Source organism: Pollachius pollachius (assembly GCF_949987615.1).
Source record: "Pollachius pollachius genome assembly, chromosome: 18".
In the NCBI taxonomy this organism is placed as follows: Eukaryota; Metazoa; Chordata; class Actinopteri; order Gadiformes; family Gadidae; genus Pollachius; species Pollachius pollachius.
Genome location: NC_136951.1, coordinates 16,048,984 through 16,191,430, shown reverse-complemented (window position 1 = coordinate 16,191,430; position 142,447 = coordinate 16,048,984). Strand labels below are relative to the sequence as shown.

General features: G+C 43.8%; 14 protein-coding genes and 1 pseudogene across 15 annotated transcripts in view; 5 read left to right on the top strand and 10 right to left on the bottom strand.

Annotated features, from left to right (window-relative positions):
- The window catches only part of asb15b (ankyrin repeat and SOCS box containing 15b), a gene marked incomplete at both ends in the record, with an annotated part of 9,730 nt that extends 4,907 nt beyond the window's left edge, over nt 1–4,823 (bottom strand). The window contains 6 exons of the mRNA XM_079756234.1: nt 185–323; nt 1,030–1,121; nt 2,302–2,466; nt 3,838–3,969; nt 4,278–4,330; nt 4,717–4,823. Of these exons, the coding sequence (XP_079612360.1) occupies nt 185–323; nt 1,030–1,121; nt 2,302–2,466; nt 3,838–3,969; nt 4,278–4,330; nt 4,717–4,823 (688 nt within the window). The remainder of the gene's footprint in view (nt 1–184; nt 324–1,029; nt 1,122–2,301; nt 2,467–3,837; nt 3,970–4,277; nt 4,331–4,716) is intronic.
- A 13,265-nt stretch (nt 4,824–18,088) lies between these two features.
- Nucleotides 18,089–26,578, top strand: LOC307089597 (uncharacterized protein; the record flags this gene model as incomplete). The annotated part of the gene is made up of 7 exons (XM_079755946.1): nt 18,089–18,207; nt 20,688–20,899; nt 21,267–21,350; nt 21,656–21,748; nt 22,107–22,217; nt 22,688–22,811; nt 24,795–26,578. The coding sequence occupies exons 1-7, from the start codon at nt 18,183–18,185 to the stop codon at nt 26,576–26,578; spliced, it is 2,433 nt and encodes an 810-aa protein (XP_079612072.1). The 5' UTR covers nt 18,089–18,182.
- Nucleotides 26,579–43,498: 16,920 nt separating this feature from the next.
- LOC307089596 (natural killer cells antigen CD94-like) lies at nt 43,499–44,296 on the bottom strand (the record flags this gene model as incomplete). The annotated part of the gene is made up of 1 exon (XM_079755945.1): nt 43,499–44,296. The coding sequence occupies one exon, from the start codon at nt 44,294–44,296 to the stop codon at nt 43,499–43,501; it is 798 nt and encodes a 265-aa protein (XP_079612071.1).
- Nucleotides 44,297–50,625: 6,329 nt separating this feature from the next.
- Nucleotides 50,626–55,005, bottom strand: LOC307089595 (hepatic lectin-like; the record flags this gene model as incomplete). The annotated part of the gene is made up of 2 exons (XM_079755944.1): nt 54,423–55,005; nt 50,626–50,848 (listed from the first exon to the last, which is right to left on the bottom strand). Exons 1-2 carry the CDS (start codon nt 54,956–54,958, stop codon nt 50,626–50,628), a joined length of 759 nt encoding a protein of 252 aa, XP_079612070.1. The 5' UTR covers nt 54,959–55,005.
- An 865-nt stretch (nt 55,006–55,870) lies between these two features.
- LOC307089594 (integrator complex subunit 13-like) lies at nt 55,871–58,079 on the bottom strand (the record flags this gene model as incomplete). Its single annotated transcript, XM_079755943.1, has 4 exons — nt 55,871–56,168; nt 56,651–56,786; nt 57,129–57,259; nt 58,048–58,079. The coding sequence occupies 4 exons, from the start codon at nt 58,077–58,079 to the stop codon at nt 56,132–56,134; spliced, it is 336 nt and encodes a 111-aa protein (XP_079612069.1). The 3' UTR covers nt 55,871–56,131.
- Nucleotides 58,080–59,007: 928 nt separating this feature from the next.
- LOC307089593 (natural killer cells antigen CD94-like) lies at nt 59,008–59,769 on the bottom strand (the record flags this gene model as incomplete). The annotated part of the gene is made up of 1 exon (XM_079755942.1): nt 59,008–59,769. The coding sequence occupies one exon, from the start codon at nt 59,767–59,769 to the stop codon at nt 59,008–59,010; it is 762 nt and encodes a 253-aa protein (XP_079612068.1).
- Nucleotides 59,770–62,202: 2,433 nt separating this feature from the next.
- Nucleotides 62,203–63,651, bottom strand: LOC307089592 (perlucin-like protein; the record flags this gene model as incomplete). The annotated part of the gene is given in 4 exon segments (XM_079755941.1): nt 62,203–62,499; nt 62,501–62,515; nt 62,519–62,765; nt 63,617–63,651. Coding segments are annotated over 4 exon segments (594 nt in total).
- Nucleotides 63,652–65,175: 1,524 nt separating this feature from the next.
- LOC307089723 (hepatic lectin-like) lies at nt 65,176–66,535 on the bottom strand (annotated as a pseudogene). Its single transcript has one exon. The product of its transcript is annotated as a hepatic lectin-like (transcript).
- A 914-nt stretch (nt 66,536–67,449) lies between these two features.
- On the bottom strand, nt 67,450–77,642 carry ints13 (integrator complex subunit 13). Its single transcript, XM_079756183.1, has 17 exons — nt 77,217–77,642; nt 76,616–76,872; nt 76,355–76,429; nt 75,938–76,140; nt 75,502–75,582; nt 75,268–75,358; nt 74,475–74,603; nt 72,651–72,735; nt 72,103–72,195; nt 71,697–71,786; nt 71,221–71,399; nt 70,667–70,831; nt 70,046–70,200; nt 69,302–69,532; nt 68,707–68,837; nt 68,229–68,364; nt 67,450–67,746 (listed from the first exon to the last, which is right to left on the bottom strand). The coding sequence occupies exons 2-17, from the start codon at nt 76,838–76,840 to the stop codon at nt 67,710–67,712; spliced, it is 2,106 nt and encodes a 701-aa protein (XP_079612309.1). The 5' UTR covers nt 76,841–76,872; nt 77,217–77,642; the 3' UTR covers nt 67,450–67,709.
- A 723-nt stretch (nt 77,643–78,365) lies between these two features.
- ano6 (anoctamin 6) lies at nt 78,366–97,797 on the top strand. The gene is made up of 20 exons (XM_079755578.1): nt 78,366–78,623; nt 81,526–81,596; nt 81,946–82,074; nt 84,986–85,051; nt 85,696–85,983; nt 86,935–87,048; nt 87,293–87,408; nt 87,976–88,110; nt 88,748–88,853; nt 88,964–89,024; nt 89,563–89,708; nt 90,012–90,089; nt 90,626–90,854; nt 91,550–91,719; nt 92,615–92,712; nt 93,316–93,446; nt 94,241–94,446; nt 95,007–95,212; nt 95,450–95,555; nt 95,976–97,797. Exons 1-20 carry the CDS (start codon nt 78,536–78,538, stop codon nt 96,198–96,200), a joined length of 2,769 nt encoding a protein of 922 aa, XP_079611704.1. The 5' UTR covers nt 78,366–78,535; the 3' UTR covers nt 96,201–97,797.
- A 266-nt stretch (nt 97,798–98,063) lies between these two features.
- Nucleotides 98,064–99,496, top strand: LOC307089778 (cytochrome c oxidase assembly factor 3 homolog, mitochondrial-like). The gene is made up of 2 exons (XM_079756201.1): nt 98,064–98,262; nt 98,996–99,496. Exons 1-2 carry the CDS (start codon nt 98,106–98,108, stop codon nt 99,100–99,102), a joined length of 264 nt encoding a protein of 87 aa, XP_079612327.1. The 5' UTR covers nt 98,064–98,105; the 3' UTR covers nt 99,103–99,496.
- Nucleotides 99,497–99,866: 370 nt separating this feature from the next.
- Nucleotides 99,867–106,497, top strand: pwp1 (PWP1 homolog, endonuclein). Its single transcript, XM_079755506.1, has 15 exons — nt 99,867–100,039; nt 100,358–100,416; nt 100,616–100,812; nt 101,081–101,166; nt 101,518–101,614; nt 101,944–102,048; nt 102,416–102,552; nt 102,952–103,019; nt 103,447–103,543; nt 103,648–103,709; nt 103,965–104,073; nt 104,410–104,500; nt 104,885–105,006; nt 105,532–105,637; nt 106,040–106,497. The coding sequence occupies exons 1-15, from the start codon at nt 99,974–99,976 to the stop codon at nt 106,135–106,137; spliced, it is 1,500 nt and encodes a 499-aa protein (XP_079611632.1). The 5' UTR covers nt 99,867–99,973; the 3' UTR covers nt 106,138–106,497.
- Nucleotides 106,498–106,913: 416 nt separating this feature from the next.
- Nucleotides 106,914–110,199, top strand: mrpl42 (mitochondrial ribosomal protein L42). The gene is made up of 5 exons (XM_079755498.1): nt 106,914–106,991; nt 107,383–107,446; nt 107,623–107,707; nt 109,550–109,713; nt 110,078–110,199. The coding sequence occupies exons 1-5, from the start codon at nt 106,916–106,918 to the stop codon at nt 110,121–110,123; spliced, it is 435 nt and encodes a 144-aa protein (XP_079611624.1). The 5' UTR covers nt 106,914–106,915; the 3' UTR covers nt 110,124–110,199.
- A 7,447-nt stretch (nt 110,200–117,646) lies between these two features.
- LOC307089421 (NADH-cytochrome b5 reductase 3-like) lies at nt 117,647–124,435 on the bottom strand. The gene is made up of 9 exons (XM_079755705.1): nt 124,295–124,435; nt 123,881–124,006; nt 123,014–123,086; nt 120,839–120,945; nt 120,499–120,628; nt 119,898–119,981; nt 119,474–119,559; nt 118,776–118,875; nt 117,647–118,449 (listed from the first exon to the last, which is right to left on the bottom strand). Exons 1-9 carry the CDS (start codon nt 124,313–124,315, stop codon nt 118,277–118,279), a joined length of 900 nt encoding a protein of 299 aa, XP_079611831.1. The 5' UTR covers nt 124,316–124,435; the 3' UTR covers nt 117,647–118,276.
- A 6,163-nt stretch (nt 124,436–130,598) lies between these two features.
- Nucleotides 130,599–142,447, bottom strand: part of syt1a (synaptotagmin Ia) — a gene marked incomplete at its 5' end in the record, with an annotated part of 45,227 nt that continues 33,378 nt past the window's right edge. The window contains 2 exons of the mRNA XM_079756178.1: nt 130,599–130,976; nt 135,004–135,137. Of these exons, the coding sequence (XP_079612304.1) occupies nt 130,770–130,976; nt 135,004–135,137 (341 nt within the window). The 3' untranslated portion in view covers nt 130,599–130,769. The remainder of the gene's footprint in view (nt 130,977–135,003; nt 135,138–142,447) is intronic.

The following is a 142,447-nucleotide window of genomic DNA, read 5'->3' as shown; positions in this document are numbered from 1 at the left end:
GAGACGTATTACTCTGCATTAATTATTATCTTATTACTCTGCATGCATCAGTCGCCACGACACGTGACTCATTCTATTAACAAGCTGAATTTGAACTGCACTGAACAAAATGGCGGCGGCCCCAAAATGGTGACATTAGACATGGAAGGAGACGGACGATGGCGCCTCAGTCCGCGGTGCTGACCGTGCTGGAGCAGTATGTCCAGGGCCTCGGTGTGGCCGTATTCGGCGGCGACGCCCATGGGCGTGACGCCGTGGCCGTCGGTGCCCGTTGTCTTGCCCCCGTGTCTCAGCAACAACATCAGCACGGCCGGGCAGCCCACCTAGAGAGGGCATGATGGGGAGGGGAGGGAGGGAGGGGGAGAAGGGGAAGGGAGGAAGAGAGGGAGGGAGGGAGGGAGGGAGGGAGGAAGGGAGAGAGGGAGGGAGAGAGGGAGGGAGGGAGAGAGGGAGGGTAGAAGGGAGAGAGGGTTTGAGTGAGGGAGGAAGGGAGGTTGGGAGGGAGGAAGGGATGGATGGATGGAGGGAGGAAAGAAGGAGGGAGGGAGGGAGAAAGGGGGAGGGAGGGAGGGTAGAAGGGAGAGAGGGATGGAAGGAAGGAGGGAGGGAGGGAGGGATGGATGGAGGGAGGGAGGATGGAGAACGGGAGGGAGGGAGGGAGGAAGGGAGAGAGGGATGGAAGGAAGGAGGGAGGGAGGAAGGGATGGAGGGAGGGAGGGAAGATGGAGAACGGGAGGGAAGGAGGAAGGGAGGGAGGGAATGATTGATGGAGGGTGGCATGGGAGAGGGAGGGGGGAGGGAGGGAAGGAAGGAGGGGGGAAAAAGGGATGGTGGGGTGAAGAGATTGATGGATGAAGGGAGGAAGGAAGGGTTGGCGAGAGGGGAGAACAGAGAGAGGAAGGAAGGGAGATGTACGGAATGATGGAGGGATGAAGGAAGGCGGGAAGGAGGAGGCCTAAGTGTCAGAGAGAAAGATGTCCCAGAGCTGAGCACAATGAGGTGGTGTTGTGGTGGGGGTGGTGTGCTCACCTTGGCAGCTTCATGCACGGCGGTGCAGGACTCCACCAGCGCCCCGCCCATGATGAGAGAGAGCACCGTGTCGTAGCATCCCTGTCTCACCGCTGCCAAACGCGAGAAGTAGGAATAAATAAAGAAGTAGGAAAAGTGGAGTGAAGCGTGAGGACGAAGGTTTAGCCGGTTCAATTCGTATAGATGTTGTTGATGTTGCTGTGTTGTGTTATTTGCGTTGTGATTGGTTGCGTTTCAATGTGTTAAAATGTCTTTGACTATGTTGTCTTGTGTTATGACGTCTTTGAGTTGTTATTGTCGTTCTGCTCCAGTGTATTGGTTGGAGTGTGTCATGTGGTACGTTTGTCTACCTATCATCAGCAGGGATTTTCTCATGCTGTTGTGTCATTGGTTGGAGTGTGTGATGCGGTGTGTGTATCCACCTATCATCAGCGGGGATTTGCTCATACTGTTGTGTCATTGGTTGGAGTGTGTCATGCGGTGTGTGTATCCACCTATCATCAGCGGGGATTTGCTCATGCTGTTGTGTCATTGGTTGGAGTCTGTCATGTGGTACGTTTATCTACCTATCATCAGCGGGGATTTTCTCATGCTGTTGTGTCATTGGTTGGAGTGTGTCATGCGGTGTGTGTATCCACCTATCATCAGCGGGGATTTGCTCATACTGTTGTGTCATTGGTTGGAGTGTGTCATGCGGTGTGTGTATCCACCTATCATCAGCGGGGATTTGCTCATGCTGTTGTGTCATTGGTTGGAGTGTGTCATGCGGTGTGGGCATCCACCTATCATCAGCGGGGATTTGCTCATGCTGTTGTGTCATTGGTTGGAGTGTGTCATGCGGTGTGTGTATCCACCTATCATCAGCGGGGATTTGCTCATGCTGTTGTGTCATTGGTTGGAGTCTGTCATGTGGTACGTTTATCTACCTATCATCAGCGGGGATTTTCTCATGCTGTTGTGTCATTGGTTGGAGTGTGTATCCACCTATCATCAGCGGGGATTTGCTCATACTGTTGTGTCATTGGTTGGAGTGTGTCATGCGGTGTGTGTATCCACCTATCATCAGCGGGGATTTGCTCATGCTGTTGTGTCATTGGTTGGAGTCTGTCATGTGGTACGTTTATCTACCTATCGTCAGCGGGGATTTTCTCATGCTGTTGTGTCATTGGTTGGAGTGTGTCATGCGGTGTGTGTATCCACCTATCATCAGCGGGGATTTGCTCATGCTGTTGTGTCATTGGTTGGAGTGTGTCATGCGGTGTGTGTATCCACCTATCATCAGCGGGGACTCCTTCCTGCTGTTGGTGCTGTGCGGAGAGGCTCCGTACTGCAGCAGCAGGGTAACGTTGAGCACCAGGCCGGCGTGTGCGGCCAGGGTCAGGGCTGTCCCCCCGCACCCAGCCTGCTCCTCCAGACTCTCCTCACTGGAGGCCATCCCTACACACACAAATGCATATGCACACACGCACACACAAGCGCGCAAACACACACGGATGCACACACACACGCTCACACACACACACACACACACACACACACACACAAGATAATGCATATTTACACCGGGTGCAGACACACATTGACATGGATAGCTGCACACACAGACAAAACCACGCACACACACTCACACACCCACACATAAAACACCAAAAAGTCATGCACACCTTCATTCAGCCACATTCACGTACGCACACGAGGATTTGTATGTTTACACACGTATGCAGACTCACAAATGTACGTAGCCTCTCACACACACACACATAATCACTCATGAAAAACCCCACAAACATATAACCCCACATGCACACACACTACACTGCACTTGTATCTCATCTGTTTCATGAGAGTTATTAGAGAGAGAGAGAGAGAGAGAGAGAGAGAGAGAGAGAGGAAGCCGAAGGGCATGCTAATGATGATCAGCCTCACCTGATCATCAGTATTCTTCTATCATTATATAAGAGATATTCTTCACAATCTGCCTCCCACCTCCTCTCCCTGCGCTACTGCCTTCGGCTTCTTTTCACAGCCTTGTTGTTGGTCGGTTAATGTTAAAATTGTTTTGTTTAATTAGTGAGGAAAAGGCTCGGTCCAATCGCCCGTAACGCGTTTTTGACCCTGATCTGGTCACAGCGTTGTTCCTCTGGTTCTGTCTGTGCTCTCTGGCTTTTTATATTGCATTCATGGGTCTTACAGTTGTCACCAGGTTACGGTTGTACTACAATCAACCGTTTTCTTTGTATATTTTGTTGTATTATATAGTCAAGATGCAACAACACAGTTCTATAGCCCTTTTAGAGACGGGAAACATCGGCATGTTGAATCCAGCGGGCGATGTTTTGGTTCTTTGAGAAGGTCTCAATGTGAAATTTGAGAAATGAGAACTGCCACACGTCTCCTCATCGTTTAGCCGGAAGCCCAGAGCCAAGACCTCCGTGGTCTTAGAAAGAATTTTTGATCCACACCGTTGGATCAGTGGAGAAATTACTCGATTTCATTGTTCTGAGCTGATCGTTCAGGCGGTCTTTGCTAGTAAAACAAACAGAAATCCAAACACACCATCTTAATCATCCTGGCAAAGAAACATTAAAACACATTTAACACACCAGCTGCCACAGAATCACCACCATCACTGACAGAATCTTCATCTTCATCATCATCCTCAACATCATGACCACCATCATCATCATCAGCATCATGAGCCCCCCCCCACCATCATCAACCCCCTCATCATCATCCCCATCCTCACCACCGTCACCACCACCAACATCGTCGCTATACTCATTAGCATTAGCCCCAGAGTCCTCTGACCTTGCAGGACGAGCTCCAGGACCCTGGGGCTCAGCTGGGAGGCTGCCCGGTGCAGGGCCATCCTCCCCTGGTCGTCCCTCTGCCTGAACCCCCAGACGCAGCCTGACAGCCTGGCCAGAGCCTCCTCGTCCCCTACGGGCAGCACAGAACAGAGGGCCGGCTTTACACACGGGTAAACACATGCATATGTACACGCAGACATGCATACATGTACATACACATGTATATGCACATGCACACACTCATATGGGCCCCCACGTTTAGACATCTAGGCGCTCAAATGCAAACAGGAGCATCTCACGCACATAGACACACACGTACACGCACACGCGTATACACGCGCACAAACACATTCTCAAAAACACACATAGAAACGTCCCTGGTACAGGTGTGTTTGATCAAACTAATTTAATAATAATTCCTGGATTCTTGGAACCCACCTTGATCAATGGCTGATATTATCTTTAGAAAGTCTTCATTTTGGGGCTTGTTTCTACCAACCAACCGACAAACAACAAATGTGTGTACAGAAGAAATTGTAAGCTATGCAATATTTATATACAATGTTATTCACTTCACATCTGTCATTCATTATGGCTTTTCTTGACAATAATCTAAATCCATTTCAAACCTTTAATTACAATCTTAGGGCATTGAGGTTTCCATCATTTACAATGACGACACTAATCTTAAAATTCAACATGAAATACTCATCTATTTAATAACAAAAACCTAAGAATATACATATATTTAAAAGCACATACACAAATGAAACGTCAGTTTACACTTGCAGCTCCTTTGAGTATTTTCACAGAGGGAAGTTGCGTTACCATCGGTCATTAAAGAGAGTCTATTAAAAACCTTCTCAGGAAGTGTTACCCCTTAGAGTGGGTATCGCCGTTCCGCCTACAGGTGTCCTGGAGGCTCTGCTGAACGGCGTACTGAAATAGCTCTTCATAGATACCATCGTGTTCAGCGTCAGCCATGTTTGGAGGAGGCCACCATGACCGTTTTATCTGCGACACAAAATGGAGGACACATTTTTGTACAATCCACTAAACAAAGTATTACAAAGTAAAAAAGGGCGAAAAGAAGGAAATATAAAGTATAAATATTTAAAGGGGACATATTACACCACCAGGTGTGAGTGGGATTAGCCTAACAAGCCGCTTTGAAAATCTGCCCCATATGACATCACTAGTGGGCGTGTCCACCTAGATCTGTGCTGGATGGATCAGTCTACCAGCCTACCCCGTGGACTGAAGTAAACGTTGCTCATCTATCCAGCACAGATCTAGGTGGACACGCCCACTAGTGATGTCATATGGAGCAGATTTTCGAAACGGCTTGTAAGGCTAATCCCACTCACACCTGGTGGTATAATATGTCCCCTTTAAATACTTATGTATACAATATTTGATTGTTTATGTAATGAAATGGTTTGAAAAGTATGATTTACTTTGAATTTATTTTATCTGCAGACTAAATTAAGACAACTCTAGAGATAATTTTTCTGTGTGTTTAGTTTCAGTGCACTACTGAGTCATATTATTGTAGTAACACAGATTTCCACTTCTCATGTGGTTGTCTTCCAAATGTCCCAGATATTGTTAGAAACAAAGTCGTAGAGTTATTATATTGCACTGTCTCTAAATCTATCCAAAGTGGGGGAATCACAATGCAACATTATTTTCTGCATTACACTCCCTTTCAGATACAGTCTTCACTCTCAACTTTCTTGGCTATCCTCTTTGGATTGAGATGAGAGTTTCAGTTTGTTTTCTTTTTGACCTGTCCTATCATGCCAGACTATTGCTTATAGTAATGAAACATTATTTTTTAATGTCGACCTTGGTGCCTATTACTAAAATTCAGCTGAAAAAGTGTTACAAAGTGCAATTGAAGCGCAGTAGTTAGTTCACCTCCCAATAAAAGGTGTTGTATGCTACTGCTAGGTCCAATGAACACCACATGTTAGGGTTAGAAACCCTAGTGTCAAGACCCTGAACTATGACCTTTGGTGAGCTATGGGCCTATGCAAGTACCATGCTCTTTCTCTCTCTAAAACTGCTTATACCACTACTACTACTGCTACTACTACCACCGCATACCTACCATTACTATTCTACTACTGAAGCAAATATCCTACTCCTTTCTCTGTAAAAAAAAAAAAAAGACTACAGTAATACTACTACCATTCAATTCTTTCTTTCTTTACGTTGGTCAAATTCCTCTGTCTGTCTGTCTGTCTGTCTGTCTGTCTGTCTGTCTGTCTGTCTGTCTGTCTGTCTGTGTCTCTGTCTCTCTCTCTCCCTAATACAACCTGCTTCAAACTGCTCTCACCCTCCCAGAGATCTCCATGTTATTCACATGCCCTCTACTACAAGTACTCCCAATCCACAGCATATGGGTTTTGCAGTTCTCCAGTGACCTGTAACCTTTGAAACAGGCTGGAACACATTTATTAGATCCAAATATAGTCCGGTAGTAACAACGTTGCCCCAAAAGCCCACTCACCAGGTGGTGTGTGTGTGTGCCCGGTGCCCGTTGAATCCTTGCAGCTTGCAGCTCCTGTGTTTGTGTTTTGCCCGGTCGCCTGCCGGGGTATTTTTAGAAGCAACCGGCTTCCAGCTCCGCTGACTCCAATGAGTCGTATGTGCACTACCGTGAAATGGAGGAAACGATTTGTTGACTTTTTATTGAATCAAGCCTTAATTCAATTAATTATCGTATGAAGTGATACTGAAAGGGGTATTTAATGACGGCAGGAGCATAAGTACATGCAAAAACCTATACATCAGGTTCCTAACACAGATATATATGAATCTTAGAAAGGCAACACGCTTTTGAAATACATGAGGAACACAAAAATTTTACATTATTACATTAATACATATTAATTAACCTAAATTTCACCCCGCAATTACTTTGACATCAATAACAGGGTGTGGGCGTGTGTGTGGATGATGACTGGTTGAAGCAGCCTCACCTGGCTCGAGTCAGACTGATAGGACTCTAGCGCTGGGTGAGCCTACACACCTGTTGATCATTGAGTAATCAGTGTGCACAGGTTCAACCAGCCATCGCCTCGTACACTCAGAGAGAGATCTCCTGCATGGCAACATGGAGAACCAAGGCCATGTATTATTATCGATCAACATTTACAATAAAGCAGATTTCCATCAGCACCCCCCTGCGTCCTTTTCTTGAGGAGCCCATGCCACCTAGGTGGTGTGTTATTGCAGTGCAAAGATATTGATGAAGTCTATTTACAACTTTTCCTTAATGTTTGCATGTGTATTTTACAAATTTACAACATGACATGTTACGAATAAGACCTTTACAACTCAGCAATATTTAACCTTCAAAGGTTACAAAGTTAAACTTTACTACTATGTTTTTCATGTATAAATCTTGACTATAGTTCTGTCTCTGTATGTATGTATGTATGTATGTATGTATGTATGTATGTATGTTTGTATCCGTGCATTTATCTGTCTCTACATGTCTCCCCTTCGATTTCCTCGACAACCGTACAGCCGACCTCACACTGGCAGGTGTATTGCTGAGGACCCCAGGAAGTGGTGTCAAGTTTGAAGTTGTTTGGGTGAGCAGTTCTGGAGAAAGCTGCAGTATACACAGTTAAAATGTTATCCCTTTACAACTTAATGTTACACAAAGGTAGACTTTTACTGTACAATTTTAGAAAGTTACACCTTTACAACTCAATGTTACACTAACACAACTCGACAAATGTTTACATGTACACTTTTACTGCACATTGTTACAAAGTTAAACCTTTGCAACTTTGCACTACACACTTACAGCACTACAAAGTCACAACCACTATGTTACGCTACAACTTCACTTCTATGTTACAAAGCACGTTTGTGTACGTCTAACATAATATTACCACACAACACTGTGACATTTTTTCAACATTACAAAACTAAAACGTTACATCCTTTACAAGTTACAGGAGGCGTCAGAACAGTGGCCGAGTTTCCCCCGTGCGTGCAAAGCGCCTTGCCCTTCTGAGAGGATGAGACGTGCGGCCGATTTCTCGGCATCACGTAGGAGTCTTCTGGAGAAGCGTGTATAGCCGCGGACGCCAGCGGTGACGGCGAACACAACGTGGTCGTGTCACACAGTGAGTCAGCCTGTAGGCGGCCTCTCGGCCCTCGTGAAAAGGCTTCAGTCAACTGTCGTCTGGACTGGAAACAGACCGGCCTCCCATCCTCTGATCACACTCTGCTCGCTCTCCCTTTCTAACTCTCTCTCACTCTCTCTCTATCTCTCACACGCACCATCTCTCTCTCACACACACTCTCCTCTCCTCTCTCTCCCACACACAGTCTGAGCTCTATCTGATATCTCTCTGATCTGAACACTGATCTGAATTTCATGCCTCGGATTGTGGAAACCTTCAATTTTCGTTCCATATGAGGGATAAAGTAAGTAGTGCGCTCGTTGTTTCTCTTTATTACCTTTTTGTTGGGCTGATGGAATGTAGATGTCGGCTTGTAGTTGAACTGTTATGTGTGTTGTTGTTTGTGAACAGAGGCCAGTAGTTTGTGGAAGTCTAATTAGGCTGTGGAAGAAAAACATGTATTTTGCAACGAGGTGAAGCATGATTTTTGTTTGAGAGGTAAAGTGGATTCAATCACATTCTATTCTGAACTTCTATTTCAATTAGCAGTTTAATTACACACATGAAATTCAGCTACATTGAAGGAATCACATTTAATTTATTGAAAGACACTTTAAATACTTTCATGATCCTTAGAACCAAATGTGATGGCTACAAAGAGGGGTCAAAAATGCATCACACCATACTTTGTACAAATGACTGTGGTGGGTTTATGGTTGTTGTTGTTGATGTTGTTAACCATTACCACCACCACAGCAGTTATGGTTTAAGAGTTGGGGCGTTAGTGAACTATATGTTTTGGTTAAGTATCACTCACATGTTGAGACAAATCTTTTTTTGGCATATTACAAGGGTGTCTAATTTTCCGTAACACATTTTCCACTCGGAAATCTGGTAAAACTCATATGTTGTTGTGGAGTTGTTTTATGTTTTCTGCCACTTGATATTAGATGAAAAAAGTAAATTTATAAACTGGATAAACTGTCATGGCAGCATTAGTCTGATATAGCATGGCCAATTATAGCCAAATTAAACTGGTCTTGCTTGACTTGCTTTTAAAATTAAAAAAGTGCTTACAATTCAAAAACGCACCACTAAAAGTAATGGATACTTTGAGGTAGAAAGGGTATTTTAGGTCATAACGATTCCTAGAATAGACATCTCTTGGTGTTATGAAACTCTGTAAAGGGTCATTGCTCATTGATTTCTTTTTTTTCTTTTTTTTTGCTGAAGCATCAAAAAATATGCTTTGCACATTTCTCAATTGGGTCTATAGTCATCAAGACAAGGTTATTTGCCAGCAACGACAGCAATATTGTTATTTCATTTTCTTGGTTCACGGTATAAAATGAGTCATGAGAAAAATGTCATGCTGTGAGTAAGAAGAAATATCTCGGTAAACTTCTAAATCCATATTCCATGTTATTGACACATCTGTCAGTGTGTGTCCATCTTCTTACAATCTGATAGAAAACAGGAACATCTTGCACCCCTTTGGGTCAGAAGTTATTCAAGATGTTAATTTCCTTCCAAGGTATTTTTTCTTACATTCATTTCAATATTCAGTTATTCCCCTCCAATAACACCAGACATGATGAAGACAAGATTGCCGTGAAGAAGCCTAAAGCTGGGGTCGGCAATTTTGGAGGAACAAGCCAGAGTAAACTAGATATTGAAGTATCCAACCGGAAAAATCCCAGCCCGCCCTTCAGGCCTCGCTCCAAAACCACGCCCCTAAAACACACAATTAGCTCGCTGGCTTTAGCAATAGCTCTGCCAAGCGTCAGTCATGCGCAATGAGTGCACAGGCAAATTGCAGACAGGTAGGCGGGTCAGAAGGTAGTCGGACAGGTGGGCCATCCAATCCTTTCATTCGGGGAGAATTAAATGATTTGACGGGCTTATAAAATGACTGCAAAAGAAACGGATACCCTTTTTTTTTTGTTTTGTTAATATATGTCGGGATGTAAAGAGAACAATTGTGAGAACCAATGTTTATAACATTATATATCGCCTACGCAAGCATTACTTGGAAACATTTTTCAAAACTGTGAAGCTGGAAATGCCCCTGATTTCAAAATACAGCAAAGATATTCTATCATGGATATTTATTGATGGTACTGATGTCGTTGGTATTTGTCGTTGGCTTCAGTATGATAAAGCGCTCAATGTTTACATTTTTTGTTAATGACGTGTATATGACGTGTTAATGACGGTATGCACAATCTTTGATGCCACAAAGTTCCTTGAACACTTCAATGAAAACCACATGGATCCCACCGCAGATCGGTCAAGAGATTCTATTATTTTTAGCAACACCGGAAAATCAATTAACTTGATGAATGGGACGGGAGTCACTTGTCTGAGAGGAAATCAGCATCCCTGAGCTGTCACATGTGGGACACCAAATGGTGTACACCTCAAGGGTAGAGAGACCTCACTGAGGAACGTTGTGGGGGATGGAGATAGAAGATGACAGACATGGTGAACAGAATGAAAGACTTTGGGGCTTAAAATCTCACCAACTAAAGCTTTATCCCTGGTAATATTTTACCTGTCTATTTTCCCGACAATCTAATCTAATTACCTGTGAAGATGGATGGTGTGAAGATAGATGGTGTAAGTCATTTTATCTAACCAGAAACTTTGCGGTGCAGGCCTTTTCAATGTCTTTGTAAATATCTGTACATTTTGGTCGCTTTTCTTCGAATGGTATAACAAATAAACAAAGAGCGTCATTCTCCTGTTTGGATAACATGATGACTTGACTCAACTTCCAGTTTGCTCCCCAAATAAGGAAGATGCCTTCGAGTGACTTAAGTCCTATTTCATTAATTGTTAAACTGCACATTGTTATGACCATGGTGTATCGATCATACCTTTTTACAACAAGCAGTTACAAAAAAGAGAGCTCCGTTGTATCTTAAACTTGTGATGTCCAAACTTGTGCTACAACCGTCACAACTAAGATTTTGAATAGAGATTCCATTTCGATCATCCAGTGATGCCAAAACAAGTTATACCAATTTAAACCATTCCTAAAGTAACATTCATGCATTACAGATCCTTTTTGCCAAATTAAAACGATCGTCCTGCCAAGAATCTTCAAACGGGTCCACTTTCAGCTGACGTTAACACTGGTCATGGTGTACGAGAGGAAATTGCTTGAAAATGCATAAAAATAAAATTCCACTCGGTTCACTGGTACATTAGAGAAGCAGACCCACTATTAGTTTTGGAAGTGTTTGCCTGTTTGTCTTACGGTGACACCTCTGTGAAAACGATCTATATATCTATCTCTTTATCTATCTCACGCCATAGTTTGTACAAATGTTTTGGTTTGGGAGTTGGGGCGTTAGTGAACTTTATGTTTGGTTGAGTATTACTCAACTGTTGTGACAGATCTGTTATGACATATTTTGTTGGGATATAATGCAGGGATATTTTTTCCAACTGGCCATAAATAACAGGATTTCTGTGTTTTTGTGCTCTAATATCTGGTTTAAGTAAATCTCATGTATATCTATAGATATCGATCGATCTAGATATCTATCAAGAAATCAATATATATCTATTGATATACATAGATATTTATAGATAGATAATATTGTTGGATTCCCTAAAATAACCTAAAATAGCGTCATTGTCTCCTATTTCTTCTCCCTAGCACATCTCCAAGGCTCCTTGTCTCCCCTGTCCCCTGTCCAATCTGTATTCCTAATTGTCTCCCATGTCCCCTCTCTTACCAGATCTGCAAGACTCCTTGTCTCCTCTTCTTTCTGCTCACAAGTCTTCACCACTGCTCGGGAAATTTTGGAACACCCATCACAGACGATGTGAACAAGCTGCTGCTATTGGTCAGTTTCACATCACACCTTCCTCTTGACTAAAATCTGAGATAAGCATGTCTCATCGCCGTCGGAGATCCTGCACATAAGCCGCATGACTTAAGTAAAACCCATCTCTCTCTCTCTTTATTATTCTTACCACAGCAACAGAACATTCCCGTTGACTATGAGATTCCCGTGCACTACATCCCAAAGGAAGTGGTAGGTAAACCCAGCAAAATCCAATAAATATGATTTGTAACGCAACTTTAACCCAATGAAACATGATGGTGTGTTGAGTAAAAGAGTAGCCTAACAAAAAGTATTTAAATTGGGCAACACCTTACAATCAGGGGTACATTAATGAACCATTGATTTATATCAGTTAATGCAGTTATAAGCATTCACTAATGGTTAATTACCCTTAACTAATAATGTCTATCATCATCATTTACTAATGTTGTTCATTACAAGCACTAATGGGGCTATTAATCTATACCTTATTAAATTGGGTTAACTCTAAACCTAAAATCTGTCCATAACCGTAACTCTTATGATAATGCCATACAATAATTGCCAATAATTTAAAGAAGGCGAAGTGAATAGGGGGAAATAGCTATTCCAAACTTTTCACAGAGCCTGAGGTGAATAATTGTTTTAGTATATTACACGTGAACACTCCAAAAATAAACAAGATAACACTTTTTGCCAGGATTCATTTGTTTTTATTAGCGTGATGTGACGACCGTCATGCAATATCCCAAGTTTGAGATCTCAATCAATTGATGTTGCCCAATATCCCGAGATAGCGAACCAATTCATTGCGGCATCTTAGGAGGTTCAAGTGTAGCATATACTAATGCTTATTACTGCATTAACTTGTGTTTATTAGTGTTTAATGACTGTAGCCTTACTGTGAGGCGTTCCTCTAAATGGCTGTGGTTCCTCAGAGCGGTATGTGCTGGGTGGTGCTGAACATCTACCCTCTGGAGCAGAGTCTCTGTAAACTGGCCACCATGTTCGGCGCCCTGTCCTCCAACAAGGAGAACATCATCGTCTTCATCGCCATGCTGAAGAGCCTGCGCTTCACGTTCGACCACGAGGAGCTGGTGAGACGGGCATGATGATGATTTTGGTTGCACTGTGTGCGCTCATTTTATACATCTGTGTGTCGTTCACCGTTTCAACAAATTAGACACAAAAATACGAAGCATATAATACAAAACTTGATTCGGCGGATTTGCATCCGTTGTAGCTGTGTGATCGCGTGTAATGTTTTTATAATAGCCTTCGATGTGTCATGTTTGTCTTTATAATATGCAGTGCTGATTCCCAATACATGTTAATGTACATTTCTTACATCAACCAACGCACACATTGTGCATATAGTTTAAATTTCCTTTTGTCGTATGTCCATACATGCTAAATTTTGGTGTGTTCTTGTCATATTACAACACATGCAGTCGAACTACACATGAACTACATACAGTGTTAAATGTATAACAAATATGGCCCAGTTATCCCAGTAAGATGGCAACCAACATCCATCCCATCCCGTTCAATCTGTCCTTGTGTTGGTGCGCTCAGGAATCAGCGATGCAGGTCTTCCAGTGTCACTACCGCGAGAGGAACCTGCTGTCGGGTCTCTACTTCGACTACATCAAGGAGATACTGCACGCTGCGGCCCAAGGGGTGGGGGGCTTTCCCTGTAAGCCCCCCCCCTGCGTGCCCCACCAGGAAACCCCAGGTAAGCACACGTACGGCGCATGTGATCGAGTACCGACTGAAAAGTTTTGGGTTCGATTTGGTCTACCATGCCCCAAATCTACCTTTAGGCATCATTTACATTTACATTGAGCAGACGGTTTTATCCAAAGCTTGTTATCCTTTCAACAAGCATATTTGTCAGAAGAAAGAGAAAAAATATATCGCTATCGGTACAGTAAGGATGTTCATAGAACCAAGTGCGTAACACTAACAATCGCTAGGTTAACCCATTCCTCCTTATGCAACAAAGATAATTAACAAGATGGCGCCCAACCCCTACCCTCACTGATGACCTGTATCTGAGTTCACTGTACGTTGCTTTGGATGAAGGCATCTGCAAGATTGACAAAGTATTATAGATAAGCCCAACAAACATTGAACACCTTGCTTTTAGTCAGCATCCTGAGATGCATTGATTTCATTTGGTTTGGTGAGATCATGTCGATCTCATGTTGTCTAGGAAACAACACACTTGATTTTTTAAGCATAATGATGTGCCTATTTCTATTGTAAAGTCAAGCACCACCACGACTATTTATATTATCATGACTCTGATGTTGATTTAATATTGAGACCGCTATATTGTCAAACACTACCTCAATCATTCGCCTAAGATGGTTTGAATAATATCATTTGGTTTAATAGACAAAATGTGTTCAGTATCAACTTTCCTCTCAGAAAAGAGACCGCACAATACCAATGTTGTTGTAATAGGCCTGGAGTCTTGCTTTATCAAAAGGGTCAGGAACACACAAACAGACACAACACACGAATTGAATCAAGGACTTGACCCTGAAAAAATCAAAAGGTACCCCCTGTTGATAAAGAGGGTCTTGTCCTATCCACACACACACACACACACACACACACACACACACACACACACACACACACACACAATTACACATACACCCACACGACGCACACCGCACATTTGGTCAAAGTGAGTCGGATTAGAGCGATTCGACTCCTAAAGCTCTGAAACACAAGCAGTGCACCTCCTGGCTTTAGGGGGATGTTTGCTCCACCTGAATCTAATCGTCATGTGCCTCTCTAGATGGGCGCGTACAAGCCTGGCTGAGCAGAAGTCCTGTGCTGCTCATCCTTGTTCCCCTCACAGCATGTCTGCTCCTGCTGCTGTGGCTAGTGAGTACATAAATAAACACCATGTCGTGTCATCTGTTCATCTTTCCTTTTAGGGGACATTCGCGTTGGATTTTTTCGTTATTTCTGTTTGTCGTATTTTTTACGACGGAAATAGACTCTCCTTCACATTTCTTGCTTACATTTTTTAGAGATTTTTAAGATCTCCAGTGGCCCTATTTGGCATTGAATTAGGACCAAAGTATGCCTTGCATTCAAAACATTCAATAGGCATGTTTTTTTTATATATCTTTCTATAAATATCTATCATTTTGAGTAGATGAGTGAAAATATGAGTGAAAATAATATGCATAGCACTGTACATACAAACACACGCCCCTGTTTATAAAATAATCAAAGGTGCGTTGATAGGACTCCAAAGATGCACAGAAAGCGTGCGTACATGACTCCTTCTGTTGTGGCTCAGGAGGTAGAGCGGGCTGCTGGTAACTGGAAGGTTTGTAGTTCAATCCCCAGAGTGTCGAGGTGTCCCTGAGCAAGGCACCTCCAACCTCTCCCGATGTGTCGCCTTGCTTGGTTGAAACCGCCGTTGGTGTGTGAATGTGTGCATGAATGGGTGAATGTTAGGCAATATTGTAAAAGCGCTTTGATTGGCCACTGGTTAGAAAAGTGCTACATGAATACAGGTCATTTACCATTCTATTTCGGTCCTTTATCTCCAGGCCCACTCCCGGAGGCGGCGGTTGCGCGAGTGCGACGTGGAGCGGCGAGACGATTCGCTGTCGTCGCCGGCCAACGCGGTTCCCAGCGTGTGCATCTCCGTCCCGCTGTACAGAACGGAGGATTCCACGCCCGCCACAGAACTGGTTCCCAGACCACAAGAACTGGGGTGAAGAGGACCCAACGACAATGGGGGGGGATGAAAGAAGAAAAGAAAAAACTCAATAAAATTAGACAGACGCGCCTGATTGGTCTGTTGTTCTGAACAGCACTGCTGGACAAAAAGCGCTCTGTGTTTCACTCCCTTCGGACCCGGGGTGCAGCAGGGAAAACACACGAATCACAACGGCTGAAGGAACTATTTTTTTGAAGGACTTTTCCTTATTTTCTAACTGGACACATGTGTTTTCATCCCCCCCTCCCCCAACCTGTATAGAGGGATTTTTTAGTAATTGAGTATGAGTAGTATTTAAACACCAGTTCTTCTGTCGTTCGGTCAGTGGTTGTGTACAGCACAGGGATTGAGCTGAATGTTGGCCCGGGGAGAACGGGTTGTCCTCAACAGCAGGATGAAAAACCATTGAATTGATAGCAGGGTTAATTTTGGTCCTATCACCTTGTAAACTATAGGTCCCCTCTCGTGAACGCTAATATAAAAGAAAACCTGGGGGCTTGACATATTAATCCAAATTGAAACAGCTTCACCCTCTTCTGTAGAAGAAGGTGTGGAGGCTCAGTTCATTGCACAGGGTATAAATCCCAATTACAACACTCTTTAAATCTCCATTACTATTTACTTTTTACTTTCACAATCATCAAAAACGGTTTTGGACAATTTTGGATTAATGACAGTGAATAACAGTGAATTACGATGCATGTCATTTAGGGGCTGGTAGGGGTTTGGGTCCTCTTACACCCGGCATTCATGCAGACATTGGGGACCAAAGCTAGTGACTGGGAGAGTTGAGCCGCACAGCCCGGACACTAATGCGATTCAAATAAAAAGCCAAAGGTACAGAAAACCACAACGTTGCGGAAGATTGTTTAAAAGAGTTCTCAGAGTCGTGGGCTTGTGTTTAACTCTGACATTATCATGATCTGTGAACCCGCTCCACTCAAACAACACACTGGGCAAATTCCAGAACTGGCCCACTTTTCCTCATCAAAAGACCAGACCAGATGGCAGATCGCCACTGGCTCAAGCCTCTCTCGCTCACTCTCTCTCTCTTTCTCTCAATTCTGTCATTGTATTCTCAAGTTGTTGCTGCAGAGAGAGTGAGGGAGAGACAGAGAAGGAGAGTGAGAGAGACAGAGAGAGATACAGAGAAGGAGAAGGAGAGGGAGAGAGACAGAGAGAAGGAGAGAGACAGAGAGAGAGTATGTATGATGTGCGGGTGTCTCTCTACCTTCGTTGAGCTGTTATTCCTCAGTCACAGACTCAATCACATTCAAGTCATGAGAGCATGAGTCTGCTGGCTGCTGCTGCTGCCACTCATCTATGTGTCACTGGCACAGAGAGAGAGAGAGAGAGTACATGTGTGCATGTGTGAGAGACAGCGAGAGAGTGTGCATGTGAGAAAGTCTGAGTGAGAGAGAAAGATAGTGCAAGTGAATGATAATGAGAGCAGAATGGAGAGTGATAGAGAGGTGTTAGGGAGAGATAGTGTGTGTGTGTGAGAGAGAGAGAGAGAGAGAGCGCGCGCGCAAGTGATGAAGACCGCAGAACAGAGAGAGAAAAGAAGAGAAGAGAAGAGAGATAAGATAGACAGAGTGTGCGAGTGCGAGATAACAACCTCAGAGCAGAACAGAGCGACGGATAGAGAGAGAGAAATGGATGGATGGATGACCTCAGTGGAGAGGGGCATAAGGGAGGCTTGTTCTCTTCCACAAAAGAAGAGGCCGTAGGCTGGAGGAAATGCCAATTGTCCACTGGACTGATGTCCACAAGACCCCGATGAATCAACAGCCCCAACAGGCTGCCAGACCGCATAGCGCTCAGAGAATCATCCACAAAGGAAGGGGAAATGGGATGATTATTTTTTTTAAAAAGCTTTTTTTTTTTTTTTTCAACAGTTGGAAATTCCGAAACAGTTGATTGAAGTTTTGGAGATTTAACCAAAAAAAGTGATGAATCATTAAAAAAAACATTTAATCCATTCATTAAAGATGTGATAATGTAACAACGTGTGTACCATACATGTAAATAACTGCTGTTTAGAGAGACATCTTTGTCATATTTTCGTTGTTACTTTGTGAGATTGTGCATCTGTACATGTTCATAGAAATGATATGCTGTTGTTTTTTTTCAAATCAATTAAAGTATAATATTTTCTGCTGAGCTCCTCGCGTAGTTTGTGCGTATACATATTCATGATTGGCATTAGTATACACACATCCTAAAAGAATTTCACTTTTTATTACAATTATTGAACAATATTTGATTTTATTTTAACTACGAAGCGTTTTCATTTATATATATATACATTTATTAAAATGCCATAATCTGCATTAACTGGGATGTTTATATTTTGCCCGAGTCGTGGATGTATATGGACGTGCATGGACGTACATGGATGTATTGAGGCTCTCTCCTATCGGAAGTAAACACGCTCTTATTTTGAAAATCCCCTACCCATAAGCCTTCGTAAACCTACCTGGCTTGACAGCAGTTGCGGAGTTATTATCGCGTTTTAACGTGTTTCAGCTAAAATGTAGTACTTTTTAGTAAGCTTACATCGTCCCATTCATCCCACTGCAACTATAAAGACGTGCAATAAATGGATAAACCAGTCAGGACTCGAGGTAGGCTTTGCAAAGCTAGCTGCTATGTTGCTATCTGCGTGAGACGCGTTGTGCTGGAAGAGCACGTCTCGATCAGTCCCGCACATCGTTCATTCACAACAGCCACTTCTGTAATCTCAAACACGTTTATTTGGATCTATGTTCGTAACATTTCATTTTGAACGGTTTGAGAATGATACACATTTCTAGTGCGGGGAGATAATCCGTGGACGTCTGTGTTTTTGAGGATGAGCGGAAGTGGAGACTGCGTACTTCCGCACTCCGTATTACGCTGCACTGTGTAAAGATGTCAAAGTGTTTTGTTTTATTTTAGTTGATTTATCGTTAGTTGGGATCCACGCCACGTTAAACTACGTGGTATTTGCAGCATGTTTCCAATTCATACAACCTGTTCATAACATGGTGGCTGCTGAGTTACAGGATGATGCAAACATGTGGAACATCTATTCACTTATATAAAACCCCACACTGTTATGAAATAATCTCCTCAGATCCGATAGACCTGCAGTCTTAAAGGTCCCATGCCATGCTATTTTATGGATGCTATAATATAGGTATTAGCGGGCCACTAACACAGTATTCAAAGACGTTCCCGAAATTCAGCCGTGGTGCAGAGTTACAGCCACTCCGAGCCAGTCGCACACAGAGCTTCCCCCAATTGCGCTTTTTTTTGGTGTCTGTAGCTTTAATGCAAATGAGGAGGGGCGGGTCAGGGAGGAGGGTGGGGGTGTGGCCCTGAGCAGCTTGCAGCCAGGGTACCATGCGCTCTGTTTACAGTGGGTGTGAATCTTTAGCCGTTTCTGTAAATATTCTAGAACACACGGGAGTCCTGGAGCTCTATATCTAAATAATATCATATTATACATGGATATTTATATCGTATAATATATATATTATCACAGCCAAAAGTTGTGTGAGCCTCCAGACGATATTATGAATCTCAAACGACCGTGTAGGGTTCTCCGACGTCTCTTGTTCTTCCACGTCCACATCAATCTGAAGTAGACTGAACCGCACGCTGCCTGCTGCCGGCTGCCGGGCGGTGCTGCTTCGCGGGGTGGTGCCTCGCGGCAACCGGCGGCAGGCAGCATGTCGCAGTTCATACTTCAGGGAGTCAAAGCCAAAGCTCCTATCCCCCAATTCCTTCTCAACCATGGCTGAGATAACCCCAACTACAGTCTCGTTGTGGAAATACATGCGCCATAACATCAACAGCAAACACTGTGTAATCACACACACACACACACACACACACACACACACACACACACACACACACACACGTGGCGCACGCACGGAAGTGTCTCATTGGCGGGCCAAATTCTCTGGGCGGGCCAGGGAGAGAAAGGGGAGGAGTTTAGATCCTTTATGACGACATATGGGACCACATTCCAAATCAGCGCGCTTGAGCCTCCGTTTTTTCAAAGGCGAGCAGAACACCTAGTGCTCGTTTTACACCGAGCGCAAGTTTTAGCCACTGGGGGACCATAGGCAGGCTAGGGGAACTCATATTTATGTTAGAAAACCTCATAAAGTGAGATTGTCATGCCATGGGACCTTTAAGGTAGCCATGCATGAACAGGCCTTTGGTGGTGAACCCCTTCTAAATGGGGTTTCCCTGGAATAACCACTTTGACCAGTGTCAAACAATTATGTACATCATATTCTGTCACCTATATTACATTTCTGGCGAGTTTGTACCTGTTGCTGTTCAATTCATTTTCCAAACTGCTCCTTTCCATCCTGCTCGTCCACTCACTGCTTCTCCCCTCTCTTCTTGAAGGTATAGCGAAAGAGCAATAGGAAAGTTGGCCTAACTACTAAATAGTGTTGGAACGCAACCTCATGGTAAATGCACTGTATTTATATAGCGCTTTTCTAGCCAGTGGCAAATCAAAGCGCTTTTACAATATTGCTAAACGTTCACCCGTTCATGCACACATTCACACACCGACAGCAGTGTCAACCATGCAAGGCGACAGCCAGCTCGTCGGGAGCAGTTCGGGTGAGGCGTCTCGCTCAGGTACACCTCGACACTCAGCTGGGAGGGGCCAGGGATCGAACTAGCAACCTTCCGGATACCAGCCGACCCGCTCTACCTCCTGATAGGGCTGAAAGATTTGGGGAAACAATCTAATTGTGATTATTTCAACCAATATTGCGATTACGATTTAGCACGTGATTTTTCTTTATAAAGTCCCTTACGTTGTAATATGACCAACACGACATTTGAAGCAGTCAACATATAAAATTAGCTTTCCTTTAGGCCAGACCTATGTGTTGAGATGAATTGATGCATGAATTGATATTATAACATCCTTATTTAACTATTGAATTGTAAAAGAAAAATAAATACGAATGTTACTGACCTCAAGTCAGTAACAGTAGCTTATCCCGCCCCCCCAAAAAAAACGGACAATTGTTTTGCATACCTCCTGAGCCACACGGCGCTGACGGTTCTGGTTAATGTCCGACCCCAGGTCCGGCCGCCGCCACCCTCCCCCTGGCGTCTCTGCGCCTGCTGGCCTCCCCGCTGCAGCTGGCCTACTCCTACATCTGGCAGGTCATCGAGAGGAGGAACTTCAGGCGCTACGACAAGGTGGAGGAGTTCGTCACCATGGTGACGCAGACGGTCCCGGAGCTCATGAGCGCCAAGCAGACGGCCCAGCTGATCCTGGGCCTGAGGGCGCGGGTACGCTGATGGGGGGGCCTACCTGTGTGGGAGGTCGATGGGTTTTATTTCAGCTCCTATTGTCTCCTGTCCAAACACAAAATTGGTTGATTGATCAAGCAAATTCATACATTTCTATTTGATTTTTATTACATTTATTTTGTACATATTATTTAATGTGTATATTGCTGGTATTCAACTTTCAAATAAAAAAAAGTTTAGCTCCTTTTGTTTGGTTTGGACTGTATCAATCTTATCTTCAGCACAAGGAATTAGGTACAATTACATGACCCTAACCAGGGGCCACATTTTGACTTCATGGGGTCTTCTCCTTTAACACCGGTGTTGTGAAAATATTCCCTGATGCATTTTTCTCTCTCTTCTGCAGATCATTTTGGAGTTGGTCAGAGAGGCGACGCCAGACTGCTTGGCCATTCAGACTCTCATCAACAAACTGAAGATCCCAGCTGGAGTAAGTTATCAGGATGATAATAGTGATACCTATTTTAGCCGCCTCACCTAATCCAATCTAATTTAAGAGGTCATATCCAAGAGACTATGTTCTTGAAGGAAAGGGGGCAAGATAGTATAGAGGCAGTTTGTCTCCCAGCCAAAAGGTTCAGAGTTCGAAACCCAATGTCAACAGGCTACCTGCAGGCATCCTGGGGCAAGACCCCCTCGGATGAATGCTAAATGACTCGATAGTAATCACAAAGAGGTACCTTACGTAGATGAGGATTTAGTGGTAAACTAACCCATGATGGTGCGTGTTTGCAGAAGGATGTCGACGTGGAGAAGTCTCAGACTAACTTCATGGTCCTGGTCCAGATTCTGCTCAAAAGCACCGCTGAGAGACATCGCTTCTTCCAGGTGTGGTTGTTGATCTCATTGTCTCATTACATCTTACTTACTGACAAACACACACTGCATGCACGTTTCTGTTGACGTATGTTTGAGTGATACATATTGAATATTCACAGCTGCTTCACCAAGAACGTTTAACCCTGTAGAATTTCAGGTTTTTATTATGCATGTAACTAATTATAACGTAACTAATTATAAAGTCATAGTCAGTCCTGTTTAATTTGCAACTTCTTATCCTTTAGAATTTCTGGGTGTATTATTATATTTTTTTATATACTAAATATGATCATTTTATGAATACATCTATGATCTTAGTCCCTTCCTCGATGAGTCATCATGGGTCATACCATTTGTCCGTCTGCAGGAGGTGTTTCCTGTCCAGTATGGGACCAAGTACGACACGGCGCTGCAGGCTCTTATCGCAGGACTGGTGTACAAACTGGAGCAGCTGCTGCCTGTGCCCAACCTCTCGAAGGTAGGGCTCCTGGCCACCTGTAGCTCAGGGTTCCAGCGATCATATGTCGGCCCAGGGACATTCAAATGTGGTTCAATGGCTCCCTAATGTTTTAGTTTGTTATCCTGTTTAGCCTAGGGGTTATTGTGTTCAATTCTCTGCCCAAAAGGAACTGGGTTCAAAGCCAAATGTTTGCAATCTTAGCTAGGAATCCATGAGCAACTTACCCCTTAAATGCTCCTTAATGACATGTATCCGAAAGCAAAAATATAATTAAAGTTACTTTGGATGAATGCGTCAGATGAATGAATTTTTTTAAATAAAAATACTATTTCATTTTCTTTCTATTCAGACAGTATTAATCAAATCATCAAACTGATCCTATTCTGGAAGAAGTAAAACATGTGTTTATGTTCTTCTACTGTATGGATGGCGTCCTTGTTCTGCTCCGTGTTTATGGATAATAATGAACCCTCTTTCCTCCAACTCAGCTGGGCACCATGATCCCGACCCAGCCCTCTGTCCTGGAGGAGTGCAGTCACTTCATCCCCGACCACGGAGACCTGAGGGTCCTGCTGCGACACCAGAAGCAGAAGGGCTTCCTAACCACCAGTGGTAAACTGCGCCTTTATTTTGAAAAGCACCCAAATTACCCCTAAATAAACACAAAGAGAAGAAAATGATATATAGCTTGTGGTTTTGTCTTTGATTTTAGGTGTGTGAGGTTCAGCAGGAAAGGATGATACATGGATCCCATTATTTATAAACTTAGCACAAAAAGTAAGGAAATTTGTGTTTTGTTGATTATTTCTCTGTGGTTACAATGTTTTTTGGCAATAAATCTTATGCCGTTGGAAAGCCTGTTTAGTTCCCTTTCAAATGGTGCCCCATTTATAAGGAACATGCACTTGTGGGATGAGCACCAGAGCTCAGTATGTGGGTTGCGCCCATGAAAAATTAGCCAAATCTTCTCTGCCAATGCCAAACAGCTTATTCTGCCATTGAGTCATTTGGTGTTTGGTGGATTGGACGATTGAAGTTTGAAGAAACAAGACATATTGGCAATTAAACAATTTATTCATTTCACAAACAGGAGCCTCAGTAGCGTGTGGAAGAACCATACACAGCCACAACAGCCTGGCACCTCCCCCTCATGCTGGTCACCAGCCTGGTCACACACTGCTGTGGGATGGCATCCCATTCTTCAACCAGCATTTGTCGCAAGTCAGCCAACGTGGTTGTGTTGGTCACTCTGGCACAAACAGCACGCCCAAGCTGACCCCACAAGTTTTCAATGGGGTTGAGGTCAGGACTGCTAGCAGGCCATTCCATCCTCTCCAGTCCCACATTCTGGAGGTAGTCTCTGATAAACCCCGCCCTGTGGGGGCGAGCGCTGTCATCTTGAAGGATAGAGTTCGGTCCCAGACTGTGGAGATATGGGATTGCCACTGGTTGCAGAATCTCATCTCTATATCTCTCTGCATTGAGATTGCCTCCAATGATGACAAGCCTCGTTTTTCCAGTGAGGAAGATGCCACCCCACACCATCACGATGCCTCCACCAAAAGATGTTATTCTATCGGTGCAGCATCAGCATAGCGTTCTCCGCGTCTTCTCCCCACTTTGACCCTATGATCCAACTGCCGTAGGCAGAATCTGGCCTCATCACTGAACATAACGTTCCTCCACATGTTCAGGTTCCAGTGCAGGCGTTGCCGACACCAGCGCAAACGGGCCTGACGGTGAAGGGCAGTCATGGCAGGACTCCTGGCAGCCCTATGAGACCGGAGTTTGGTTGCGTGTAGTCTGTTCCGGATTGTCTGGGCAGAGAGCCGTCGGCCATATCGTCCTGCAAACCTTGACTGCAAATCTGTAGAAGACAGCCTACGGCACCTAAGTGCTGACAGGGTGATGAAACGGTCTTCTTGGGGTGTCGTCTTCTTGGGGTGTCGTCTTCTTGGGACGCCCACTTCGTGGCCTGTCTTTGACATCCCCCGTTATATGGAACTTGGCCTTCAGTTTGGAGAGGGTACTAGGGCTCACTCCAAATAATGCCACAACTTGATTTGCGGAACACCAGCTTGAAGTTGCCCAATTAGGTGCCAATCAGGCACCTGATTGGCAGCACCTGGGGGTACCAGAAGCTCAAAACAAGTGTCAATAGCAACGGCAAAATAACCTGTTTTGCAATGGCAGAAAAGATTTGGCAAATTTTTCATGGGCGCAGCCCACATACTCAGCGCTGCTGCTCATCCCACAAATACATGTTTCTTACAAATGGGACACCATTTGAAAGGGAACTAAAGGGAGGGAGAAATAATCTACCAAACACAGATTTCCTTACTTTTTGTGCTAAGTTTATAACCATTGATAATAAGAATTCTAGAAAAAAAAATATATATATATAACTAAACTGCATTCAATAGATATTAATTGTCCAAAAAATGATATCAATATGAACACTGTTTGATCGTATTGTCTTAAACGCCTAACCTGATTGACATGGCAAATGGTGCATCATAGTCTTTGCTTATTTAAAATAATCCCTCCAAAGAACTGGGACATTGACTCCTTGTCAACACGCTCCGTCTCCCCCAGCCATCTCCTCCACGGTGGGCGACTGCGTGCTCTCCTCCCTGTCCTTCCTCCCGCGCCCCCTGGAGCCCGTACAGCCGGAGGGGCCCCCGGCCCCAGACGCCCCCGCCGGCACCGAGCCAGAGGTGGACGTAGAGGCGACCCCCGACCCGACGGACGGCGGGCCTGCGTCGGACGAGGACTCAAGCGGCGGTCCCCCCGTCTCTGAGAGTCCCATCGAAGCGGTCGTCGAATCCGCGGGCAGCGGGGGCGGTGCCCCGGAGAGCCTCTCTGCCGTGCACGTCCCTCTCCCTCCACAGGAAGCGTGTACGACTCAGGAGGAGGCGGGCGCAGAGACGTGCGGCGCCACGCCGTCCAGCTCTCCGCCCTCACACCACCACGACGGAGAAGACACGGAGGCCGCGGCGCCGCTTCAAGTCCCCGCCACTGCCGCCCACGAGACAGTCGCAGCTCAGCAGCCTTCGCCCCCGGAGGCGCCCGCCTCCCTCCGGGTGTCCCACACGCCCTCCAGAACCGCCCCCTCCGCCGCGGAGGGCGACGCCCAGCAGCGGCTGCAGATCCAGCGCGTCACGCTGCACCAGTGGGTCTCCCAGATGGCCTCCAACAGCCTCTCGCTGCCCCCCCTGCCGCCCCTAAGCCCCCCCAGGGCGGGCCCCGGCAGCGGCGGCGGGGGCGGGACTAGCGGCGGCGGCGGCGGCGACGGGCACTCGGGCGCCAGGAAAGACCGGCGCCGGCGCGCCAAGTCGCCCGCAGAGCGCTTCGCCTGCGACATGTGCGGCAAGCGCTTCGCCTACCAGTCGAAGCTGACAGAGCACCAGCGCATCCACACGGGCGAAAAGCCCTTCGCCTGCGTCACCTGCGGCAAGGGCTTCCGCACGCAGGCCTTCCTCAACACGCACCTGCCCATCCACAGCGCGGCGCGGCCCTACAGCTGCGGCCACTGCGGCCGCTGCTTCCACCGCGTTCCCAGCCTGAAGAAGCACATGCTGACGCACAGCGAGCGCAAGCCCTTCTACTGCGGCGTGTGCAACAAGGGCTTCACGCAGTCCACCTACTTCAAGCGCCACATGGAGTGCCACGCCAGCCGCAGCAGCTTCCCGTGCGGCGAGTGCGCCAAGGCCTTCCCCACCGAGTTCAAGCTGGCCAACCACCGGCGGTGGCACGCGCGCGACCGGCCGCACATGTGCGAGCGCTGCGGCAAGCGCTTCCTGGTGCCCAGCCTGCTGAAGCGCCACATGGGCTACCACGTGGGCGAGCGGCAGTACCTGTGCGCGCAGTGCGGCAAGACGTTCGTGTACCTGTCGGACCTGAAGCGCCACCAGAAGGACCACGGGCCCAAGACCAAGCTGCCGTGCCACGTGTGCCACAAGAAGTTCTCCAGCAAGTACTGCCTGCGCATCCACATGCGCATCCACACGCGGGAGAAGCCCTACACGTGCCCCGTGTGCGACAAGGCCTTCACGCAGATCGGCAACCTCAAGGTGCACGTGCGGCTGCACAACGACGAGAGGCCCTTCAGCTGCGAGCAGTGCGGCAAGAGCTACAAGCTGATGTCGCACCTCAAGGCGCACAAGCGCACGCACCTCTTCAAGAAGCCCTGGACGTGCGCCACCTGCGGGAAGGGGTTCTCTTTGCCGGGCCTGCTGAAGAAGCACGAGGAGCTGCACGTCCGGGACGCGGCGGGGATCCCCGGGACGCGGCCGCACCGCAGCAAGGCGCCGTCGCACAAGAAGCGGTACGAGGAGGAGGAGGAGGAGGACGGAGGCGGGGCCGGAGAGGGTTACTGATGGAGGCGGGAGGTTTTTTTTTTTACTGGTGATGAATCGTGTGCTTTTTTTTTTTTTTTTTTTTTGCTTTTGTTGTCGTGAAACCATAGCCTGGATCATGATGGGATGTTGTGTGATCTACTTGTAGGGCTGGTTCCTGGTCAGGGTGGGGACAGGCCGCAGATGGCTGCCGCAAGGCTGGCTTTACATGTCTGTGATGGTTGAATGGGATCTTTTCTGTTTCTATTCCTGTGCTGAATCCGGTTGCATTCGTATGCATTGTTTTGTTAATAAGAGGAAATGTAAGCTTGTATGACACGCATCTGATTGATCTGTTCATGATCATCGATTGTAGTTCAATGGAAGAATTCTCAAATCATGGTGGAAATGTAAGTAAGTCTGTATCACGTTTCAGACAAAGCTGTGGTATTTTAGACCACATTTAATCTAAGACATCTTGATAACTGTAAGCGTTCGTGCTTACGGCTACTACCAGAATGTTATAATTTTTTCATACATGTACATCCTTTTTTTATATACCAGTCCACCCAATTGCAATTCAAACGTAAGATGAGCCAGTGTTATAAATAACAAAATAACCTCATAATATCTGCTAATTTGTCTGCATTCATGAAATATGAACGTATGCATCTATAATGTATAATATATCCTGTTATACCCAATAATTTAGATTACCTGAAGCTTCAAATGTGGAATAGAATGCGGTGTGTCGAAATGATTTCAGTTCTGTTTCATAGTTGATATTAATGAGCACTGAGTCCATGGCCATAGAGGAAGCTAGCTGTATGTATCCTATACTATGTATTAGGGGTGTAACGGTACACAAAAGTCACGGTTCGGTACGTACCTCGGTTTTTAAGTCACGGTACGGTTCATAGTTAAGGGGAAAAATGTAAAAAAAAAAACTGCTTGTTTGTCAACAACGGAGAATGGCCGTAGATCAGCAGCAATGAAAACACCAATAATCTTGTTTATGGCATTTGCATTTCTGAATTCCCAGACAGGGGTTGTTGAAATAATGTCGTGAGCTGGGTTTGCACAGCTCGTTTTTTTCCCACAGCAACGGTGATAGTAACACCTGGATGGGGCCTTTTCAAATGCGTGTGCTAGGGATGTGCATTTCTGGCAAAAAATACTATTCGATATTCGCTGAGAAGTATTCGAATAATATTCGAAAATCGCTCAATCAATAACCCCCCACGCACGCACGCACCTCGGATACACGCACACACAATGACACAGGGAGAGGCTTTTATGATTTGTATGCAATCAATCTGTTTATTTCAACAACTGCGCCATCAACATTGAAATTATTTCAACGTGGGCTTAGGCATAGACCTACATGCGCCAAAACCGGACCGCTATTTATTTAATTATTTATGTATTTTACTGAACACAGCCTGCATGACGGTGAACTAGACACGTCAAAAATTTAACTTCACACGGTGTGTCTTTTTAAAATGTATTTGTTACCAGCATTCGTAGTGTTGATCAGCAGAGAAATAGTCCGCCAAAGACGTTGACGTCGCTTAGCAACCGAGGACGCTATTCACCACCGGAAGTTGTGAAGGCCCATGCAAGTCAACGGAGCGTTCAACAGCATTGAGAAGAGCCGTGTAATAAATAGCGATAGTCACATTCATTATTCCATATTCTACGTGACTCCAATCGTCGCCCGCTATGTACGCCACATTTACGTACCGCGGTACCCCTCTGTGACCGCTCCGAAGTGCCTGTACCGTGACGGTTCGGTCCGTTACACCCCTATAATGTATTAAAAATAGTGTGCATTTAAGCAATCATGTGAGCCGACTTGGACTAGAAAATATCTATTTGTACAGTTTTTTGTAGACATGCTTCTTACCTTGCAGGGAAAAATAAACCTTACAACCAAAATGAGTCGTGGCAATTTGTTTGTCCCATGACATGCCACCATCTGTCTGTCACACATCTAGTTGTACACGCCCACCTGTATTGTCATAAGGGGCAGATTTCCAAACGGCTTGTAACTGCTAATCACACCACACCTGGTGGCATGTCATGGGACTTTCTAACATTTCAACACAATGAGACACGTCTTGCATAAAAGTAAAACAGTTTTTGAAAACTCGTATGACATGCATTACAAATGACGATTTTTAAGAATACCAGCGACCCCAAAAAACATTTTATTTTGAAAAGACCATTCAGGAAGCGCTTTGTCAACGATCGTTTGATAATTGTGATTAACACCATAAGTCAGCTGCCTAATGACAGATATCTGCAATATTCACATGCCCGGCCTCAGCCACGACTGGTCACGCAAGGGTGTCCACGGTACAACGTGATCAGTGAAAGGGTTGGAAATGTTTGTTCACATGTGAGTAACACCCCCGACTGTTTGTTGAATCTCCCTGTTTTGTTGCACTTTTTGATCCACTCGGTACCTGTTTTGTTGCACTCCACCTGTTCTGTTGCACTTTGTTGCACTGGAACTCAAAACAGTATGGCCTAATAAGGGATACATTTCAGAAACAACTAGTCATCCACGACTAGAAAATACAACTGTTCGTTTACCTTCCGAGTAAGCCATATTATAATTAAATAAAGACGATTTCCCGCGGTGATGAAGAATTTGCTCCAGAAACGTCCAGAGTATAAACTTTAAATGCAGGTTTATAATTAATGCTTTAGTGGTCTGAGGCCGGTAACCACAAGGCCTTTATCCGATCTCATCTATTTTTTGTTGTTTTACATCATTCCAAATAATCAGCAGGAATAAATATGTCAGCATTGTGGTTATATTGCTGTGTGTGTGTGTGTGTCTGTGTGTGTGCGCGCGCGCGCCACCACTGCCTTTCTGTCATAAGTCTGAATATTTGCCTTTTCTTGATATGCAATTCACTACCTTGTGGATCAACTCAATAGCCACAACATCCTCACCCACTTTCTATAACATCAACGACTTTGGACCCAAGTGAAATAAGCATAGAAATAGAAAATAGATGCTTAGAAAATAGTGTATTAAACAACAAACTATATAAATAAGTAAGTAAGTTTTGTTGAATCCAATAGGATTCATCTCTGTGCTCCTGCTGGTTGTGGTGTCTGTATTCCCAGTGTCTGGACTCCCAGTGCAAGCTCCGCCAAACTGCTGACCCATCTGGAGATGATTCACCACCACTCACTCAAAGACCACAACATCTCCCCACATTTTCACAAACACACGGTCGTATTCATCGCCGACGGCCCCCATGCCGTGATCGTAAACTCGATGTTAGACAAAAGCTTCTATCATAGATAATCCCGCTGCAACCTTGACAATACAAAGTTTTTTTTTTTTTTTTGCCTTTGTTTAAACCAACACAATTTCTTATTCAGCACTTCAACCCCAAAGACATTTTGTGCACATCATTGCAATGGCCCCCGCAATTTTGAGAGCATGGCAGCATTGGAATGTTAGCCATTATATTGCTAGGGATTTGTTTGGTCATTGTTTAGTAAGTAATCGTGAAGTTATTTGTAATGGGAAAAAATGCCACAGCACTTCTCATATGAGACTTGGCAAAACCATTTATATTAGACTAGCTTATTGTAAGCCTCATATCTAACCTAACTCTACTCCCTTGACACTGCTGATTCACTGTGTCTCACTGGCTATATCGTAAGCCAATCAGAGTGCTGTTTACATTCCATAATCACTATCTGCCTAAGTCATCTATTTGACATAGGCATTTTTACACAAGACAAGATGAACCTAAACATATGTCTTAGGCAGTTATTCTCTGAGGCTAATTTTATGGTATATTTCATTTCATTTCGAACCTTTATTTATACTCATTGGGCATTGAGGTTTCCCTCATTTACAATGACGACGAGTTTACAGCAAGGGACATGCACATCATTTGATTCAGGATTTGAAAGCACCCCAACTCTCTTTAGACCTCTCAAAAAAAATCCCATAATGCATTCTGACGTACAAGCCCTGTTTGATTGGCAGTGTCCTTATAGCATTCGTGCTAATGGTGGGGCTGGATGTTTACATGCTGGCGAATTTGGTCAATTTTCCAAAGCCCTGGGGATTCTGAACCTTCAAAGCGGCTCCTTTCTGTTTGAATCCAGCTCAATCCTCTCTGAGTATAGAGAGGAGATTCACTTGGGGATCCTTATCTCCCCCCTGCCTCCTTTGATGGCATGTAACCCTATGACAGCTGCGGTAGGCCTTCTTGTTTACTCTGATTAGCTCCTTGTTAGTGTGAGTGCTCATTCTGTCCCTGTGGGATTTGAACCCACAGCCCTAGTGAAGGTATAGGATGGTTATGCTTCCCTTGATCCTTTCTGGATGTTGGCTCCCTTTTTTCTTTTCTTGGACTTTTCTCAAACCCAAGTCGGCGACACGGGAAGAAACAGTTTTCTGTCGCAGGAGTTTTTTAATTGTGCAATGCAGTTGCCACATGTTTTCAACTCGGCACTAGGGCTAGGGCCCTGGTGGCACGCATCAAGTGTCAGACCCTAAATATATGTCAGTGTCCCAAGATGTTTGGAACCCAATTTGTTTAATGAGGTGGGAGGAAGTTCTTCTTGATGCCCTAATCCTCTCTATAAAGGGATTCATTGATTTGCGCCTTGGCTTTGTAAAGAGCTTGCTTCCTGTCGCAGTCCAATGCTTGGGTGGTAGTGAGCGACGAGCCTCATCAAGTCTAAACCACTTCCATGCCCCTTTCTGTCCCTAATTTCATCTTTTTTTCTTAAGTGGTCAATGCATTAAGACTACTTGAGAAATGACTGATTTATCAAATAGTTTTAGTCCATGACATCACGTCACCCATTGATACAAGTAAAGTTGGTGTCTTTCACACACAGCAGACAGTTAGGTGAGTCAGTATTGTCTATATTTTCTCTTACAAAGAGTCTAATATGTTACACGTTAATAAAAACTTTTTACTTCAGTATATGGCTATGTATTTATTAAAATAATTCCACCAAACTCTAATAAGTTCACTTTATCATACGAAACGGATAAGTTATTTATTACAGTATATATAGTATTTAATTCATATTATGAATGTGCATACATCCACACATTTGCATTTCTTGCTTCATGATACTAGAACACGCGCGCACGCACACTACAGTGTAGTTATATGATGCTTAGTTGCCACTGTGTGGGTTGCGTCACCAGAGGTAATGGTTGGATCTCTGGTTACCAAGCCTGCTTGTGTAACCCCACACACAAACCACACTTCCAGCAGTATTATATTCTGGTTTGGTGTCACCATGCAGTACGCCTAGAGTTCTGTGTTTGTCAGGAGCAGCAGCTGCTTTCTGAGGAGATTGGTTTGAGTGGATTTCCGTTCATGATTTCCTTGGAATTTCTTTGTTTGTTAAGTTAACATGGCAACCAGGTAGATTTTCTTTGCCTTTTCTCAAAGATCAGTTTGTATGGGGTTGAATGTCGTCAAGGGTTCATGTTGTTGGAATGCTTGATTCTTCATTTTCTGCGAGGACGTTGAACTGCTTTCTAGCGAAAATACCATTTGATTGCCCAGACTGAAAGGTCAACATGAATGGCTTCCCTCTGCCTGTCACATATGGTTTCATTCTACTCACTTGGTTGATGGAAACATGCACCCACACATGCACCCATACATTAGCTACAGCAAGGCTGAGGAAGTCTGGGTGACAGAAGAGTGTGGTCACGGTTCAATATTAGTGTCTATAAATCTACATAATCTATTAATATTTTCCCCTTCTACCAGGGCTGGTTAAATAGCCTGCGTCCATTCATGGCCTTCAAGTCGCATACCTAACAAGATACACCACCTGGAACAACTCGGCTTAACACCTCAAATGTGTTCAAAGATAAATATAGGACATATAATATTAAGTATCAGACATATACCAACCTCAACCCAAGCATGATTCAGCAAAAAAAATGTGATGATAAAAAAAAAAACTGCAAGGGCACCGGAATTGAAGTTCAACTGACAAATTCCGTTCCACGTGCCGTCACATTGGAGGACATTGTAGTAATGGCCACAGGACACTGCCATCAAAGGCTGACCCCTGGCCCTGCCCTCGGGCTCCTGCTGCTGTGGGGGAATGCATTGCAGATGCATGGCGGGGTCCGGCCACCACTAATGTGTCCTCGGTTAACTCCCCTCGCCACATTCCCAAACCGCTCCTCCGCCCACGCCGGCGACGCTTTTATTTTGAAACTCCCTTCTGTTCTCCTGCTCCTTCCTCTTCCTGCTCCCCGGGGGAGCGTTTGGAGTTACCAGGTGAGTTGTGTGGTGTGTTGACGTTTGTTGCCACGGGAACAGAGGAAGAGTTGTTTAAGTTGGTGCAATGGCTGCCGAAGTAACAGGCGACACTTACAGTCGTCTTCCACATCAGCTGCCAAGGACTTAAATCCACAGAAACGTTTTATTAACTGTATTGATAAAAACAACTCAACAACGTAAACCAAAGTAGCATCCAATAAACTACAAACAATAAAATACATATATACCCACTGCCACCTGCCAACTCAATCAGCTGCACACCTGTCACAACAACCAATAGTCCAATTAACCCTGACACAAGACAAGCAACTAGAAACAAACGGGGCAGAGCTGGCTAAGAGCTCAACACATACAGAGGATCATAATGGTACTTAAAACTCTGAGAAATGCCTTTTTTAAATGTATGCGGGTTTGCTTAAACCTTTCATGGTCCGGCTTTTGTATTACTGTAACCTTGCTTGGTTGGTAATCGTTCAACTAAAATAACATATATACAAACACACAAGGCTACTAGTCTCAAAGATAGTACATCGCAGAAAAGTGACTTCTTAACGGACAGACATTTTAATTGATTCAAGTCGATCGATCTTCAAGATTGGGTTATCCTCCATACTGTTATTGGCAGTTATCCTTGGCTCCTGGAGGAGCTCCTTGGCCCCACTGGATCGAGTTCAGGCCGGGGGCTAGCAGCCTCGCGGGCCTGGCTCTGACAGAAGACTGTGGGGCATACCATGTCATTGTTTCTGTTACCCGGGGACCATGTCGAAGTCACCATTGGCAGTTTCATCTGCACATCCTAAACAACACGGGGAATGCAGGAGGGTAAGCGAATCTCACAAAGACTTTTATATTTATTCAGGGAGAACGACTGTTTCAACAGGATTATTTAACCGATTTCCTGCTTAAGAGTAATTCCATGTGCACGTGGGTCTTTGATCTTTAACGTTGTGCTAATGTGATTTAAGACACATGAATGGTGGTGATGGTTTAGCAACTAGGGTGTTCAACTAAGCCAAACATTACTGGGTTCAATCCCCAACATCAGCAGGCTAACCTGTAGGCCTCCTTGAGGCCTAAGCCTACATGCTCCCTAATGACATGTGTCTTAATCCACTCTCGGGTTCCTTTTGGATACAAACCCAGCTGGTCCACTCCTGTAGCGTTTTTTCATCCCATCCCAGGCAACATCGATCTGCAGAAGAGCCGTCCGTCTGGGGCGGTCTATCCTTCCAGTGTTCTCCTGCATCCCTGGGAGGCAGCCAGCGGTCGGCTCTGATCAGCACCGTGGCCCATTACCTCCACCTGTTCTCCGCAAAGATACCCCTGGATCTCCGACGGAGGAACCTCAAGGTCTGCCGGCGAGGCGGCCCCCCTTGGACCCGCTGCTCGTCCTTCGGCACTGAAGATGAACCGCAGGGGGTTGGTGGAACCGGCCCTCGGGGTTCTCTGGAGGGCGGGATCCGGATTTGGCCAGGGAGCTTGAACATGGAACGGAGACGGGGTTAGTAGGGGAGATGGTGGGCGACCTGTGGAGGCAGAGGAACACGTCGGGGGGAAAGTGAAGAGGGCGTTGGCGGGGCCTAGAGATACGCCTACACCGGTCTCTCCTCCACCCCCCCTGGCTGTCTCTCCTCCACCCCTCCTGGCTGTTTCTCCTCCACCTCCCCCCTGGCTGTCTCTCCTCCACCCCCCCCTGGCTGTCTCTCCTCCACCCCCCCCCCCCCCTGGCTGTCTCTCCTCCACCCCCCCCTGGCTGTCTCCTCCACCCCCCCCCTGGCTGTCTCTCCTCCACCTCCCCTGGCTGTCTCTCCTCCACCTCCCCCTGGCTGTCTCTCCTCCACCTCCCCTGGCTGTCTCTCCTCCACCCCTCCTGGCTGTCTCTCCTCCACCCCTCCTGGCTGTCTCTCCTCCACCTCCCCCTGGCTGTCTCTCCTCCACCTCCCCTGGCTGTCTCTCCTCCACCTCCCCCTGGCTGTCTCTCCTCCACCCCTCCTGGCTGTCTCTCCTCCACCCTTCCTGACTGTCTCTCCTCCACCTCCCCCTGGCTGTCTCTCCTCCACCCCTCCTGGCTGTCTCTCCTCCACCCCTCCTGGCTGTCTCTCCTCCACCTCCCCCTGGCTGTCTCTCCTCCACCCTTCCTGACTGCCTCTCCTCCATCTCCCCTGGCTGTCTCTCCTCCACCTCCCCTGGCTGTCTCTCCTCCACCCCTCCTGGCTGTCTCTCCTCCACCTCCCCCTGGCTGTCTCTCCTCCACCCCTCCTGGCTGTCTCTCCTCCACCCCTCCTGGCTGTCTCTCCTCCACCCTTCCTGACTGTCTCTCCTCCACCCCTCCTGGCTGTCTCTCCTCCACCCTTCCTGACTGTCTCTCCTCCACCTCCCCCTGGCTGTCTCTCCTCCACCCTTCCTGACTGTCTCTCCTCCACCTCCCCTGGCTGTCTCTCCTCCACCCCCTCGGCTGTCTCACCCCCAACGCACACCGTGGAGGATTCTGTGCATTCCTCTCCTCAGCGTGGGGTCAGGTGGGATTTGACCCCTCACGGTCCAGGGTTACCGCTGCATGGAGAAACGCCCTCGATGGATGAGAGTAGCGAAGGGTCCCGTTTGACGTTTCCCGAGCATTCGTTGAGTCCTCACCTCGACAGTCACCCCTTTATCCCTGACCCCCCCACTAACAAGATTTGTGGCGTTTTCTGCCATTGAATCAGAAAATGTAGTGAGCTCCAGTCCGTCCCTCGGAACCCAAACCTCAGTTTATCATTTCGCTACCAAACACACGATTCTTCACCCGTTGACGAAGCAATCAGATTCCTTCCTCAACCAGCAAATAGCAGTTACTTCAACCTTGCAGGCCCCTGTCTTCATGGAAATGTCATACAGTCCAACAAACCGCTCTTCAGAGCTTGACTTTTCAATGTCTGCTGTATCGTGTGAATCTGTGAGCGTATTAGCTGCATCTGCCGTGGCGGATCTACAACCAAGCCTCGGGAACATAAAGACGGCCTCAGAGAATACAAATACTGAACCCTCAAGCCTGGCATACAACACCGAGCTCCTCTCATCACCCCCCTTGATTAGTACGACCCCAATGCCTTCTCTCCACCTGGAACCCGCCAGGGTCAGCGACCGTAGCCCAGCGCCAGATTCTACAAACCCATCCTCATCAGCCTCCGAACCCTTCCCTACTTAACCGTCCAAAAGCACGTCCACGCCACGGACCACCTTCCACCCAGAGCTGTCCGAGAACTCTCGGACCAGCGGCGACTCTCTCTCCTCTCTTTCTCGGCTTTGTGTGCATCCAAGAAGTCATATGTCCGAGTGACTCGAGCGTGGCGGCGTCTGAATGGATGTTTTCCCCGCAGCTGGATGGTAAAGGATGAATAGAGGCGGGTGATAACGGGGGTTATGTAACGGTGGTTGGAAGTGATGGACGACTGACGGGAGAGCTGTTAAGGGTGTTTAGGAACGATGTATGTAATGTAATCCATTGGTGACATGTGTCAGATGAATGCATTATTGAGTTCACGTCATGTGAACTCGATCTATATGATAAGTTCTGTATGACTATCCTACCATGTGACTAGCATTCTCACTATGTAGTTGTCTTTCCCTTTATTTATATATGTTAAAATACAACTTATGACACGATACGAATACTCATACAGCAACAACATCGGTCATTTGCGATGTATGTGCGATGGCATAATTACAACGATTCTCTCGGTGTGTGTGTGACAGGGTTCTGTGTGACAAAGTGACCATGTGGCCATCAGTCATAGCATTAGCTGTCTGTCCCTTTACTCATCTATGTCAAAAAACAACTAATACTGCAGTAATAACACGATAATAGTACTTGTACAGCAACCACATCAGTCACGTGCGATGTATGTGCGATGGCATAATTAAGATTACTCTCGTGTGTGACAGGGTTGTGTATGACAAACTAACTAACTGTGTGGTCAACAGAGTCCTGTTTGGGGAAAACCCAGAGGTGATTCATAGTGTGTGGTGGTCTGTTGCGGTCCGTTTGTGGCGGGGTGATGTTGTTTGATGAATGGGAGTCAGAGTGGGAGGATGTGGACAATACCGTCCTTACATTGAACGCACGCTAGCTTTGGTGTGTTTCTGCTGATTTTATTCATGTATTTATGAAAATACGAAAGCCGATGTAATGATACGATAATACCAAGACTATAACAATAATACAGGGATACGAATATTTATGACGCAAGGAGGATAAAAAAAATATTATTAATAGTAGTTGATATAGAAGATAGTAGATATAATAATCATATTACTGTAATTATTTGATTCTAAAATTATAATTAATATAATAGCTTTCTCAATACTCCAGCTAGATCAGAAAGACATGGCTGCAAGAAAATGTAAATGAGTTTGAATTGCATTGCACTTCTGCATGAATGGGGAGTTCTCAAAGTCTTTAATCTTGTTGATGGGATGGATGTGGTGGGGTCAAGTGCCAAAAAGGGGGGGGGGGGGGGGGGGGGTATATTTTCTGAAGTTGGTCTGTTTGTTACCGGCATCATAATAGGGTTCAATTATTGAGGGGTTGTATTAACTCTAGTTTATATCTTTCAGGTCCCAGGAGCTTGGGGGATGCCACCTACGCTGCCAAGTTCACCCAGTCGACGACGAGTCGAGATTTCTCCCTGACTCAGACGCTCACAGGCCGACACTCGCAGGCGACACCCCGAGTTGGACTCACACAGGAAATTACATCTTCGGTGCCCTCTGGTGCGACATCCCACCGAGATATTGATCCGCGGCCTTCCTCGCCGTTTCAGACGTCGATGCCTATAAGCGCGTCCACGCGACCTTTGACCCTGAACAGGTATACTTCAGCAGAGAGCCAGACAGCCACAGCAGGAGGCTTTCGTCGTTGCCCGGAGAATCAACCCCAATCATGATGACGTCATCGTTGCCAAGGTCACGGTTTCAAACATGGACGATGGCGCCCCTGCTGACCGATGTCGGGGGATTAACAGAGTCTTTGTCGCAAATGGATTGGACACATTCCCTATCTGGCACAGATCTTCTATTCCAAGATACCGCCAGGTCAACGGCTCCACTGATTCACAGGTGGTGCCAGTCCTGTTAACAGATGTGGAAAACCTGATGGATGATCAGACTCCCGTGAAAACATCAGTCGTGTCCATTTCAAGCGATGACACCATTGGTGAAACTTCCAGATTCAGCCCACTTCTGCAACATTCAGCCCTTCCACAACAGTACTCCACCTCAACACCCCCATTCTATCCCCAGGAGTAGAGTACAGCTTGCATTCAACAATGGATTTCTTGAACACAGAGAAACCTGGTCCACATTCTGCCAGGGTGACTCAAACCTTTGCTCCTACCCTATCAGAGTCCAGTATGGCCCTGAGCTTTGAGGTTTCAACAGTAGTGAGTGGCGTATCTGATCCTATATCCCCCTCTGCTGTTCAAACACAAAACACCATTGCCTCCGCTTCCACACTATTGAGTCTCAAGCCCCTGCCTGCTCTGTGCAGAACCTCTCTGGGGAAGGAGAGCGTGAATGGAGGTGGATGTACACCCCCACTGAACTACACCCTACTTCTGCAGTCAACGAACGGCATCTTTAAATCCATTTTCTCGACACTGATGCTGGAAAACCAGCGGGAACCGTACTGGACATCTCTTCAGTCACAGTCGATCTTCTCAAAGCAGGCACAGACCCTGAGAGAGACAACCAGTGTGTATTTGACATTGTCTCCAAAGAGCCACAACACAGTAGAGGACATGAAGGATGAAGCCGACTCGCATAACTTTATCCCAAGTGTCACGTCAGTGAATACACTGACTGTCATAGCAGTACATACCAGCCACATGAAAACAACAACTCCAACGTTGTATGCCTATAATACGCTGTCTTTTCTTGCAGCTCACATTGAATTTCCAGATACCATACAAGTATCTTTAACGGTACCTACAGCTTACCTCAGTGGACACGGAGGAGTGAGGTCACCATCCGTCAGCCAATCACGTTCCACGGTGCTCTGCTTTCCAGGAAGCACCGCATACATAGCTGCCAGTGAACTCGGAGGACAATCTGAATCTTCTCAGATCACTTACTTCAGTCAGTACTCCCAGTATTCAACTTTGTCATCATCATCATCAAGCCAGCTTGGATCAAGCCACCTGGATCCATATTTCAAACCTACTACTTTAAATCCTACCTTAACCTGGACCAGTCCGTTTCTGCATAGATTTAAATCCTTGATTGATGATATCACCCAGCACATAAAGACTGTCGTTTTTGGTCATATAACTTTGTAATACCTTTACAATGTAGAAATAAATCTTCCATTCAACATTTCTGTAAAACTTCGATTTGGATTTTATTCATTTTTTAGTCATAAATAAGAGATATGAACATGGTGTAATGTTAAACTATATTCCCCTTCATTTGAAAGCCTAGCGATCTCCCACCCAGAGTACTGCATCGCATCCAAGCCCTGACCGCCACGCTGGGCTTCCCCTTCCACCTCTCCATCCCCCCGGACACCTTCCTGGAGCCTGAGGACGGGGAGGCCGACAGCCTCTCCCTGGACATGAGGCTCCTGGGCGGGCCGCCTCCTCACCTGGGCGGACTGCAGCTCCACGGCCTTCCCCTGGAGCCCGCCCTGCGCTACGCCCCGTAGCTGCTGGTCCTGGTGGCCCGCGACCGGCTGGTCGTCAGCGTGGACGCCGACCCCTGCCACCGCTTCACCGCCACGGTGCGGCGTAGCCTGGCCTGGGCGCTCCGCCGGCGCCCCCTGGTGGAGCTCCTGCTGAGCAAGCTCTCGGCGTTCTTCGACAGCCGGCAGCTCGCCGTGGTCGGCATGGTCCCCTGGTCGATCGTGGTGTCGTGGTACGACCGCGGCCTGTGCCGTCGCCGGCAACGGAGCGGCGCTGGGAGCGCGGCGGGGGGCGTTGCCGCGGAGACCGCATCCGGCAGATGTGGGCGGGGATGAGCGGCGCGGACGGCGGGGTGAGCCCGGCGTTTTACCGGGCGATGCTGCCGGAGTTCCCCTCACAGATTCCCCGGGGAGGGGCCGCTGGGTGCAGACCCCGACTGTTGGGCTGCGGACCCCCGTACCCGTAAAAGGGGCGCTATTTTACCACCAGCTGTGAGTGTATTCACCATTACAATCTGTTTCAAAAATCCCATAATTTGATAGGGCGGTCTATTCTGTGGATTTAACCAATAGTTCGTTTTATCTTTTTACACATCTAGGTGGACACTCCCACTTGTGATGTCACTGTATCACATAGTAGGGCCGATTTTGAAGCAGCTTAAAATGGCTGATTACACTCACACTTAGTGGTGAAATAGGGGTCCTATAAGAGATGGATTTATCAAAAGTCAAGCTGAAGGATACCTTCAGGTTAGGCTGCGGACATTGGGGATGGAACTCAGTTCCACTATTTAAATAGTTCCCACAAACATGACCCCCGCCCCTATGTATCCTGCTCAATAGTCTGAACCCTTGCATACTATTAATGCTGTGTGTTTGTTACAGCAGATCATTCGATATACAGTACATTGGTGATATTATTGATGCCTCCAGAAAAGTCTACCACAGGCAAAAACATATTAATCAAGAGCTGCTTTAATAAAAGTTCAAATTCAATACAGCAAACACAGCTGAAAGGACACTACATTTACCGATTAAATGTAATATACTCTGTTTGTGTGCGAATGTGTATATTAATATGTACCTTCAAAAGATTTCCTTCAGTAATGCAAAACTAAGCTTCTAGCATTTTGAATTGACAAGTTATTGTTTGACCACTAGGAGTCAGACTTATACAGCTTGTAAAATCAGTCTCTTGGAGCCGCTAAAACAGTTCAAGTGCTGCAGACCTGTAAGCCTATTCAGACAACAGGACACAAGTCTACTGTTCTCTCTGAAGACCGTAGAACTACTGGATAATTTATACCACCACATGGTGTCAGACTTGTACAGTCAACCGGTATCAAGCTTTTTTTTGTAACTCCCGGTATCATGAATTGATATAGTAACAATTCATCTATTGAATGTGCCCTCAAGAAAATACTCCCAGGAAGTTACAAAGCAGATCTGCACCCTTGCCTAACAGCCATTGAAAACGTTTATATTTCTTGATGATATACAGGTTAAACCTTACAAAACAAAGTAGACTATTAAACACGAATATTTGAGGGACCAAACAAAAAATGCCGGTTTGTCTTTGAATGCATCTTAGTGTTCAGTTGACAATTAATAAGACAAACAGTGGATTAATGGCCAAATTAAACGGTGCAAATTCTCAATGAAATGAAAACGGGCTGAAGATGCAATAATGACAGGACAGGTGGGCAGTGGGCACTGTGTGTGTGCGTCTGCTATTGTAATCCCGCAATAGCTGCGGGTTTGCAGAGATGTTTGTCGCGATTCTGTGCTTTTGATGGCATTTCGCCTGTCTCAGTGTAGGCTATTACGCGTCCATATAATTCATAACGATTAATCGCAATGCCTTTTAAGTGACTTCAAGAGGATGGTTAGTCTATGCCAGGGATCGGCAACCTGCGGCTCTTTAGCCGCTCTCCAGTGGCTGTCAAAAAAAAAATATATTTTTTTTTTTTTTTTGTTCAACTCTGAACAGTGTCACTACCCGATCCGTTCCGCCTGCCCAGTTTTTTTTTAAAGAGTATCATGTGTAATCATGCATTAACATGAACATAAACCAACCTTTACATACAGACGGATAGACGGGTAGATAATGATGGATGGATAAATAGATTCATTTCTTCAACCTACATAAAATAAAGTCCAGCAGCTTTGTTTCATTTGTTTTGTATTGTACTTATCCAACCACATCTACCACCTTTTGTAGTGTCTTGCAGCACTGGCATCTACTATCGAAATAGCAAACATGCCTGCTGTCAGCAAAATTAGCCTACCCACTGCATCTACAGCAGTGTTAATTTAGTTGACTAAGACTACGACGAAAACTAAATATAAAGTCAGCTATGATGACAAAGACTGTGACGAATATAACTGACTATAGCCAACGATAACTATATATTATACTTTATAAGCTTTGGTATCAAATATGTTTTGTGGCTCCAGACACATTTTATTTGGCGGAAGAGGAACAAAACTGGCTCTTTTGATAGAAAAGGTTGCAGACCCCTGGTCTATGCAGTAGGCAAGCACAGGCGAACATTTCATGTTAGGTGAATGGTTTAAAAAATATGGTAAAGAAAATTCTTGAGAAAAAGCGACAATCATGTTAGCCAAGTCATGTTGTTGCGATTGTTAACTTGTTAATCGCAACAACATGACTTGGCTAACATGATTGTTATTTATTTATTTGTCTGCGCATTCGATTCATGTATTGCTTTTGGGATGTTAAGAATACTGCCAAAATATTTCCGATGACAAACCGCATCATCTTGTGGCAACTTTATTGCTTTACACAACGTGTGATCGGCATATCTGCATAATAAAGAACTTTGAATAGAAAAACAAAAGTGTATATAAAAAAACGGAGAAGGTCCGACGTCTGAGCTCAAAGTCTGTTGTGTTTGTATCCAAGTGCCCGCGTGGGAAAACGACGTCCCCCGAGTCCCCCGCCTGCCTGGAGGGCGTGGTCAACGGTTACCACGGTAACCATGGTGGCGGCTGCTGCTGTGAGGGTGTGCTGTGATCACCTGGAGGCCTTGCCGTTTTCGTGGACGTCCATTCTGAAGGCCGAAAATTAAAAGGTAACGACTGAATAAGAAACTTACCCCATGCAAGGAGAAAGTTTGCTTTTTTTTGTGTGAACAACGATACGATACGTTAGTACTTTATTGTCAGAGCAAGCCTGAAATGATTCTATACTAGACTATACTAAAGGGTGTACTGCCTACTACATTGATGACCCTTGACCTGCCATAAGCAGCTGCAGAATGCCCATGTTTATACTGCACATTTTATAATGTTTCACTTTGACATTGAACAGAAAAACACGTGTCTTCACCAAAGTCCAACTCAGCCCTCTGCAAAAGTAATAAAGACTATATAGAGAGCAGATTGCACAAGTCACAGGAAATGATTTGTACGATCATTTGGCGGATGCTTTATCCAAAGCGTCTTAACAATAATGTAACTGCAATAATTACAGATACATGAGTGACTGAAACATTAGATTTGAGATGTAACCGTTCTAAGCAGGGGCAGTACCAGAAGGATTTGAAACCGGGCACTAGTTGAGCGACCCAGGATAGGATTAAAAGACTAAACCATTTTTTTGGGTCCTAAAAGTAAATTTAATATCAATATCATTATCCCATTGAACAATGTCTGTTCAAAGGGACCAAGACCAAACTAAATCCAATGAATAAAATATCAGCAAAACATATGAATCAAGAGATGCTTTAATAAAAGGTCAAATTCACTACAGCAAACACAGCTGAATGGACACTACATTTACAGATTCAATGCAATTTACAAATGACTGTATGTGTGCGAATGAATATATGCATATGTACCTTTTTAAAAGTGTTCATTCAGTAATGTTAAGGAGATAACACCTTGCAGCCAATCATAGCTCTTGGCAGAATGGCAGAACCCAACAAGTGCGAAACAAAACATCTTTTTTTTTTTCTTTTTTTATCATCCATCATTTTATTAGATATGTTCACAAAGTCCCCTTCTTCTGTCTTCACAGCTCACATCTGTCCATTTTAAGTTGGTCGCTTCCCCGAACCTCCTCAAGCAGTTCTTCTCCTTGCCACCAACAGGTTTCTCGCTAGACCAGGAGGGGTGATCCGCTGACAGGACGGTCCCATCAACCCATCTCCACATCCCTTCACTGGCCTCATCTGTCGCTCCGAGCCAGAAGTACCCACCATACCTGCTAATGAAGTCAGTCTCCTCTTTACTGTCCACAACCACAAGATCTGCACCTTGGGAAACACATAACTCCCTGCTCTTATTCCAGGATCCCAGCATATTGGAAAGCCGGTAACATTTATAACCAAAATTATCCCAGCCGTTTGGACAGCCCAGTTTACAAAGCAGTGATTCTCTCTGCTCTGTCACATTCTTCAGCCTTTGGAGAAGTTGCTCCATGTCTCTGTCCATGCTTAAAGTCTTCGTCTTGTGTTGCACTGCCAACCCAAGCAGTCCAGCCAGCAGGGCAACAGACAGCAGGCCCAGAAGCACCTCCACAGCCCTGATCGGCCACCGAGGAGGGCTCACAGGGTCCGGCTGCTGACTTCCTACTGTTCCCAGAGTATTGGAGGACTCCTCCGTCCCGACATAGTCCTGGTGTTGATCTCCAAGGCTCTCGATGCTATCGTAGATGACCTCTATACCCTCCTCTCCATTTCCTTGTTTATACCTGGCCTTGGTCATCATGTTGGGCCTGGCGTGAATCACCTCAGCCATATTCTGTTCCAAACTGTTTTCAGAGTTTCTTATCATTCTACCCCTGTGCGTGCTTGGTCGTTCTGTGCGTTTTTAATTCCCAGCATGTCAGACTTAACACCTACATGATCAAACAAGAAGTATTTTAACCGGATGCCACTTTCTTCATGGGCTTGCAGAGACACTGTGTATGATAAGACACATCCTGTTTTCTTAGTTGGTGGAAATGCAAATCACTTGTGGTCATAGCCATAAGGTTCATAGTTCGATCCACACTAAAAGGACCAAAAATACACATTAAGACATTCTTCTAATACACCTTAGGTCTTGGCTGAAATAAAGTTATAGTTCCCCAGTGGAACTGACTGCCCATTTGCAAGAGAGCGGTTATGAATGCAAGGTACATGTACACGTTTTTGTAAGTCGTTTTCTTCTGTCTTCTGGGAAAAGATGGCACACACCATTTTCTACAGACAGTATTATCTCTGCCTACACTTCTGACCACTTGGTGTAAGACTTGTACAGCAAACCTGGTATCATGAATTGATTGTAACAATTGATCTATTGAATGTCCCCTCAAGAAAAGACTCCCCCTAAATTACAAAGGTAGCTACCGACTATGTTGGGAGACGGGCAAGTAAGCCATCCAGTAACTTCATTTGGCCCAAATGAAATGATTGGACAAGGTTAGTATAGGCCTGCAACCAGGGCTCTAAATTAACACCCGCCAACCCGCCAAATGCGGGTGAAAATTCATTTTGGCGTGTATTAAAAAAAACTCACTAGCCGGCTTGGCCGGTGATAAATGAGTTACTTTACCATCTATTTCGCGGGACGCGTGAGCACGGTTTTTATGGGAACGCATCCGTCGAGGCTGCCGTACTAGGAGAGGGGGCGTAGGTCACTCTTGGGTTGGAAAAAACGATAGACGCCGGTACAAATACAAATACAGACACAAACACAAACAAGATGTGGCGATGGTTGGGACAGCCGGCCATCAAGAGAAAGGATATTCCTACCAAAGAGGTAAGGGAGGAGGAGGATATTGGACCTCGCAAAAAAAAAAGGAAATTTAACTGTAAATGGCTAACTGGTCGTGAGTGGCTCGTGTATGATCACGAAAACAGCGTAATGTTCTGTCAGGATTGCCGAATGTATGCTAAAGAAAAACACAAAACGAATAATTTCGTGGTAGGAACCAATAATTTCAAAGTAGAAGCAGTAAAGGATCATGAGAGTGCCCGAAGTCATCAGGAGAGCCTGAGGACGAAAACCGCCAAGACGTGTCGTATCGAAGAGAGTGAAGCTGGACGGAGCCTTGCCTTAATGAAGACGTCCGAGTTCGAGAAGATGGAGCTATTTTTTTCGCAATGCCCACGCCATCGGGAAAAAAGGCAGGCCTTTCACCGACTTCGCATGGATGTGTCAGTAAGTGGATTAACTTTATTATTTACATGTTTCATTTTATACGGTATATTGACAGTACTATTTTAGTAGCTATTTTAAAGTTCAGCCTCACACTTTATCAGTCACATAACATGCAAAGGTTTAACATGAATATATCATGTGGCCACCACGATTGCCCTAATACAAGCATTTTTATGTATGTGTTTTTGGTTATTATTTATTTCAGGGTTGATAGAAAGAAAGGCTTGAAGATAGGAGAGACATACACAAATGACTATCAGGCAAAAGAGTTCATTCACTACATAGCGGAGGATGTGAGGAGAAAGATGAGGGCAAGATTGTCAGATGTCAAGTTCATCTCTGTCATGTCAGACGGATCCCTGGACAGTGCAGTGATTGAAGAAGAGATGGTCTATGCCAGGAGTGCCAGTGAGGGGAAGATCAAAGTTGATTTTGTCGGGATAAAAGCTGTTTCAAAGCCAGATGCTACAAGCATAGCTGAAGCTGTGTGTAATGTAATGGAGAGCGAAGTCAGCACTGATTGGAAGAGCAAGCTGGTGGCCATCACCACAGATGGAGCAGCTGTAATGACAGGAGTCAACAATGGTGTAGTTACCAAGCTGCGTGCAGACCGATCGTATGTGCTGGGGATCCATTGCATGGCCCATAGACTTTTCAGATGCAGTGAGGAAAAATGTGATGGCCAAGAAGGTTGAGGACCTATTGAGTGGACTCTACACCTTGTATCACAAGAGTGGAGTAAACAGGGCCAGCCTAAAGCAACACTTCGGGGAGCTCCACATGAAGGCTTTGATGCCAACCAGAGTAGGTGGAACTAGGTGGCTGCCACATCTCCTCAAAGCACTAGACCATTTCCTCAGGGGCTTTGCTGCTGTTGTACGCCACTTACAGGAAAAGGTATGATAATTTATAGCCTACTAAAACCAACAGTGTAGGTGGATAATTTAATATTTGTGCCTTGCTTAATACATTTACATGTCAAACACATGTCTGTCAGTGATATAAACAGGTAGGAGACACAATACAAGCCAAGAATTGCATTGGAAAAACAAAATAAATATGAGACTAAAATCATATTTGCATAATAATTTGGAATTCAGTGTAAATGTTGTCTGTGATTTAATGCTGTTGTTTTGTTTGTAGGCCCAGGAGGAGACCACTGTCAGTGTTCAGAGGGCAAAGGCCAAGGGCTTCCTTAACATAGCAAAGGATGGCGGAGTCCTACGGTTTTGCTGTCTTCTCCATGACATCATCTTTCAATTGAGCAACCTTTCCAAGTCACTGCAGAAGTCAGCAGTAACCCTGGCTGAGGCTCATAGCTGCCTGTCCTCCACTCAGGCTGTCATAGAAAAGTACAAGTCAAGGTATAGAATAGAATACTTTTTTTCATTCTGCCCATGAGACATGAAAAGAACAAAATGCAGAACTCAGGTCTCGGTATAATGATAAATAAAAACAATAAATACTAATTAAAATCACCATCTAAAATGGTGAGTATGTATTATGTATATGTATGTATAAGATATGTATCATATGTCATACAATTCATTATTTGATTTTAGGTTGTGTTAGTGTGTTTTCACACTTTTTTCACAATATGTATGTAAAGATAGATAATTAATCAAATCCATCCATTCATCTCTGCACAACTGTAGACCCGGGCCTAAGCTGAGAGCAGCACTGGAGACGGACATCTATGAGGGAGTCCTTCTGAAACCGACAAAGCCTGACCAGCATGACAAGTCCAAGAATGATCTCATAGATGCCATGTGCCAGTGCATCACTTCTAGGTTTGCCGATGTAAACAGTGGTGTCCTGAAGGCAATGCGACTGATAAATTTCCAGTGCTGGCCAGAGACAGACACAAGTGCAGGTCAGTAATAATTAAAATGTAATGAACAAATATATTCCCATTTTATGTTTTAAGACAACTCCTTAAAGCTGCAGTCTGTAGTTTGGAGAAAAAAGTGGACTTAGCCAGAAAATTTGAATGAGTACAACCTCCAGGTCCCTCCTCCTTCCTCTCTGCTGTGCTGCAGCTCTGCTTTCTAAGAACCTCTCCACAGATAAAAATATAACAAATATAACACAAAAATAGTTATAGGCTGCAGCTTTAACTTTGTATCAATGTTTTTCCCCTTTGTTCTCAGATTCTGGTGATGATGATGTAGACCAGGTTATTAGTCACTTCCGACCTCTTCTACTGACAGCTGGAGTGGATATTGACTTGATTCCAGATCAATGGACCATTCTGAAAACACAACTTTACACTGCAGGTTTCAGCCAAGGTACTGTTGAATGAAGTTTAAGAAAATGAAGTCTGATGTGACTGTTTAAAAATAGTCTTGAGTAGGTCATTTGTTAAAGGTACAATCCAAATGAGATGCCATCTTTTACTAACTAAATTTGCATTTGTTTTCCATGTGCTTGAAAGTCACTGAAAGTGCATACCGTAACATCTCATTTTGTATTGTCTGTCTGACCCTGCAACAGGGACCATTGAGAAGACATGGCCTGCAGTAAACAGAATGCTGCGCCATGAGTGTCCTGATGTCCTACACCTGTTTGATGCCCTGCTCACCATTCCGACAAGTACAGCTGACTGTGAGAGGGGGTTTAGTGTCATGAAGCAGGTTAAGAGTGACTGGCGCTCAAGCCTGAAAGGGGAGACACTAGCTGACCTTTTGAAAACACAGTTGTGCTCACCGGACATCAAAGACTTCGACCCACGCAAAGCCATAGAAATCTGGCATGGTGACAGTGTGCGCACACGCCGGCCACACTTTGTGAGGAAGAAAAATGGAACTGATGTAGATGGGGGCTCTGAGTCAGAGTCCTCAGAGAGCTCTGCCTCTGATGATGTTTAACCTGTCTCTTTGTACATAATACATTTGTGTAATTTTGTACATTATCTGCACTAAAACATGTTTAGAGTTGTTTAAAGTTTTAAGTTTAAAAACGCTGGCCCCAGCCCCACCTTCTGGCGGTTAGGATTTAATTTTAATTGGATATACATTCCCAACTTCACTTTAAGATGAATTTAAAGCTTTAGTTAATAAAATGATCAAATGAATTCAGTGGCTCTCATAATCTGTCTGTTTTGCACGGGAAAAAATGTGGCTAGTGGAAATTCTGATTGGCTGGTAACTTCAGAAACTTACCAGCCACATTGGCTGGTGATCAAAAAAGTTAATTTAGAGCCCTGCCTGCAACATCCAAAGATGCCCCATTTTTATTTATTTATTTTGTCTGAGCATTTGATTTATGTATTGCTTTTGGGATGTTAAGAATATCGCCAAAAGATTATTGTAAAATGAGTTGCCTTCCTCAGCTTTAACACCGCATCGCTTCAATTAGTTCTCAACCGACGACCAAACACATCATCTTGTGACAACTTTATTGCTTCACACAACGTTTGATCGGCATATCTACAAAACGAAGAACTTTGAATAGAAAAACAAAAGTGTATATAAAAAAACGGAGAAGGGCCAACGTCGGAGCTCAAAGTCTGTTGTCTTCGTATCCAAGTGGGAAAAACGACGTCGGGAGGAAGAACGCTCCCAGCAACCCCCGAGTCCTCCGCCTCCGTGGAGAGCATGGTCCATGGTTACCACGGTAACCATGGCGGCTGCTGCTGCTGCTGTGAGGGTGTGCTGTGATCATCAGGAGGCCTTGCCGTTGTTGAGGATGTCCATTCTGAAGGCCGGAAGAGAAGAGGTGACAAATTAAAAATAAACTTAACCCATGCAAGGAGAAAGTTTGCTTTTTTTGCTTTTATTATCACTACTAACAGTGTTGGGAAGGGTACTTTTAAAATGTATCCAGTTACAGAATGCAGAATACATGCCTAAAAATGTAATATGTAACGAATTCAGTTACATCACTCAATCTGAGTAATTTATTCTGAATACTTGGATTACTTCCAGATTGAATTGCATTTTATAAGTGTAGGAATGCGTCATCAAATCCTGCTTACTAAACAGGCCTATTCTGGTGTGCTCTTCTATTCCAACTGGCTGAATGTGTTAGGCCCAAGTCTCATATCATTTGCTGTAGAGGAACAAAGACTATGAGGGCAGGGGTGTAGCCAGGACATTATTGCTGGGGGGGAGGGGGGAGGGGGGGGGGGGTGTCCATTCAACTGTGTTTGCTGTAGGGATTTTGACCTTTAGACCTTTTATTAAAGGGGGGGGGGGTCTCTTATTTGGGGTGGCACCTGATTGTCAAAAACTTCCATTTTGAAACTCACGCACCGCGTCACTCAGAGCGGCCGTTTTCCCGCAGCCTGTCAGGCCATAAACAATGGATTGAATAAACGTTCTTATGGACACTAATAATGTCTTATTGATAATCCCAAGTTATTTCAATGGGTGCTTAGATGTTGTGCGATGTGCCATGATTATCTGAGGGGTTCGGGAGATGAGGATGTTTTTAGTGCAAATTACAGAAAGACAAATTGTCATTTTAGGCAACAGTCTACTGCTACTCTGAACACAGTAGAACAAACAGATAATTTATACACAAGTGTTTTGTTGTGATGACACTACATTGTGGCAAAGTCAAGATACAGAATTGAATAATAATTGAATAATTAGCTGAGGGGACAAAGGCAAGGGCAGCAAATGCAGTCCTAGATAGAGAACTAGTGTGGTTTGCAGCAACTGGAAACCAGCCAATGACTGCCATGACTCTTTACCGCCTAACCTCAGCCTCCAACACCAAGAGCAACTGTTGAAAAAATAAAAGAATGTAACAAGAGCAGCATCTATGTACAGATCCTGCAGTAACCAGTTAAGTCTTCATGTCATCTCCTTTTAAGGAGATTACACCTCGCAGCCAATCACAGCTCTTATCGAATGGCTGAGCTCAACAAGTATGGAACAAAACAACCGTCTGTTGGCATTAAGATTTATAAAATGGTCACAAATAAATGTTTTCATCGATCATTTTGTTACACTTTATTCACAAAGCACCCAGTTTAAGTCTTCACAGAGCTCATCTGTCCATTTTAAGTTGGTCTGCTCCCTGAACCTTCTTAAGCAGTTCTTGTCCTTGCCACCATCAGGTTTCCCTTTTCTCCAGGAGGGGTTATCCACTGACAGGACGGTCCCATCAACCCATCTCCACAACCCTTCACTGGCCTCGTCTGTCGCTCCGAGCCAGATATTCCTGCCGTACGTTCTAATGAAGTCCATCTCCTCTTCACTGTCCACGACCACCAGATCTGCTCCGTGGATAACACAGAGCTTCCTGAACTAACTTCCAGGATCCCTACCCTCCGGAAAGACTGTAACATTTACAACCAAACTTATGCGAACCACCGGACAGTCCTGTGGGCAAAGCAGTGCGTCTCTCTGCTCTGCCACATTCTTCAGCCTTTGGAGAAGTTGCTCCTCGTCTCTGTTCATGCATACGGTCTTCTCCAACACGGTCTTGTGTTGCACTGTTAACCCAATGAGTCCAGCCAGTAGGACAATAGACAGCAGGCCCAGAAGCACCACCACAGCCCTGATCGGACACCTTAAACGGCTCACAGTTGACTTCTTACTAACCCGCCTTTATCTTGTCACGGTAGGGGTCTCTGGAATGACCTTGATGTGGAGTCTGACGTAGACTCCCGAGGGTAGGTCAACGTTGTAAGATCTTGGTGTTGGAGCTTATTGAACGAGGATGTTTGTTTCTCCTTCATGTCTTGATCCTTCCTTCTGAAAGCCTGGAGTTCAGGCCACTTAGGATGTAGTTTCTCCTGGCTAACGGGCAAAGGTGTTCTGATATGCCGACCCCATCAATAGCTGTGCTGGGGATGATCCATGCTACAACGGGCTAGCCCACTAAGCCATGAGTGCCTTGTCTGTATCCTCCCCCTTACCCAGGAGAGATTTCACCGTCCGCACGGCTCCTTCAGCTTCCCCGTTGCTCTGCGGATAACGGGGGCTGCTGGTCACATGGCTGGAGTCGTATTCTCTGGCGAAGTCCGCAAACTCAGTTGCACAGAATCGGGGGCCGTTGACGGTGACGACAGTCTCCGGGACTCCATGGCATGTGAATATGGACTTCAACTTCTCCTTTAAATGGGCTGTGGTAGTTGAGGTGAGGTTAGCTTCATCAATGTAGAGTGAGAAGGTACAAGGTACATTGCACTCTAACTGATCTGCTGCAAAGCGCTGCTATGGTCTAGCAGGTAATGGTGTCGTCAGCCGTGGTTCTGGTGCATTGTGCTTTGCACATATCACACAGTTTTCCACATTCTGTGATATGTGTTTGGTCTGACCCCGCCACCATACAGACTGCTATGCTCTGGCAATACATTTTGTCATGCCCTGGCCCAATATGATTTTTAATCTGCATCAAATTGATCCGGATTTGGAAACCCCATGTTTTGCTATCCAGGATCTCCTGATCCATCGTACTTTTATAGGAAAAAGGAACATTGGATTGGATCACTCTGATCCAAATACCAGATTTCAGGATTACCAAATCCTGTTTACCAGAGCCTTAACTGGAACCAACAGTGTAGCCTACTGGCTCAGCAAAGAACAACAGGTAGGCAAAAAATACTTCCCCCTCAATCACTGGAGTCAGCTCCAGGAAAAACATTTCCTTTGCAGGAGAATTTTGGTCACATTCTTCTGTAGTCATAGTCTCTTCAATTGTGGCCCCTCCATCAACTTCTATGCCTTCAATTCCATGCAGAGCTTCAGATTTTTCTCCTCCTATGATATCAAGGACCATATCAGTGAACTCAACCCTCTTATATGGCTTGTTACCTGTTTGCTTTTTTTTGGCTTCCGTAAGAACTTTCGTTGCCCTGGCCCTAAGGTTCTTCCATCGCAGCATAACTTATTTTATGGTCCTCTTCTGGCCAGACCCCATGGCATTGACATGATTGGTTATGTCCTCCCAAATGTTGTCTTTTCCTTTATTGGTCACTTCTCCACCCTTGCAGAACTGAAACCTCCTACTATTGAGGCAGAATTGCCCTGAAACACCCTCCAGAAGTGCACAGGTTTCTGCCACAGTGGAATTAGGCCCATTTGAGTCCATCGTTTCAACTCTTTGGTGTAGCCAATACTGAACTTATAAGCCTTGAGTGTGATTGCTTTGGCTTGTGCTCAATTAGGCTCAAACCAGTCAGCTCGTTGCTGGTTAATGGGTGAGACTATTTAAATACATCTTGTCTTTGCACCCACAGCTGATAGCTTTGAGATTTTTTTTTGTTTTTTTTACCATATCTCATTACATTTGACATGCTTCGTATATTTTCTTTATATCCATGGTCACTGTCTTGGTGAACGTTTTTTTAAAAATGCATATATCATCAGAAAACATTGGTTTTGTGATCATTCACTTAAAAAGAACCTGATTTTATTTGCTTCCAAAAGTCACAACTGATCCACCCTTCCGATGGGATCAGGATAATCCTGTTTTTTTAGTCAAATAATCAAAGTTTTGAAAAACCCAAAGGGCAGGTTTGATCCAGATCAAATGTAAGATCAGATACCATGATCTGATCTTAGTTCAGAATCCCTCTTTTGCCTTGAAAGACCCATTTCCAAGATTTGATCCGATCCGAAATCCCACTGGATGACTTTAGAAAAACTGGCCCTGGTGACCTTCATGAATCTTGTTGAGCATCCCCTCTTGCATAGTAACGGGGATGACGAGTTTTTTGCCCTTCATTAGTAGACCGTCTGCTACCAGCAGATCCTGACGGTACTGCCAGTCCTGTTGAAGTTGTGGTGGGAGAGCCTTTCTGTTAGGCCATCCGGTCTGCACCATGCTTTTGAGTCTTTTTTTTGTCCAAACTAAATCCAATGTATAAAATATCAGCAAAACATATTAATCAAGGGCTGCTTTAATAAAAGGTCAAATTAACTACAGCAAACACAGCTGAATAGATTCAACTTCATTTACAGAATCAATGCAATTTACAAATTACTGTATGTGTGCGAATGCAAAAGTGTTCATTCAGTAACGCAAAACTAAGTACAGACCTACAAGCCGAATCAGACATCAGGAAACAAGTGTACTGTTCTCTCTGAACACTGTAGAACCACTAGATAATTTATACACAAGTGTTTTATAGTGATCACACTACATGGTACCAAAGTCAAGATACATTTCAACAGAAAAATAATTAAATAATTAGCTGAGGGGACAAAGGCAAAGGCAGCAAATGCAGTCCTCGATAGAGAACCAGTGTGGTTTGCAGCAACTGAAATCCAGCCAATGACTGTCATGATTCTTTATCGCCTAACCTCATCCTCCAACACCGAGAGCAACTGTGGAAACATTTAAAAAAATAATGTCACAAGTTCAGCATCTATGTGCAGCTCCTGCAGTGATCAGTGAAGTCTTCATGTCATCTCCTTTTAAGGAGATAAAACCTTGCAGCAAATCAAAGCTCTTATCGAATGGCAGAACTTAACAAGTATGAAACAAAACATTGAGTGTCTGTTGGCATTAAGATTTAAAAAATAGTCAAAGAAACAAATCAGTCAGACAAAGAAATGTTTCCATCCACCAATTCATTGATTTTTCACAAAGCCCATAGTTACCAGCTTCACAGGTCTCATCTTTCCATTTAAAGTTGGTCTGCTCCCTGACCCTTCTTAAGCAGTTCTTGTCCTTGCCACCATCAGGTTTCCCCTTTCTCCAGGAGGGGTGATCCGCTGACAGGACGGTCCCATCAACCCATCTCCACAACCCTTCCCTGGCCTCATCTGTCGCTCCGAGCCAGATGTTCCTGTCGTACCTGCTAATGAAGTCCAGCTCCTCTTCACGGTCCACGACCACCAGATCTGCTCCGTGGGAAACACAGGACTCCCTGCTCTTATTCCAGGATTCTGACACATTGAAATGCCGGTAACATTTACAACCAAACTTATCCCAACCACCTGGACAGTCCTGTGGGCAAAGCAGTGCGTCTCTCTGCTCAGTCACATTCCTCAGCCTTTGGAGAAGTTGCTCCATGTCTCTGTCAATGCTTACAGTCTTCGTCTTGTGTTGCACTGCTAACCAAAGCAGTTCAGCCAGCAGGGCAACAGACAGCAGGACCAGAAGCACCACCGCAGCCCTGATCGGCCATCGAGGAGGGCTCACAGGGTCCGGCTGCTGACTTCTTACTGTTTGCAGAGACTTGGAGGACTCCTCTGTCCCCACATAGTCCTGGTGTTGATCTCTGAGGCTCTCAATGTTACTGTAGATCTCCGCTATCCTCCCCTCTCCATCTCCTTGTCTATACCTGGCCTTGGTCATCATGTTGGGCCTGGCGTAAATCACTTCAGCCATATTCTGGTCCAAACTGTTAGAGTTTACCTTATCGTCCTACTCCTATGTATGCCTGATCTTTCTGTGCGTTTTGAATGCCAGCATATCAAAGTCTTAACACCTCCTTTGATCGAACAGGAAGTATTTTAACCAGAATCTACATGGGCTTGCAGAGGCACTGTGTATGGTAAGACACATCCTGTTCTTTAAGGAAGTGCTACGTTTAGTGCATCACTTATGGTCATAAACGTAAGGTTGATTGTCCGAAAAAAGACCAAAATACAGATCAACATTCTTCAAATACACATTTGAGCCATATGCCTTGACTAAAATAAAGTTACAGTTCTCCAGCAGAGCTGACTGCCCATTTGCGAGAGAGGGGTTATGAATGCACGAGTGATAGGGTACATGTACAGTACATGTTTTTGTAAGTTGTTTTCTTCTGGGAAAGATGGCCCACACCATTTTTTACTGGCCCACCCCATGATCTCTGCCCATGCTACCGACCACTTTGGTGTCAGACCTGTAGCCAACCGGTATCACGCTTTTTATTTTGTTACTCCCGGTATCATGAATTTATACTAACAATTTATCTATTGAATGTCCTCTCAAGAGAAGAATCCCCGTGAGTTAAAGGTAGTTACCAGGCTACCTACCGGGTAGGTAGATGGACAGGGAAGACATCCAATCATTTCATTTGGAATGAAGTGAAACTGGAATGAACTGATTGGACGAGCTTAGTATAGGCCTGCAACATCAAAAGTTTCCCCATTTTTGTTTATTTTTATGAGCATTCGATTCATGTATTGCTGTTGGGGTGTAAAGGATATAGCCAAAAGACTATTCTAAAATAAATTGCCTACCCCAGCTTTAATCCACATCGCTTCAATTAGTTCTCAACCGACGACAAAACACATCATCTTGTGACAATTTTATTGCTTTACACAACATGTGATCGGCATATCTACAAAACAAAGAACTTTGAATAGAAAAACAAAAGAATATAGAAAAAAACTGAGAAGATGCGACGTCGCAGCTCAATGTCTGTGTTTGTATCCAAGTGCCCGCGTAGGAAAACCAAGTCTGGAGGAAAACGGTGCCGACATCCCCCCTGAGTACTCTGCCTCCTTGGAGGGCGTGGCCAATGGTTACCACGGTAACCATGGTGGCGGCTGCTGTGAGGGTGTGCTGAGATCATCTGGAGGCCTTTCCGTTTTCATGGACGTCCATTCTGAGGCCGGGAGACAAAAGGTAACAAATTAAAAATAAACTTGACCCATGCAAGGAGAAAGTTTGCTTTTTTTTAATGATTTATCACTACTAAAGGGTGTACGACATACTACATCGATGACCCTTGACCTGCCATAAGCAGCTGCAGAATGACCATGTCTGTTTGTTTGAACAGAAACACGTGTGTCTATACCAAAGTCAAACTCAACCCTCTGCAAAAGTAATAAAGAATTTATAGAGAACAGATGACACAAGTAACAAGAAATGATTTGTACGGTCACTTGGCGGATGCTTTAATGCAAAGAGTCAACAATAATGTAACTGCCTGTATAACTAAATATACATACAATCAATCAATAAATAATTTGATTTAAGATGCACCGGTTCTAAGCACGGGCAGCACCAGAGGGAATTGAACCCTGGCACTGGTTGAGCGACCCAGGATCGTACTGAAGGTAAACCTAACGTGTGACCTTTACCCACCCGTTGTCGTCTTTAAGGTGCTGGTAGAGTTCAGCCTTGTTATTCACGGAGCTCGTCCTGCCCGCAAACTCCTGGTGTTTCCTGGAATTGGCCACCGTGATCCGATTGGTCCACAGCGCCAGAAGAGAGACCGGGCCTGGAAGACGGACAGAGAGAGACAGGGGCCGAGTACTGCGTTTTCATTGGCTGATGCCGTTCTACGTTGATTATTCGTTATTGGCCTGGGCCCAAATTTTCAGATTATGGTACAGTCCAGAATGTGTAAAATTACATTTAATTATCCTGATAAAAAATAAGTACAAAATATACAAATTGCAATAATATTTTAGCTTTACCTTTTTTTATATTAAACTCAAACAAGTTCATTGGATAAAGACCTGCCAACTCCTAGGCAAAATGCTAGGCCTACAAACACACTGGCAAGTGCTTTCAACAGTTTTAAATCTCGAACAACATGTATCTTTCACATCAGGGTTACCTTTGGCCTTCTCCGAGGGCTGGACCTCCTCTGTGGCCAGGCGCGGCTTCTTGTTCTGTGGCTCTGGGGAGTCGGGCGAGTCCTTTATCACCTCTGACTCCTGCTCCTCTTTCTCCAGCGCCCCCTTCAGTCTGGGGGATGTAACAAGACAAAAATGAGTACATGTAGGAGGGAGGGACAAAACTCTCGAAACTTGAACTGATCAAAATTAACAAAACACAATGAGTGTCCCCTTAAGAGTTCTTAGCCCCTTAAGAATTCTTAAAACTTAAGGGGACATGCTATTGGTAGAAAAGTTACAAATCTTCAACCTTTTTGGGATAATATAGATTTGCAGCATTTAGGATACACTTTAATCAAAGACTGACTAACAAGTGAATTCAGATACACATGGAGCAGTTTGGGGGGGGGGGGGGGGGGGGGGGGGCTTAGGACGCCCTAAGGGTTAGGCTATGGTCAATGGAACCCAGTACCTTTCGGCTGGAAGTCCACCCCAGTTAGCCATGACACACTCTCGCCCACTAATAAATAAAAGACCTCTCTGAGCCCGGCCAGCTCACTACTGGGTCGGTCTGACTGTGTGTAAGAATACTGCCAAAATATTTCCGATGACAAAACGCATCATCTTGTGGCAACTTTATTGCTTTACACAACGTGTGATCGGCATATCTGCATAGCAAAGAACTTTGAATGGAAAAACTACGTGTATATAAAAAGTGTATATAAAAAAACGGAGAAGGTCCGACGTCTGAGCTCAAAGTCTGTTGTGTTTGTATCCAAGTGCCCGCGTGGGAAAACGACGTCGGGAGGAGAACGCTCCCGACGTCCCCCGAGTCCCCCGCCTCCCTGGAGGGCGTGGTCCACGGTTACCACGGTAACCATGGTGGCGGCTGCTGCTGTGAGGGTGTGCTGTGATCACCTGGAGGCCTTGCCGTTTTCGTGGACGTCCATTCTGAAGGCCGAAAATTAAAAGGTAACGACTGAATAAGAAACTTATCCCATGCAAGGAGAAAGTTTGCTTTTCTTGTGTGAACAACGATACGATACGTAAGTACTTTATTGTCAGAGCAAGCCTGAAATGATTCTATACTAGACTATACTAAAGGGTGTACTGCCTACTACATTGATGACCCTTGACCTGCCATAAGCAGCTGCAGAATGCCCATGTTTATACTGCACATTTTATAATGTTTCACTTTGACATTGAACAGAAAAACACGTGTCTTCACCAAAGTCCAACTCAGCCCTCTGCAAAAGTAATAAAGACTATATAGAGAGCAGATTGCACAAGTCACAGGAAATGATTTGTACGATCATTTGGCGGATGCTTTATCCAAAGCGTCTTAGCAATAATGTAACTGCAATAATTACAGATACATGAGTGACTGAAACATTAGATTTGAGATGTAACCGTTCTAAGCAGGGGCAGTACCAGAAGGATTTGAAACTGGGCACTAGTTGAGCGACCCAGGATAGGATTAAAAGACTAAACCATTTTTTTGGGTCCTAAAAGTAAATTAAATGTCAATATCATTATCCCATTGAACAATGTCTGTTCAAAGGGACCAAGACCAAACTAAATCCAATGAATAAAATATCAGCAAAACATATGAATCAAGAGATTCTTTAATAAAAGGTCAAATTCACTACAGCAAACACAGCTGAATGGACACTACATTTACAGATTCAATGCAATTTACAAATGACTGTATGTGTGCGAATGAATATATGCATATGTACCTTTTTAAAAGTGTTCATTCAGTAATGTTAAGGAGATAACACCTTGCAGCCAATCATAGCTCTTGGCAGAATGGCAGAACCCAACAAGTGCGAAACAAAACATCTTTTTTTTTTTCTTTTTTTATCATCCATCATTTTATTAGATATGTTCACAAAGTCCCCTTCTTCTGTCTTCACAGCTCACATCTGTCCATTTTAAGTTGGTCGCTTCCCCGAACCTCCTCAAGCAGTTCTTCTCCTTGCCACCATCAGGTTTCTCGCTAGACCAGGAGGGGTGATCCGCTGACAGGACGGTCCCATCAACCCATCTCCACATCCCTTCACTGGCCTCATCTGTCGCTCCGAGCCAGAAGTACCCACCATACCTGCTAATGAAGTCAGTCTCCTCTTTACTGTCCACAACCACAAGATCTGCACCTTGGGAAACACATAACTCCCTGCTCTTATTCCAGGATCCCAGCATATTGGAAAGCCGGTAACATTTATAACCAAAATTATCCCAGCCATTTGGACAGCCCAGTTTACAAAGCAGTGATTCTCTCTGCTCTGTCACATTCTTCAGCCTTTGGAGAAGTTGCTCCACGTCTCTGTCCATGCTTAAAGTCTTCGTCTTGTGTTGCACTGCCAACCCAAGCAGTCCAGCCAGCAGGGCAACAGACAGCAGGCCCAGAAGCACCACCACTGCACTGATCGGCCACCGAGGAGGGCTCACAGGGTCCGGCTGCTGACTTCTTACTGTTCCCAGAGTGTTGGGGGACTCCTCTGTCCCCACATAGTCCTGGTGTTGATCTCCGAGGCTCTCAATGCTATCGTAGATGTCCTCTATACCCTCCTCTCCATCTCCTTGTGTGTTCCTGGCCTTGGTCATCATGTTGGGCCTGGCGTGAATCACCTCAGCCATATTCTGGTCCAAGCTGTTTTCAGAGTTTCTTATCGTTGTACCGCTATGCGTGCTTGGTCTTTCTGTGCGTTTTGAATGCCAGCATGTCAGACTTAACACCTACTTTGATAAAACAAGAAGTATTTCAACCGGATGCCATTTTCTTCATGGGCTTGCAGAGACACTGTGTATGATAAGACACATCCTGTTTTCTTAGTAAGTGGAAATGCAAATCACTTATGGTCATAACCGTAAGGTTGATAGTTCGATCCACATTAAAAGGTCCAAAAATACACATTAAGACATTCTTCTAATACACATTTGAGCCTTAGGTCTTGGCTGAAATAAAGTTATAGTTCCCCAGTGGAACTGACTGCCCATTTGCAAGAGAGCGGTTATGAATGCAAGGTACATGTACACGTTTTTGTAAGTCGTTTTCTTCTGTCTTCTGGGAAAAGATGGCACACACCATTTTCTACAGAAAGTATTATCTCTGCCTACACTTCTGACCACTTGGTGTAAGACTTACACCAAGTACAGCAAACCTGGTATCATGAATTGATTGTAACAATTGATCTATTGAATGTCCCCTCAAGAAAAGACTCCCCCTAAATTACAAAGGTAGCTACCAGGCTACCGACTATGTTGGGAGACGGGAAAGTAAGCCATCCAGTAATTTCATTTGGCCCAAATGAAATGATTGGACAAGGTTAGTATAGGCCTGCAACATCCACAGATGCCCCATTTTTATTTATTTATTTTGTCTGAGCATTTGATTTATGTATTGCTTTTGGGATGTTAAGAATATCGCCAAAAGATTATTGTAAAATGAATTGCCTTCCTCAGCTTTAACACCGCATCGCTTCAATTAGTTCTCAACCGACGACCAAACACATCATCTTGTGACAACTTTATTGCTTCACACAACGTTTGATCGGCATATCTACAAAACGAAGAACTTTGAATAGAAAAACAAAAGTGTATATAAAAAAACGGAGAAGGTCCAACGTCGGAGCTCAAAGTCTGTTGTCTTCGTATCCAAGTGGGAAAAACGACGTCGGGAGGAAGAACGCTCCCGGCATCCCCCGAGTCCTCCGCCTCCGTGGAGAGCATGGTCACCACGGTAACCATGGCGGCTGCTGCTGCTGCTGTGAGGGTGTGCTGTGATCATCAGGAGGCCTTGCCGTTGTTGAGGATGTCCATTCTGAAGGCCGGAAGAGAAGAGGTGACAAATTAAAAATAAACTTAACCCATGCAAGGAGAAAGTTTGCTTTTTTTGCTTTTATTATCACTACTAACAGTGTTGGGAAGGGTACTTTTAAAATGTATCCAGTTACAGAATGCAGAATACATGCCTAAAAATGTAATATGTAACAAATTCAGTTACATCACTCAATCTGAGTATTTTATTCTGAATACTTGGATTACTTCCAGATTGAATTGCATTTTATAAGTGTAGGAATGCGTCATCAAATCCTGCTTACTAAACAGGCCTATTCTGGTGTGCTCTTCTATTCCAACTGGCTGAATGTGTTAGGCCCAAGTCTCATATCATTTGCTGTAGAGAACAAAGACTATGAGGGCAGGGGGGTAGCCAGGACATTATTGCTGGGGGGGAGGGGGGGGGTGTCCATTCAACTGTGTTTGCTGTAGGGATTTTGACCTTTTGACCTTTTATTAAAGGGGGGGGGGGTCTCTTATTTGGGGTGGCACCTGATTGTCAAAAACTTCCATTTTGAAACTCACGCACCGCGTCACTCAGAGCGGCCGTTTTCCCGCAGCCTGTCAGGCCATAAACAATGGATTGAATAAACGTTCTTATGGACACTAATAATGTCTTATTGATAATCCCAAGTTATTTCAATGGGTGCTTAGATGTTGTGCGATGTGCCATGATTATCTGAGGGGTTCGGGAGATGAGGATGTTTTTAGTGCAAATTACAGAAAGACAAATTGTCATTTTAGGCAACAGTCTACTGCTACTCTGAACACAGTAGAACAAACAGATAATTTATACACAAGTGTTTTGTTGTGATGACACTACATTGTGGCAAAGTCAAGATACAGAATTGAATAATAATTGAATAATTAGCTGAGGGGACAAAGGCAAGGGCAGCAAATGCAGTCCTGATAGAGAACTAGTGTGGTTTGCAGCAACTGGAAACCAGCCAATGACTGTCATGACTCTTTACCGCCTAACCTCAGCCTCCAACACCAAGAGCAACTGTTGAAAAAATAAAAGAATGTAACAAGAGCAGCATCTATGTACAGATCCTGCAGTAACCAGTTAAGTCTTCATGTCATCTCCTTTTAAGGAGATTACACCTCGCAGCCAATCACAGCTCTTATCGAATGGCTGAGCTCAACAAGTATGGAACAAAACAACCGTCTGTTGGCATTAAGATTTATAAAATGGTCACAAATAAATGTTTTCATCGATCATTTTGTTACACTTTATTCACAAAGCACCCAGTTTAAGTCTTCACAGAGCTCATCCGTCCATTTTAAGTTGGTCTGCTCCCTGAACCTTCTTAAGCAGTTCTTGTCCTTGCCACCATCAGGTTTCCCTTTTCTCCAGGAGGGGTTATCCACTGACAGGACGGTCCCATCAACCCATCTCCACAACCCTTCACTGGCCTCGTCTGTCGCTCCGAGCCAGATATTCCTGCCGTACGTTCTAATGAAGTCCATCTCCTCTTCACTGTCCACGACCACCAGATCTGCTCCGTGGATAACACAGAGCTTCCTGAACTAACTTCCAGGATCCCTACCCTCCGGAAAGACTGTAACATTTACAACCAAACTTATGCGAACCACCTGGACAGTCCTGTGGGCAGAGCAGTGCGTCTCTCTGCTCTGCCACATTCTTCAGCCTTTGGAGAAGTTGCTCCTCGTCTCTGTTCATGCATACGGTCTTCTCCAAGACGGTCTTGTGTTGCACTGTTAACCCAATGAGTCCAGCCAGCAGGACAATAGACAGCAGGCCCAGAAGCACCACCACAGCCCTGATCGGACACCTTAAACGGCTCACAGTTGACTTCTTACTAACCCGCCTTTATCTTGTCACGGTAGCGGTCTCTGTAATGACCTTGATGTGGAGTCTGACATAGACTCCCGAGGGTAGGTCAACGTTGTAAGATCTTGGTGTTGGAGCTTATTGAACGAGGATGTTTGTTTCTCCTTCATGTCTTGATCCTTCCTTCTGAAAGCCTGGAGTTCAGGCCACTTAGGATGTAGTTTCTCCTGGCTAACGGGCAAAGGTGTTCTGATATGCCGACCCCATCAATAGCTGTGCTGGGGATGATCCATGCTACAACGGGCTAGCCCACTAAGCCATGAGTGCCTTGTCTGTATCCTCCCCCTTACCCAGGAGAGATTTCACCGTCCGCACGGCTCCTTCAGCTTCCCCGTTGCTCTGCGGATAACGGGGGCTGCTGGTCACATGGCTGGAGTCGTATTCTCTGGCGAAGTCCGCAAACACAGTTGCACAGAATCGGGGGCCGTTGTCGGTGACGACAGTCTCCGGGACTCCATGGCATGTGAATATGGACTTCAACTTCTCCTTTAAATGGGCTGTGGTAGTTGAGGTGAGGTTAGCTTCATCAATGTAGCGTGAGAAGGTACAAGGTACATTGCACTCTAACTGATCTGCTGCAAAGCGCTGCTATGGTCTAGCAGGTAATGGTGTCGTCAGCCGTGGTTCTGGTGCATTGTGCTTTGCACATATCACACAGTTTTCCACATTCTGTGATATGTGTTTGGTCTGACCCCGCCACCATACAGACTGCTATGCTCTGGCAATACATTTTGTCATGCCCTGGCCCAATATGATTTTTAATCTGCATCAAATTGATCCGGATTTGGAAACCCCATGTTTTTGCTATCCAGGATCTCCTGATCCATCGTACTTTTATAGGAAAAAGGAACATTGGATTGGATCACTCTGATCCAAATACCAGATTTCAGGATTACCAAATCCTGTTTACCAGAGCCTTAACTGGAACCAACAGTGTAGCCTACTGGCTCAGCAAAGAACAACAGGTAGGCAAAAAATACTTCCCCCTCAATCACTGGAGTCAGCTCCAGGAAAAACATTTCCTTTGCAGGAGAATTTTGGTCACATTCTTCTGTAGTCATAGTCTCTTCAATTGTGGCCCCTCCATCACCTTCTATGCCTTCAATGCCATGCAGAGCTTCAGATTTTTCTCCTCCTATGATATCAAGGACCATATCAGTGAACTCACCCCTCTTATATGGCTTGTTACCTGTTTGCTTTTTTTTGGCTCCCGTAAGAACTTTCGTTGCCCTGGCCCTAAGGTTCTTCCATCGCAGCATAACTTATTTTATGGTCCTCTTCTGGCCAGACCCCATGGCATTGACATGATTGGTTATGTCCTCCCAAATGTTGTCTTTTCCTTTATTGGTCACTTCTCCACCCTTGCAGAACTGAAACCTCCTACTATTGAGGCAGAATTGCCCTGAAACACCCTCCAGTAGTGCACAGGTTTCTGCCACAGTGGAATTAGGCCCATTTGAGTCCATCGTTTCAACTCTTTGGTGTAGCCAATACTGAACTTATAAGCCTTGAGTGTGATTGCTTTGGCTTGTGCTCAATTAGGCTCAAACCAGTCAGCTCGTTGCTGGTTAATGGGTGAGACTATTTAAATACATCATGTCTTTGCACCCACAGCTGATAGCTTTGAGATTTTTTTTTGTTTTTTTTACCATATCTCATTACATTTGACATGCTTCGTATATTTTCTTTATATCCATGGTCACTGTCTTGGTGAACGTTTTTTTAAAAATGCATATATCATCAGAAAACATTGGTTTTGTGATCATTCACTTAAAAAGAACCTGATTTTATTTGCTTCCAAAAGTCACAACTGATCCACCCTTCCGATGGGATCAGGATAATCCTGTTTTTTTAGTCAAATAATCAAAGTTTTGAAAAACCCAAAGGGCAGGTTTGATCCAGATCAAATGTAAGATCAGATTCCATGATCTGATCTTAGTTCAGAATCCCTCTTTTGCCTTGAAAGACCCATTTCCAAGATTTGATCCGATCCGAAATCCCACTGGATGACTTTAGAAAAACTGGCCCTGGTGACCTTCATGAATCTTGTTGAGCATCCCCTCTTGCATAGTAACGGGGATGACGAGTCTTTTGCCCTTCATTAGTAGACCGTCTGCTACCAGCAGATCCTGACGGTACTGCCAGTCCTGTTGAAGTTGTGGTGGGAGAGCCTTTCTGTTAGGCCATCCGGTCTGCACCATGCTTTTGAGTCTTTTTTTTGTCCAAACTAAATCCAATGTATAAAATATCAGCAAAACATATTAATCAAGGGCTGCTTTAATAAAAGGTCAAATTAACTACAGCAAACACAGCTGAATAGATTCAACTTCATTTACAGAATCAATGCAATTTACAAATTACTGTATGTGTGCGAATGCATACCTTCAAAAGTGTTCATTCAGTAACGCAAAACTAAGTACAGACCTACAAGCCGAATCAGACATCAGGACACAAGTGTACTGTTCTCTCTGAACACTGTAGAACCACTAGATAATTTATACACAAGTGTTTTATAGTGATCACACTACATGGTACCAAAGTCAAGATACATTTCAACAGAAAAATAATTAAATAATTAGCTGAGGGGACAAAGGCAAAGGCAGCAAATGCAGTCCTCGATAGAGAACCAGTGTGGTTTGCAGCAACTGAAATCCAGCCAATGACTGTCATGATTCTTTATCGCCTAACCTCATCCTCCAACACCGAGAGCAACTGTGGAAACATTTAAAAAAATAATGTCACAAGTTCAGCATCTATGTACAGCTCCTGCAGTGATCAGTGAAGTCTTCATGTCATCTCCTTTTAAGGAGATAAAACCTTGCAGCAAATCAAAGCTCTTATCGGATGGCAGAACTTAACAAGTATCAAACAAAACATTGAGTGTCTGTTGGCATTAAGATTTAAGAAATAGTCAACGAAACAAATCAGTCAGACAAAGAAATGTTTCCATCCATCATTTCATTGATTTTTCACAAAGCCCATAGTTACCGGCTTCACAGGTCTCATCTTTCCATTTAAAGTTGGTCTGCTCCCTGAACCTTCTTAAGCAGTTCTTGTCCTTGCCACCATCAGGTTTCCCCTTTCTCCAGGAGGGGTGATCCGCTGACAGGACGGTCCCATCAACCCATCTCCACAACCCTTCCCTGGCCTCATCTGTCGCTCCGAGCCAGATGTTCCTGTCGTACCTGCTAATGAAGTCCAGCTCCTCTTCACGGTCCACGACCACCAGATCTGCTCCGTGGGAAACACAGGACTCCCTGCTCTTATTGACACATTGAAATGCCGGTAACATTTACAACCAAACTTATCCCAACCACCTGGACAGTCCTGTGGGCAAAGCAGTGCGTCTCTCTGCTCAGTCACATTCCTCAGCCTTTGGAGAAGTTGCTCCATGTCTCTGTCAATGCTTACAGTCTTCGTCTTGTGTTGCACTGCTAACCAAAGCAGTCCAGCCAGCAGGGCAACAGACAGCAGGACCAGAAGCACCACCGCAGCCCTGATCGGCCACCGAGGAGGGCTCACAGGGTCCGGCTGCTGACTTCTTACTGTTTGCAGAGACTTGGAGGACTCCTCTGTCCCCACATAGTCCTGGTGTTGATCTCTGAGGCTCTCAATGTTACTGTAGATCTCCGCTATCCTCTCCTCTCCATCTCCTTGTCTATACCTGGCCTTGGTCATCATGTTGGGCCTGGCGTAAATCACTTCAGCCATATTCTGGTCCAAACTGTCAGAGTTTACCTTATCGTCCTACTCCTATGTATGCCTAATCTTTCTGTGCGTTTTGAATGCCAGCATATCAAAGTCTTAACACCTCCTTTGATCGAACAGGAAGTATTTTAACCAGAATCTACATGGGCTTGCAGAGGCACTGTGTATGGTAAGACACATCCTGTTCTTTAAGGAAGTGGTACGTTTAGTGCATCACTTATGGTCATAAACGTAAGGTTGATTGTCTGAAAAAAGACCAAAATACAGATCAACATTCTTCAAATACACATTTGAGCCATATGCCTTGACTAAAATAAAGTTACAGTTCTCCAGCAGAGCTGACTGCCCATTTGCGAGAGAGGGGTTATGAATGCACGAGTGATAGGGTACATGTACAGTACATGTTTTTGTAAGTTGTTTTCTTCTGGGAAAGATGGCCCACACCATTTTTTACTGGCCCAACCCCATGATCTCTGCCCATGCTACCGACCACTTTGGTGTCAGACCTGTAGCCAACCGGTATCACGCTTTTTATTTTGTTACTCCCGGTATCATGAATTTATACTAACAATTTATCTATTGAATGTCCCCTCAAGAGAAGAATCCCCGTGAGTTAAAGGTAGTTACCAGGCTACCTACCGGGTAGGTAGACGGACAGGGAAGACATCCAATCATTTCATTTGGAATGAAGTGAAACTGGAATGAACTGATTGGACGAGCTTAGTATAGGCCTGCAAAATCAAAAGTTTCCCCATTTTTGTTTATTTTTATGAGCATTTGATTCATGTATTGCTGTTGGGGTGTAAAGGATATAGCCAAAAGACTATTCTAAAATAAATTGCCTACCCCAGCTTTAATCCACATCGCTTCAATTAGTTCTCAACCGACGACAAAACACATCATCTTGTGACAATTTTATTGCTTTACACAACATGTGATCGGCATATCTACAAAACAAAGAACTTTGAATAGAAAAACAAAAGAATATAGAAAAAAACTGAGAAGATGCGACGTCGCAGCTCAATGTCTGTGTTTGTATCCAAGTGCCCGCGTAGGAAAACCAAGTCTGGAGGAAAACGGTGCCGACATCCCCCCTGAGTACTCTGCCTCCTTGGAGGGCGTGGCCAATGGTTACCACGGTAACCATGGTGGCGGCTGCTGTGAGGGTGTGCTGAGATCATCTGGAGGCCTTTCCGTTTTCATGGACGTCCATTCTGAGGCCGGGAGACAAAAGGTAACAAATTAAAAATAAACTTGACCCATGCAAGGAGAAAGTTTGCTTTTTTTTAATGATTTATCACTACTAAAGGGTGTACGACATACTACATCGATGACCCTTGACCTGCCATAAGCAGCTGCAGAATGACCATGTCTGTTTGTTTGAACAGAAACACGTGTGTCTATATCAAAGTCAAACTCAACCCTCTGCAAAAGTAATAAAGAATTTATAGAGAACAGATGACACAAGTAACAAGAAATGATTTGTACGGTCACTTGGCGGATGCTTTAATGCAAAGAGTCAACAATAATGTAACTGCCTGTATAACTAAATATACATACAATCAATCAATAAATAATTTGATTTAAGATGCACCGGTTCTAAGCACGGGCAGCACCAGAGGGAATTGAACCCTGGCACTGGTTGAGCGACCCAGGATCGTACTGAAGGTAAACCTAACGTGTGACCTTTACCCACCCGTTGTCGTCTTTAAGGTGCTGGTAGAGTTCAGCCTTGTTATTCACGGAGCTCGTCCTGCCCGCAAACTCCTGGTGTTTCCTGGAATTGGCCACCGTGATCCGATTGGTCCACAGCGCCAGAAGAGAGACCGGGCCTGGAAGACGGACAGAGAGAGACAGGGGCAGAGTACTGCGTTTTCATTGGCTGATGCCGTTCTACGTTGATTATTCGTTATTGGCCTGGGCCCAAATTTTCAGATTATGGTACAGTCCAGAATGTGTAAAATTACATTTAATTATCCTGATAAAAAATAAGTACAAAATATACAAATTGCAATAATATTTTAGCTTTACCTTTTTTTATATTAAACTCAAACAAGTTCATTGGATAAAGACCTGCCAACTCCTAGGCAAAATGCTAGGCCTACAAACACACTGGCAAGTGCTTTCAACAGTTTTATATCTCGAACAACATGTATCTTTCACATCAGGGTTACCTTTGGCCTTCTCCGAGGGCTGGACCTCCTCTGTGGCCAGGCGCGGCTTCTTGTTCTGTGGCTCTGGGGAGTCGGGCGAGTCCTTTATCACCTCTGACTCCTGCTCCTCTTTCTCCAGCGCCCCCTTCAGTCTGGGGGATGTAACAAGACAAAAATGAGTACATGTAGGAGGGAGGGACAAAACTCTCGAAACTTGAACTGATGGGTTCAAAATTAACAAAACACAATGAGTGTCCCCTTAAGAATTCTTGCTATTGGTGCATGCTATTGGTAGAAAAGTTACAAATCTTCAACCTATAGATTTTCAGCATTTAGGATACACTTTAATCAAAGACTGACTAACAAGTGAATTCAGATACACATGGAGCAGTTTGGGGGGGGGGGGGGGGGGGGGGCTTAGCACGCCCTAAGGGTTAGGCTATGGTCAATGGAACCCAGTACCTTTCGGCTGGAAGTCCACCCCAGTTAGCCATGACACACTCTCGCCCACTAATAAATAAAAGACCTCTCTGGGCCCGGCCAGCTCACTACTGGGTCGGTCTGACTGTGTGTAACCCCTGTTCATCCGCCCCGGCGGCCGAGAGCCTGCCCCTACCTCTCCGAGTCCTGCCAGGCCTTGTCCTCCGGCTCCTTGGTGCCGTTCTTGTCGGGCCGCTCCTCGCGGTCCTCCCGCTTGCGGCCCCTCTTCTTGCGCTCCTCCTCCTCGGGGGGCTTGCTGCGGCACGCCACGATGCAGTCCAGCACGCGCTGGTGGCGCTCCGAGCCCGCCGCGTGCGTCTTCACCAGCGTCTCCAGCTCGTTCCACATGATGCGGTACTGCTCGTCCCTGGAGAGGCGGGAACCAGAGATCTCGTGGTTAATACCGACGTGTGTGTCCCCATGACAACGAGCGACGCCGCACGATTTCATTGGTTGAAGTCACTGTAGAAAAAACTGTTTTGAAGCATTCCACCGATTGAATGATTTAACGGACTAAGTATCTAATGGGGGCATCTCGTTGGCCCAATTCACTAGTAAGCCAACCATGTAGGCGATACGCCTCGTAGAGACACAGGTTCGATTCCCACCTGTGGTCCTACGCTATACATCATTCCGTCTCTTCTGCAACCCGCTTTCCTGTCTCTAGTCCCTGCCATGTCCATCACGGCACAAAAACATGAACATATAACAAAAATCTGACCTCATGGGGAGTCCATTCTCCATTGCTGGTTTTAAACATTGGTGCCGTAGCACAAACACCGGCCCTCACCTCTTGAGGCCCTTGAGGATAACAGAAGCCACTCCGGGATCCGTTTATGGTTTTAAACCTTGGTGCCGTAGCACAGACATCGGCCCTCACCTCTTGGGGCCCTTGCCCCGGGAGCCAACGGTGGAGATGGGCAGGGGGTCGTTCTTCCTCTCCATGTCCACCAGGTTGTAGACGGTCTTCTGACAGGTCAGGACGTCCTCCTCGCTCAGCGCCTCCTTCACGATCAGGTTGGCCAGGGGGACCACCTGGGAGAGAGACATGGAGGACGGAGAGAGAGAGGGAGGGAGAGTAAGAGATGGAGAAAGGGAGAGAGAGGGTATGAAAGAGTGAGACAGTGAATGAGAGAGTGAGTGCAAGAGACAGAGAGAGGGATAATATTCAATATTGACGAGGACAATTGATTGGAGTTTGAAATTCTTTTTTTTTCTGCTTTTCCTGATAGGCTCTTGCAACCAGTTCTTTGTGGACCATCAACTGACAGCTGCCAAGTCCCTCAAAGGTAACTTTGTTGTTATTGATCTGCAGCTTAAAACTAATGCCTCATCCACTAAAATAGTCTTTGGCAGATATGAAAGATGTTTTAAACTCATTGATATATTGACATTATGTTGGTCTGTGGGCAGTGCATGTTGTAGACGGTGGTCTGGGAGATGATCGCTGATATGAATTATTAAGTTAAATTAACTGTGTGTCTGTCTGTGGTTCCCGTACCGCCTGCATGTTGAAGATGGTGGTCTGGGAGATGATCATGGGCCAGTACCGGGTGTAGCGCTCCAGCTGGGCCTTGGCCCGGTCAGCGGGGAACCGCCCCCCGGGGTTGGGGGCCGTCTCTGCGACCGGAGTCAGCCGGTTCTCCCTCATGAACTCCCCGAAGTCCTGAGGAATCATCCCTTCATGATCAACGGCTTGTAGCGGCATATAAAGGATATACAACAGAGATAGCCGGGATAAGACTGTCTGAACTATGTGTTGACTCTTTGGTGAGAGAGCGAGGGACTCGCTGTGCGATCGACCAAATTTTATAAAGTATATTTATTTTACTCATTAAATGTCTTATAGAAATTGAACAGCTGGATACGATATTTGTACATTATTTTCGATCTGAAGATTTTCTATTTTCAAACAGTTTTTTGGAGAGAAATGCTGAAAAAATTGCATCACGTTATCAAACTCAAATAGCTTGATAATCAGTTTGAATAATCGTGATTTCAATATTGACCAAAATAATGGCGATAGTGATTTTCCCCACAGTGGAGCAGCCCTACGGTGATGCGGTAGTCGGTGACCCGCCCGCCGCAGCCCTCGCTGATGGAGGGCGGGTCCTCCAGGGTGGAGCGGGTGCTGTTGAGCACGTGCAGGAAGATCTCCCCGCCGTGGCTGCTCAGCATGTGGCTGATGACCTTCGACCCCGACTTCCGGGGCTGCTCCAGCAGCACCGATCGGCCTGATCAACACAGACGGGTCAAATTAAATCAATTAATAGCGAGTTATCTATTTGACTTGGGCATTTTTGACGCTAAATACAAGGAGAACCTTAAAATATGACTTGGGCAATTTTGCTATGAGGCTAACGACCAACAGCAGTTAAAACACGATTTAGCCAAGCGTATAGCCTGTCGCAAAATTTTAAAAAAGCTCTCGTCCTTTTTACTACGTCTGACTTATCGAATAAAACCAAAGCAAACCCTTCTAATCAGTGAGTGTGATTGTGTGGTCGGACTGTTACCAGGTGCCTGCGTACCGTTGAGGAGGAAGTTGGTGAGGCATGACGAGGGACGGCTGTTGACGTCCGTGGGGGAGATGCGGTAAGCACCCGTACAGTAGTGCAGCTCTGCGGGAGGGGAGGGGAGGGGGAATATCTCCACCGTTTACATCACAACTCACCCAGAAAACTCACTAATACACTGTCATTTACACTAACGAATCAGAATACATCCTAATTCCAAGTGGGAAAAACGATATTATGGTTGGTGGAATAGAAAATAACATAACATGCACAATATGATGATGCATATATATATTTTTAAATACTGTCATTAGAACGTATCTCATCCAGGCCGAGACACACTATCTTTTTTTTTAACAGGCATGAGGGACCGAAACCCCCCCTGCCCCGTCCCCGGTTAGGGTGTCGGTGCTCAGCCTACCGACGCTGTTGGTCCGCGGCGTGCACCACTTCAGCGTGACTGTCTCCTTCAGGCCGCTGTCTCTGCTGGTGCTGCCCGCCATGTGCAGGTCGCCTGCAGGGGGCGACACAACAACAGTCGGGGGTGGATGTTATGACGGCTAGCGTCAACGGTGTCTAAGCATTGATTCTATGTGAAGTAGCATCAGATTTACTTAAAGGGATTGTATTATGCCACCGGGTGTAGGTGTGATTAGGACACGCCCACTTGTGATGTCGCTAAAACACAGGAAAAGGCAGATTTCAAACAACTTGTAATGGCTGACCACTAATATCAGCCGTTTGACTAAGCATTGCTGCTGTGTATTGTTGCATAGAATTGTTACTACCAATTCTCACACTGTATCCAACACTGTGAGAGCTATGTGGCTCTTTAGTCGACTAAAGAAGCGAGGTAGTTCTTCGGACCAAAAGTCATATGTTTTACAGTCGGAGATAGAGGAGGATCAGTGTCATTGGGACCCCTCATAATCCGTTTACGTGTTTGGTCCTAATTTGTTTTCAACCCACCGCTCTTGAAGAACTCCAGGTGTGCGTCTCGGTGGTGCAGGAGCTCCACGTCGTAGTTGGCAGATGTGTTGGCGTGCTGCTCTTCCTAAGCGAGTACGAACAACGTTGAGCAGTGATACACAGTTCGGTGTGGCCGTGTACACGCACGTACGCACAGACACACATGCACAGAGATGGGTGAACACTGCTGATTTCATGGTTCAGGATGGGAAGGGTGTGGGTGAGAGGCCGAAGGTTCAGTTTGCTAATCTTTTAATGTTTAATTATGTCCATCAGCCTTTTCATGTTGGTTTGGACGTCCTTCAGATAATACATAGGCTGGTGTTGATTACCATTGATGGACAAATCCAAAACGTACAGAACACCTTCCTTTTAACAAACATCTGTTGTGGTGAATGGAATACTATCAACAGTTGGATACAGCGAAGAGGAGGACTAAGATGGCCACAGTTAAAAACAACACTACTTATCATGATAGCACAAACGGGCACACGGAGACACGACAAAGGAGATGCAGTAGAGGTGGAGGTTCACATAGATGGGACCACTATGTCTGGATCGCTATGGGCTAGACTGCAGATTTGCTAGAGACGGACACCAAACTCTTGGGAAAGTCAAGGAGAGGCATACTGGTCACAGAAGACTAAACAATAAACTAAAAATGTCCCGCAGGACATAGACAGTCAACAGTTTGTACGCGTGTCTATAGCATACAAGTGACTGAATAGGTGGTTTTGTATCTTTTTTGGGGGTTTGTATGTTTAAGCTTTATACTTCGATTAACTAGTGCAAGGGCTTTTATTGATTTCTTTCATCCTCTGAGACCAAAATTGCCTCTCCTTTACTATGACCTAAATACATTAAATCGTATACAACACAATCGTCCAATCGGAAGGGTGGGAGGAGGGGGAAAAAAAAGCTGAAATTGAAATTGTTAGCCTTGCACTACCAGAAGTAAAAGCAGCTATGAGGAGTCAGCACTCTGATAAAAGCTCTGAACAATGGCAAAATAGACTGTTGCGCTCAATGCAATAACTGTTATTAAGAATTTTTGCTATTTATTAATCTTCAAAAAAATATTCTAGCCTGTGAGAGCCGGAATTCAGTCAAATTAATATCTGGCAAGTAACTTTTTTCTTTTCTGTTGTCAACAGGAAATGAAAACGCGTATTTCTTAATTTAATTGATGTGCCACCATGAAGGTATTCATAGAGCTCACAGGATCCATCTTCTGAATCCATCTTAATTCATCTAAAGTGCTTTTCCTAAAAAACTAAACATAAACTCCTCATTGAGGCTTTAAGAGGTGTGTGTGGGCTAGCTAAAAAAAACGCCAAACTCCCCTCAGGTTTTTCATGCGTGTGTGAGCGAATACTAACCTGTTCGCAAACATTTAATGTGGGCTAGCAAAACAGAAAATACAGCATGAAACCAGCAGCAGGTTCAAAGGTCAAGATCAACATGCAGATGAGATATTTCCAAACCATGCAGATGAGGAACAAAATAAAAAGAATCAGCCATGAAGGATGGGTAGAAGCACACTCAAACAGACAAAGATAAAGTAAAGTGAGTATAGGTAGCCGTTTCTTTTGTCTTTTAAATCAGTTCATTTTCGTTTCTTACATTTATCTTTTTGCACGTTCATAAAAATGACTTATTTTATAACTATTCATTCTTATGACTGTCCTGTACTTCTGTGACACCCACATTTCCCATCGGGGGATCGATAAAACAGATCATCCAGAACCCCCTTGTGCGAGTCTAGTGTTGTAGGGAGTGGTGGTGTAGCTGTACAGGCTGAGGGCCACAGAGCCGCTGGCTTACCTTCATGGGGATGTTGGTGATGGTGGTGGAGGCCAGGTCGAAGTGCTGCTGCACCAGGATGTTGAGCTTGGTGGCCAGGTGTCGGCCCGCCCGCACACTGTGCACCTCACTGGTGAGTAAGGGAGAGATCTGGCCGGGCCAGATGGCCCCGGGTGTCAAACACATTTCTTCAACCCCGTCCACGTTTGAAAGTTGGTGAGTGCTCATCGCACCATGTTCGTCGTTAGCTTGTGGCTGTTAAAGGCTGATTATGATTCCACGTCGACACAATGCAAGGAGCTCGCAGACGCTTCCACGCAGTCGCGAATCTGGGTTGGTTCTGCGTCGGGTTTTAGTGAGCGGACCAATCACCGCCCTTACTGCTGCGTCGCCTCGACGCAAGGTTAACATTTTTGGGAGGCGCTTGCGATTACCGATTACGGAAGGACGTAATCTGTCCGTAAACCCCCTTGCGTTGCGTCGACGTGGAACCATAATCAGCCCTTTAGTCATGAGGCGGTATGTTTGTACATACAGGACTTTTTTATTCGTTTTAATTATTTGGCTAGTCCAAAATGCCTGTGGCAGTTGTATGCATAACATAACCCCAATTCCCCTGAAAAATCTGTTCCTTAGAATCCAGTTATCAAAAGCAATAATTCTATAAGTCAACACTGTGAATCGTTAATTGATTGGTATTATTTAACAGGAGTTTTTTCCTGGTGCATCTGATGCAATGTATCATAATTTGCCTTTAAATATGGTACTTGTGGGGAAGGTTTTTAATTATGTACAAATATTTCAGTGAGCACACCTCTTTCTTTGGTCGGTCAGACACCAGTGCGTCCTCTCCCATTGGGAAGATGTGCACCAGCACCAGCTCACACTGCTGGATGGCCATCAGCCTGGAGGAGAACATGGTCACTTCCCTTCAGCCAATCAGGTAGACGCAAACTCACACATAGTACCAAAAGGGAGGTTTTAGCAAAGGGACCTTTTCGGATGCCGTCCTCGTTGCGAGCCTGACTCGCTCTTGCTCGGTACGTACCTGTCCGAGCCTGCGGCCAACTTGTTTTGTTCCATGAGTGTCTCCTGGATGCAGTCTTCTAACATGCGCACGTGTGTGTCACTGTGAAGACACACCAAAATATATTGGGACTCATAACAGGTTATTATTATGGCTGTTGGTGACAAACCACAATTATACAGTTATTCAGGTTACTTAATTCATCCAAGGAGAAAATGTAGGTTATAATTGCTTTAGAAAATGATATAGTAAAAGATATCACAAAAATATAATAACACAAATGTAGATTAAGGCATGTATACCAAAACATATGTTGGTGTACATGCACAATTAACTGATGCATATTTATAATAGAATGAACAATTAATAAAGGAAAAGTTTTAAACAGTTTAAAATGAGTGTGCGTCAGTGCCCTCCCTCGTGGATTCGGGGCGACGCTCCAGCGGGGTCAGCCCACCTCTTGGCGTTGGTGAGGCAGATGATGCGGCCCCGGTTGGCCACGCGCTCGGCCGTGTCCATGAGCACCGTGCGCTGCTCGTGCTGCAGTTCCGTCAGCTTGCACAGCGACTCCACCGCCGCCACCAGGCCGTGCAGGACGCTGCAGCACTCGGGGTCCTCGCGGGGGTTGGGCGGCCCCACCGCCGCCAGCGCCGACATGAGCTACGACCACAGACGGGAGGAAGTGAGAAGAGAAACAGGAAGTAGGGGGGGCCCCGGCCTTAACCGCAATCACCGCTTCACCTAAACCCTTTTTTGTCACGAGATGATGATGTTGAGAGCGCCACAGTTTGGACGGCTTGGGCCGTTGCGTTGAGGTTTTCGTCCACTTGGTCCGTAACGAGTTGTTTTGCGTATCGAGGGTGCCTTGAATTACCTCGTGGGTGCTCTGGTCTTCCTGTCTCCAGGTGTTCAGGATGTGGAACTCGGAGTCACTCACAATGTAATTAATCTGTGAAGAAAAAGACAAGTGCACTCTTTCTGTTATTAGACAACAAAGCCAACTGATCCTATGTAACAAATGGCCTCCAGTGTTTATGTGACATAAATATGAGACGAGAGACACAAGACCTAAAGACGAGGCACACAGAGACAAGGCACACACACATACATAAAAGACCGACGAATGGAAACTGACCAGCTTGTTTAGGGGGTACACGTCGTAGAGGATCCGGCAGTACTCCATTGAACACTCGACCGCGCAGGTCCACAGCGACTTGGACACGGGGGCCAGGGGTATGACTCCCTGGGCACGGCTCTTGGTCAGCACGTCACACTCCACCTGCTGCCGGCTGGACTCGGCCATGTAGGGGCAGTGGTCCACCACAAAGGCCGTCTTGTGGGCCACGGAGAACATCTTCATGGTGGAAGGGTCTCGGTTTGGGGTTGGGTAGACTAGAGTACATAGGAGGAAGAGTGGCATTAAGGTACATGGACGAAACATAAGCACACACTTTTCTGTTGTGCTTGACTGGTACCTTCGCCATCATCCATCACACTCCCTTATCTAACTCTTAGTATACATTATGATTGAGAAAATCAATGCATGCAAAAATGTGTCACGCAGACAAGATGTACTTTGTTTATCCAAGGTGAGAACTGAGGGTTAAGAATTAAAAATAAATAACAAAAAAAATAAAAAGATCGGGATGAACCTTATGTTAAGGGTCAAATTATTCCTACATCACCACAGGGTAGTGTTTATAATTGATCAACATGAAGCATAAAGCCAGGTTTACCTTGTGATTGTGACAGACCGCGGGCCTCTCCCTCTGAAGACCAGCTAAACCCGGCCAGGGGTTACAGATAAACCTAACCAGCTAAACTATGTGGCCCAACTACCTAATAGACGAGTGACCTAACTGGAAATAATACGTTTATAGCATTTTTATTAACTAGGAATACCCGAAGGCGAACATGTCGTGGATGTGTTACGACCACGTTAGCTGGTAGTGCCCAGCTCCGTCTGCTCTACCGTAATACCTATAAAAACACAATTCCTACCGTAATACCTATACAAGAACACCATCTACACGGGTCACATTTTGCTTGTATACGGCTGGTATCGTTTACACCCAATGCAACTTCGAAGGGATACAGTGATCACGGAAAATAAACTATTTAAAAGGAGCTAGGATGGTTTGTTATTAGCGGAACTGCTTAACGGTGGGGGGTTACGTTACTAGTGGTCCGACGGAGGCGCTGAGCCAGGGGCGCCGCGCTGCTGAAGGTTCCGGTGCAGCTCAAAGAACCAAACCTCTGCCCAAATTCAATTAAAAGAATAACTTTTGTTTTTGGGTTGTATTTCTTGAAGCAAAAATAAGTGTTTGATAAATATGTATTTGATGAGATGATAAAATAAGTTGTTGAGTAGATTGCAAATTTATATATATATTTGATCTATTTATATTTGGTTTGATTCCATTGTACGTTTTGGTCTACTGTATTCCATTATGTTTAGTTTTATTTCATCAAGCACTTTACCAGGGTTTCACTATGACATACATTGACCCACACAGAGAGAATCAGAATTACTTTTATTACGGTGTCTTATTGTACAAGTACACACAAGCACGATTCTTAGGCTTGGTTCCTCCACAGCCACATAGCAGCAACAATACAAGATAAAGATGAAGATAGGTCAAATGTAACGTGTAGTGTAAAGTGTAAGTGTAAATGTTCAAGTGGAAGAGGTGCCAGCTACTGTTGATTCTATCTAGAGAGCATTTCCCTTTTGAAAGGGAAACTTGAGTGAATCATGTTGCTGAGATGCGGATCGCAGAAACGGAATCAACAAGAAGGGGCGGATCAAGACGGAGCTGTGTGATCCGTCTGGCCGACTTCAAACCCTCCCCATACCCCGACCCCACCCCTCTTTGTTGTGTGAAGTAAAAACTTCACTACACTGTTTTCGGCTCGGAGACTTAGACCCTTGTGGATCAACTGAAGGGGAAAAACAGCATGGATTTGTGATGGACCCCTCTCATTCACTTTCTTAACTCATCTGACTCTTCGTTAAAAGTATTGCAGGAGCAAACCTCCGCCGTAGACTTCCAAGATGAACGATAACGACATACTTGAGATGGACGAAACGCTGGACTTTTTGGAGGATGAGGCGGAGTTGGGGATGATTGACGAAGACATCGGTGAGCTTTACGCTTTTTCTCTCCAGACTGCGCGCAGGGCGCGGTTTAGGGTCCGACTGGCGATGCGCGTCTGACGGCTGGGTGGTACTGTCTGTCCATGGGGAGGTGTGGTACTGTCTATCCATGGGGAGGTGTGGTACTGTCTATCCATGGGGAGGTGTGGTACTGTCTGTCCATGGGGAGGTGTGGTACCTTCTGTCCATGGGGAGGTGTGGTACTGTCCATGGGGAGGTGTGGTACTGTCCATGGGGAGGTGTGGTACCTTCTGTCCATGGGGAGGTGTGGTACCTTCTGTCCATGGGGAGGTGTGGTACCGTCTGTCCATGGGGAGGTGTGGTACTGTCCATGGGGAGGTGTGGTACTGTCCATGGGGAGGTGTGGTACTGTCTGTCCATGGGGAGTTGTGGTACTGTCCATGGGGAGGTGTGGTACTGTCTGTCCATAGGCAGACTGTCCATTGGGTAGTGTGGTACCTTCTGTCCATGGGGTGGTGTGGTACGGTCCTTCGGGTAGTTGGGTACTGGTCATGGGGTGGTGTGGTACGGTCCTTCGGGTAGTTGGGTACTGGTCATGGGGTGGTGTGGTACGGTCCTTCGGGTAGTTGGGTACTGGTCATGGGGTGGTGTGGTACGGTCCTTCGGGTAGTTGGGTACTGGTCATGGGGTGGTGTGGTACGGTCCTTCGGGTAGTTGGGTACTGGTCATGGGGTGGTGTGGTACGGTCCTTCGGGTATTTGGGTACTGGTCATGGGGTAGTGTGGTACGGTCCTTCGGGTAGTGTGGTACTGACTTTCCATGGGGCAGGACACACACATAAGTGTATTTTTTCAAACAAGCTTGATTGCTCTTGCTTTTTTTATTTTAGGGAGGTGCGTTTTTATACATTGCCCAAAGTATTTATATTTACGAAATGTGTCTTGAGTTCATAGGCAGACTGTCCATTGGGTAGTGTGGTACCTTCTGTCCATGGGGTGGTGTGGTACGGTCCTTCGGGTAGTTGGGTACTGGTCATGGGGTGGTGTGGTACGGTCCTTCGGGTAGTTGGGTACTGGTCATGGGGTGGTGTGGTACGGTCCTTCGGGTATTTGGGTACTGGTCATGGGGCAGGACACACACAAGTGTATTTTTTCAAACAAGCTTGACTGCTCTTGCTTTTGTTATTTTAGAGAGGTGCGTTTTTATACATTACCCAAAGTATTTATATTTACGAAATGTGTCTTGAGTTCTATATCCCCCTGGTCCATCAAAGATGGACATTTGTTTGGTAGATGAGCAAAAGTGATGTGCAGCATTATCTTAGACCGTTTTATCCAAAGCATGTTCATTTAGACAGGTCATCATGGGGCAGGGGGCATCTAGCCCCATAAGGGAAGGATGGCTTCAGGTGGACTGTAACCACTACACTCTCTTGTCCAAAACTAGGCCTTATACTAAACATCCACCTTTAATCAACCCTATCATACCCTGTAATTTCAAGTCAACAGGGCAAGTTCTTTCAATCTATTCATTCAGTGAGCTGTAAGTCTGCATTCTCCATCCTGACATGTGTGGACAGACACACCCACCCAACAACATACTGTCGTTGGGTGGAAAATAGTTCTTTCTACTGCAATTCGATGGCTTGACGTCGGGGGATTTCTGTGAAGACTCGAGCAGTGAACATCACGATCCCTGTGCCAATGTGTTACTATGTGACAACTTTTATTTTGGAAAAACAACATCTGCGGTTGGTTAGTTCAGTATCTCATTGTGGTCACCCGGACCATATAGAACAGGATTTTCCACATGCAGTGAATGTTGTCTTGGCACATAATGTGATTTGTGTTACAAGTACATTCCATATCCCGCCCCTAGAGTTTTGTTAATAAAGTTTTGTACGTGGTTTTTAATGTGTTGCTTTGGCATTGTTAAGTCAGTCAGGGGAATAAGTGGGATTGGTAGAGTGCCTGAAGGGGAAACAAGTTTGTGTGTGTGCGTGTGTATGTGCGTGCGTGTGTGCCTACATCCATGCAATGAAAACCAGAGAAGAGTTAGCTTGCTTTAGTTGCTAAAAGATGAACGGAAATGAGTCACATAATAGCCACAAGATGCCCTCCCTCGTGTTATTGAGTTATTAAATGACACAGCTGCAGTGCTCATGATAACAGCAGTGCAGAGACTGAGGTTTGTGGCAGTCAGCTTGTATTTTGCTGATTGCTAACGTAAAAGCCAGTGCTGGTCAGAAGCAGGTTCAACTGTTTAGCTTGTAATGCTACCATTATGTCTTTCCATTATGGCTCCCATTGCATTCCTAACCATGCCTGGAGATTTCCTTGCCCTTTGGCAAGGGTTGTGTTAAATATGGTGCATGAATCCCTTACAGTTACTGTTACTGTGATTAAGGGCTTAACATATACCATTGACTGGACACAAATACTTTGTTCTGTAATGTTTACAAAGATGTGTGTGCTCTTATGGTAGATGTCACCCATTTAATTATAACTGCTAATTTTAACTTTTGGTCATTAAGCAATCACTTTTATCTAGTGACTTAGAGTGAATTCAGATATATGTCATACAGGACTCGAAGTAGGCCTACAGCTATACTGGGGACATTGGGGTGTATTATATCAAATCGTTTATTGGGGTTAGGACAGTATAATGGCTTGGTAGGTACTAAGGTACTGGGTTTGATCCCATATGTCAACAGCCTTCCTATAGGCAACCTTGAGCAGAATGCCTGTTATAACATGTATCTCATGGACTTCACTTTGCGTTGCCTTAGACAACCCTAAACGACAAAACGACAAAATGGTAATGGTATTATAATAACATAATTCATTCATGTTTATTTTGCTAAGGCACATTGTTAGTTTGTTCCTCATCATCCCAAAAACACGGATCTTCTCTTCTTCTTCTTTCAGTTTACCCGCAGGAGTTCCTCCCTACATATGAGACCATACGGGAAGGCGCGTCCATGGCCAGGGCAGAGCGGGTGAGGACGACATGCATCACTCCCCAAAGCCAAATAAGCCTTTGTCATTTTGCAATCCACCCCACCAAGAGTGACACACATTGCATTCATCAAAAAAAGAAAAGAGTGCAGGGTTGAGATGCTCTGTTGACTCGTTCAGCCCTTGTGCGGCGTGTATTTAACGGCCGCACATCGTGCCACTAAAAAGGGGACATATCTCGCAGTAGTATCAGCTCAGTCGTAGGATCGTGGTCTCTTCAGGGATCCCCGTGGTCTCCCCTCGACGGACGTCATGTATGACCTGATGGAGGAAGAGCTGTTTGAGTACTGCGTTGTGGAGCTGTCTAGCGCCCAATGCTTCTCCCCGCAGGCCGACTTCAACGGGAAGCACGACTCGCTGTTCTTCAACGACGGTGTGCGGCGCATCGACTTCGTCCTGGTGTACGAGGACGAGGACAAGAAGGATTACGACAAGAGGCACGCGTTTCAGCGCAAGAAGGTGAGTCGCGCGAAACCGTTGGTTCCCCCCCCATTTTCGTATTCACATGTGGTTCTCAGTGATATCGACGGGTCAGGTGCTCCTGGGATAAAAGCTTCTGCGAGAGCTTAAATTGAAGTCGTATGTAAACTTGTGCGGGTACCTTTTTAAGAAATGAGTCCAAAGACGGACATGTTCAAAGACAGACACAATAGAAGTCAGTGAGTGGCACACAGTACCCATCCCCAAACCTATTTCAAATGGTTTTATCGAATGCTAGAAGAGCATGTAAAGTAAAACCTGACATCGCAATGATGAATGTAGTAAATGTAGTGATTTCTTGGTATGAGCCAAGTTTGGTTTGATGTTGTTGCGGAAAGGCATGTTTTGATCTTTGTTGTTATGGTGTTACTCAAAAATGAGTAACATATTCACCATCATTGCTGCATAAATTCTGTTGTGTTCTCATGAAAGGATCATGATTTGGTTAAACAGTGCCAAGTTCTTCATCAGACGTTAATGTTTGACATTGTTTTAGGCTTTGTGCAACACCAACTCAATCATCTGTGTAATTCATGTTTTTTGTTTTACACTTTTCATCGATTTGCTCTGTGTTGTGAGGAGAGTTGGATATGAACATTAACAATTGTCAATATTGGATTGACTTAATGTCCTGTATATGTTTAAACATAGTACATTGTATCCTTCTCGTTACACACACACAGTGACGGCTTTTAATATTTACTTTTGAGTATTTGTCAAGGGAGTGAGTCGCCGTGTAAGAATTGTATCTGGCATCTGAATTAACTTTAATTTAACCTGCTATTGTATGAACATCTGTTCCAACCCTGATTAACCGCTGAGGAATACATATGTAGGCCTAGCTTGACATTCATTTGAATTCAGGGATTTTATCTGAGCAAATGTATTTTAATACCAATGCAAAACAAGCCTTAATCATTGTACCTTTTTGAGGGGTGCTATAAGCGTGCTCTATGATATTTGCCTTCCGTAACTGAATGTGCTCTTATACCCTAAATACACTTAATTATACCCTTGACTGAACTTGTGAAAAAGAGCACTGAGAACTGGTCTGCCTGCCATTTTTCAGATTCAAGTTAGAGCCACAATCCACCACAAATGACACGTGTGTGTGTGTGTGTGTGTGCGTGTGCGTGTGTGTGTGCACATTTCTAGCTATGTATCTACGGAGCCAGGTGTGTAGGCTTGTTCTTTCACAACCATGCGACTACGCAATGTAGCGCCACTTTACCTAGAATGAGCTAAACCACAACCGTAATCCTCAAATACTTAAAAGATATATGTTTGTAACAGCATAGACACTGCTAGTCTGTTTACTTTGTAGAAATGTATATTTGGTGTATATTTTTTTCGATATTTTTGTATATATTTTTTTGCAGAACAATGCACAGGAGGTTCTCATTTCCTTTAAAGTCCAACTGTCATCTCACTCTGACATGGCCTAGTCTCAGCTATTAATTCGACTCAATTTAAGTTAACTTCCTTTTATTCTATTTTTCGAAAACGCTTAACCTTTTTCCCTTCCTCCATTTATCTGGAGACCTCTGTTTGACTGCGGTCGATGTTCAAACCATAGATTAAAACCAATTGTAAAATTTCTTTGTAAATGATGCCTGCAAAGAGCTTTACCTCACTCTGTGTCAACAATATTATTCTGTGTCAGGAACTACAGCCGAGAAAGATTTGTATGAAATTAGCTAAAGTACACTGTAGCTAAATCAACGTTATAATTCTGTCACCGTGCCTTTAATTGTCGGGGCATTAATTACTTTGAGGGAATGATTCAACAAAATCAGTTGCAATCTATGCCGTTTGTTTTGCTGTATGTCAACTCTATGTCATTCTTATGAACGGATACTGAATAGTTTGTGTAGTACAATTCTTCATATTTAAGCAAATGTTGACCATGATCATGTTAAATATTTGATATATATCACAATAAAAGTATTAATCTTCTCAGAAATATTAACACACACACCTGCTAATACATAATTAAGCAGGCAGAATCCCCATGCGGTACTGTTTAGTATTTGCTATTTTTTTTATTCATCAGACCCTTTTATCCAAAGCGTCTGAGGAGTAGCAGTAGCAGTAGATTGTTAGGACTATTGCTCAAGAATGGCTACAGGTAGACAGGCAGACATTGGGATATCCAACCCTGAACATTGTGGTGGGGAGTCTCACCCTAGCCACAACACTCTCCACCCTCTCCTCGTGTACTGTTGTTCTCTGTCTACTGATGTTAGGAGGATCATAATAACTGAGTATTGTCTAGCCATGTGTTATAGTTGTTGAGCAACAGCCATGGCTCAATCGGCTGTTAAAATGTTTTTAGAAAAATCCCCGGCAGCAATTCAGTCATTTTTGGTCTTTGACAGTCTAAGCCTGTCTAACTAAGTAGTTCTGAAAGTAATCAGATGCAATTCTGGGAAAATGGTAATTATGCAAGGAATGCCTCACTTGCACTTTGCTTTGATAAAAGTGTCTGCTAACCTAGAACCCTTGCAGAATCAACCCCGATGTCTTAACAGCTGTCAAAACTGATACATTCTCATAATTAGAAATGGCCACCCAAACTTGAATAGATAAACAAATACCTCATTGATCCCAAAGGAAATACAAGTTTCCCAGAGGTACCATTCCATTTCACATAGCTTAATAATGGATGCCATATGAATGGTACAATAAAGGCGCTCTTTTGTCTTAAAAAGTCCCTTTGAACATAAAGGCAACCGCAGTCCTCCGAGAAAGAAAGTCAGCCTGCAAATTTGGAAAGCTGCCAACCCCGGAGCATCATCAAACTATTATTGTACAGCCCCCACAGTGCAGTGATGGGCTTCTTTGTCAACAAGCAAATCTAATTCCATTTCCTGTTCCTCTGGTCCCATAGCGACGGCGGGAGTATCTGGAGGCCAGTCTGATGAAGATGGGTTTGGTGCTGGAAGCTACCCGATCAGTAAGTGGGCCCTGGGGATGGGGTGAGGGGGGGCTGGGAGGTTATTAGTGGACGTTCAACACAAAGTGGGCATTGAGGGACTATACATTTCAATCTGTCTAGAGCTGCTGAATCTCCACGTGTGTATGGCCTATCATTGGGGTTATTGATGTAATGAATAGCGTATTGGTTAGGAAGAATTAGATTGGTTATTTCCAAGGCAATGAACTGCAATGCCTTCGCCTGATCCCCTGCGGATCATTATTATGTTAACATGATCGATATATGGACGATTTAAAATGTATTTAATCACACACACACTACAAAACAAACACTCTTGTACGCACTTAATGTACGCACTTATTGTATGGTGTACGTCCTTGCACTTAAAAAACAGCACTTGGCCTTCGTAGCATCTTATCCTAGCTGTCTTTGTTGTATACGGGGAAGGGGTTAACCGATTCTTAGTGCTCGGCACTTGGTTCTATGAACATCCTTACTGTACCGTCAGCAATATATTGTTTCTATTTCTTCTGACAAATGTACTTATTTTAAGTCGCTTTGGATAAAAGTGTTTGCTAAATGCCCTAAATGTAAATGTAACAATCAGGAAAAGGGTTTTTATTGACGGATCGCCAAATTACTTCTCCCCCCCCACTCTCAAGGTGGTGGACGACAAGCTGATGTTCGTGAAGGTGCACATGCCATGGGACGTGTTGTGCACGTACGCCGAAGTGCTGCACATCAAGCTGCCCATCCAGCCCAACGATCTGGCGTCGCGCCCGTCGCCGTGGCGATTCTTCTCCTGCGTCACCAAGCACTTCTACCCCAGCGAGGACATGATCGGCACGGAGGCCGAGTTCTTCACGGCGCCCTTCGAGAAGGACCGCCTGGAGTACTTCTACGTCAAGGACCAGGACAACTTCTTCACCCCCTCCATGAGGAGCCGCATGGCGAGTGGTTTATCCCCCATGATGCATCTGGTTGATTCGGATATCGGCAGTTAGGTGGTCTCTGGCCCCGACAGGGGGCGGTCCTAGACCATTTTTCCTGGGGGGGCCAGACTGGGGCCAGTTGTTTTGTTGGAGGGGCACATTGAACCCGGAACGAAAAATATTTAGTTTAGTACTGAGTAACGGCATTCAAAAGCACAATATACAATAATTGGCTTTTTCCCGTTACAGCACTTATTTCAGTAGCTTAGTATTAAATGTTTCCTTCAGTTACAGCAATTGTCAATATTATACATTTGAAATGTTTCATTGGTTAAAGCAATTGTCAATACTACAACATTTTGGGTTTCCTTCACTGACATCAAACCACTCAGTATCATACATCACCAACAACAATGAAGTCAGTATGATATATTATAAATCTCAAGTTCCACCTTGTGCGTCAGTGCCACACCATCGCAAGCAATCGAACCCCCATCCGGACGGAGGGGAAAAAGAAAAAACGTTTGGAGGGGGGGCCACTGGGGGCTACAAGCTCAGTTTTACGGGGGCACTGCCCCCTGCTGCCCCCCCAGAAGCGCCCGATGTCCATGTCTGACTTGAGGCCAACGTTGAGCTAGATGCCTGACCTCTATTTGGTTATTAATGTTCCCTAAACAATTATTAGCGCTGGTGAACAGTATAAATTGCTGGAAATTTGTTGAAGTGACATTTTTGTTAGTGTAGTATATTTTAATATCTTTTTTTTAAGTAAAATGTATTTAATATTTTTTTGCATTTGGAAGAATGGCGCTTATTAACCATGAAAATATTCTCTAATGCTATTTAGTATATAAATGATAACTTTACAGATGCTAACTGCACTGATGCTAATCAACGTTAAACAAAAAAGAACGTTAAAACCCTTCCTTTACAGTCCTATTAACAAATGTTTGTTGCTGTGTTTTACAGGCGTACTACATCCTGAACCGCGCGCCTTATGAAGTCAGAGGCAACATCAAGAAGTTCGGCATCACTAAGCTACTAGACAGTGGAGTCTACAAGGCAGCCTACCCTCTCCACGATGTGAGTCAGAAAAGTATTATTTATTTATTTTGTATAGAATAAATAGTTTTTTTTTCTTATTATTGTATGTGTTGTATTAGTGATGTATGAACTATTCACTACCCCACCCCAATGATGTTCTAACATTACACTTGATGCAAACACATTTCTCCATATTTTCTCTGCTGCTGTACCGATCAGTAACAAAATGGTTGTTTGTGCAAACGCTCTGCAAACTCTCTTACCTGTTACCTGTGCTCTTCAGTGCAGGTTTAACGTCAGGTCAACGGAACTGGGCAGCCCCAACGAGAGACTGCTGCTCTATGAAGAATGGGCCCATCCCAAGAGCTTCTACAAAATGCAACCGCTCGACCTAATCAGGTAATTATGGGGTAGTGAGCCTATGGTGTGGTGTGTAGGGGTATAGTACAGTGTGTAACAATATGCTATGGTATACAGGAATCTGGGAAAGTACCAGTAGTATACAAGGCGCCATTGAACACAGGCTGTCGTAAGAAGCGTATATTATTCTACTTTTAACTTTACTTTTTATGTAATGTTACATATAACGACGATGTCTAGGAGTTCGGGAAAGCTGCGCAGCTCTCAAATGCTCCAACAAACACATTAACGTGTTTTTAAACGTCTTAATAATGTTAAGATTGCCATCCATACAAGGAACTCACTGACTGGGGGCCATTGCCTAACATCATCCACCCAATCCAACCCAACTACCGCCGTCACGTTCACTGTCAGCGGCAGACACTTAGTCACCAAGACTTGCACCGCAGAAAATGGCGGCTGCCACAAAATGGCGCCACAAAAAAAGCAGTTGCTGGAATCGTATTTAGTTTGGTATTGCGCCGTATGGTACTATATGTTACGGCATGAATAGAAAACAGCTATATGTGAAGTCCTCCTCAAAATTATTATTATGGTCGTCCACAGAAAGTATTATGGCGAGAAGATTGGTATTTATTTTGCCTGGCTGGGTTTCTACACCTTGATGCTGGCACTGGCGGCGGCCGTGGGCCTGGGCTGCTTCATATACGGCTACCACACCAAAGAGACCAGCACATGGAGGTACTGCTGCTGGCCAACGGACTGTGTGTCCTGTTCTGGTTTGGTTGTTTGTCTTTCGTTTGTTTGCTCATTTGTTCGCTTGGTCTTTCTTTCTTTCTTTCAGTCTGTCGGTTTGTATGTTGTTCTTTTTGTCTTTCGTCCTTTCTTGCTTTTTTCTCTTTCTCTCCTTTTCTTTTTCTCTTTCTTTCGTCCTTGTTGGTTTTCTTGCCCTCTATCTGTCTTTCCTTCTTGTTTTCTCCCTTACCGTCTTTCATTCTTCAATTTCAGTCTTCAACCAAGTGAACTTAGATACATGTGCTTTAAGTAGCAGATAGCGGTTCGTCTTTTGCCGTTTGGGATCGAACCCAGAACCTTATGGCTTGGAGTGGATGGCCCAACTCATGATGGCTGGCATGTTATAAGAAACAACGATTTGTAGTGCTTGAATAGGGCTGCATATGGCCAACATTTTAAGATTGATACTTTTAACCTGCTGAATAATAATAAGGTTTGATCAGCATAAATATTATATTTACATTAGTGTTACATCAGTATTCATGCTTTTCCAGTTTCTGATACCAGTTTGTTTTGCCGTTACTTTTTAATGTAGGTAAATAAGCATGTCTAACCTCTGTCTCCTGTCGGGGCGATCCTACAGCAAGGAGGTGTGTGACCCCAACATAGGGGGCACTATAGCAATGTGTCCGCAGTGTGACCGCGAGTGCACCTACTGGAGGCTCAACAGCACGTGTGAGTCGTCCAAAGTAGGTTGATCTTCTCTTGATTTGTACTGCTCTTTCGGTGGTGTTTCATCTATAGGCATCGTATGTCTGTGTGGTTACACATGTGTTGTGTTTTCCTTTCATTTTCTCAGAAACTTTGTATATTCGATAACTTTGGCACGCTGGTGTTTGCTGTCTTCATGTCGGTCTGGGGTGAGTTTTATTTTAATAATGAAGTCATTGTCCGTCTCATATCATATCTCCTTTGCAGAAATTCAAGAATGCTGTACATTTTGGGAAGCAACATTTTTATTGATAACTTGAAATAACACAGCACTAAGAACACAAAATTACTTAATTACTATTACTATTTTTTTTACTAACTTAAACTAACTTACTACGGTATTTATATCATGAAATCAAAAACAAACATATTTCTTCCTCCTTCTTCTTCTTCTTCTTCTTCTCCTCCTCCTTCTCCTCCTTCTCCTCCTCCTCCTCCTTCTCCTCCTTCTTCTCCTTCTTCTCCTCCTTCTCCTTCTTCTTCTTCTTCTCCTTCTCCTCCTTCTTCTTCTCCTCCTCCTCCTCCTCCTCCTCCTTCTACTTCTCCTTCTCCTTCTCCTCCTCCTCCTTCTTCTTCTTCTCCTCCTCCTTCTTCTTCTTCTTCGTCTCCTCCTCCTTCTTCTTCTTCTTCTTCTTCTTCTCCTCCTCCTTCTACTTCTTCTTCTCCTCCTCCTCCTCCTCCTCCCAGTGACTCTGTTCCTGGAGTTCTGGAAGCGGTACCAGGCGGAGCTGGAGTACGAGTGGGACACGGTGGAGTTCCTGGAGCAGGAGGAGCAGCCGAGGCCGGAGTACGAGGCCAAGTGTTCCCACGAGAGGATCAACCCCATCACCAGGGTACGAGCTCTGGTGTAGTCCTGACCGTGGCAGCCATCTTTGTAGTCCTGGCGGTCATGTGAACCATTGATCGAATCCACTATTTCATCACATTCACAAGCAAAAGTCATTCGTGGCATTTTAATTAACAGTCTTGATAAAGTCAAAATAATAAGAGACAAGATTGAATTTTAAATTGAAATGTCTTCAAAATATTCAGTTCTAAAAACAGTGAACATTAAAAGGCCTACTGGCCTTCATACAGAGTGTTTTCTGAAGGTAAGGTAGGGAGTGACGCTGTGGTTTGGTCTCGTTCTTCTGCAGGCCAAAGAGAAGGTGCCGTACACTGCATGTGGACGGTGTATCCGGCTGTCCTTGGGAATCGGGACGGTCCTCTTCTGGGTAAAAGAATGATTGATTGATTGATTGATTGATTGGTTGTTATTAGCATGAAGTATTATCGGGGTCGGCTGGGGCTGTCCAGGCCAAGACTTGAATGATCTCACAGTGTTGTAAGATGCTTTGGATAAAAGTGTTTATTATTTTCTATATAGGCTTATGTATCAAATAAAACAAAACAAAAAAAAAAAATATATATATATTATTTTGTTATATTATATATTTTTATGTGATTATTATAAATCCTATGATATGAAAATACTATCATAATTGTCTTTCTCAGATGCAGCTGGTCTCATTATATTATTTATATATACATATATATTTATGTGAATAATTCATATATATATATATATAAAAAATATATTAAGGGCTGTATATATATTTTTCTAATAATTGATATAAATTTATATATATATATATATATATATATATATTTTTTTTTTCAATCTATATAGATATATTTTTTTGTTATTATCTATATATATACTTTTTTTAATATACAGTATATATATATCATGGATGTATCCTCTCCTCAGATCCTGCTCATCCTGGCGTCGGTGGTGGCCATCATCGTGTACCGCCTGGCCGTGTTCTTCGCCTTCTCCGCCAAGCTGCGGGCCCAGGACCTGAAGGAGTTGGAGCCCTTCAAGGAGTACGTCACGCCCCAGATGGCCACCTCCGTCACCGCCTCCATCATCAGCTTCGTGGTCATCATGACCCTCAACATCCTGTACGAGCGCGTGGCCATCTGGATCACCGACTTTGGTGAGTGGGGTCGTGTCCTTCAAGGGGTTCCGGGTTCGATCCCCCGCAATGGACCTCACCCTGGAGGCGTCCTTGAGAAGAACGAGTGAACCCCCCCCCCCCGTCCTTACGGGTCCTTAGTATCGCCTTATGTTCCGGATTACATAATAGTTTGATAAATGTCTCAAAATGTTGTAAATGTATGTGGCTTTTCTTAGAAAATATGCTCCTTCACCTGAAATACTATATTGTATTTATTAGAAGGGTTGTTTTGTTCGGGGTATCATTTACTTATTTATTTATCATTTTTCAAAGACATGATGAATGAAATTAATGATTTGTCTATTCTTCTTATCCTCCTCCTCCCTAGTAGTAGCAGTAGTAGTAGTAGTAGTAGTAGCAGTAGTAGCAGTAGTAGTAGTAGTAGCAGTAGTAGCAGTAGAAGTAGTAGTAGTAGCAGTAGTAGTAGTAGTAGCAGTAGTAGTAGTAGTAGTAGTAGTAGTAGTAGTAGCAGCAGCAGCAGCAGCAGCAGCAGCAGCAGCAGCAGCAGCAGCAGCAGGTGTAGCAGCAGCAGATTTAGTGGTAGTAGCAGCAATAGATGTAGTAGTAGTTGCAGCAATAGTAGTTTCATACTATTTTAGCCCCCAGTTTATTGAGTTCTAGTGCTTTGTCGGTAACAACATCCCTCTCTCTCTTCTCCATTCAACCTCCAACAGAGCTTCCTCGCACCAAGACTGAGTATGAGAACAGCCTCACCCTCAAGATGTTCCTCTTTCAGTTCGTCAATTATTACTCTTCCTGTTTTTACATCGCCTTCGCTAAGGGCAAAGCTGTCGGATATCCCAAAGAGCCGGTGTACCTGCTGGGAAAGTACCGCAATGAGGAGGTGAATGAATCGGGACTTGAGTCCCAAACCGTTGTTTCAAATCTTTTCAAAACCCTTCAGATTAAAGACAGGGATGTGATTAGTTACTCAGGACATTATCGGTGAGAAACAGGATATTAGGGTGGCAGGAATTGTAGCAGGAATGGGATTTCATCATGGTCTCCCTTTGCTAGCCAGTTGTATCTTAACCAGTGGTTGGTTAATTACACAATTATTACTGCAAGAAGGCCACATTTGGAAACAGTGGAAAGAGAAATTCAGCAATATTGCTTACGCTCAGTGTGTTTATTTAGCAAACACAATTGATCACAAAACATAAATGGAAAACATTACAATGGAAAACTTCTTTTGCATTATTGTAAATGTGTCTATTTCAAGAATGCAATCCCACACCTGCAGTACCCACAGGTAAATACTGTGGGTACTGAAAAATACTGTGCTAGACTATTGCAGGCTTATCTCTATACGAGTGGGAGGGAAACAGTGCAGACTGCCCGCTCTGACATGTTTATGTCACATTACAGGGGGAAGGGGAAGATAAATTTGTTACAATACGATTGGGAAATAATCCAATTGGGAAAGAGTTAACAAGGTCGGATAAATTCCCTTTGATTCCTTTAAAGCTAAAATGACACATCAATCTGTTCTAACTGTCATCTAGGTCATGGCCTACCCTGGCTGGGAAAAGTATTTATGCACTTTATATTGTTGTGGTTTTACTAATTATCTCGTTGGGCTTTCTGTAAAGCCTGTGGAACCATGTATCAATGAGGTGCCTAACTAGTTAATCTACTACCTGTTTATAAAGTCAGTTTATAAGTTGATGTCATCTATTCACCTTATGTGTTCATCTGATTCACTCCCTCTGAGTTCTGAACTTTGGCTCTTGCCGCAGTGCGACCCGGGCGGGTGTCTGATGGAGTTGACCACCCAGCTGACGGTCATCATGGGGGGCAAAGCCATCTGGAACAACATCCAGGAGGTCCTGCTCCCGTACGTGGACCATGTGAAGAACTACTCCAATGATTCACGATCGTCAATATACATATTATTATCAATTGTTGCTACCATGTCATTATCAATATTATCTTTCCCCTTTATATCATTGTTAAGGGGCAAGATAATGCACCCCCAAAGTCCACAGGCCTAACCCTCAGGCCTTCCACGATTTCAGACCCTTGTGTAACACACAGTATTACAACTGCAAGGAGTGACGCGTGTGAACATATTTAAACTATTAAGAGATGCATAAAAAGATCCAATGCCCAGGGCCAACGCAGTATAATTAAACCAACAGACAGCCATCGAGTAAACATACATGCTTTGATCAATAAAAAATACCGGGAGTAAGAATCAACACCATTGTGGATTTTTACTACCAGTAGAACTCAAACTAAAGAAAAAAAGCTGCAGATAACAAACGTTTACCCTTTAGTCATTCAGTAGACGCTTTCACTCAATGCAACTTCCCCCTAATCCAAACGCGTGTCAGGAGCTGGTAAGGGCTAGGAGCGTCTTAGGAGGCTGGGGACTCGAACCTAGTACCTTTCGGCTCTGAGCGCAGCCCCTTAACCCCGTGGCTCCCCGGTGCTGCAGGTGGGTGAAGAACCTGATCTTCCGCCACTGTACGCGGGCCGGCTCGGAGAAGGTGATCCCGCGCTGGGAGCAGGACTACCAGCTACAGCCCATCGGCAAGCTGGGGCTGTTCTACGAGTACCTCGAGATGGGTAGGCACCCAGCGGTTATTTGGCGGTTATTTATTTTATTTCCATATTTTTTTAATTTGTTGGTGGTTCTTTATTTATTTATTTTTTTTATTTTTTTATGACTTCATTTTGAGTTCATAATTTCTTCTTTTTGTGTCAACATTTTTTGCGTACATTTTTGTTTCTTAATTTCTTTATTTTTTAATTTCTTAAATTCTCTCTTTCTCTGTTTCTTCATTTGAGGAATTGGCGTTGGATGAACCTAGCAATCAGGTCGAAATTGGGGTCGCATGACGCATGTACTACACAATGTGTGTTTTGCGTCTCCAAGGCAAAGCATATGCATGTTTCAGCCTGTGTGTTTCTGTTAGGCAACACATTGCACACCCTTGTTTATACTGGGCAGGTGTTTAAAGAATTCCTGGACTCTAGGAAGAGTCCAGGAATTCCACAAACTACCATCTATCTGGTAGATCCTGTGCAGTAAAGACACAGACAACCATTCCTTAGCGTTTGTGTTGTATTTATTAATATAAACCTGCACATTGACATCCTGCATGTTGACCTACCACACACATTAGCTCCAGTCACAATAGTATGTATTAAATATTAGTTTTTTATATTATTTTTAGTACACTTATTGTGTATTTAATGCAGCACTTAGGTACTAACTTAGGTTATGCATATAGCTGCAGTTCAATCTTATTCTTATTCTTAAAGGTATTCTTATTTGTATGTCTTTGTTGGATTAAAGGCGTGAGGATTTAAAAGTCTTATTCTGTACTTCACCCCATCCGTCTTGTGCTCCGCTCCAGTGATCCAGTTCGGCTTCGTCACCCTGTTCGTGGCCTCCTTCCCCCTGGCTCCGGTCCTGGCGCTGGTCAACAACCTGTTTGAGATCCGCGTGGACGCCTGGAAGATCACCACACAGTTCCGCCGCATGGTGCCCGAGAAGGCCCAGGACATCGGCGCCTGGCAGCCCATCCTCCAGGGCGTGGCCATCCTGGCCGTGGCCACCAACGTGAGTGGCTCGTGTGGTCATGTGACCCACTGACCCCCAACCCCCAGTGTGTGTCATGTGACAGGACAGGAGTCATCCCATGTCATGATTTGAATCGACTCATTGTTTTTTCGGTATTGGATTTTGTTATTATGATTTTTATTTGTGAAATTATGGAAGATGTTTTTTATTAGAGTGTTACTCTTCCTTTTCGGTACAAAATGTGGCGTTTGTTAGTGAGATAACAGAAATCTAAATGAAAGTTATCAGGTTTATGTTTGAAGGTTTTACCCAGATGCATCCATTATCAGCTCCGAACCAGATGAGGGAGATGATTTTATTAAAAAAAAAAAAAACGATTAAATTCTTTATTTGTATAGCCGTTTATCATAGGTAAAGATCACCGTTGTAAAATATTCTGTATTTGTTTTAAAACATCACGTTGAATGTCTAACCCCTAGCAGTCCCGTAATGACATGTATCTTATAAGGTATATTCACTCTTACCTTTGACCAAAGCCTTGGTTGTGTTATTCTGTGTTGTATTGACTCTGCCCTCCCCCTCCATGTGTCCGTCCCCAGGCTATGATCATTGCCTTTAGCTCAGACATGATCCCCCGCTTGGTATACTACTGGTCCTTCTCTGTCTTCCCCTACGGCGACCACGGCGAGAACACCATGAGTGGCTACATCAACAGCACCCTGTCCATCTTCAACATCGACGACTTCTCCAACTTCAGCAGGCCCCTCCACACGCCCTACTGGTTCAAGAACAGCTCCACCTGCCGGTGCAGTTACCGACTCAACAGATTACCCTTTCAAAATAAAAGTCAACTTTAGGGTTCATTTCAAAATATGTTTAAAGAATGAAATATGAAAGTCTACTTATGTTATTTTGATGTGATATAATTTTTTTTTAAACTTAATTTGAATAAATGTGCTTCAGTGGAAATTACAGGCGTATGTGTTTTCCCAGGTGGTTTTGTGTGGGTGGAAACTAACAGATGTTTATCTCTGCCTTTCAGCTATCGGGATTTCCGGAATCCCCCAGGCCATCCCAGAGAATACCAGTACAATATGCAGTACTGGCATGTGATCGCTGCCAAGATGGCTTTCATAATCGTTGTTGAGGTATGTACAAGCTTTTAAAGGCATGCTTCTTGAAGCCGGCATGAATAATATATTTATATTGACCTTGTAAAATCAATTTGACAAAGTGCACCATGTAAAAAAAATGAAAGCTCAATACCCCACAGGCCCTTCTAGCCAAACAAATGCATTTACCAATGAAAGGCATTTGAAAGATTGAATCTATTACAAGACACACAATGGTTAAATAAATAGAATATGGAATAAGATCGATACAGAAAGATGCATGATATACCGAAAGTGAAAATGTAAGTGAAAGTAGTTTACCCTCTTCACTTAAAAGGTTAAAAGAATATAATTTGTTGTGAAAAGGACTTGGCTTGAGTACATCTCCTCCTCCTCCTCCTCCTCCTCCTCCTCCTCCTCCTCCTCCTCCTCCTCTTCCTCCTCCTCCTTCTCCAGCACATCGTCTACTTCACCAAGTTCGTGCTCTCCTACATGATCCCCGATGTGCCGGTCCATGTCAGGGAGCAGATCAAGCGAGAGCGCTACCTGACCCAGGTCATCATCCACGAGGCCAACCTCAAGCTGGTGACCAAGCGGTTGAAACCGCCTGAGGACGAGGAGGAGAAACCCCCGCATCCGAAGGGCGAGGAGGAAGAGCTGGAGCTGGAGCTGGATTTCTGAAGACTGTAGAAACACGATTCGGCTGACATCGTAAGCAAGGATCCCGATCCCGAATGGAGACGGAGAGAAACATGATATAGGCCTACAGAAAGTGAAAATGTTTACTGTCTTCACTTCAAAGGTTAAAAGACTTTTTTTTTTAACAAAAGTCACCACAAATGACAAAAGTATTTTGTGATGAAAAGGACTTGGCTTGAATGCATCTCTTCCTCCTCCTCCTCCCCCCCCCCCCGAACCAAAGATGGTAGACACGCAAGTGTTAATTGATTATGCATAATCGGCCAATCCCAAATAGGCGTAAAGATCAAAAATGACTTGTTTTAGGACAGACCACTCGTAGGAAAAACAAAACCTGCCGAATAATAATGTTTTTCACATGTGTGCCATTGTATAGGTTGCCTTAAACATAATCACTGACGGCTACAACAGAACGTACCTCTATGAATCTAAATAATAGTCACGTCCGTCGGTGGAGAAAATGTCGCGCTGAAACATTCCATTGAGGTTTTTTGTCGAAAGAGCAGGGGAGGTTGTTGTAGTGGCTAGGGGGTACACCTCGCATCTGGAAGGGACCGGTTTAAAACCCATATGTCCTCATTGTTCCAAGCAGCATTCCCCTTAGCCCTTCCTGTGCACTAATGGCATTTATCTGAATCAAAAGAAGAATGTGTTGTGTAAACCCCTAGATAGGGACAATGGTCATCTGTTCGGACCTGGTTCTGGTCTGTTTATCTTGCACTCTCTGGCAGATCTCTTATATGTTGAGGTTATTACCGTGTCACGGGATTGAAGGAGACGGTATGAAATGCTTGTTGACCATCTCGTAACCACTTATTATATGCAACACAAAAACAAAGAGTTACAGTACCGATGATGCATGCAAGTTGTGCGATGATTGTGTTGTGTTGTATTGTATGTTGTGTTGACCCAGTGTGGTCTTTTTAAAACCGTTTGCATCTCACTTAAACACTGTTGAATGCTTGTTTTTTTTGTCATGTGCCATTTTTTTAACAGCAGTATTATGAAAGCCATATCTAACCATGGAATGAAATTCTGCACAGTTCGTACACCCACTTTGTATTCCCCCTCTGTGTGGATGACCTGTATCTCCCACTGTTACAAACACCTGAACACAGAGCAGTTGATGTATTTACTTTGTAAATAGAGGCACTTCAAGTATTCAGTGTGCCAAGAAATATATTCCACTGGAAAATCGGTTTTGTTACAATGATTTGCTCAAATATCAAATTAGGTGATGGCCACATAGTACATTTGAGTCATTTGACAAGGTAACAAAACAAATCTTAAATGATTGTGATGGACACGTCATTGATATACAATGAGATGTATACTCTGTGAATCGGCTTTCAACGATTCAACTAGTCCTACTTCGTGCTGTTTTCCAATATAAAGCAGATTAAAGATGACTGACTTTTGTATGATGTAATACACAAAGGTGTACTTTTTATTATTTTTCCCAGTAAGATAACAATAAAAACTAATACTGCCACATTGTACAATCGCTTATTCTTGTGTTTTTAACATAAGGTATGTAATCTAACTTTTGGACAGAAATGTAATTGTTATGATGCACATATCTCCAGTCTTGTCTGTTTTTATACATTTAAAATTAAACAGTATTTTCCGTTATAAAACAGTTATTGTGTTTGTTTTGTTCACATTTCTGGAAATGTGTACATATTTGCATTATTATGGAACAGACCATATTGTAGGGACAACGAGGTCGCATACATAACAAGAACTCTTCAGTATATAATGTTGTGCACCCCTAGTATAGTTGGTACACTCCAGGAAACCAGGGGGCGGTGTGTAGCCTTCCTTGAGTTGGATTTTTGTCACGTAACAAGAGTCATAACGAGACTCTAAAGGATACAATACAGAACCATGGCGGAGAAAGATGCAGAAAATGCCAAAATGCATAATGAGAGACTACTTCTGAACCGGAGGAATGAGCTCGACTACTGGAAGAAGAACGCCGAGCGGATCCGCGGACGGAACCGGCTGACGGGGCTCGCCATCGGCGCGTTTGTGGTCGGCATGTGTATCCTTGTGAGAGCCAGTGACCCTGGGACCCCCAGGAAAACAGGGTTTAAAGTGTACATCTAAGAACTGCTATTTTATAAATGATGACCGTTGTATGGTTAAGGTTATACCAGGATTGTGTTACTCTGAAATAGTGAGTTTTGGAGCTTGTATACAAGCTCCATTGTATGCGTCATGCATTCACTTGAGCAAATAAATTCTGCTATTGTTTTTCTCAATTTCTCAAGTTCATTATTCTCCGATTCTGAGATAAGTTTTTATGGAGTAAACATTTTCCCTAAAATAAATCCCCAGAGAAGTTATCATTCACATAAGAGCTCTAGTTCATAGAAGCAAACATGTCCCGCCTGTTTTAGTTTGATCCAGTTTTATTTTATTTTATCTTTGAACCATTGGGATATCATCCCCTACTTAAAATGACCTTTGGAGGAAGGCTGAGAGCTTCTCTTGGGATTCTTCTCGTTATTTCAGAAAAAACAGAGCAGAATGTTTTCTCAAGTTAATGCATTACGCTTCCGCATATCTGAAATCTGTTCTGTGTGTTAAAACATAAAGTCCACCTGCCCTAAACTCGGAGGTCATGAATTATAGGTATTTATAACAGATCTTGGGTTAGGCTTTGATGCAGAGGGCATTATTTTGAGAACATGTAGGCCTATTACTGTTCTGTATGTATGAATGTATTTAAACCATATGTACACTGTTGTCTTTTGGTCCTTAACTCCTATCAGTCGGCTACACCATCCTGTCTGTCAAACAGGAGAAAATAATGGATGACATCGACAAAGAAGCAAAGGTCCAAATCTGGAGGGGTCCTCGTACTGGAGCCAACTCCTAGATCCTGTGTGTGTGTGTGTGTGTGTGTGTGTGTGGCTGTGTGTGTTAAATTAAATGTGCGTGTGCTGTATGATTAATCAAGACCGCAGGACCCACTTGATTGTGGATGAAGAACAGAACACAACAGAGTCTAGTATGGAAGAATAGGATTGGAGTCAACATCAAATCTGTAAACGTTGCATGAAAAAAATAAAAAAGAACATGTTGCGTGTTGTTGACTTGCTGCTTCTGCATATCTTATTAACCAGAGGAGTACAACACTATATTTAACATGTATGTCATCTCTTAGGAGGTGCCACTCAATGTTCTGTCATGCACTATGTTCTGTAACATTATATTAAATTATGTTCATAAATAAAGTGGTTATAAAATAAAAATGCTTATAATCTAAAATGGTCATGATTATATGTTCTACGTCCATTTTGATTACAATACATTGTCACTGTAATTAAATAAAAATCTTCTTGAATCCTTTAACCTTATTCTAACCACACTTGATACTGCAATTCCGTGTATTTCCACTAGGGGGGATCACATTTTTACCTACCCTAACCCGCTTTATACGTTGTTTTTTTTGGCCAACATGTTATGGATCTGCCGCTGTATATTCCTATGCAGCCCTTTTTAAACCATGGGTGATATTAAAATATAAAACGTATTATATAACATAATGGTCTACTTTTATTGCGGGCGGCCCCTTTAATTGCTCACGTACGTCATCGATAAGCGACGTTGCCTCACGACCAAATAGACTCACATGTTCACCGCGCCGGCGCTCACAGGTGATACACGTTTAAAGGCTAATCTGACAGACTATCAGAGATAGTTGTCATTTGGTGTGTTACATTTAATCAGACAAACGCGTTTCAAACATGAGTTCCCAGATGACGTGCGTGGGGTGGGTGATGCGGGGTGTTTCCAAGGAAACACCAGACAAAGTGAGTTGTGTTTGTTACAGTCCACTGCTTTGAGTTGGATGTTGAACAAATTGAACCCTTGGATTTGGTTCTCTCTGGTCTAGTCTGCGACAGTTACCTTTACTCCACATCAAAATAAACATCATCTAAAATGCATATAGTCCTGTCTCTACTTCTGCTCTGATTTCTCGCTTTTCTATTAGGTTGTTGACTTTAAATTCCATGTTGTTGTGTCATTATGAAAGTACATGTCCATACCTTTGCCATGATTGTCTCCATCTGTTGAATGTAATTTTGCCTGTTTTGTTTACTATAAACTTTCTATGTCGTTTCTATCAGGTTGAACTGAGCAAAGAGGAACTGCAGCGCATCATTGCTGAGGCAAAAGAAGAATTAGGGTAAAATGACACGCACACATTCACACACTGCGGTCATAACATAATTTCCCTAGAAACATATTGGTTTAATTATATTTCATGTGTACCCTATTGCTAACGATCACGATGTTTGAACATAACCTTGATTAATCAACAAATAATAGCTTTTTTATTGATTATTGTCAAAACTACTAACTATCTTTTGTTTTTCCATCTACAGGGAAGCAGAGGAGGGGGAGGAGGAGGAGGATGCTGATGGAGATGCCGGGATGCCTGGTGACCAGGAGCCAGTTGGAGGAGGAGAGGAGGAGGAAGGGCAGGGCGAGGAAGAGGAAGATGAGAACAAAGCCGACAAGGAGGAACAAAAAGACGAGATGGCGCAGTACGGCCTGGATCAGTACGACGACGAGGACACGGGTGAGGAAGAGGTTGATCTCATAACGATGACAACATCCACATACTTGCATACACATCTCCAAGGAAGTAATGCAGTTGTGGTAACAACACACATAAGACACACACTCACGCTAACTCGGAATACCAAACTGTATTCGTAGAGATGACAAATTATAAAACGCACCCTTTTCTTACATTCCAACTACATGTCATGTCATGCATGTCTACTCATGTCATGGCCTTGCTTTTTTTAAACTAATGACCCTCTGGTTTCCCTTCTGCCTCGCAGTGGCCAGCAACCTTGGCGACAGTCTGGCCGGGCTGACTGTTTTCAGCTCCAATGAACAGGATCCTTACATCACAATCAAAGACACAGTGAGAGCCCCTTTTACTGTCTCATATCGGCATTTTTAGGAACTATACTGGATTTATAAACCAGGCTTCTGTTACTGTTGCTGAGGTGCGTATTTGTATGACATCGTAGTCCTTTCTAAGCCAGGGTAATGTAGCATTGGGTGCAGGATTGTCTAGGTTAGAGGGTTCAACTCCCAGCCAGAAGGATCTGTGTTAAATCCCTCGTGCCCGCGCAGTGCCTAATGAAAAGTGCCTAACATGTTTCTTTGGATCAGGCGTCGGCCGAATAACTAAATAACAAATGTTTTTTTGTGTGAAGAGGCTTTCACTGGGCGTTCATGCTGATGGGAGCTGTGTTTCTGTCCCCTTAAGGACCAGTACGAGAGGGAGGACTTTCAGATCAAACCCAACGACAACCTGGTTCTGGCTGGCAGGGCGGAGAAGGACTGCTGCAACCTGGAGGTCTACGGTCAGTCGTCTGTACTAAAGACAGTTTATGCAAATAATCTGAATACAATTGTCATCATCTGAGTAAAATGTTGTCTTTCTTCATACTGATGATATGTTTTATGGCCTTAAAATTTAAAGAACATTGCTCTGTATAGAAGCAATGCGTATTGTTTCATCACACTTATTGTAAACGTTTTTAAACATGGACATGCATAACCTAATGTTTATTATTATCATCCATCTCACCTGCCTGGACTTGGTTGTTATTCATCATTTGATGTGCGTGTGTGTGTGTGTGTGTGACGATTCACAAATAAGTGCTGTGTGATGTCCCCCTATGTCTTCCAGTGTATAACTCAGATGAGGATTCCCTGTACGTCCATCACGACATTCTGCTGCCAGCCTACCCACTCTGCGTAGAGTGGCTGAACTTTGACCCTGCAGAGGGAAAAGGTAAATGAGCCGAATTCAGCCCACAGAAATGACCACGAATAGCTCTACGCCATGCTGGATAAATGTGTAAAAGCATCTTTTCATTCAAAGTCTAAATCTTTATTTGCCAAATGTACAATACAGCCCAGGGTTGTTCTGGGCTGCGGAATTCTTTGGACCATGCAAGCGACAACAACTCAGTAGTGGTTTTGGCCTTTCCTCCGCACTCAAGCTGACCATTTCAAGCCCCCACAAAAACTTTTTTTAAAGTGGTCCCCAAAGTGGATTGATTGGGAAAACGCCAGTTTGGAAAAAAAGACCCGAAACGACCCATTGTGACCGTGAGCCCCATTGTTTCCTGTGTGCTCATTGGTCGGTTTGTTTGCAGGGAACTACGCGGCGGTGGGCAACATGACCCCCCAGATCGACGTGTGGGACCTGGACGTGGTGGACTGCCTGGAGCCCGCCTTCTCCCTGGGGAGCAAGAAGACAGACAAGAAGAAGACCAAGAAGAAGGGCAAGAAGGTGAGCGTCGGCTCGGAGGATGGAGCCGCGAGGGTGGTAACCGCACCACGCTTAGGAGCGCCCAAGTAAAAAAATACCTAAAATCAAAATCAAAATATTTATTTGTCATTTTATAAAATAAAAAAATAGTATAAATTTTTCGGGGTAAATGGTCAGATGTGATTTTAATTATTATAGGTTCTATTGTTGGTTAAGGGTTCGATCCCCAATATCCGAAACCTAACTGTAAGCATCATTGAGCAAATCAACGACTCGATGTATTTATCCGAGGTCACTTAATTTGGATTAAAGAGTCTCCTCCATTACTCAATAGTATTAGTTCAGTGCATTCTGTTTTCTGTGGAAGCTTTTCTACCGTTCCCCTCCTGCTGTTCTGATAGTTTGTTTGCTTGTTGCCAGGCTGCGGCGGAGCCGGTTGATGGACACACGGATGCAGTGCTGGACTTATCCTGGAACAAGCTAGTGAGGTCAGAGGTCAACTCTCTACAGCCCGGCTGCCATTCTGTTCATGAGTAGTTAATTGTAGATTCAGAAAACACTAGAAAGTATGATTATAATTACATTTATATAATATAAAATGTATCACAACGAGAAGAGAAAGATTCAATTTGGTTGATGCTGTGTCTTTTAATACCATGAGCATGTGTATTTCCAAGATGTGAGTTATAGCTTCCTACGTCACCCAGAATTTACCACTCGATTCATAAGCTGTCTTGGGCCTTGAAGGAACTATTATTTCCATGTCAAAGACCAAAAAAATACAAACAATAAGAATTCAGAAAACAAAAGTCAATTATCAGGTGCACCTGATGGCCCAGTTTATATCTGACCAGTTGAAACCAGACCAGCTGAGAGCTGACCAGTGGCTGGGGTTCCTCCCATCTCCTCCCCCAGGAACGTGTTGGCGAGTGCGTCTGCAGATGAGACGGTCATCCTGTGGGACATGGCCCAGGGAAAACCAGCCTCCACGCTGAGGAAACACACTGACAAGGTATTGAGAGGAGAACATGTTCCAGAATCGAGTCTGATTGATGTGTTTGTGCTTGATGTAGCGTGAGGTCAGTGGCTAGATCTAAACCTTCGGTTCTCTCCCAGGTCCAGGCGCTGGCGTTCCACCCCTTTGAGGCTCAGACCCTGCTGTCAGGATCATACGATAAGTAGGCGAACTTCAGTTGTTTGGTATTCTTTAACTTGCACAGTTTTATGTTTACCTTTTTGATATTTTACCATTTACCACAGAAGTGTCGAAAATATGAAAGGGTCTAGGCACTGACTTTTTTGTCTGTCTCGAATTAATTTTTGTTCAGTATCGAGACTTGAATACGATAACATAAAGGATGGATTACCAATGTTAAAATCCCTCAGTCTCATGTACAGTGTTGCTAAGGAAAACCCTTTTTCTCCCGGTGAAGAACGGCGATCCTGTACGACTGCCGGAGTCCGGACAACAACCGCACCTGGAGGTTCAGCGGCACGGTGGAGCGCGTCGTCTGGAACCACTTCTCCGCCTGCAACTTCCTGGTGTGTGTGTGTGTGTGTGTGTGTGCGTGTGCGTGTGTGTGTCTGTGTGCGTGTGTGTGCGAATAGTCTAGTCTACCTACCCTGAAGCAATCAGGCTCCAATCCTGGTTACGTTTGAAAATAGCATAATTGCGTAACTACCCTCTATTATTTTCATTTTCCTTCCTTATATTTTTGATTATTTTCTATATTTCAGGTGTTGGTGTCAACATTTATTGTTGTAACGGAAGCAGTCTTTTTAAACATCAATACCAAAAACACTAAGGGGAGAGTCTTTTGAGTGTTGTTTGTTTGTTGGTCTCTCTGTGAAATCAGTTTCTGGATTGCTTTGTTTCAGGCGAGTACAGAAGATGGTTTTGTGTACTGTCTGGACGCCCGCTCGGATAAACCATTGTTCACCCTGAAGGCCCACGACGGAGAAGTGACCGGTAGGATACCTCACCGATCAGATACAAGAGAAAACAACTTTCCAAAAACAAAAAGTAGCCAGTAGACGTGGAACCAGACTACTCTCTCGCTTAAGAAGATTTAACGGGGCGATTTAACGTTGATGAAAGAGACGATGCCAAGGTGGTATTTAGCTACACCTTTCCAGTATGTGATCGGAAGACACATTTCCTGTCCAGACACCAACGTCCTTAGAAGAAGTGTCTGCAAAAGTTTAAAATCTAGTTCCGGGGCAGGCTCAGTGCGGTCTCCCTCCAAAAGTGTGACTACAGCTTCGTCAAACATCTGGATATGAGATTATAAAAACACATGCTTGATGAATGAGTGATTCAATCTGAACCATGTCGTCTCATCGCCCCCTACAGGACTGGAGCTCAGCAGCCAGATCAAAGGGTGCCTGGTCACATCGTCGGAGGACAAAAGTGTCAAGATCTGGGACATATTGAGCAACAAGCCCAGTCTGGTGCACTCCAGGGACATGAAGATGGTGAGTGGGAGTGCTGCTAGGTTGGGATACTTAGGTGACCCTGGTGGCCACAAATTGATCCAGCAACTTAAAACGAAAATGTAACCGTTTTATGTGCACTTGATCACCACATGTGAGGGATGCATGCATGTAATCCCAAAGCATCCGGTGCAATATGCATCTGGCTTTTACTTTGAAGACGGACAATATCAAGCACAATATTTTCTTGGATATTAACGAAATTTTAAACTTCAGTGATAATAAATAATAATAATGTTAATAATAATTGTGCTATAATAATAATAATAATAATAATAATAATAATATTAATAAATAATCATAACCATTACTTTTTTTCTCTTATTTTACCATTCCTGTAGTGAATGAAATGTTCAATTTCACTTTGCCAAATATGTCAACTAAGATACATATCGTAATTGAAGACAAAATACAGAAAAAGCGTTGAGCCTTCAGTGAAGGAGCTGTAGACTACAGTGACCAGAGGCCCCAGTTCGGAGGTAAACTATTGATGTTTGCTCCTTCCAGGGGGTGGTGTTCTGCGCCGCCTGCTGCCCCGACCTGCCCTTCGTCTACGCCTTCGGAGGACAGAAGGACGGCATGCGCGTGTGGGACATCAGCGACGTCGCTGCAGGTGAACACACTCTCTCTCTCTCTCACTCATTCACACTCACTCACTCACTATAGTTTTGCATCTAATAAGGCGATATAAAGGCACATGTGTTTGACTCCCGGCTGAAAGGTACCAAGTTCAATCTCCAGGGTCTGCATTCTACCTGTAGGCGTGCTTGAGCAAGATTCTGTAACCCTACCGGCCCCTTAATGATGTATATCTGCAATCACTGACATATATTGCTATTATTTTGTTATATATTGCTATTTATTTGACCTTTAGTGATTGTGCTTTTTAAACATGATTTCTTCCTTTGTAAAGCATTATGAATGTCCTGCTGTTTGTGAAACAGACATCCACTTGCGTTGCCTTGTAATAGATTGAGCCGGTGTTGAGATTTTGGTTGTGTTTGTCTCCCCCTAGTGGGCCAAGTGTTCGGCAGCAGAGAGCGCCTGGTGGTGAACACGGCGGGGGCAGCTGAGGGGACCAGCGTCGCTACAGCTGAGATGGAGATCTCCTAGCAACACACGCTGGATCGATACCAGGAGAAATAAATTGAACGATTGCTTGGATCGTTTGGCAATGGAATATTGGCAATACATTTGCTTGTTCATTTTTAATGGGATTCATGGACGGCGTTCTTCTTGGAATATGTGTTGAGGACTTTGTTAAGTTAGGGCCAAGAAGGAAATGGGAAGACTTTGAAAACTCATGTTAGTAGGAAGAGGAATTGCAATTTTATTGACACTCAAAATACTCTCAAAAAGAATTAGAATTGGTTAATCGTCTGTGTGGGAAAATGTGGATCCTGGCCATGTTAAATGTCAAAATCATAGACATTGAAATAGCTTAATAATGTCAAAAGTAAAATAACTTGTATATATCCGTCTCTCTTGTAAACAACTGCTATTAAATATTTTATGCAATGAAACTGCTGCAAACTGATTAATTTGTCTGTAATCTTGCCAGTAGACCGGTACATGGGCATACTTGTTTAGTCTTGTTGATGCCTACTTTGAAACAATTAGTAAAGTAAAAATCCAAATGTAAGTTTTCACACAAAGCAACACTTGAGAGAATTACATAAATGTCTTAATGCATCCCTACATAATTGAAATCAACATGTTCATATTTCTTCTATATATAAAAGGTAATCACACCTTTTTATATATATATGTTGTGCTTCTAAACCACAGTGTGTTGTCATCATAGCGTTGTAGAGTAAAGCGGAACCAATATGTGTCCCGTTGTTCCGGCGGACCTATTATTGTGTGGTACACTAATGCTGAGGTTCTGATCATGGCGTCGGGTCATCTGTGCAGGTTAAGGTCCCTCTCAAGACTTTATATTACCGCAAACCTGAGGCTTGGACAAAGTAAGTTATCCATCGTACCATCGTGGATGTGAAAAATACGTTTATAATTAATTTCGTTTAATATGAGGAATGCAGTGAGAGCTAATGTCACCCCGACAAAGCTTGTGCTTAGAAATGATCAAAACCATCTGTAACATGTCAGTTCATTTGTCCTTCATAAGGTTTCCAAGATAGATGTCATTGTATGCTCATGTGCAGAGAATCTTGTTTTAAATGTTATCATCTCGTTTCAGTGTAGAAAAAAGACATGCGTTGATCGAGACACATTTTTCATCCAATTCAAACTGCCCTCTAGGCTTTGATGATGATCGCTTCTTAATGTTCATTGTTATGAGAATACATGTAACCCTTAGTTTGGTATGCAACTCATATGCTTGTTGATCTATTTCAGCATGTTTAGTGCAAACCTGTCATCAATCAAACGTGGCTGGCCATCAATTCAATGATGCCAATTGGTAAGACACCCTGAGCAATGTCAATTCTCAATCATTCTGTTAAGTTAGACCAGTTACAGAGAAAATTGGTATTGAGTCGCAGAAATGCTTTGTCGATTTGATATATGTTTTTGACATAAGTGCTTCTTTGGATCTGTGCTGAGGATTTTTTCTTCCTTCATATCTTTCCATTTCAGCAAAGTGGAGATTGGTGTGACTTCCGATGGAAGCACCATTGTGTGCTACCATCCCTCCGTTGACGTTCCCTATGAACTAACCCAGGTGAGTTATATAGCGCTCAAATGATGACGTGACCCCAGAGTGGATCATTATTTTGATTGTTTATTTTAGCCGTAGTTTAACATAGTTTAAGGCCTTAAATGGCATGCCATGGCATGGAAATCTCACTTTATGAGGTTTTCTAACATAAATATGAGTTCCCCTAGCCTGCCTATGGTCCCCCAGTGGCTAAATCTTGCGTTAGGTGTAAAACGAGCACTTGTTGTTCTGCTCGCCTTTGAAAAAAGGCGTCATAAAGGATCTAAGCTCCTCCCCTTTCTCTGCCTGTCCCGCCCAGAGAATTTGGCCTGCCAATAAGACACGACCGTGCGAGCGCCACGTGTGTGTGTGTGTGTGTGTGATTACACACACTGTAACGCAAGTGTTTGCTGTTGGTTTTATGGCGCATAACACGTATAACACGTCTCTTGTATTTCCACAACGAGACTCGTAGTGGGGGTTATCTCAGCCATGGTTGAGAAGGAATTGGGGGAAAGGAACTTTGGCTTTGACTCCCTGAAGTACTTGAACTGTGACATGCTGCCTGCCGCCGGTTGCCGTGATGCACCACCGCCCGGCAGTGGGCAGCCTGCAGCAGGCGTTTCAGTCTACTTCAGATTGATGTGGAAGTGGAAGAACCAGAGACGTCGGAGAACCCGACAAAGTCGTTTGTGATTCATAATATCGTCTGGAGGCGCACACGGCTTTTGGCCGTGATATGTATTATATGATATAGATATCTATGTATTATATGATATTATTTAGATATAGAGCTCCAGGACTGTAACGCAAGTGTTGTACACTTCCTTGTTATTTGGATAACTGTTCTTCTGTTGGTGTTATGGCGCATAACACGTTAGACTCTCGTCTCTGGTATTTCCACGAGACTCGTAGTGGGGGTTATCTCAGCCATGTTTGAGAATGAAGGTGGAAAGGAACTTTGGCTTTGACGCCCTGAAGTACATGAACCACGACATGGAGGAGAAAGGGATTGTTGGCCGCGAATGTCTCCCGCTTGAGCCCCGCTTCCCGCTGCCAAGGGACCACCTGAGGGTGGTCCCTCAGCAGCGAGGCTCCGGCGGGAGACAACCCCGGTCAACAATTGCGGGCAACAATCCCTTTCTCCTCCATGTCGTGGTTCAGTCTACCTAAGATTGATGTGGACGTGGAAGAACCAGAGACGTCGGAGAACCTGACATGTCGTTTGAGATTCATAATATCGTCTGGAGGCTCACACATCTTTTGCCCGTGATAATATATATTATATGATATAGATATCTATGTATAATGATATTATTTAGATATAGAGCTCCAGGACTCCCGTGTGTTCTAGAATATTTACCGAACACGGCTAAAGGCTGTGTGCGCCTCGCCATTGCGATACACCCACTGTAAACAGAGCGCATGGTACCGTGGCCACAAGCTGCTCAGGGCCACACCCCCACCCTCCTCCTTGACCCGCCTCTCTCCTCCTCGTTTGCATTAAAGCTACAGACACCGAAACGGCGCATCTGGCTTGTAGTTGCTGTAATTCTATTATATATTAAAGCATCCATAAAGTAGCATGCCATGGGACCTTTAACCAATTGAAAATAGCTTCAAAAAATGCTAATATTTAGTTGGTGTTCTATGTGTCAAGTTTTGAATGCCATATTTTGAACATTAAATCTCTTATGTTTCAGTCCTGCCTATTATTATTATTATTATTATTATTATTAGTGTTAGTATTTTAGTCCTTATAAATGTTTTTATAAGAAAACTGTACGTTAGAATAAACCCCCAAAAATGTCACTCAACCAAAATGAAATCTGTTATTCCGGGATTAACGCCCCTTTTCATTTTCAGCCAATCGAACGGCCGGGGCCTCTGAGCAACGCAGCAGAGACCCACGACCAGGTGATCAAGGCCCACCTCAGCATGGAGGGGGTGAAGGGCAAGCAGGGGCCCACCATCGAGGAGCTGAGCAAGATGTTCTTCACCACCAAGCACGACTGGTATCCCAAGGGCCAGTGAGTACACACATGGAAGACCAAGAAACAATAGGGAACTGTTTACTGGGGGGGGGGGGTGTACAGTAGCTAGTGTGGTCGACTCCCAGCCAAAAGGCACTTGTAGATTCTGTCCCCCAATGTTTATAGCCTAACCTGTAGAAATCATTGAGTAACGTTCCTTACCTGCTCCTTAATGACCTGTATCTGAATTCATTTAAATCAATTAATAGTAAGGTTAAAAAGAAAAGGTCCAAATGCAAGTTTGTATGAATTTAATTGCATCAATGTGAAGCAGTGTAGTGTATAATATTTAATTCGAGAGCTTTGTAAAACAACATGAGTACCCCTTATGTCTGAAAAGTAATGTTTTGTTTGTTTGCAGGTATCGCACGAGACGTATAAAGAAGAATCCACCAAAAGACAGATAACTGAAGGATCTCCATTAAAATTACTGTATGGTCTTCTAAATATTCTAATATGCTTTGTAATAAAATGCTCAATATGCCTGTTTGTTTTTCTTGTATCTCCTATCAAAGTAAAACGATGAGTAAAAAAAATATTAAGTAGGTGGGCGCTTCAAGCAGCGCTCAACTATTGTTATTCTTAGGCTTTACAACATGTATTTTTAATGACTACCAATAAAAAACGACGGCATTACCCCTTACGCTTTTTTCAAAACGACCGATAAAAAACGACAGTGTTACCCCTTACGGTTTTTCTCAAAAGGACATACAAAACGACAGTGTTACCCCTTACATTATTTCTCAAAAGGACATACAAAACGACAGTGTTACCCCTTACGTTTTTTCAAAACAGATAAAAAACAACAGTTTTACCCCTTATGTTTTTCGAAACAACGGATAAAAAAACGACAGTGTTACCCCTTACGTTTTTTCTCAAAAAGACATACAAAACGACAGTGTTACCCCTTACGTTTCTTTTCAAAAAGACATAAAAAACAAGTGTTACCCCTTACGTTTTTTCAAAACGACAGTGTTACCCCTTCCGTTTTTTCGAAACAGATAAAAAACGACAGTGTTCCCCTTATGTTTTTCAAAACAGATAAAAAACAAGTGTTACCCCTTACGTTTCTTTTCAAAAAGACATAAAAAACGACAGTGTTACCCCTTAAGTTTGTTTTAAAAACGACAGATAACAAAACGACAGCTACCCCTTACGTTTTTTCTCAAAAGGACATACAAAACGAGTGTTACCCCTTACGTTTTTTCAAAACAACAGATAAAAAACGACAGTGTTGCCCCTTATGTTTTTTTCAAAACGACAGATTAAAAAACGACAGTGTTACCCCTTACGTTTTTTCTCAAAAAGACATACAAAACGACAGTGTTACCCCATACGTTTTTTCTCAAAAGGACATACAAAACGAGGGTAACCCCTTACGTTTTCTTTCTCAAAAGGATGTACAAAACGATAGTGTTACCCCTAACGTTTTTTCCAAAATGACAGTGTTACCCCTTACGTTTTTTCTCAAAAGGACATACAAAACGACAGTGTTACCCCTTACGTTTTTTCAAAACAACAGATAAAAAACAACAGTGTTACCCCTTATGTTTTTCGAAACAACGGATAAAAAGACGACAGTGTTACCCCTTACGTTTTTTCTCAAAAAGACATACAAAACGACAGTGTTACCCCTTACGTTTTTTCGAAAGAGATAAAAAACGACGGTGTTGCCCCTTATGTTTTTTCTCAAAAAGACATACAAAACGACAGTGTTACCCCTTACGTTTTTTCAAAACGACAGTGTTACCCCTTCCGTTTTTTCGAAACAGATAAAAAACGACAGTGTTGCCCCTTGTTTTTTTCAAAACGACATAAAAAACGAGTGTTACCCCTTACGTTTTTTCAAAACGACAGTGTTACCCCTTCCGTTTTTTCAAAACAACAGATAAAAAACGACAGTGTTACCCCTTATGTTTTTTTCAAAACGACAGATTGAAAAACGACAGTGTTACCCCTTACGTTTTTTATCAAAAGGACATAAACGACAGTGTTACCCCTTACGTTTTTTCGAAACAGATAAAAAACGAGAGTGTTGCCCCTTATGTGTTTTTCAAAACGGCAGTGTTACCCCTTACGTTTTTTCTCAAAAAGACATACAAAACGACAGTGTTACCCCTTACGTTTTTTCGAAACATAAAAAAACGACAGTGTTGCCCCTTATGTTTTTTCAAAACGACAGTGTTACCCCTTACATTTTTTCTCAAAAAGACATACAAAACGACAGTGTTACCCCTTACATTTCTTTTCAAAAAGACATAAAAAACGAGTGTTACCCCTTACGTTTTTTTCTCAAAAGGACGTACAAAACGATAGTGTTACCCCTAACGTTTTTTCCAAAATGACAGTGTTACCCCTTACGTTTTTTCTCAAAAGGACATACAAAACGACAGTGTTACCCCTTACGTTTTTCAAAACAACAGATAAAAAACAACAGTGTTACCCCTTATGTTTTTCGAAACAACGGATAAAAAAAGGACAGTGTTACCCCTTACGTTTTTTCTCAAAAAGACATACAAAACGACAGTGTTAACCCTTACGTTTTTTCGAAACAGATAAAAAACGACAGTGTTGCCCCTTATGTTTTTTTCAAAACGACAGTGTTACCCCTTACGTTTTTTCTCAAAAAGACACACAAAACGACAGTGTTACCCCTTACGTTTCAGTTCAAAAAGACAAAAAAAACGAGTGTTACCCCTTACGTTTTTTCAAAACGACAGTGTTACCCCTTCCGTTTTTTCGAAACAACAGATAAAAAACGACAGTGTTACCCCTTATGTTTTTTTCAAAACGACAGATTGAAAAACGACAGTGTTACCCCTTACGTTTTTTCTCAAAAGGACATGAAAAACGACAGTGTTACCCCTTACGTTTTTTCGAAACAGATAAAAAACGAGAGTGTTGCCCCTTATGTTTTTCGAAACAACGGATAAAAAAACGACAGTGTTACCCCTTACGTTTTTTCTCAAAAAGACATACAAAACGACAGTGTTACCCCTTACGTTTTTTCGGAAACAGATAAAAAACGACAGTGTTGCCCCTTATGTTTTTTTCAAAACGACAGTGTTACCCCTTACGTTTTTTCTCAAAAAGACATACAAAACGACAGTGTTACCCCTTACATTTCTTTTCAAAAAGACATAAAAAACGAGTGTTACCCTTACGTTTTTTTCTCAAAAGGACGTACAAAACGATAGTGTTACCCCGAACGTTTTTTCCAAAATGACAGTGTTACCCCTTACGTTTTTTCTCAAAAGGACATACAAAACGACAGTGTTACCCCTTCCGTTTTTTCGAAACAACAGATAAAAAACGACAGTGTTACCCCATATGTTTTTTTCAAAACGACAGATTGTAAAACGACAGTGTTACCCCTTACGGTTTTTCTCAAAAGGACATAAAAAACGACAGTGTTACCCCTTACGTTTTGTCAAAACAGATAAAAAACGACAGTGTTACCCCTTACGTTTTTTCTCAAAAAGACATACAAAACGACAGTGTTACCCCTTACATTTCTTTTCAAAAAGACTTAAAAAACGAGTGTTACCCCTTACGTTTTTTTCTCAAAAGGACGTACAAAACGATAGTGTTACCCCTAACGTTTTTTCCAAAATGACAGTGTTACCCCTTACGTTTTTCTCAAAAGGACATACAAAACGACAGTGTTACCCCTTACGTTTTTTCAAAACAACAGATAAAAAACAACAGTGTTACCCCTTATGTTTTTCGAAACAACGGATAAAAAACCAGTGTTACCCCTTACGTTTTTTCTCAAAAAGACATACAAAACGACAGTGTTACCCCTTACTTTTTTTCGAAACAGATAAAAAACGACAGTGTTGCCCCTTATGTTTTTTTCAAAACGACAGTGTTACCCCTTACGTTTTTTCTCAAAAAGACATACAAAACGACAGTGTTACCCCTTACGTTTCTTTTCAAAAAGAAAAAAAAAACGAGTGTTACCCCTTACGTTTTTTCAAAACGACAGTGTTACCCCTTCCGTTTTTTCGAAACAACAGATAAAAAACTACAGTGTTACCCCTTATGTTTTTTTCAAAACGAGATTGAAAAACGACAGTGTTACCCCTTACGTTTTTTCTCAAAAGGACATAAAAAACGACAGTGTTACCCCTTACGTTTTTTCGAAACAGATAAAAAACGAGAGTGTTGCCCCTTATGTTTTTTCAAAACGACGGTGTTACCCCTTACGTTTTTTCTCAAAAAGACATAAAAAACGAGTGTTACCCCTTACGTTTTTTTCTCAAAAGGACGTACAAAATGATAGTGTTACCCCTAACGGATAAAAAACAACAGTGTTACCCCTTATGTTTTTCGAAACAACGGATAAAAAAACGACAGTGTTTCCTCTTACGTTTTTTCTCAAAAAGACATAAAAAACGACAGTGTTACCCCTTACTTTTCTTTTCAAAAAGACAAAAAAAACGATTGTTACCCCTTACGTTTTTTCAAAACTACAGTGTTACCCCTTCCGTTTTTTCGAAACAACAGATAAAAAACGACAGTGTTACCCCTTATGTTTTTTTCAAAACGACCGATTGAAAAACGACAGTGCTACCCCTTACGTTTTTTCTCAAAAGGACATAAAAAACGACAGTGTTACCCATAACGTTTTTTCCAAAATGACAGTGTTACCCCTTACGTTTTTTCTCAAAGGACATACAAAACGACAGTGTTACCCCATACGTTTTTCAAAACAACAGATAAAAAACAACAGTGTTACCCCTTATGTTTTTCGAAACAACGGATAAAAAACGACAGTGTTACCCCTTACGTTTTTTCTCAAAAAGACATACAAAACGACAGTGTTACCCCTTACTTTTTTTCGAAACAGATAAAAAACGACAGTGTTGCCCCTTATGTTTTTTTCAAAACGACAGTGTTACCCCTTACGTTTTTTCTCAAAAAGACATACAAAACGACAGTGTTACCCCTTACTTTTCTTTTCAAAAAGACATAAAAAACGAGTGTTACCAGACGTTTTTTCAAAACGACAGTGTTACCCCTTCCGTTTTTTCGAAACAACAGATAAAAAACGACAGTGTTACCCCTTGTGTTTTTTTCAAAACGACAGATTAAAAAACGACAGTGTTCCCCCTTACGTTTCTTTTCAAAAGGACATACAAAACGACAGTGTTACCACTTACGTTTTATTCAAAACGACAATGTTAGCCCTTACGTTTCTTTTCAAAACGACGGTGTTACCCCTTACGTTTTTTTCAAAGCTATAGATAAAAAACAACAATCTTACCCCTCAGGTTTTTTCAGAACGACAGTGTGATCCCTTACGTTTTTTTTCAAAACATCTGATAAAAAAAAAGTGTTACCCCTTACGTTTATTTTAAATGACAGTGGTCACTGTCGTTTTCTTTAAAACGACAGTGTTACTTTTTTCAAAACTACCGGTAAAAAACGAGTGTTACCCCTTCCTTTTTTTACAAAACGACAGTGTTTCCCCTTACTTTTTTTTTTCAAAACGACTGATATAAAACGACAGTGTTACCCCTTATGGCTGGTTCAGACTACACGATTTCAGCCCGATTTTGCCCCGATTCTTTCGTCACAGACAAATTTGCGAATCGTACACGATTTTGAAAGGTCGGCGACGAGACGAGGTCTTGTAATGTGACATGCTTGCGATCTGCGTTGTTTTCGTCTGCGACGTTCGAAAACCCCAGGACGAATGGTTTGGCATGTCAGAATTTTTTGGGGAATCGCATCCATTGTTGACATGAGGGAACCCCGCCCCCAGTGGCGTGAAGGAACCCCGGGAACAGCTGGAGCTCACGCGCAGTGTTCAACCAGGCCCACCACTCCCTATACGCAGAGTACGCAGAGTGCGTATGGCACCAAGTACCTGGGGGGGGGGGGGGGGGGGGGGGGGGGGGCACCAAAAATTATGGTTTGTAAAAAAAATAAAAAAATAAAAACAATTATTACATTTTTGAATTAAAAAATGTATAAATTAGTTATGAAGAGGCCCACCGTTGTTTTTTCTTAATTGCATAACCTATCATTCAATTTCGGCAATTATATGTTTTTACCTAATATATAAAAAGAGGCTCCCCCCCGCACCGAAATGGCCAGCAGCGGCCCTGTGTTCAACTTATCATGTTCATAAAGCATTACCTCCAGTTCGGTATGTAGCACCGATATCCCGAGCTCTCCTCTTCGTGCAACCCAAGAACGAGTCCACAATCTTTTCTTCTTTTTCTTCCTTTCCGTTTCTGTACAGAGGACCGCCAGCATAATGCCTAGTGCAAGGTACTCGGGATCCATTGTTGACGCTCTGTTGCTAGGCTACGTTGTTGCTGCGGGTACTTTGTATCGTTCATGTCACGCGCAACGCAACTACTGTGAGGAATTGCTGCATTGAGCAGATATAAAAACTACTGGAACTGTCACACCAAATTTGTACCGGGTGCCAAATTTGTACCGGGTACGTAATCCATTCCAAACCTGCCTGGCAACAGATGATCGCGGACGATCGCGTCGATTGACGTAGGAAGGTTCAAGAACATTCGCGAAGTCGTTCATTGAGTTCAAGAACATTCGCGAAGTCGTTTGTTGAGCGCGACGAGACAGATAGCCCTAACTTTACAAATTACATTTATTAGCGTTCCTAACTTTATATTTGTATTGCATTCAATTGTTTAATCGAATTTAAATTCGATTCAACTATTAAATGACTTCGCGAATGTTCTTGAACCTTCCTACGTCAATCGACGCGATTGTCCGCGATCATCTGTTGCCTGGCAGGTTTGGAATGGATTACGTATGGATTACGTACCCGGTACAAATTTGGCACCCGGTACAAATTTGGTGTGACAGAACCTTTATGACAAAAATGTAAAAATCATTAATGTCAGTTCTAAACCTTAGACTTTCTAAATATCTTGCAAACGTGAATGATACAAAGTAGAGAGCATCGCACCCTCGAATCGTTTAGTGTGGCCAGTCTTCCGACGAGACAAGGCCCGATTTCCTGACTCTGTGATCGTATAGTGTGACATGTTAAATCGTGGAGGAATGTCTGAGAATCGTGTAGTCTGAACCAGCCATTACATATTATTTTAAAACCGATAAAAAACGACAGTTTTAACGCGTTCTTACGCTTTTTTTCAAAACGGAAAACCTTTGGAATACACACGACCTGTTACCACAGCAACGCCTGTAACTACAACAAAGGCGCACACAGCTTTTGGCCGTGATTTAATATATACCATTATATATAGAGCTCCCGGATTCACAAACGGCAACTATCACTTTTTCCCTCTCTATGCTGCGGTTCACCCCGGACTGCACTGCAGGGAATGGTTGGCCGGTTGAACACCGATTGGCTGTTACGTTACATTACTCAAGGGAGTGAACGCTGATAGGCTGTCATCACGCGGCAAAGTTCAAATATTTCAACTCGAGCGAAAGTCGCGCCGCAAATCCTCGTGAAAGCACTCGCCCGTGTGCAGGGCTGAAGTGTTGCGCTACAAATCAAATCTTTAGTCGCGTCGCCCCGTCGCGTTTGGTGTGAACTCACCTTTACCCCTTACGCTTTTTTTTTTTTTCAAAATGATAGATAAGAAACGACAGTGTTACCCTACTTATCTTTTTATAAAACAATCGATAAAAAAAGTTACCCCTTAGGTTTTATTTTCAAAATGACCGTGTTACCTGTCACCATTCTGTTCGCCATTGCTTTAGCCAAATATTAACAGTTGTAATTTATACCATCTGAGATTTAATTGTAATGTAACTCAAGCTCTTACGTTTGGGGTAAAATAGCTAGATTGGCAGAACTCCAGGTTACACTTTAGTAGGTTAATTTAGTATTAACAACAAAGAGTGAGGTATGAGTTAGACTCAATTACATATTTCAGGGGAAAGTGACAACCGATTTAGAATCAATCAATTGTAGTGCGTAAGATATTTGCTTTTATTATTTATGGCATCTTGCATAGCCAAAACACAATCATCAAATTATAAGACGAAGCCAAGTGGCACATCGATACAACAATCAAAAAGAAAATCGATAATGGAGGAAGCAAACCACTCAATGTATAAAACGAATAGGTACAACATTTCAGCAAACATTCTTGAGAGCCCCAATAAAATACTATGCGTGATTGTTATATGTAAAATATTTAGTTGTGTTACCGAACCAAAGCTTTCTTAAGGCACTCGGGGAAAGGGTGTAAAAAATAATAAACAAATGTAGAAACACGTCCCATTTCCATCAAAACATGCCTTTCGTTCACGCTCCCTTACCAACAATTTCTTTCTGCATAAACGTTCCCTGACCATCCTCAGAACCAGCCCACATTTTCAGAATCACTTGCTCCCACCAATTTGACAGCGTAACAATCCACACGTATTCAACATATATATATCAAACTATGACGATTCACATCATCACTTAAATACACAGTGCAATATTTAACTCTGCAGCTGCATAAGTGCTTTGAATGCTTTGGGGGTTGCAATAACCAACAGCGAGCCACACACAGAGGGGGGAATAGGCGCCCCCTATTGGGCCATCACCGGATCTCTAGAAGATAAACCTTTGGCTGCTGGAATGGCCCACTTTGTCCAGGTTTGGGTTGCAGGCGAACTGCACCATGGGTGGGGGTCCGCACATCAGGATCAGGGCGTCCTCACTGGGGCCGGGCAGGTGGTCTCGGACCATGTCCTCACTGATGAAGCCTTCACTGTAGTCCCAGTCTGGAATACAAGAGGTTACAACTGTTACAACTCTACTCATTGCAAGAGGTTAGTGCAGTTATACCTGTGTATTTATTACAAAACAGTTACACCTGTGTATTTATTGCAAGAGGTTAAAACAGTTACACCTCTGTATTTACACAGAGATAACTGCAATGTTGACGCAGCCAGTTACGAAACACCTCCAGATCGACGAGAACAGGGCCAGTGGAGCTAGAGTGGGGTCAGTGGGGAGGGGCTTCAGGGGTCAGTGGGGAGGGGCTTCAGGGGTCAGTGGGGAGGAGCTTCAGGGGGAGGGGCTTTAGGGGTCAGGGGGAGGAGCTCACCAGCGGGGGGCTGGTCCAGGGTGAACCACAGCTTGAAGTGGTCGGGGTGGTTGGCCTCGATCTCCTCCAGCTCTGGCCGAAGCAAGATGTCCTTTTCGGTCTGAGAGCGCACGAGGAGGAAAAGAAGGAAAGGGTTGTTCGATTGTGTAAATCTCCTCGGTGAAGAATGGATCAGCTGATCAGAGGTTAAGACGGAGCATTCACCAAACAAATAAACGTTGAGTCATTTGGCAGGATACTTTGATCCGTTATACAGATCAAAGTATAACGGAACATCAAAAAGGAACATCAAAGCATACAATCCGGCACTGAATGTACGCACTTATGGTATTTTGTACTTCCTTGCACTTAAAAACGGTACTCACCATTGTGTAGCACCTTATCCTAGCTATCTTTGTTGTATAAAGGGATTGGGTTAACCAAACAACTGTTGGTGCTTGGTACTTGATTCTATGAATATCTTTACTGTACTGACAGCGATAAATTGCCTCTCCTTCTTCTGATGAATCTACTTATTGTAAGTCGCTCTGGATAAAAGCCAAATGCCCTAAATGTAAATGTTCACATGAACAATCAATAGTACCAGTCACACAGTCGCCCGTCACTACCTCCAACAAGTATGCAGTAGAGCAGCAGAACACAAGACCTCCATTACATCTGCCTCCTAAGGATACAGTCTCCCTTTGAGTCCGCCTCACCTGGTTAGCGAACAGCAGGTGGCACACCGTGCGGTCCTGGGGGTCCTTCATGATGGCGGAGATGATCTGCAGCATGGGGGTGATCCCTACCCCAATGTGACATCATCACAACGGGACATCGAATCCGTCAGTCATCACATTTTGTTCATTCTCGAGAGTAGAATACCAGTGTCGGAAATGACCCAAGTCTATGCGCCGGTCCGATACCATCACCTGACTAGCTCAGTTACTACATTTGCAGAGAACATCAAAAACACTTCACTGAGAACAAGTGGTATTAGTAGTTACAATGCCAGATGCTGTATCGGTATATACTCTGTATCGACCGTGCCCAGGTTCAGGATTCGGGAAGGAAAGAAATGGTATCGGAACATCTCTACTTGAGAGGGACTACACACTTAAAGGAATGCTGTGGTCAGCTTACCGGTTCCTCCGGCGATCATGCCCAGCTGTCGAGCCTTCTTGATGACAGCGGGCACCTTCTTTTCCGGCTGGATGGCGAACGATCCTGAGGGACACAGACGGATGTAGAGAAGGGTGGGCCGATTACTGCGGGGATCATAGCAAGGTAGGCTAGAAGAATAAGCTAACGGCGTGAGCTAGGAGGGTGAGCCTGAGTGGTCTAACTAGCTCGGGGAGTAAACTAGTAGGAAAAGATAAGAGGTTAGACTATTAGTGTAAGATATTGGAGTAAGCTCAGCTCTAGGCTATGAGAGTAAGCGAAATGATTTCAAATGTGACATATTATACCACCAGGTGTGAGTGTGATTAGCCTTTACAAGCCGTTCTGACATCACAAGGGGGCATGTCCACCTAGATGTGTTCTGGATGGATCAGTCTTACCGCCAACCTAGTGGACTGTAGCAAACGTTGCTCATCCATCCGTCATACATCCATGTGGACACGCCCACTTGTGATATAAGAGGCAGATTTTCAAAACGGCTTGTAACGGCTTATCACACTCACACCTGGTGGAATAATACGTCACCTTTAACTAGTAAGCTAGGATACAGCGGCGAGCTCACCTTTGCCTTTGTAGACCAGAAGGCCGCTGGGTCCGCGGAAGTCGATGGCGTCGTTGAGCTTGAGGCTCTCCAGGTACTGACTCATCTTCCCGCCCTCGGGAAATTTGGGATTGACATCTTTGAAGTAAACCTGGGAAGAGGTCCACACTACTTTAATCATTTCGTTTTGCGCGTTCTTTAAAACTGCTCAATGGTGTACAAACACCATACACACATGGGACGGTTATATTCAAGTGTCATGTCAGTAATCTCTGTTCATTGTAGTAAATTTTGCAGACTAAATCGAATTGAGCAGTCATCACTGGTTGCCATGGTGATGCGGAGGAGGGTGAGCACACACCTTGATGACCAAGTCGACGCAGCCCTTGTCGTCGTCACTGGAGACCGGCGTGTACGGACGCACCACCAGTTTACCGTCGATTTTAGCCGACAGGTAAATGTGCTGCCCTGGTAGTGAAGAAAAAAACAGAGCAGATCGTCAGGAGCTTTGGCGGGCTGCTGGCTCAAAACCAGGGCTGAAAAAAAAAATCATAATCCTGATTATTTGTCAATATTGAAATCGAGATTATTCAAGTTAGAAAAACATGATGCATGATTCAGCATTTCTCTCCGATTTTTTTTTTTTCTTACCGAGCACTTCCCCTAAAAATCAGCGATCGACCGATTATCGGCGCCGATATTCGGCATTTTGATGCATATCGGCATCGGCCTTTTTTTTTGATCCGACGGCCGATAAGAGATCAATTTAAAACGGGGTTATTTTGGCTCTGATGCAGCCACGCCTCTCTGTCTGCTGTCACTACGCTGTCTCCAGCACCACCACCCACAGCACCATCTGATTGGTTACACGCTCTGGTTACACGCAGAGCCACGACGGGTAACAGCCAATCAGCAGTGAAAGTTGTGCATGCACAGTGCTCACACACACGGCGGAGAGGAGAACAGGTTTTGTCTGGTTTGGTTTCGAGGTAAGTTAAGGCAGCAGACTCTCCCGAAATTGTAATAAACATCCCAGTTCTCTACAACTCACAACTACTAGTAACATTACTGTGAGCCCATTAACGTTGGCATAAGCGGCAGCTCTGCTCGCATTCCGGCGTCCAGGCATGCCTGTTAATCACTCGAAACAAGGTTGCTGATAATATCGATATGGAAATAGTCTGTGATAGTAGAAGTCTGTGTGTGAGTGAGAGTAAAAACTTAATAAACTCAATTCAGTCCAGTTTTGTTGCAGGGAAGCATGTTAAGCGGTGGTTATACTTCTACAACTGCGTAATGCGCTATCCAACTGCGTAACCACGGAGCCCCTCGAGCCCTTTAGGCTTTAATGTGAAGGCTGATTAGCTTTTAGCGTAACGTTAGCCCAGCGGTCCGCTTTCTCCTTCTCTGGCTCTAGACGCTCAGCAGACTAGCGAAACTCTACAACCCACGACTACTAACGTTACTGTGAGGCCCAATACGTTAGCAGCATCTGTCTGTTCCTAGGATAAACACTGATTATTAAAGTGAAGATGCTGTAGGCTATTTAGTGTTTTTTAACGGCTTAATCACTTGAAACAAGGTTGCACATAATATTGATAGAGAAATAGTCAGTGATAAAAGTAAGAAGTGTGAGAGAGAGAGAGAGAGAGAGAGAGAGAGAGAGAGAGAGAGAGAGAGAGAGAGAGAGAGAGAGAGAGAGAGAGAGAGAGAGAGAGAGAGAGAGAAAAATTCAGTTAGTATTATTGCAGGGAAGCACGATGAGGGGATGGCTAGAGAATAGTGTGTGTGTGTGTGTGTGTGTGTGTGTGTGTGTGTGTGTGTGTGTGTGTGTGTGTGTGTGTGTGTGTGTGTGTGTGTGTGTGTAAGCCACATGAGAAGCTGCAGAAACTGACAGCAAAGCACCGTCTGTCTGAGGAAACTGTTGGGCAATAATGGCTGTTTAACTAGGGAACTATTTATTTATTTAAATTTTCAGTTAACTTCATTAGAACACCCTGCACTTTTTGTTTTTGTTTGAACTTAAAAGAAAGATAAGAAAAAAATTAATATTTCAGTTCAGTTCAGGAAAATTTTAGTGAGCCATTTATTTGTTTCAATTGTGTTATGTTGCAAATCTGATAAGCTGTTGTGTTTATTAAACAACTTCATAAATTAAGTTAAGTGTTGGAGTTTGTATTATTTAAAATTTTGACGCCAATCTTTTCCCTTTTCTGTAAATTAATATCGGCTCCAAATATCGGTTATCGGCCCCCTTGACTACTAATAATCGGTATCGGCCCTGAAAAAACCATATCGGTCTATCTCTACTAAAATTGTTCAAATAGAAAACGTTCAAATGGAAAATGATGTACAAAAATCGATCCAGCTGTTCATTTTTGCAATTTCTATAAACATTTAATGAATAATAAAAAAAAAAAAATAAAATAAAAAAAAACTACATTATATTAGTTTGGACCCAAAAATCGAAATGGAATAATTGCACAGCCCAACTTAAAAGAAGAGGACATCACACACTTTGAATTTATGCACCCACCTATGGGGAGTCCGAGGATGTGGTCGGCGGTGGGCAGAGCGAAGCGAAACCTTCTGGTATCATGACTCACGATCTGCAGGAACAAAAACAACCAATGTTGGTTCAACCCTGGAATACCTCATCTGCAAAACATACATGGGGTTTGATACAGCAGCATACATGAGTGGTTCGCTAGTCATATCAGTAGCTTTTTTAAACTCTTGTATCAAGTCGATTTTTATTTTATCTACACGTGAAACTGCAAAAATAAACAAGAGAACCCTTTTTGCCGGGATTTATTGGTTTTTATTAGCGCGACGAGACGACCGTCACGCAATATCCCGAGTTTGAGATCTCAATCAAGGGATATTGCACAATATTCCGAGACAGCGAACCAATCAAATCGCGCCATTTTAGGAGGTTCACGTGTAGCATATACTAATATAAGATGTTTATCAATCTTCCCTGCCATGTGAATTATTGAAATCACAAGTGGGAGTGTCCACCTAGATTTACGATGGACAGATAACCGTTACTACAGTCAAATGGGTAACGTCAGGCTGGTAGACTGATCTTTCCGATGTAATGGCTAATCACACTCACACCTGGTGGTAAACCCTCATAAAGATGTCATTTCTGCTGTGGCATGCTCATGTATACGTATGTAAACGTGTGTGTATACCTGTGTTTTTACACATGTGTGTGTTAACCTGTGTGCGTTTTACATGTGTGGGTGTACCTGTGCGTGTATACATGTGTGTGTTTACCTGTGTGCGTTTACCTGCGTGTGTGTGTTTACACATTACTGTTTACATGCGTGTGCACACCTGTAACTGTTTAAATGTCTAAAAGTAGCCTACACGTCATCTTGAACGCTGAAGGGATTACCTGTTTGTCTATGAGTCGCAGGGCGTACTTGATGTTGGGGTCCTCCAGGGTGATCGCAGTCCTCCGCTTGGAGGAGAAGATACTGAGCAGGAGGCGGATGATGCCGTCCCATCCTCCTCGGATCAGCTGCAGAGGGATCACGATCATGACTCAGGTCATGTTGAAACCCATTGAACGTCCCTACTCCCATGTGGGGTGTGGTGCATTTAAAAGCAGGACCGACCCAGCCAAATAATCATTCCCCTGGTGGTTTATTTACAGTGCAGCGGGGGGGAATCAAATGAGTCATCGCACATACTTTGGGAAGAACCGCCCCTCAATACAAGCTTGCAAAACTTAGGTTAGCCGAACAGGCTAAAGGTTATATGGAGCTGAACAAGGGGGGGATCGCGGCTCGTTTGGGTTTATACTCACGCCAAGAATGTAGGAGAGCATGTTGGTACTGATACAGCAACTTCAGGAGTCGAAGAAACCGTTAGGAAAACGTTACAGGAGAAGATCGCCGTGCAGACTATTTGGAGGCGCTGTCAAACTAGCACTGAAGTCGCAGCAAACATGCGCAGTAGCCGAGGAGTCCACTTCCGGATTTATTGCTCCGGGTTCTCTTCAAAGTAAGAATCGGCTGTTGTGGTGCCAAAGGTAAAGGCTTTGTAGAGAAATTAGACTGTTTTCAGGGGTTAGACTTTGGACAGCACCTCAATCGATATATTAGCCTTCCACTAATAAGGGAATAACGGAATAGATTAAATGAAAAACACACAAATGAAAATGACCAAATGAATACCGTGTCACAAATCTGTATACAACTTACACTTTTAATTTAAGTTCTCATAGAAATTCGAAACTATTGTTGTACTCCCTTGTAAAAATGTATCAGGCATATTTAAATATTGCAAACTGCAAGTAGCTCACGGATATTAACATTAGATACAATGTGTAATGTGCTTCTGAGTTTACACATAATGGTTAAATCATGACATCTAGTGGGCTACCTGTGAAATAGCTCTCGACTGACAAAAAAGTAGTTGACTGAGCTCTATAATAATAATAGGCTCTATATTATCACCATAAGCTCAGAGCTTTGAATATACGTTAGAATCACTTATAATTTAATACATGCACTGCAATACATGTATATGCACATATTTACATGCATATATATATACATTTAATTATTTTTTATGTTTATTTATATGTATAAGATCGAAGGTCACAGGGTGTAATGACGATCTGAGAGTGGCAGCTGAATCAGCAGCATCAGGGAGTTTACTCCAAGCCTTCTTGCATTCTGCAGGTTATTATTTCATCAATCAAGTCATGTCTGGGGTTGTTGATTGGTCCGGGGCATGAGAACTGAGGTTGTGATTGGTGCAGGGCATTAGACCTGGTGTTGATTGTTTCAGTGTACTGCCAGTATATTGTTGTGTGTACAGACTACAGGGAAAGCATGTGTACGTTTGCTAACCAGCAGCTAAATGATACTGATCGCTCCCTTTGGCTGCGAGAAATGCTAAATTAAAAGATAAACAGATTACATATTTTAATGTATTCCAGCTTTTGATATGAATAAAGGTTTCTATGACAACCAGTGTGTGTGTGTATGTGTGCGCGCCTGCGTGTGTTTTTGTGTGTGTGAGTGCACGCCTGTGTGTGTGTGTGAGTGCACGCCTGTGTGTGTGTGTGTGTGTGTGTGTGTGCGTGTGCGTGCGTGTGTGTGTGTGTGTGTGTGTGTACGCCGGAGTAAGTCTGTGTGTGTGTGTGTGTGTGTGTCTGTATGCGTGTGTATAGAGGTCACCAGGCGAAGGCAGTTTCCATGCAAACCTAATGTAATGATGGGATTCAGTGTAATGATGTCATGTGGAACTCTGACCAGATCACAGTGTCTCAGAGGCACGGTTGGGGGGCTATTGGTGATCAGCTATGAAGACTTTGGTTCATGACCGGCTGGGGGCATCTCTTCATGGAGACCTAATGAAAGTATTTGAGGAAAATGTGAAGATGTCATGTGATTTGTAATGCTAATTTTGACCTCTGACCAGGTTATAGCCAGTGTATTCATGGCACCGCAGTGCTGGCTGTTGTTTATTATGTTGTTATTTAACCCATACATTCAAATATAGATCCATACATACATGCATACACTCACACACGCACGCACGCACACACGCGTACACAAACACACACACACACATCAATACAAACATACATAAATACATTCTTACATGCACTATCATACCATATCAAACAATATCATATATATAGAGAGTATGATAGTGTGTGTGTGACAGAGTATGATAGTGAACAAGAGAGCGTACGATAGTGAGAGCATTTCAAATGTCAATATGAATGCATTGTGCACCAACGGAAAAACGCAGACACCAACAGTTTCTGTATCAACAGGAAAGAAAACATTTTATTGATCATTTGTGTATATGAAGTTATATAACAACAGTCAGAAAACCCCACAGAGTGAATCACTACACAAAGTGAAACGAAACAGTTAAACACCTGGTCGAGAAAGAAAAGGAAGGTATACACAGCAAAGATAACCGCCAGCATCCCGTGTTCGCTGCGGGAGGGAGAGAGAGAGAGAGAGAGAGAGAGAGAGAGAGAGAGAGGAAAAAACACCCCAAACAGTTTCTACAGAGAGATTACAGAGAAAAAGGTTTTTCCACACACAAATACTCAAGCAGGCAGTTGATATACACAAAGGCAACTAGGATCGTTCTACAGCATCAGATTCTAATACTTTACACAGCTTTGTCTTGGAAAGGGTCAAGTGTTTGGCTCGGTGGCCTTTTGCCATTTCGAGAGGATCCCGGTTGCATGCGTGGGTCGGGGGGGGAGGGGCGTGGGTACAGGGGGGGGTGGGGGCGGGGGGAGCAGCGGTTTGTGCGGTTAGATTACGCATTTGTGTACTTTGGTAGGAAACCGTAATGAGAGTAGCATTGCATTTCAGTGCAGGTAATGGCTTTTTTGTTGTGTCCTATAGTTCCACACACCTCACGGTCCGATGGGTTCTGCAATGCTGCCCGTAACTGAATTCCCTGATAACGTTTACACACACACACACACACACACACACACACACACACACATTATATATATATCGGAGGTACAACTTTCTACGTGGGGAGTTCGACAGAACTTGATATCGAGGGATTTAGGCCGTTCGAGACGTCGACACATCTAATATCCGAAGCTGATACTGAGTATATCCGATTTAAAGCAAACCTGTCAAATCAAATATGCATCCATCACTTTGTTGTTTTATGTACTGAAACTGCTGTGGAAATGTTTGTTTAGAGCGAGGAGGGGGCTTTTCAAAAGAAATGTTATAACAATATTAACCAAAAATATATATATAACAAAAAGTGCAAAGTACACCTAGACTGAACACCATCTAGAATCTACACACAGGCCATACTGTACATTCAGAGTTTTGTCTCAAATATAAAAGGGTATTCATAAGAATCAAAAACAAAAGGAAAACATGGTGGAAACCACACAAGCAGTATGGTGAGATATAATAACATATTTCTAGGAGATTGAATAACTACTATGACAGCAAGACTGATGAATACTGTATATTCAGTCATTTATATTTCGTTCAGATATACATACTGGACACGTGATGGAGAGATATATACACAGTATATTTTTTTAAGGAGAAGGAGATTCAAAGACCAAATCGTCTGGTTTTGGTTGTTTTCTTTAAACTCCCTGAAACAACATATGCTGGATCAGTGTGCAAGGAGAGAAATTGTAGCATGGTTGAAAATATGCAAATTAACCAAGAAAAAAAGAAATGAACACAAAATTAATCTTTTTAAAATAGCATTTTTAGTAAGTTTATCTTCTTCATCCTGCACAGAATCCTCATGTGCTGTTTTTACCCAAAGGATCAAACATCTCTCTCACTAAATGTTCTTATTATTAATTTACATTAATCTTTCACTCATTTTAATAATTGGGCATCGCCAACCATGTTTCAACCACAGGATGAGCATACAAGTATTGCACAGTAACAAAATGCAGTGTGAAAACGTCCCATTCTCACTCTCATATTCCCACCTCAAATGATGTGCTCTTTCGTAAATTTGTTCAAATTGATCAATTTAGTGTTTTTTGGGGGTGGTGGCGTTGGGTATTGTTTGGTGGTGGTGGTGGTGGTGGTGGGGGATCTGGGAGTGGGCGTAGACTGGTATTACCAACCTGGCCAACTTGGCGCTCTTCTTTCTGACTGCATGTAGAGGGGGGAGTTGGGGTTACAGGAGGCTTCGATGGCGTCAAACGCTACAACATTACTACAGAACGGACTGGCGGACTACCTACTGATAAAGTCTACATTTCTACGCACACAAGGCAGTCACAGTGATACACAAAGAAGTCCCCCGGTCGGAGACGCCTATGGAATGACAGAGTAGCTTTTTTTCTTCTTTTTTTTTTAAAATCTTCATAATAGTGCTATCCCACTACACAATAACATTGAAAAACATTTAGAAACTCCGCCGGAAGCTAGCATTGAGTATACGCAAGAAGGTCCTCCAAGGTAAGAGACATCATGGTTTTTCATGAATCAAAACATAGTCAATTTCTTTTTTAAACTGCAAGTGATTTGACCCGTGGCAAAAAAGGACACGATGGACTAATATGAATGCTTAATCTATACCATTTCCTTTTAAGGGTTGTTTCAGCTTTCCTATCCATGCGCCAACGATAACGAACAAAACGGCAGTTGTTGTTGTTGTTGCTGCTGCCGGCCCGAAAATAAGAAAACGGTTTTGTGTGTTACGGTAGCACTGGCCGACCGAGAGCATTGTACACTCCCGGGTTAACGCCATTTATACCCTGCAATGTGGCCTGACTCCAAGCCCACCGATAGCCCAAAGTGAAGGGGAAGTCAACAAGCTATTGTCGGTTTTGAAGACACAAGTGCAAAAACGGTAGCCACGGAAAAGATTAAGATTGGCAGTGAAGACATGGCTATCTCTATTGTCACTTTGAGAAGGCAACGCAAAGCAAAGACTGCTGTTTTGCTGTTCAGGCTAACTGTGGCAGCCAAACATATTGTTCCCGATAAACCAAAAAGCTACAACCTACGAAGCTAGCACGAGCTGGCTAAGGAGAGACACATAAGGTCAAGTCCGGTTTAAAATGGCAGTGTTCATAAACTTACTTCCGGCTGTCAATATCAGTCAAATATTGACCGCTCTGGTCTCTCTCCAGAAAAAAAAACACGATTCAAAAGCGTTCATCTTAATTGAAGGCAGAGGGATGTGTGTCAGAAGAGACAGCCCAGCGGTGTCTACAGAAGAACTTCCGAACTCTGATTTGCTCGCCCGTTTTTCTTTGTAAATATTGTAAAAAAATCATGCAGTTTTACTTAAAAAATATTTTGACGTCGAGTTGCTCTAAAAAATAGTTGACATATCTCTTCTTTTTTTTTTACGCTCCTTCACGGAGCCTCGGAACCCGACGCCTGGACGCGAGTGAGACACACTTCCAACATGGCCGCCGTTGTTGAAAGTGAAGCAGTCAACTGAATCTTGTTAAACAAGCTTAAGGACACAATGGCTACAGCTTGCAATTTCTTCTTTTCCTTTTACGGGGGAGAAGTGGGGGGGGGGGTTGTTTCTGTAGGGTCAACAGGAAATGAATGAGTTACCTAGGGTTAGGGAGATATTTGTTTTTTATATTTTCGAATGAAAATAACGACAAAGGCAACCCTGTAGAAGTAAAAGATGGCCTTTGCAAATACAAATTGTTTGGCGTAGAAGAAACAGACCTTGGAATGAAACTGACAAAATTAAATCTCCTAATAAACCTTCCGATAACAACTCATGTCCCGCTCAACATAATAGGTCCTCCAATTGAGAAATTAGTATAAAAAAGTTTTCAGAAATCATGTGCTTGTATAATCCCCAGCAGCATAATTCGTTTTTCACTTCACAGAACAATATTAGTGTATGGCCTTTTATGTCTTTCCTTCATTAATTACGTGTTTTATTGATTTAGTCTTCCATCGAACTTCGGGATGGATGTCATCCTATTCAACATAATCACCATATATTCCGTTAGCATTGCGCCGGTTGGAAATCCCTTTTTTTTCATGGAATGCAATAAATTAGAACTTTTTAAAATCCTGGGTTATATATATTTATATATATATAATATTGGCTTTCCTCTATATCTGCATTTACATCATTTAAAATAGAACATCTTATTAAAAACATCTAGATATACACGGATTAGGAAATGGGTTAACAACATACAAACACATAAACAAAAAATGTAGTTTTTGTCTGCGTACATATATATATACAACTGTGGTACAATTAATTAACTCTTTCAGTCATGCGTTTTCTATCCACATCATATTGCTTAAAAGGAGAGGGCATTTGGTTTGAGGGGCGGGGCAGGGGATAAGGGGGCGTGGCCTTGGGCAACACAATGATTGAAAGAGAGGATCGCCTGATCGCTAGAACGAAAGTGTCGTGTGGAGGGGAGCAAAAGCTAAACCAAACCGAAAGGACAGAAAGTTAGGGACAGTGGGGAAAAGATCGCAGGGACTTTGTTGGGAGTCATTTGAATAGGGGCCGACAAAAAGAGACATAGAATACACACAGTGGGGGCTGGGCCTCGCTCAGAGTGTGTTATCGTTCTGTGTGTCTGTGTGCATGTGTGTGTGTGTGTGTTGGTTTGTGTCTAGGGGGATGTTAAGTAAACCCATATGTATATATATATATTTATATATATATATGTATATTCACTGAAGTATTTACACATACTTGCTAAAATAGGGGGAGGAGTTTGCAGAGTTTTGGGCAAAGATTTTTCTTTTGGGGGGGCGGGTCCACTCAGAGTAAAGATGGGGGCCCTTGGCTGCCTATTTCTTGGTGGAGAGCTGGGCGTCAACCTCTTCCTCCACCTTCAGAACGTGCCACTGGGCGATGGGTCTCCGCGGGTTGGCCAGCATGTCGGACCAATGGCGGAGCTCCGTGCCAGAGCTGTTGAGGCCCACGAACACCTTGCCGATGGCATCGTTTTTGCCGATCTTGTCATAGTCCAGAACGGTGACCACGATTTGCACTTTCTGCCATGGGGGGGGGGGGGGGGGGAACAAGAGAGAAGAAGGAGAACAAATGGGTGAAGAAGAGGGATTAACTCAACTAGAGGAGCGAGTTTCTCGCATTGTTGAAGAAAACGCCTCGTTGCCGAATGCCTTTGACACCACGCGTCGGTCGGGAATCAAAGAGAGCTCAAAGAGATCAACAGATATTTTGGAAGACAAAACAACAGCCCGATAAGTATTCAAAGCCTCACGTCTTTCTGAGCTCCGAACCGTTATTTCAGTGTTGTCTGAATCTCTTTGTTGATGACAAAGACAACACTTCTGATCAACAAAGATGCTTGAGAGATTTCTGAGGGAGAATTGGACTGTTCCATTGAAGGATCAGTCACACTCCAATCAAAGCAGAGGAGCATAGCCTCTAAAGTAGGAGAACGGGATTATAACTACTGGGCTGAAAGTATAGTGTCTTGTTGTGGTTTGGTTTCTGCATGAAAGAGACAAAATAAAATCATCGAATAAACCTTCTGATAACAACGCACGTCACGCTCAACATAATTGGTCCACCAATTGGGAAATTAGTATAAAAAAAGTTTTTCAGAAATTACGCTTAGTCTTTAGTGTGGTATTCAACAACACAGATGTTTTGGCAAAGCAAAACAGACTTTTTTACCCATTTTTTAACGGAGATACCCACAGTGATAAGTACGGAAGTGTAGTGCATTCACTTGAGAGAAAGAATTCTGCTCTTGTTTTTCCGAAGTAACAACATAATTGTCTCAGAGATAAGGTTTCATGGCAAAAACAAATCCAACTATGTTTTCTGAAATTACGAAATGCCTCAACATCTCTCACCTGCATGTGGAATTATGCTGAATTATTTCTGTCATGAAAACTTGTCTCAGAAGAAGAGAGCAGATCAATATCCCTGAAAAACCTTATCCCAGAATTCTGAGATAATTATCTCATTAATTCAGAAAAACAAGAGCAGAATTTATTTTTTCTCTCGCAAATGCATAACGCTTCTTTAGATTACCACAACACTCCTACATCACACACCACAATCAATAACAGCAAGTTGGACCTGTCTCTGTGTCTCCTTAACCAAAACTGAATATTTGGTTAATGTTGGGAGTGAGAATTTCATTAGCATCCACAGAAAGACAGCACTGCAGGCTATATGATTATATTTCCAGAGCTGAAAACACAGCAGCGCAGTGTGTGTGATTACTCAGAGGTCCAGCATTCTCAGCAATGTGTTTATCTACATGAGGCAACTCCCCGAAGAAGAGCAACCTGGCTCGTCTTCGCTCTCTCCCGGGGAATGCAAATTAACGTTCCAAAGGTCCATGATTAGGTTTTTAAATCCTTACTGGCGTGTCTAGCAAGCAGATTTACAAGCGGCGGCACTCAGGTTGGTACGGTCGCTGTGGATCATGCTAAGTCGGATGCGTGTGTCGCCAATGTTTTTGTGCCGGGTTCTTTGCGGACGACACTCAAATTGACGTTCCTATTGGATCGAAAGAATCCTCCCTGATCCAGAAGGATGAATATTGCCTGAAGTCATTTAAAGGTGACATATTATACCATCAGGTGTGAGAGTGGTTAGCTGTTACAAGCCGTTTTGAAAATCTGCCTCTTCTGACATCACAAGTGGGCGTGTCCACCTAGATGTGTGCTGGATAGATCAGTCTATCAGCTTACCCAGTGGACTGTAGCAAACGTTGCTCATCTATCCGTCATGCATCAAGGTGGACACGCCCATTTGTGATGTCAGTTGCCATTGTTCAATGAGCCCCTGACAGAACTGTTGGGATTGTTTGAGTGATTTTTCACTTGTCACGATTTAATGGGCCCTAGACTTCTCCCATTTTAGAAATACATCATGCAAGAGCCCTCGTGGAGAACAGATGTGGGGAGACAAACCCATTTGGCAGTTCTCTCAGCACCAAGGGCCCAGAGAGAGAGAGAGAGAGAGAGAGAGAGAGAGACGAGAGAGAGAGAGAGACAGAGAGAGAGAGAGAGAGAGAGAGAGAGAGAGACAGAGAGAGACAGAGAGAGAGAGACGAGAGAGAGAGAGAGAGAGAGAGAGAGAGAGACAGAGAGAGAGACAGAGAGAGAGAGAGTGCACAAACTCCCCCCAGATGACAGGAAGCTAAATGAAAGCCCATAATAAACGCCAGGGACTCTTGCGCGGCTAATTAGCATAGCTGTAGATGCAAAAGCTAACCCAAATCAATAACAGCTTTTCTATTAGAGTAATGAGATGAAGCAATTACCGACAAGTGTGCGAAATTTCCAAACAGTTTCTGAGACAATTAGAATGTTTAAAAAAACGGTTTATCTAAAAGCCCGGAGGTCGAGCAGAATGAATACAAAACATTAAAGTTTTGGTCGCTTCCGTTTCCTTGAATTATTGCAAATTGCTCCGTAAATAGCAATCAACCGGTACACAATTAAATAAAGGTTATTCCACATTAGGATTTAAACCTGTAATAGCAAGAGGAACCCGTGGGAAGGGGAACTGAGTCAACGAAGGGAGGGGAAGGAAGTTCTTTCCTGATGCGTCGCAAATACAAATCATAATTTAAACACGCGACTAAGTTAATGATGCCATGCATTTTTTTATTGAAAACACATAGGGAAGTGAATCGACACCCTAACCTACATTAACCCTAACATTTAACCCCAACACCTTTATCGTGGTATGTTCTACGACCTGGCACTTAATGTAATGTACGCACTTATTGTATGTTGTGCCAATGCCCTCCCCCTTAATGGCATCTTTCTGTATTCATCGTAAATCGCTTTGGATGAAAGCATCTGCGGCATGAGTGAATGAATAATAATGGACTAACAGAGGCGTAATTTATTTCTCGGGGACTTCATTCTTCATTGAATTATGGGATTTCCAGAGGACACTACATAATGCATCTGCTCCTCGTTGGGGAGATTCAAGGGGCGTTGGTGCACTCCGACGAGCCATTCAAGATGCACTCACCGGCAGAGCAAAGACTGGATCAGCGTCGACAATAAGAAATGTTCCTTGTTGAACAACCGCCCAGGGTTATTCGGCTCCGTACTCCAAAAGTGACGCATGCTGAACCACCGAGATGACGCACGACAGCACAAAGCATCAGGCCTCCGGGGTGGCCATTTTGGATCAGTGTGTACGTACTTTGAATGGTAAGGGAGGCTTAAGGGGAAGCGTGTGCATTGGTTGAAGTGTTCTCATCTCTGAAGTGTTCAATTAGTGTGCTGGCCCCGGAGTTTTGATTTAAACCCACCCAACGGCGTCCCCCTCCTTATCGGCATTAATCACTATATGTTAAATTAATTACATTAATTATCGTGTATTTAAGTAGCGCCCCGTTAAACCCGTTTCCTTTCATTTTCTATTTATCCCAAGGCAAGGGCTCATTTTGTTTATCTGAAATCAGTATTTATTTTAATTATTGATTTTACGTTAATTCATTAATGATAGCTTTTCCAATTTCCTCCATTCCAATGAGAGCCTTGTAAAATGTTTGCTTTGACTCCAGCACGTTATCTATCTACGTTATAATCACACTAACATCCACAAGGGTCATAAAGCAGATCATTTTTATCCAAACCCAATTCATTGAATCTCTCTTGAGTACATTTACACTCATCTCGACTCAACGTTGTAGACCGTGGACATTCGGGTCAACCAAGAATGAAGACATGCAGGCCCGTAGCCAGCTATGAGTTCACCAAGGTACGGACCTCGGCCATTTTTTTTGGCGAGATAAAAAGAAGATTCAAACCTAAATTCAACTGTGTACAAAATCAGCGAATTCTCAGAGCCTTCAGTTGAGTCTTGGTACTTTATGTCCGCCGTGCGAGACATTTGTTGGTGCGTGCGCGAACCGAAAACTGAATCCCTGAAACTGAGGCCACAACACCCCCACCCCCCCTCCCTGCCCTGAACACACATGACACGTGAATGGTTTTGAACGTACGGTGGTCCTCTTAACACTGGCGCGTGTGAGAGCGGGCTGAGGCAGACCCCCTGTGGTGAGCAACCTACCTGAATCTGCTCGAAGGGGACCTCGAAGCTGAAGGACTCGTTGTAGTAGGGGTTCAGCGTGTTCTTCTTGATGGTGGTCTTCTTCTTCTTCAGACGCTTGCCGTTCTGCATCAGGTGGATCTTCACGTACGGATCTGCGCGGGGGACAAACGTTGGGACACGTAAACGTTTGCGTCTAGGCATGGAGGGAAAGACGGACATTCATGAGACTGTACCCATAACACGCATACTTTTTACTTGTTTATCGTCAGATTTTTGTCATAATTATGCAGTATTTATACAATAATTACAATTATTATAACATTATAATTGTTGTATATTGTATGTCTCTCTAAAAAAAACAAGGTAACCCTTTTTTCATACACAAAAAGCAAAATAATCTTCAACATTGTTCTGCATTTGTAAATAAAAATGACTAAAAACTAAAATAGCAGAGCAGCTACAGTACATGAATCAGAAAGTACCATTCATTATCTACTAGTTAAATCTCAAGCTACAGAAAACTAAATCCACCATGAGAGCTATAGACGACAACGAGCACCAGGAGAGTTGACGAGGTCTGGGGAAGAGCTTGCACTCTGCGCTGGGAACCCGCTAGACGCAGCACAGGTATGGGGTCAGAACAGTCTCATTAATAATGAGTGCACAGAGAAGGATTCACAAATGTATTTTGTGATTTATATATAAATGACTCTTCTCACAAATACATTTCAATGCACACACACATGGATATCGGTATGTATAAATGTAAAATAAATCCATAAACAAAAATAAGTTTCACAAACACATTTCTGATCCACACACATGTGTATTGTTTTAAATAAATGTAATATAAATCCACAAATATATGAAATTAAAAAATATTTGCAATTTTCATCAAAATGTATTTGGATGTTGTTACATTTATATACAAACTGTTAAACTTACATTTACATTTACATTTACGGCATTTAGCAGACGCTTTTATCGAAAGCGACTTACAAGAAGTGCATTTTTTACAAAAATTACATTTGTCATAAGAAGTGAAACAATATATCGCTGTCGGTACAGTAAAGATGTTCATAGAACCAAGTGAAAGTATTACAATCGCTAGGCTAACCTATTCCCCGTGTAAAGCAACGATAGCAGCTGCTGTAGACGCTACACAATTAAGTACCTTGAATAAGTGCAATGTGCAAGTGCCAGGACGTACAACATTCAGTGGTGGCTGTGCATTGGTTTCTATGCAGAGTCAAGGTGAACTCTGAACAGGTGAGTTTTGAGTCTTTTGCGGAAGCTGGTGAGCGACTCTGTGATCCTGACATCGGTTGGGAGCTCGTTCCACCACTGAGGTCCCAAAACAGAGAAAAGTTGTGACTTCGCTGATCGACCTTTGCTTGCTCTTAGCGATGGCGGTACCAGACGTCCAGCTGAGGTAGTTGAGCGGAGGGATCGAGCTGGGGTGTGTGGCATGTGTAATGCTTGGAGGTAGGCAGGGGCAGTTCCATCGACTGCCTTGTATGCCAGTACCATCCTCTTGAATCTGATGCGAGCTATTACAGGGAGCCAGTGGAGGTCTCGGAAGAGGGGGGTTACATGTGAGAACTTTGGTAGGTTGAACACAAGGCGCGCTGCCGCATTCTGGATGCGCTGCAAGGGTTTAATCGCAGAGGCAGGGAGTCCAGCCAGGAGCGAGTTGCAGTAGTCGAGGCGGGAGATGACCAGTGATTGGACTAGAAGCTGAGCTGCTTCCCTTGTGAGGAAGGGCCGGATCCTGCGGATGTTGTAAAGTGCAAATCTGCAGGATCGGGCCACCGCAGTGATGTTTGTGGTGCAGCATAACTGATTGTCCAACACTACACCAAGGTTTTTGGCAGTTGGAGAAGTAGATACAGTGATGTTCTCAACAGTGACCAGTAAGTCCACGTGTGGGCAATCTTTCCCTGGTATTAGGAGGAGCTCAGTCTTGTTGAGGTTAAGCCTCAGGTGATGGGCAGTTGTCCAGGTGCTGACTTCTGCCAGACATTCAGATATGCGTGTTGCAATCAGGGCTTTGTCAGATGAGGGAAAAGAGAGAAATAGCTGAGTGTCTTCAGCATAGCAGTGATAGGAAAAGCCGTGGGATGTAATTACAGAGCCCAGAGATCTGGTGTAGAGGGAGAACAGAAGAGGCCCCAGTACAGAGCCTTGAGGGACACCTGTATCAAGCGTGCAAGGTTTGGACAAGGAGCCATTCCATGTTACTTGATGAGTGCGAACTTATCAAGTAATTCAAGCAAACTTGAATTAACAAGACGCTTTTCATTTGTGAACTTGTTTGCATTTGTGTGTGAACTGGTCTGTATTTATATGTGGATTTTTGAGATTCTCCTGACGTGGCTGGATTCACAAATGCATTTTTTTCAACAAGGGACTCTCTGTAGCCAATCAGATGCCTCCCTTGTTTTCAGCCAATCACATGGCTGCAGTCCCGGCCTCGGAAGAATAAGTCCACCCTCCCGGTTCCCTCGGTCAAATGTCTATGGGAAATAACGTTTTTTTTTAATGATCGTACATAACAATCTCTAGGTGGCGAAGAAGTAAAAGCTGCGTCACGTTTTGAACTACACACTTTTTCAATCTAGTTTCGACTGGGTTTGGGATTGTCGGTGCCGTTAAAGTAGTTAACGGCACCGACAATCTAAAAACCCAGTCACTGCAGTCATGTGATTGGCCGAAAACGAAGGAGGCATCTGATTGGCTACAGATAGTTCCTTGTTGAAAAAAATGCATTTGTGAATCCAGCCACGTCAGGAGAGTCTCAAAAATCCACATATAAATACAGACCAGTTCACACACAAATTACAACAAGTTCACAAATGAAAAGCGGCTTGTAAATTCAAGTTTAACAGTTTGTTTATAAATGTAACAACATCCAAATACATTTTGATGAAAATTGCAAATATTTTTTAATTCATATATTTGTGGATTTATATTACATTTATTTAAAACAATACACATTTGTGTGTGGATCAGAAATGTGTTTGTGAAACTTATTTTTGTTTATGGATTTATTTTACATTTATACATACCGATATCCGTGTGTGTGCATTGAAATGTATTTGTGGGAAGAGTCATATATATATAAATCACAAAATACATTTGTGAATCCTTCTCTGTGCATTCATTATTAATGAGACTGTTCTGACCCCATAGGCAGACATCACCAGAACCACACGTCCACAGAAAAAATAATCGGTGTTAATCCATTATGCGTGTGACGCATCGTGTCTGAATAAAAAAGGGATTTGACGGATGTGTTGGTTTTAAAAGCCGCGTACACATGCTATGCGGGAGCTTCGCTTCAAAAGGATCCAGAGACATTCAAACGGTTTTCCGGAGAACACATGAACTCTGCACGGTGTGTCTTGTTCAAAGTGCTCAAAGTAATATTCGCTCTATTTCACTCGGAAACGAAAGTGTGGCGAAAGAATAGAACCCATGCAGCCGGGACTCTGCTGCTTCTCTCTGAATCCATTTGTTCTGTCGGGGGGGGGAAAAAAAAACGAATTTTATACAAAAGTGAATGAAAGCTCAGATGAATAAGCGGCATAGTGCACTTTGCCAGAAAAAAAAAAAAGACACACCACAGCCAGACGATATTATTCGTGGGCACGTTTTTCTCTTTTTCGGTGTCATACAAAACACACCCGTGCTCTCGGCACCACTGCCTTCTCCGCCACGCTTTTATTTTCTAAATGGCCCACTCCAACACTCTAATCTTCCTCTGCCGTAAATGGCGTCTTAAGTACCAGCGACAGCCTCATCCGAGGGGGCCCGACCCTAAGAGTCCCCTCTCATTCTGTCTCTGAAAATCGGAGAAGTCCCTCGTTTTATACATTAATAATACATTCACTCAAAAGAGACATGTGTAATGTACAAGATTACATTACACAAAATGTGACTGCTATATAGTGTGACAAACGATATTAAGTCCTTTATCCAGAGCAGCTTAGATATAAATCAAATAGAGGTAATTAGGGAGCCGTTCTGTGAAGGAGCACTTTGCTCATGGGTTACGACCAGGTTGGGCTGCGAGCTCAGAGTATCAAACCCAGCACCTTTCAGCTGGGAGTCGAACACCATAACCACTAGACTACCATGTGTTCGGTGTGTGTGTTCGGTGTGTGTGTGTGTGTGTGTGTGTGTGTGTGTGTGTGTGTGTGTGTGTGTGTGTGTGTGTGTGTGTGTGTGTGTGTGTGTGTGTGTGTGTGTGTGTGTGTGTGTGTGTGTGTGTGTGTGTGTGTGCAGCACTGAAATCAATCTCTAAACGAGAAAGAGACAATGCTCCGTTTCTTGGGAGGAAACATCTGTGGGATTCCTTAGCGGTAGCTTAGCTTAGCGCCGCTAATCTCTTATCCAATTTGGGCGGATGAGCGAGGAGGCGAAGGCAGGCCGACGTGCAGGAGTCTCGCCAGACCACACAGACGAGTGCAGAGACAGAGAGAGGAGCAGATGGAGGGGTAAGAGAGAGGGGGAAAGGCGGAAAAATAACAGGATAAGAGCGGGATATGGAGGAGGAGAGGAAGAGGAAGAGGGGACAGAGGAGGAGGCAGAGGGAGAGATGGAGAGACAAACAAAATGGGGATGGAGAGGAAGAGAATAAAGACGGGATAGCGGAAGGGAAGGAGGGAGAAAGGGGGGAGATAGAGTGATGCAAGAACAAATGAGAGGGATAGAGCAATGGAGAGAAAGGGGACGAGAATAAGGTGAGAGAAAGAGAGAGAGAGAGAGAGAGAGAGAGAGAGAAAGTGGAGAGAACGTAGAGTGGCTAAAACACAGACAGAAAGGGCTGCAGGCAAACGAGAGGAAGTGTGAAGTTCAGTGCAACCGCAGAGGAGGTGAGGGCGGGGGTAATGGTTGGGGGAGAGTCAGGGCAGAGAGAAAGAGAGAGAGAGAGAGAGAGAGAGAAAGGGTGTGCTTAATGGAGTGGGTGCTTGTTATTACTCTCCCACTGAGCCAGGTTTTGGAGAGCGAGGAAAATAAAAAACACAAAGTTTGTGTGTGTGTGTGTTTGTGTGTGTGTGTATGTTTGTGTGTGCTTGCATGTGTGTTTGTATGCTGATGTCTGTTTGATGTCTGCGTAAGTATGTGTTATTATGTGTTAGTATGTGTTAGTGACTGTGTGTATCAGGGATGGAAATTAACACCCGCCACACGCCATTTGCGGGTGGATTTGTATGGTGGCGGGTGAATTGTGTCACTTCACCCGCCACTGTGTCGGGCAATACTTTCCAGTCAGGTCCGTTGAAATTTGCATATTTAATACATTCGTCATACGGCGCTGCACAATTCCACAACAGTTACTGTCAACATCCGGCCCCCTTCTTCTTCTACGCCTCTTTTGCTGAACTGCGACTGTCAACATCCGGGATAATATACCGGTAACGGCATTCGGTATAGTATGCTAGGCTAATTATTGACATATAAAGATAGAACTACTAGAGAAAGCAATGTTGCGTTTCCTCACCGGAGGAAAGAGAACAGCTGAGGAGAGTGTAGGCCAGGTACAGGTGGCGGATGATAGTACGGCTGTCATCCCCAAAAATAAGCGTTGTTTTAATAAGAGATGGCGAACATCTGACAGTGGGCAACACCGTGACTGGCTGGTGTTTGACGGGCGAGCCAGACAATGTTCTGTGCTCTCTGTGTAAACATGCTTCGGATGGCCACAGGTCCAATAGTTTTGTGAGTGGGACACAAAACCTAAAATTGGAATCTGTGAAGGACCACGAGTCCTCAAAAACTCACCTTCCCGTTTTGAAAATTGCCAAGGGAAAATCAGCGCCCGAAACCACGACAGCGATGAGGACGCTTGTTAGCCTCAAAACAGCCCAGCTTTTTTGCGGCTCTACTATTTCGAAATGCACACGCAATTTCTAAAAAGGGAAGGCCATTTCAAGACTTTGAATGGCACTGCACCTAAGTTAATTTTTTATTTTCTATTAGGCCTAATGCAATAGTTTGTTGCTGTCGAAAAACTAGCATGTTGGGTTACCTTAGAGCTCTGCTCACTTGTTTGGCAAACAGCTGCTTTCTGTCAATCTGGTCTAAACATATGTCAAGTGTGTGTGCTAAGACATAGGGCTGTCCCGGATACCTTTTTACAGGCTTCGAATACTCGTTGGATATTCCGAGCGAGTTCCTTACTTTGCTGTTGTTCCGTTTCAAATCAGATGTCATCTGTGCCATTGTAGCCCTTACAGGAGCTTATCAATTCATCCCGTAACGTGCATATAAATCCATACAAAGATCCAATGTTTAGTCGTTTGTGTCCATATTAAAGCCATCATTGACCGGGTATTCCTTTGACAAAAGCCAGTCTGTGAATGCGCAATAGCAGGGCTGCATAGAGAACGTACACAAACAGATACGCTAACGAGTTCCTATTTATCTATATAGTTTAATGTATTGTGACGTTTTTCAATGTTTCTTGCACTTGCAAGAAACATTCAATGTTTCTTGCATTAAGTCATTGTTTCTTGTTCTTGTTTCTTCATGGTCTGTTTTCAAATGTTTAATTTTGAATGCATAGGCAGAGTATAAGTCTTCTTATACCGAGAGGATACATCTGTTGCATTGTAGGGGCAGATTTCATTATACATCTGGTTGAATTGAAGAAATTAAAAGGCCAGTGCACTGAAAAAACAAATGTTCCTATTGACTTATGATGGTGTAGCCATGCATGTTGTTTTATTGTTAATATGTCAATTTGTTTTTTATTGAAAATAGTTTGTATAGATGAATTATACCCAAACTTGTCAACGTAACACCTTTGAAATAAACATGACTTAACATGGCAGATACCTGTGTATTGTTTATCATATGTGGTAAGAGTGTAACATTTTCAACTCAGTTCCTTGGTAGCACCTACTTACAGTAAAAATCACTTCTGATGGAAAAAATGATGTGTATGAAAAACGCTTTTCTTATCTATTGTTACTATTAAATTGTTTAAAATGTCCTCATATCTTAAAAAAATATATAGCATATAAAAAGTGGCTGGTAAAAAAGATGAGTGGCTGGTAGATTTTTAAATCTACCTGCCACAGTGGCTGGTGGGCAAATAAGTTAATTTCCATCACCGCTGTGTATGTGTCTGAGTGCATGCATGCGTGTGTGCATGTGTGCATTGCTGTGCCTAAGTGCATGAGCGCATGCATGTGCGCGATCTATATTCACCTGCATTGCTGTGTTTGTGTGTGAGTGAGAGTGAGTGCATCTGCTGTGGGAGGAATGAGCAGGGCAAACAGGGAACTAAATGAAATCTTTCCCCTGTCATCTTCAGGGTGCTGAGGAGAGTGGCCTCTAATGTTACCTTTTAGCAGCCACCCGCTGCCCCTCTGCTACCTCTTTCGATATTCCTGGCTTTTTCGGACCCTCTATACTTATTTTCTACGCTTGCATATAGTCTAGCTTTGTGTCA

Coding starts and splice junctions, on each gene's coding strand:
- ints13 (XM_079756183.1), bottom strand. CDS start 76,840: ATGAAGATGTTCTCCGTGGCCCACAAGACGGCCTTTGTGGTGGACCAC. Junction 68,838..69,301: donor GCCTGGCAGGACTCGGAGAG/GTAGGGGCAGGC, acceptor TACATCCCCCAG/ACTGAAGGGGGCGCTGGAGA. Junction 68,365..68,706: donor GCCCTCGGAGAAGGCCAAAG/GTAACCCTGATG, acceptor TCCGTCTTCCAG/GCCCGGTCTCTCTTCTGGCG.
- ano6 (XM_079755578.1), top strand. CDS start 78,536: ATGAACGATAACGACATACTTGAGATGGACGAAACGCTGGACTTTTTG. Junction 81,597..81,945: donor CCATGGCCAGGGCAGAGCGG/GTGAGGACGACA, acceptor TTCTCCCCGCAG/GCCGACTTCAACGGGAAGCA. Junction 88,854..88,963: donor GCACGTGTGAGTCGTCCAAA/GTAGGTTGATCT, acceptor TCATTTTCTCAG/AAACTTTGTATATTCGATAA.
- LOC307089778 (XM_079756201.1), top strand. CDS start 98,106: ATGGCGGAGAAAGATGCAGAAAATGCCAAAATGCATAATGAGAGACTA. Junction 98,263..98,995: donor CGCGTTTGTGGTCGGCATGT/GTATCCTTGTGA, acceptor AACTCCTATCAG/TCGGCTACACCATCCTGTCT.
- pwp1 (XM_079755506.1), top strand. CDS start 99,974: ATGAGTTCCCAGATGACGTGCGTGGGGTGGGTGATGCGGGGTGTTTCC. Junction 100,417..100,615: donor GAGGCAAAAGAAGAATTAGG/GTAAAATGACAC, acceptor TTCCATCTACAG/GGAAGCAGAGGAGGGGGAGG. Junction 103,544..103,647: donor TGAGGAAACACACTGACAAG/GTATTGAGAGGA, acceptor GTTCTCTCCCAG/GTCCAGGCGCTGGCGTTCCA.
- mrpl42 (XM_079755498.1), top strand. CDS start 106,916: ATGGCGTCGGGTCATCTGTGCAGGTTAAGGTCCCTCTCAAGACTTTAT. Junction 107,447..107,622: donor CAATTCAATGATGCCAATTG/GTAAGACACCCT, acceptor TTTCCATTTCAG/CAAAGTGGAGATTGGTGTGA. Junction 109,714..110,077: donor GACTGGTATCCCAAGGGCCA/GTGAGTACACAC, acceptor GTTTGTTTGCAG/GTATCGCACGAGACGTATAA.
- LOC307089421 (XM_079755705.1), bottom strand. CDS start 124,315: ATGCTCTCCTACATTCTTGGC. Junction 120,946..123,013: donor CATCCTCGGACTCCCCATAG/GTGGGTGCATAA, acceptor CTTCACTACCAG/GGCAGCACATTTACCTGTCG. Junction 119,560..119,897: donor CATGATCGCCGGAGGAACCG/GTAAGCTGACCA, acceptor ACATTGGGGTAG/GGATCACCCCCATGCTGCAG.